The sequence below is a fragment of the Odocoileus virginianus genome, chromosome 15 (genome assembly GCF_023699985.2).
Source record: "Odocoileus virginianus isolate 20LAN1187 ecotype Illinois chromosome 15, Ovbor_1.2, whole genome shotgun sequence".
NCBI classification, from domain to species: Eukaryota; Metazoa; Chordata; class Mammalia; order Artiodactyla; family Cervidae; genus Odocoileus; species Odocoileus virginianus.
In genome coordinates, this window is record NC_069688.1 from 41069568 (window position 1) to 41213746 (window position 144179).

The 144179-nt window shown below is 37.8% G+C and overlaps 2 protein-coding genes across 3 annotated transcripts; one reads left to right on the forward strand and one right to left on the reverse strand.

Moving 5' to 3' along the window:
* Positions 1 to 2670: 2670 nt before the first annotated feature.
* On the reverse strand, positions 2671 to 13071 carry ENY2 (ENY2 transcription and export complex 2 subunit). 2 transcript variants are annotated; one of them, XM_020876368.2, is made up of 5 exons: positions 12968 to 13071; positions 11445 to 11521; positions 7595 to 7665; positions 6309 to 6383; positions 2671 to 3814 (listed from the first exon to the last, which is right to left on the reverse strand). In XM_020876368.2, exons 2-5 carry the CDS (start codon positions 11510 to 11512, stop codon positions 3738 to 3740), a joined length of 291 nt encoding a protein of 96 aa, XP_020732027.1. In that variant the 5' UTR covers positions 11513 to 11521; positions 12968 to 13071; the 3' UTR covers positions 2671 to 3737. The 2 variants fall into 2 exon arrangements, with proteins under 2 accessions (XP_020732027.1, XP_020732026.1); XM_020876367.2 differs by having other exon boundaries at positions 12896 to 13060.
* Positions 13072 to 13247: 176 nt separating this feature from the next.
* On the forward strand, positions 13248 to 101169 carry NUDCD1 (NudC domain containing 1). The gene is made up of 10 exons (XM_020876365.2): positions 13248 to 13477; positions 28430 to 28584; positions 45884 to 46069; positions 51763 to 51943; positions 54474 to 54656; positions 57688 to 57892; positions 61482 to 61626; positions 66572 to 66697; positions 97799 to 97958; positions 99896 to 101169. The coding sequence occupies exons 1-10, from the start codon at positions 13360 to 13362 to the stop codon at positions 100186 to 100188; spliced, it is 1752 nt and encodes a 583-aa protein (XP_020732024.2). The 5' UTR covers positions 13248 to 13359; the 3' UTR covers positions 100189 to 101169.
* The last annotated feature ends 43010 nt before the right edge of the window (positions 101170 to 144179 follow it).

The window sequence follows — 144179 nt, forward strand, 5'->3', positions numbered from 1 at the left end:
ATTATGTAGGCCTTTATATCTGTAGGCATTCTTATGGCAACTAATATTACTTGGAAATTCCTGAAAAATAAAAGCATCTTTCTACACAAGTGTAATCCTTGTATCAAAACTAAATCTAGAAGATACATAGTAAATAATTACATATTTCTAGTTTTTCCTAGGGCTTTCCAGGTGGCTCAGCGTGAAGAATACGCCTGCAGTGCAGGAGAGGCAGAGATGCGAGTTCAATCCCTAGGTCGAGATGACCCCCCGGAGGAGTAAATGGTAACCTACTCCAGCATTCTTGCATGGAAAATCCCATGGACAGAAGAGTCCAGCAGGCTACAGTCTATGGGGTTGTACAAGAGTTGGACTGAGCAACTGAACAAGTTTTTCCTAGGAATAACATGAATCTGTAGTTTTTTACAGATCTGATTTACCCATTTTGCTTTTTATAATTATCCTACTAATAATGTTTACAGTTTTAAAAATTATTTTCATTCTCTCCAGGTCAGCATTATCAGATCTATTAAGCAGATGAAGAAACTGAGGCAGAAGTCAGCCTTACCTGATAATTCAGTGTAATAGATGAGATCATAACTCGAATTGTCTAATTGCACCTGTTAAGTTTTCTTGGCAGATTCATCCAATGACTTTTGTGTGGTTTCTGATGATAAGTATGAGGGGTCTTATGAAGCCACTGAGTAACATGAGATAGCCATTTACAAGAAGGGTTAAACCACATGTTGGATCATTTCCAACATTCAGCTACTGAGCAGCTGTCACAATTCTCTTGAGTTAGATGGAGTCTTTTTTCAAGTTATGTAAGTCCCATATCTAATTACCAATCCCCAACATCACCCAGGCCCAGGCCTGGCACTGCTCAACCAAATGATACACTTGTGGTGCCAGAGCAAAGCGATTACATAAATAATTTACCTGGGTCTTCTTTAATCCTATACAAGAGAAGCTTATGGTAATCCTAATTAGTATTTTACTCACACACAGTCATGTAACAGTAATCTCCTAATGAATTTTCAACACTGAGCATGAAAGGGTGCAAAACTTTTAAAAGATGTATTCCTAATTTAACATAAATCAATGATGTGAGTCAAGATATATACAAAGTTGGTTTATTTGAAAGATATCAATGGTTCTAGATGAAAACTACAGGATAATTTCTAAGAGGTCAAAAATAAAAGTCAAAAAACCTAGAGATAGTGGGGAATTTTTCGGTATTATCATTTTAAAGCTAGTCTCTTTAGTATTTTGAATTGTTATTATTTTCAATTCAGCTATTTTTGTTCCATTTCAAAATATTTTCCATTTTCTCATATTTTCTTTTGAGCTATTAAACTAGTATCTTTATGAGCAATTTGCTTTCATATACAGTACTATGAAATAAAAACTAATTGTTCAACATTTATGTACCACTTAAGATTGTTTCATTTTTGAATAACTGGTAGCATAATGGTGAATATAACTATTATTTTATAAGAAATGAAGTGAAACAAAATCTTTTGGGGCAGTTTTATAATTTTGTGTGTCTTGGACTCAAGTTTTCATAATTAAGTCCAGTTTGTTCAATGACTACACTTAAAACATAAATTCATCAGAAATTTGTATCTCTGGAGCATGGCCCAAAATTAACATGAATGCATTCCTCAACTGCACTAGTTACCTTCCTTTTTTGCTCCCATGTTTGTTCATGAGTTCATTCATGTGTTAATTGCTTTGTCCATTCACCCACAAGTAAGTATCATACAAAATAAAGTCATGTTTTCTCCCCTCCAGGAGTTGCTCAAGTGGGAAAACCACTGTGCTAAAATCAGGAACAGGTGCTTCTCATAGAAAAAGTGGTTGGGAATCAGCACAGAGCAAGAAACGTCAGAATATTCTGGCAACAAGCTGAATTCTGAAAGGCAAGTAGGAACGAGTTAAGTAAGAGGGCTACCCAGTTTGGTGCATTTTCTACCGTATTAGAGATATAGGAACTTGACCCTTTTGGGGACTCTTAACCAGAGAAATAAGTAAATGGCAGTTCAAGAGGAGCCTAGGTGATATGGCTGAGCTTGAACTTTACCTATTGAGAAATTACAGGTAGGGGAATAAAAATGACCAGACTTGAATTTTAGTAAGGTCACTTAGGCAGTAATGTGGAAGATATATTGGAGGAGGCATGGAGCAACTGAAGCGAGGAAATATTAAGAGCCTACTGCAGTAATCTGGGTTTGAACTTAAGAGGGCCTAAGAGGGCAGGTAGTTGACAATTTACAATCTTGTGACACTCAAAATGGTCTTGATTAGCAGCATGAGCACATTTGAGAAGCCTGTCTGAAATACACAATCTTGTGCCATATTCCTTACCTTTAGAATCAGTGTTTTAACAAGTAATCTGGTGGCTCAAATGGTAAAGAATATGTCTGCAATGCAGGACACCTGGGTTCAATCCCTGGGTCGGGAAGATCCCCTGGAGAAGGGAGTGGCTACCCACTCCAGTCTTCTTGCCTGGAGAATCCCAGAGGAGGCTGGTGGGCTGCAGTCCATGAGGTTGCAAAGAGTCGGACACGACTGAGCAACTAACACTTTCAGGTAATCTGTATGTCTGGGAGAATCATTCAGACAGAATAGAAACACAGTATGGGCAGTTACTGGAGACAAAAAAAAAAAAAAAAAAAAATCACTCTTAGGTGTGGTCAGTTTGAGGTGTTTACGGAACATTCAAGGAAGCTGCTCCATAGCATAGCAGTTGAGTATATGGATCCTGAGGCTGGGCTGGAGATGCAGTTTACCATTTATCAATCTGTTAGTATTTGAAGCCATGGTCCGACCCAAGTTTCCTGGAATCTGCCCAGGAAATCATATCATTAGGTAGAGGGCCCAGAGGGAGCGCTAAGAAACATCATTATTTAGAGTTCCATATAGCGAAAGGTATCCACAAGAAACAGAAGGAGGTTCCAGTGGGAGGTCTAAAAACGTGAGAAGTGGGAAGAGTTCCAAGTGGCAGGATGGTCAACATTCTCATTTTCCAGCAGAGCTCACGTAAGAACAGACAAAAGTCCATGCATTTGGCAATCTTGATGTCAAAGTAAAGCTATGGGTGGAGATTATTTCCCATTAGTTCGTCTTGACCTTAGTATGTGGGGATGCAATTTAGTTTCTGCTTTCAAAGTTCAGATGAGTAGAGTATGTGAGAGGAGCTTGGTATGCAGCCACTTTGCAAATGTTCTCTCTTCCAGTAAGATGGTAATTCTTTGAGGAATAAGGAAGGCACATAAAGATGAGTAAGACCCAGTCCTAACCCTCAGCATTTATAACAAATAAGAAATAAGGTATCCATAGTACAAGATGGGACATATATTATAAAATATAGGGATTCAAAAGAGGCATATACTATATCCAAACAATCAGAAGAGGCTGCTTACTTCCCCTAAATTGTTAGTACAGAAATGTGCTTACTTAACATTTACATACTTAACACTTAAACTATATTAACTGCTGACTTTTCTCTCAACAAATCTGATGAATTCTTAATAAAGTCCCATTTATTCCAAAATCCAAGGAAACTTCAAACTCATTCATGAGATATTTATTAAAATAACACATTTAGGGAAAAAAATCAATACAATGTATACATCATTACTGAAAACTGTATACCATCATACAAAAAAGGATTTTGTTTTGGGAAGTCGATTCCTAATTTATGGCAAGTTTTACTTTAGAAATAAAACCACAAAACAACACAATCTAATTCAATCTTAAAGGCTGGCATGCTGAGCAAGGAATGTTCTTATTCTTTGTAGGAGTTCCTTCTTTACACTGTCAGGTACCAGGGCTGAAATATAAAAATAAAAACATAAGAGTAAGATGGTTCCAATCAATATTTATCAATTTGAGATCTGGTACTTTATTCAGGATTACCAAGTGAAATTTCATAAGTAACCCTCATGCTTCAAAAAAAAAAAAAAAAGACATTTGAGGAAATATATTTGAAATTTATTGTTTGAAAGAACTATCCAATATCTAAAAATATACTGCACATGTGAAAATTCTTTAGGAATAGAAAAGGCCTTTCTGAAAGAGAGGCTATAAAAGATTGCTAAATCTGATTCAAATGCAACTTCATAAGCCTGGTTAAAATCAAACAAAAAAACAGAGAAAGCACTCTTACAAAAACAGGGTAAACTCTCTACTATACAATTTCTTCAGCTTGATATGAAAAAGATCAGCAGGCTTACAGAAAAATGATGAAAGGAGAAGCACACAGTTCTTGAATGTCAATAGAATTTAATCTCACAACAGAAATGAAAATTAAAACTACCATTCAGATAGCATGTTTTACCAATCAGACTGGCTCAAATCCAAAGGTCACTAATATATGTACTAGCAAGACTTAGGGAAAATTGGCCCTGTTACATTGGCTGGTGGGAGAATAAACTGATAAAGCCTATTTGGGGAGATAATTTGGTGATACTGTATTGAAATAAATGCATATATTCTCTTGAGTCAACAAAGATGCAAAAGCTTCAACAATAGTTGTTTCTGTCATATGTTCATATTTCAAATCTTGAATCATGTGACTGACTATATTACCTACTCTGAATATTAAACCAAAAATGGGGAAATGGGAGTTCCCTGGTGGCCTAGTGGTTAGGATTGCAGGCTTCACTGCCATGTGGCCCAGGTTCATTCCCTTGTTGGGGAACTGAGATCCCAGAAGCTGCAAGGCACAGCCAAAAAAAAAGAGGGGGGAAAAAGCCCTGATCCTTGAAACTTAATATTAAATGTCAGTTATTAAATCTACACTATTTCTCCCCTTTCTGGCTACTAATAAATAAGGACAAGAAGGAATTAACTTTAACCTCTAACGTTATTTGCTTGAATCCAGAGGAAATGAAATATTCTGATATAGTTCAATATTTCTACAAAAAATTCCACAAATGACAGAAATGAAATAAGACAGATACTTCTTTTTATAAATTTAGTATAAACCTGCCAAGTAAGGACTACATAATTAAGTCCACTGGAAATGTGATCAATATGTATATGAAATACACTTTTACTCAAAATTATGATGACTGAGAACAGATCAGCTGCCTTGGGGTTACGGATGAGGTGTGACTATAAAGGAATAGCTTGAGGGAGTCTTTTAGAACGAATCTATACATGGTATAAAGTTCACAGAACTGACACTAAAAAGGATCAATCTTACCATATGTTAATTTAAAAAATACTTTCTTAACAATAAAAAGAAAATATTTATTTTTACTTTTCTTTTTTGCTAATTCTCTAGCAGGGGAGCTATAAGGGATTGAAATATCCAACATACAAGCACTGAAGGAAATACAGAGAAAATTTCTACCCTGTTAACAGATCTACTTCTTAAACGTTAACAGATTAAGCATAAATTACAGAAGAAAAGTAGAAACACAATATAGAAATTCATTTAAAAATATAAATCCATGGGGAGAGCAGTAGGTACTGCTCCCGCCCTGAAATATGATTGACTGACAAAGCTATGTTTTAAAAGATGGCTGGAAAGGACCACGGGATGCTGTAGCTCTTTCCAGGTGGTAGCAATTCAGGGGCCTGGTATTCTCTAGTAATAATTTCAAAGTGATTTACTTTTCACACTTCAATTCTTTTTACTTTTTCTGTGTGAAGAAACAACTAATGGGTTATCTAATTTACCTGCTTCCACTTGTAACTACAACCACCCCCTACCGCCTTCCTCAAAATAAATGAAAATAATCTAGTTACACCTAATTATTACATATAGACTTAACATTATTTCCTGTTACTTTTGGTTTCTCTTAACAAGGCATTAAAGGGAGAAATTAAGAAGGCAGCTAAAGTGTGGGTCTTAAACATGAACTACCCAATCATGACGTTACGGAGCTACCAGATTCTTAATTAGACATACAAGAAGACAATTTTGTTTATTTTTAATAAGGAAAGTGAGCAATGACTCAGGGGTTGGTGTAAAACACTAAATTATTAAATATCAGGCTAAACTTTACAAATCCGAGCTTCGGGTAATATTTGCCTCTATAAAAAAATCCCAAATTTTAGAAATTATCTGTTTTAACAACCATATCAACTTACAGGGGTATATTGTTTTAAGAGTACAAAACATTTCACACCTCGTTTGTTACTCAAAACTGTGCAAGGAAACTATAACTCTTCCCAAAGAGAAGATATACCCACATAATTTTAGAAAGAGTGCTTTTCCTTGTTAAAAAAAAAAAAAAAGAAAACCTGAACTAGCAAAAGAGAAAACAAATCATGTCTTAGCCCACATTTCCTTTCACACAATTTGTATTCCTTACCTCTGCCTTTTGGTGTGATTTCAGCCACCAAGTCATCAACAGTAACGTGTTCTAGTCCCTTTTCTTTAATTACCTCTTATGCAAAAGCAAAAAACAAATCATATCATTTAAAATCATTATCTGTAAGAAAGATTTTCATAGAGGAAGGGTTAAGATCATGTTTTTATAGTCCAGACTGGTCTTTACAAAAAAAAAAAAAAAAAAAGAGGACACTTCTTTTTTTCTTTCTAATGAAGATTTAGTTCAATCTTAAACACAGCATGTATTCACCAGGTCCAAAACATAAGACAAACAGTTGTAACAAGTAGAATGAATTTGAACTGTAAATTCACATTGCCCAAAATTAAAATATGGAACAACTCCTTTGCTCCTTTCTCTTCTCGATGCTGGACCAAGAGGAGGAGGAGGAAAGGAGTTAGCACTTACTGGACCCTTATTATGTGCTGGGTGCTTTGCAATATTTAATATTCATGATTATCTAATTGCCTGAGCATTTTTCCCACTTTGAAAGTGAGGCAAATGATGCTTAAAAATTAAGTAACTCATTCAAATACGACTTGAAATCCAGTTCTAGTCTTACACCAAAGGTCTATATGACCTTAAAGTCTATGCTTTTGTTAATTTGGCACGTTGCCTTCTTTGGATTAACGATATCAAGTCTCTATTATCATTACCATTTGTAGAAACCATTACAATGAGAATTCACTATAAATATCCAGAACTCCATCATGCCAAAAGCTGAGCCAGAAAGGAAGGAGGCTCACCTTAGTGACTTGTCGAATCTAGCTAATGGCATCATCATTAATGCCCAGTAATTTAACAAGCTTCCATTTTATAATTTAAAAAATATAAGTAATTTTCTAAGAGCTTTTATAAATGATTTTTTAAAAAAATAACACTAGTAAAGACAGGAGATAAAATTTCTATGAGTCTGCCAGCCATAACATGCTCAATATGTTACTAAGAAAAACTGACTAGGAATCACTAATGTTTCACTTCCAGTAGGCACACTGAGAAAGGTGGGATATTTCATGCCAGAGGAAATCTTGTATCAATTGTTTTAAGAGAAACACAAAGAAACATTTCTAAAATTCAAGGAACAGGTCTACATATGATCACTCAGTGCAAGCAGTCTATACCACATGATTCAATTTTCTATTTGTGTAAAATTATGCTTGAACACTCAATATATCTTAAAATACTGATTATAATTTTTTCTAGTGAATTTCAGACCCACACAGTTGAGAGCAATGGAATTAGCTTATCTTCTAAATGAAACTGATTACCTTTACAGTGTGCCTTCAACTGATCCTTCCAGCCACATTCAATTAATTTAGCTCTCAGCAACTCTTTGAGGCTGTTGAAAAAGAAGTGTTTCCAAATTAAACTACAGCAGCGTACAGTATCTTAGATAAGAATGTTTGAAGCAAAGCTTCACTGTTCAATGGAATATCCCCTGCCTTCTGGTTACAAAACTTTTAATTTAATCATGACCTAATTTTGGTTCTATTACTAAAAAAGTTCTTTGATCTTATGTGAGTCATTTAAATACTGAGCCTCATTTTCATCATCAATAAAATTCAGTCAAGTGGATGGGACACAATACTTTGTAAGAAACCCCACTTAGGTCTTCTTAAACACTTTCTACTTCCCTCCACCAACAGGAATGTTATGGGTTTTGTACAACTTCAAAAGGGTATTAGTTGAGTTTGAAGCAGCTGTACTTTTGAAAGCTTCAAATCCCAGAATCCATTCTTTAACTACAAATTCTTAACTGTTAACTACCTTACTGCCCCATTATCCCTCAACCTTATAGACTTCCCCCTCCCTTTTTCTCATTACCCTTCTAAATTATACACTAGCTGTGTTATGTGTTGGTAGCTCAGTTGTGTCTGACTCTCTGTGACCCCATAGACTGTAGCCTGCCAGGCTCCTCTGTGCATGGAATTCTCCAGGCAAGAATACTGGAGTGGATAGCCATTCCTTTCTACAGCAGATCTTCCCGACCCAGGGATCGAACCCACGTCTTCTGCATTGCAGGCAGATTTTTACCGTCTGAACCACCAAGGAAGAACTTTAGTTACTACATTAACTATGGTATTTCATTAATTCTAAGACTGTACTTTCCCACATTTTAACAATCCAGTCATTGGCCTGCCTATCATAATTTAATTGGTGGTATTTTCTTTTCTTAATGGTTAAAAAAATAATGGTATGTATTACAACTAATGACATCATGGGTGCAAAAAAAATTTTATCTTCTGCAAAACCTACTGTTTATAAAGCCTCAATCTTCAACCTAAAATCATCTCATTTCTAAGCTTAAACATGTCGAGTTCCAAGCCAAACTGCTTCTTTTTCAATATTCCTAACATCCACTACGTGGCATTTCCGTCTTGATGTTTAATTAAGTAATTTAATCTTAACAGGGCCAACACCCAACTCTTCCTTCTCTTCCACCTCAAGCTGTTCTTATCAGAAAGGCAACTCCATTCATCTTGGTGCTCAGGCTAGAAACCTTGGCAGCCTCCTTCACTCAGTAATTTTGATAACACTAATATCCAATCTATAAGCACATCCTATTGGTTCCAGTTTTTAAACATATACCTGAAATTCAAATGCTTTTCACCACCTCTGCCATTACTAGATAGTTCAAGCCGCCATCTTCTCTTGACTGGACTGCTGCCAAAGCCTGCTGACTTGTTCCCCTGCCACTTCCCCTGTATACTTCCTTCTCCTCTCCCAGCTCAAAACCCTCCAAGTCTCCCAGTTTACTCAGAATGCAATTTCAGGACTTTACTATAGCCTAAGTGACCCTGCATGGTGTGCCCTCTCCTCAGTGATGTCTCTGACTTTACTGTTTCTCTCCCTTACCCAACGGACTCGCTCTCAGTGGCTTCCACGGGTTCCTCAAAAGGCCAGGCAAGGGGGTGTCCTGGCAGTGCAGTGGTTAGGACCCGGTGCTTTCACTGCAGGGCCCTGGCTTCCATCCCTGACAAGGGGCTGAGCTCCCACAGGCTGTGAAATGCCGCCAAAGGAAAAGAAAAGAGCCAGGCGAGCTGTCTCAGGACCATGGCTCTTGAGTCTCCCCACTCCCTCAAATCTTTCTGATCTCTTTATCAGTGAGGTCTACATTTTTTCCTTTCTATAACACACCTGATTATTCTCTGCTTTATTTTTCCTCTAGAACTCCTCACCATCTGACACATTGCACATGTATTTTCTGTCTCCTTCCATTAAAATGTAAGCAGTATAAAAGAACAGACTTCATTTTGTTCACTATTCTATCTTCACACCTTAACAGGACATGGCAAATGGTAGAAACTCAGTAACTTAAAGCTACGTGAATGAAGACAAATGAAAAACAATAATACATAATCCCCTACAGCCATTCCTGGCAATACTATCCTCTTGGTTTCCCAAGGCACTGTTTTAGAGGCTTTCTTCTTCCTCATTCCTCATCATCAAGGGTTGTTGATTTTACTTAAAAAAAAAAAAAAAAAAAAAAAACAAAACTTAAGTTCTTTCCTTTTTTGCTCTTTTACTTTTAGCCGGATATTATCTTCTGCAATCTATCTTTAGTCCTTCAAATCTTCTTCACACTGCCAAAATAACATTCCTAAAGTGCAACATGATCTAGTCAGTCTCTTAAAATTTTTTAATGCCTCCAACCACCCAAGGATAAGTCAACAAATGTTTTTGCAAACCTACCACTTATTTTTCTGCCATTTTTTTGACAGTAAAAACACTCTACAACTCCGGTGTAAGAAATCTGGGTAAGGGCTCTAGCAATGGAAATGTGAGCTAGGCAAGGTGAATCATGAATGGCCTATTACTGAACAAGGATGTAACCAAGTTAAGTCCATTGCTGAAACTACTAGGAGAAAGGTAGTCTTAGCTGGAGATGTAAGTTTTGATCTCCTAATTCCTGCCACCTTGTGTGTAGTGCCTTCTGGAAAATAAAGCCAATAGAGGAAAGCAGATATGAGAGAGGAAAATAAAGACATATTCTTGGTGACAATTTTTGAGAGACTGAACCCAGTGGTGCCTGAAGCACCTTCAAACCCTAGACTTTTAGTTACATGATATTATACATTTCCATTAGTTGAGCTAGTTTCTTATCCTTTTTAATGGAAAGATTTCTGATTATACAAAAACCACATTTCTCCTGACCACTGCCTTTCACATTTTAATTGCACAGTTCCCCCAGAATATTGTCATGTTAGAACAAATTTCTCTGACTTTGCATATTTGTTTTCATCTGCCCAGACTGTCCTTTCTCTTTTAGTGTGCTGGGGAACCACTGATTCTTCTCTGCCAGATGAAGTAACACTTCCACCATTCTGGGAGACTTCACTGATCATGTTAAACTCCAGGTAGAAGCTGAAAGTTTCCTCTTAGGTTTCTCTCATACAATTTATCACCCTGCTCCTGGAAGCCTTTTTTGATGCTTTAGCCTCTCCTCTGCACTTGCAAACCTGTTCATTCTTCAGATGTTTACTTGGCAAATTATGTGCTAGGTATGATGCTGGGTATACAGTTTCTGCTGTGGAGGAACTCAGATCCTACTTATACAAACTAGCCAAGTAGGCCAGTATAATACAAAGTAATTAAATGCTATGACAGAACAAGGTATTTGGGAATTAACAGATTCCTGGAAGAGATGATATTTAAATTAAAACCTGATAATGAGCTCGAATCAGTTAAAGATGGGGGAAAGAAGAATATTTCAGAGAGTAAGAACAGCAAATGCACTCTGAGGATATGAGAGCCTGGTGACTGAAACTGGTTCCATTATGTTGACTCTGTTAAAAACTGGGCAACATTTTATCTACAACGGCAGTTATTTGGGTATGTATTTTTCTTCTCCTTTAGACTACACATTTTTTGAGAGAGAGTCACTTCCTGTTCATCTTTGTACATGATTCACTTCCATACAAGTGTCTTGCCATAATGAACAGACCTAAGCATTTTTTTTTAATTGATGTTAGGAATTGAAGTTTTGGATAATCTCAATTTTCTCTAATTATTTCTACTAACATCAGTATTGTTACTTGATAACTAGATTCTTGTAATATAACAAAATTATAGTTTAAAGATATTAAATGTAATTTATTAACACAATCTATTACTTACCGTTCTCTTTCTCCAGTTTCTATCAACTTTTGGTTAATCGCTGCTCTCATCTGCGCATCTTTGTTCATCTTGCTAACCTGAACATCAACATGTATTTTCAGATATAGAACACTTACAAAGCATTGTCTTCTAAATCCTCCTGGCTAGCACCTCAACACATGTAACATTCTATCAACTGAAGGGGTGATAAATTTCAGCAATGTGTTGACAATGTCGTTACTCTCAATATTATTTACTGTTTCCCAAGAAGTCATAATGATGAACTTTACAATCCCCCCCATATACCCTTCGTTAATAAGTCTTTGGATAATAACAATTACTGTACATTTATTAAATGTATATGTGCCTGGCACTGAGCTAATGTGTTTTTATCTCATTTAATTCCCAGATCTTATTCTTTTATGTAAGTAGTATTAACACAGTTTATATTTTACAGGTGAGGAAACTGAGGAACCAAGATAGAATAGTGAACTCAGATACTGTGACCCCAGAAGTCCCCAAATACTCTAACAGCACATAATAACTGACTGTTAATCATTTCTGCCTCTTAATTAAACACATTCAAAATTTGGGGGAAGCTATATAACCTGAATATCAATAAAAGATTAAGTACAGATGGTGACAAAATTTCCAGGTAAGGCTCTTAATCGCTTTACTTTTCACTAGGATGTACAGAATTACAACCGCCAAACTAGCTGTGTGTGGGTGTGTATGTTCTTTATCAAAACTTGCAGGTTGGGATAAAGAAAAAATAAATCTCAAATAAATTCCTAACTTAGAAAATTCTCAATTTTTAGTAAAAACAGACAACCAAAACGATGTAGAAATAGGAGGAAGGTTAAGTTGTAAAACTTGGAATAAGCTAACGTTACCCTACTTATCTGTCACTAACTTGAGAACTTTTGTCGTCTCCCAACTCGCCGCCTATAAGAAAACTGAGAGTGGCGGTGAGTTTTCAGAGTTGTGTGTTTTTTTTTTTTTTTTTTAATTGCAACAGGAAAAGGAGAGGTTGAGAAAGAACTAGGATATGTTTGCTTTTGCAGTTGGAGGCTAACATTTTCAAAATAACACTAAGGTCTACAGTCAGTACCTTCCCTAGAATACTGAACTTGATCTTGCCTTCGCCCCGACACTACGGATAGTGACCTTGGACAAGTCAGTTCTTAAAGGCCTCAGTTTTCTCACTGGTAAAACAAGGGCGCTAGGGGATCCCTCCCAGTTCAGACATTCTTTGGGAAAATAGAATAGGGCGGAGACAGCGGGAGAGGCGGGAGGGGAGGAGCCAGAAAACAAAGCGAGGACTGGCTTCAGGCCAACTCCGGTAGCACGCCCTGTCGGAGAGCCCTACAGGCCCGCGAGCGCGGGTTGGGGAAGCTAACGAAAGACAGCACATCGAAAGGAGCCTGGGCTGGGCCCGGGTCCCGGCCCTGAGGACCACGGGCATAGCTCACCACCATCACCGCGGGCGAGGGCCGTCCCTTCCCAGCGACGAAATGACCCTTGCGCTGACGACCGTTACCTACCACACTCTTCGGCTGCCCGGACCTAGACCCTCAGTAGCTCGGGCACCTAAGCACACAGAAAGCTAGCACACGCATTTCCGGGGCGGGGTCTCCCCACCCTGCCTATAAAATGAGAATTTAACTAGCGCGGGCCGCCTCCTGATCGCTCAGCCTTCTGGGTAAGAGAGTCTAGATCCTGCTGTCTCACGGGCATGGAGTTCCCGAAAGACTACATATCCCAGCATGCAACAGAAGCAACTTTCTCGCGGGCACTACATTTCCCAGAAGGCACGCTACGCCGCAGTGTTTTCTGGGATGAGAACCACGCCGCCTCCAAGCCACGGTGCTACCAGGGAAGCGCGGACCTTTCAACGAGAGCTTTACTAATTCTCACGCTGGGCCCCTGGAAGGCGATGGAGGTAGCCGCTAATTGCTCCCTGCGTGTGAAGAGACCTCTGCTGGATCCCCGCTTCGAGGGTTACAAGCTCTCCCTCGAGCCGCTGCCTTCTTACCAGCTGGAACTTGACGCAGGTGGGAAGCGGCGGCACCCTCTCACACTCTGTTCCGTTCCCCTTTCTGTTTCCTTCGGCGCGACCCGTCGTGCATTTTCTTCTTTTCTGACTTCGGCTAGCCAGGCGACTGTGGCTTTTCTCACGGTCAAGCAGAGCTGGGGTTGACCATGGCTTTCTTCGGAGAATGACGCCCATCCCCGACCCCCAAGGGAGCCGCCTTCTAGTGGCTCTGGCGTAGCAGGACCGTGGGTTCCGTGGGCTCTGCTGCCCGGGCTCCGAGAGCCTGCCCGGGGTACTCCCGAGGCCCCGCCCGCCTATCGGTCCTGGTCTGATCCCTGCTGCAGAGAGTGATCAGGACAGGCTTTGCTCTTGGAGCATCCTCTGTGTACGTTGAGAGGCCACACCTCTTTGGAGACCTGCTCCTGTCCTCTGGCTGAGACCCAGTTCTTAGAAGAGAAACTCTATTGCAGTTATAGGCTCTGTCAGATTGAGGACTCTGTCGTAGATTACATCTCGAGAAAAAAATGGAGATGAGTTGGTTTAGTACCCACATTTTTACTAATTTTGTTTATCTGTCGGTGGCGGGAATAATCGTCCCCGTTTTTACAATGTAACGAGTGGCATTTTTGTTAACGTTATATAAAGAGCCCAGAGATTGCATTTTTAATACGCAACCCTGCTGATTCTGATTCATGTTGTCAGTGGATCACGCTTTGAGCGATAATCTAGAGTTAATAGGTTTTATAGTATCAAGCAAGGGTTTATTCGTTTAATGGATAATTTATACAAACTCAGCAACCTCTCTTGAGAGCCTGTTTTATGTTACATGCTGATACAATCAAGATGAATATGATACAGTAATGTAAAGTTGCTATTGTCTAGCTAGGAAGAAAAGTGTAAGCCTATAATTACAAGAGGATGTGGTAAGGCAGTGATCGGGATATGTACAAAACATAGTGATGGAGTTTCCATGTTTGTCAAACCAGCCAGAGACATGTAGGAAAGCTTCCTGAGGGAGTTGATATCTCACTTGGGCTTTAAAGAATAGGTAGGAGTTGATCAGGGTAAAAGAAAATGAGCTTGCTGTTTCTTTTCATTCCTTCTCTACCTTACATAAATAAATGATAACTCCATGTTAATTAGCCTTGCATTAAAAAACCACCTCAAAACTCAGTGGCTCAAAACAGCAAGCAGTTATTAGTGCTTATAAGTCCATGGTTAGCTAGGTGGTTCTAGTCACGACTTGGCTTTCTCATACATTTGGGGTTCTCTGGCTTATAGGCTGCTCTAAGATGATTTCAGATGGTCCTCTTGGTTTGCCTCCATGTGGTCTCTCATCCAGCAGGCTGCCACAGGCTTATTCCAAGAGACAAGCAGTGCACAAGAGTTTTTTCAGGCTCTGCTCGCAGTAAGTTTGTTGCTGTCCCCCTGGCCAAAGCAAGTAGTATAATCAAGTGCAGAATGGGTATGTATGGGAAGACTTCTAATGCAGGTCGTCATAGTCATTTGTGCTTTAGTCATCTTTGATGTATTTCTTTTTGTTTTTTAATCTCTGTAGGGAAAGAGCAAATTAGCCAAGATCAGCAAATTAGTAGTGGTCAGGCTCTCGCCCCACGGCCTCGCCCTTGCCCCACGTTTTGTAAACACGTAGTTGTGTAACAGCTGAGATCATTTCTTGCACTGTGCCTGTGCAGTGCCCCATATAAGCAGCACCTGAGAGGCCCTCGCGGCACGTTACAGCTGTGTCCGCTAGGTCAGCCGTGAGAGGAGAGGATACAATGTGTCTGTTTCTATGGCTGCCGTGCCAGTCAGGAGACTGTAAACGTGTCTGCCATTCCTACAGGTCCTTGAGTTTTCTTCCATCATCCCTGCTCATGCCTTGCCTACCATGGGTTCAACAGTGCGCAGTGAGGAACAGCGAGACAATCACCTATTAGTTTCTCAGCAAAGCCTGTCAACTCAAAATCTTGTCTTCTCCATGCCTTTGCCCTGGTCCAAATCATTGACAGCTCTCACCTGAACGATAGTACCTTCCTGACGAGTCTTCCTGCTTTCGATTTGGGGCACCTTCATTCCACTCTCTTAAGGTAGTACTTGGGATAGTTTTTAATTCTTTCTTTCATTAATACTTGTTTCCGCCACTAGCCTGAGCTCCGTGGATACAGTGGCGTTTCTCTCTTGCTCAGTGCTCACTCTGTAGAGACAGTGGTTGGCATAGTGGGTACTCAGCACATCAGCTGAGGGAAGAAGAGAAGTTGTTAAGGTCATTCCATTCCTGGGAAAGCATGAGCAAAGGGGAGACAGTTAGACTGTGCAGGGCACTACTGCACTGCTGTTTTGCAGGAGCAAAAAAATCTACTGGGAGAGTGAGAAGATTTAGGTAGGTGAAGGCACTTTTTATCTTTGACTTTTTTTTTTTTATCCTGTGAGTCAGTGTTTCCCAGACTTTTCCATGGGCAATTACCAAGTAAAGCTCAGCTGTCATAGATTTACCAGCTTTTTAATTTCCTTCGTGGAGCTGTTTCTTAAAAACTATCATGTCCTCACCCACCTTTTCATAATCAAAAGGATATTTTGACACCAAAAAAGCAGGAAGCAAAATATCACAGTAAATATTCCTCTTAATTGAGTACATTGACTTTGTGAAAAACTAAGATATTCTTTTTCTCCCTCATTTCGCCAGTATTGGTCTTAGATTATTGTTTGGGATTCACAGGTGGAGGTGATGAGGTGTCATTTACCTTAAGATCTTAAGTAGAGAAGGGAAATCGCTAAATTGGGGATTGAATAGTTGCAGTCTTCGGGTCTTTCCCTGTGGCTCAGAGACAAAGAATCTGCCTGCCAGTGAAGGAGACATGGGTTCGATCCCTGGGTCGGGAAGATCCCCTGAAGGAGGAAATGATAACCGACTCTAGTATTCTTGCCTGGGAAATCACATGGACAGAGGCACCTGGCAGGCTACAGTCAATGGGGTTGCAAAAGAATTGGACACATCTTAGCAACTAAACCACAAGTTCACTCCTAGGCTCTAGGAGATTGAGTTTGGATGATGAGGGGAGTGGAGACAGGGAGACCAGTTTGGAGGCTTTGTGGAAGTTCACATGAGGAGCTTTCATTAAGAATTACTTGAGGATGATGAAGAAAAGGTTAATTCTTTTAAAAACTGCCATTTCTAGAGAGAGTGTGAGATGACTGAGCAGCCCAAGGAGGTTCAAATGAATTCAACAAATTGTTGGCAGGCACCTGTGGTGTGTGACGCTCTGCATTTGAAATGTGAGAATGAAGGTGGGGTGTCTGGACTCGAAGAGCTCAGAGCATTGAGTTTTATTCTCTTGTCTTATGTGTTGTTAAATTGTTCTAAAACCCCGCTATGCTACCCCCTGTGACATTGCATAAATAGTAAATGTCACTCTGTCTTTTTCTATCCCAAAGGACTAAGCAATAAAAATCTTTTGTATAAAATGTAACTACCCTTTGACCCAGCAATTCCATTTCTGGGCATTTCTCTTATATATATATATATATTTTTTTTTTTTTTTTTTCCCCTAGACTCTCCACTTAGTAAATGTATATATTTTCACTTAGCTAACTCATACTCCATCCTTTCATCTTGGTTTACAAGAAAGTCAGATTCCTTTCTTGACTATTAGAACCTATACTATAAAATCTGTACAAATTAGAATATGTACTTTTCCATAGACCTGATTCTTCATAGACTTGATCAAATTTCTCAGCATTTGGTATCTGTTTTCTCTGCTAAGATTATTCTCTGTTGAGAGTCCTGTATCCATCTTTTTCAGTGTTTCGTCTCTGGGGCTAAAGCATGATTGATTAGTAGCAGATGATTTTATATCACACACAACATTAAACAGCTTTTGTTGTTGTTCATTCACTCAGTTGTGTCTGACTCTTTGGGACCCCATGGACTACAACACGCCAGGCTTCCCTGTCTTTCGTTATCTCCCAGAGTTTTCTCTAATTCATGTCCGTTGAGTCCATGATGTTATCTAACCATCTCATCCTCTGTCGCCCTCTTGTCCTCAGTCTTTCCCAGCATCAGGAACTATTCCAGTGAGTTGGCTCTTCACATCTGGTGGCCAAAGTATTGGGAGTTTCAGCATCAGTCCTTCCAGTGAATATTCAGGGTTAATTTGCTTTGATCTCCTTGCTGTCCACGAGACTCATAATATTCTCCAGCACCGTAATTTGAGAGCATTAGTTCTTTGACACTCAGCCTTTTTTAAGGTCCAACTCTCACTTAGGTACATGACTACTGGAAAAACCATAGCTTTGATTAGATGAACCTATGTTGGCAAAGTGATGCCTTTGTGTTTTAAATATGCTGTCTAGGTTTGTCATAGCTTTTTTTCCAACGAGCAAGCGTCTTTTAATTTCATGACTGCAGTAACCATCCGCAATGATTTTGGAGCCCAGGAAAATATAGCCTGTCACTGTTTCCATTGTTTCTCCATCTATTTGCCATGAAGTGATGGGACCAGATGCCATAATCTTAGTTTTGAATGTTGAGTTTTAAGCCAGCTTTTTCACACTGCTCATTCACCTTCATCAAGAGGCTCTTTAGTTCCTCTTCATTTTCTTCCATGAGGGTGGTGTCAACTGCATATGTGAGGTTATTGGTATTTCTCCCAGCAGTCTTGATTCCAGCTTGTACTTCTTCCAGCCTGGCATTTCACATGATGTACTCTGCATATAAGTTAAATAAGCAGGGTCACAGTTCACAGCCTTGACGTACTCCTTTCCCAGTTCTAAACCAGTCTGTTGTTCCATGTCTGGTTCTAACTGTTGCTTCTTGATGTGCATACAGGTTTCTCAGGAGGTGGGTAAGGTGCTCTGGTATTCCTGTCTCTTTAAGAATTTTCCACAGTTTGTAGTGATCCACATAGTCAAAGGCTTTATTGTAGTCAATGAAGCAAAAGTAGATGTTCTTCTGGAATTCTCTTGCTTTTTTATGTGCTCCATCGGATGTTGGCAATTTGATCTCTGGATCGAGTTTCTGAATCCAGCTTGTACATGTGGAAGTTCTTGGTACATGTACTGTTGAAGCCTAACTTGAAGGATTTTGAACATTACCTTGCTACATGTGGGGCTTCCCTTGTGATTAAGAATCCACTTGCAATGTGGGAGACTTGGGTTTGATCCCTGGGTTGGGAAGATCCCCTGGAGAAGGAAAAGGGTATCCACTCCAGTATTCTGGCCTGGAGAATTCCATGGACTGTGGAGTCCATGGGATCACAGAGAGTTGGATACAACTAAGCAACTTTCACTTTCGCTTGCTACATGCAAAATGAGTGCAATTGTGTGGTAGTTTGAACATTCTTTGACATTGCCTTTCTTTGGGATTGGAGTGTGGCCAGTCCTGTGGCCACTACTGAGTTTTCCAAATTTGCTAGCATATTAATTGCAGCACTTTAACAGCTTTACTGAGGTACAAATGACAATAATCTACAGATATTTAAGTGTATAGTTAGTTTAGACATGTGTCCCTATACACTTAGGAAGTCATTACCACAATCAAGAAATTAAACTTACCCATCATCCCCAGAATTTCCCTTGTTCCTTTTTGTATCTGGCCCAGAGTTAGTCAGGAGGGAACAGTTCAGTTCAGTCGCTCAGTCGTGTCCAGCTCTTTGCGACCCAATGAATCGCAGCATGCCAGGCCTCCCTGTCCATCACCAACTCCAGGAGTTTACTCAGACTCATGCCCATCGAGTCAGTGATGCCATCCAGCCATCTCATCCTCTGTCGTCCCCTTCTCCTCCTGTCCCAATCCCTCCCAGCATCAGGGTCTTTTCCAATGAGTCAACTCTTCGCATGAGGTGGCCAAAGTATTGGAGTTTCAGCTGCAACATCAGTCCTTCCAATGAACACCCAGGACTGATCTCCTTCAGGATGGACTGGTTGGATCTCCTTGCGGTCCAAGGGACTCTCAAGAGTCTTCTCCAACACCACAGTTCAAAAGCATCAATTTTTCAGCACTCAGCTTTCTTCACAGTCCAACTCTCACATCCATACATGACCACTGGAAAAACCATAGCCTTGACTAGACGGACCTTTGTTGGCAAAGTAATGTCTCTGCTTTTTAATATGCTGTCTAGGTTGGTCATAACTTTCCTTCCAAGGAGTAAGCATCTTTTAATTTCATGGCTGCAATCACCATCTGCAGTGATTTTGGAGCCCCAAAAAATAAAGTCAGCCACTGTTTTCACTGTCTCCCCATCTGTTTCCCATGAGGTGATGGGAGCAGATGCCATGATCTTAGTTTTCTGAATGTTAAGCTTTAAGCCAACTTTTTCCCTCTCCTCTTGCACTTTCATCAAGAGGCTTTTCAGTTCCTCTTCACTTTCTGCCATGAGGGTGGTGTCATCTGCATGTCTGAGGTTAATGATATTTCTCCCTGCAATCTTAATTCCAGCTGTGCTTCTTCCAGCTCAGCATTTCTCATGATGTACTCTGCATATAAGTTAAAAAAGCAGGGTGACAGTATACAGCCTTGACGTACTCCTTTTCCTATCTGGAACCAGTCTGTTGTTCCATGTCCAGTTCTAACTGTTGCTTCCTGACCTGCATACAGGTTTCTCAAGAGGCAGGTCAGGTGGTCTGGTATTCCCGTCTCCTTCAGAATTTTCCACAGTTTATTGTGATCCACACAGTTGAAGGCTTTGGCATAGTCAATAAAGCAGAAATAGATGTTTTTCTGGAACTCTCTTGCTTTTTTGATGATCCAGCGGATATTGGCAATTTGATCTCTGGTTCCTCTCCCTTTTCTAAAACCAGCTTGAACATCTGGAAGTTCTTGGTTCACGTATTGCTGAAGCCTGGCCTGGAGAATTTTGAGCAGTACTTTACAAGCGTGTGAGATGAGTGCAATTGTGTGGTAGTTTGAGCATTCTTTGGGATTGCCTTTCTTAGGGATTGGAATGAAAACGGACCTTTTCTAGTCCTGTGGCCACTGCTGAGTTTTCCCAATTTGCCGACATACTGAGTGCAGCACTTTCACAGCATCATTTTTCAGGGTTTGAAATAGCTCAACTGGAATTCCATCACATCCACTAGCTTCAGGAGGGAACAGGGAGAAAGAAAAAGGCTCCCCTTGTAGCCCACCAGGCTCCTCTGTCCACATGATTTCCCAGGCAAGAATACTGGAGTGGGTTGCCATTTCCTTCTCCAGGGAACTTTCCAACCCAGGGATCAACCCAGCTCTTCTGCACTGGCAGGCAGATTTTATTTTTTTTAAACCACTGAGCTACCGGGGATGCCCCTAAGGTTTATAATGTACATCTTTAAATTATTACATGGTGCATTCAAATGATATTTTTTTATTTCATGTATAGTTTAAGAACCTTACAAAAGTATACTTCCATTTCTCTCCTTTATGCTATTGTCATGCATTTTACTTTTACATATTACTATCAACTTACGTTGTTGTTCAGTCTCTCAAGTTGTGTCCGACTCTTTGGGACCTCATGGACGCCAGGCTTCCCTGTCCTTCGCTATCTCCTGGAGTTTGCTCAAACTCACGTCCATTGAGTTGTTGATGCCGTCCAACCATCTTAGCCTCTGTCGTCCCCTTCTCCTCCTGCTCTCAATCTTTCCCAGCATCAGAGTCTTTTCCACTGAGTTGGCTCTTCACATCAGGTGGCCACAGGATTGGAGCTTCAGCATCAGTCCTTCCAGTAAGTATTCAGGGTTGATTTCCTTTAGGATTGACTGTTTTGATCTCCTTGCTGTCCAAGGGACTCTCAAGTCTTCTCTAGCAGCACAATTTGAAAGGATCATATCTTAGGCACTCAACATTGTGTTTAAATAGTTAATTATCTCTTAAAGAGATGTAGAAGTAGGGGAAAAAAATCTTAACATATTTACTCCTATAGTTGCCATTTTTGGTGCCCTTCTTTCCTTTATGTCGATCCATAGTGTTATCTGTATAATTTTCCTCTGCCTGAAGGACTTTTAATATTACAGTGTGGGTCTTCTGGTAATGAAATATTTCAGCTTTTGTGTGTCTAAAAACATTTTGCCTTGGTTTTCAAAAGATAGTTTTTGCCACGTACAGAATTCTAGGATGACGGGTTTTTTTCTTCTCCAGTACTTTAAAGATTTTACCCCTGTGTCTTATTACTTTTATTGTTTCTCATGAGAAATCATATGTTATCCTTTGTTCTTTTATGCATGATATCTCTTTTTCCTCTGGCTCTTTTTAAGATTTTTCTCTTTCATACTGATTTAGAGTGGTTTGATTGTATTGTGTGTTAATATGGTTTTCCTCATGATTCTTGTGCTTGGGGTTTGCTGAACTTCCTAGATTCCTGAATTTACAGTTTTCATCAGTTTTGGCAAGTTTTCAGCCATTATTTCTTCTACTCTTTTTTTTTCCCCTTTGTTTTCTCCTTTAAGGAATCTAGTTACCCATTATTTATTTCTTTATTCATTTTTGGCTGTGCTGGCTCTTCGTTGTTGCCTGCAGTCTTTCTCTAGCTGCGGAGCACAGGCTGTAGGCACGTGGGCTTCAGTGGTTGCAGCCCATGGGCTCGAGTTGCAGCTCACAGCTCCAGAGTTCAGGCTCAGCAGTTGTGGACATGGGCTTAGCAGCCTTGCAGCATGTGGGATCCTCCCGAATAAGGGATTAAACCACTGTCCCCTGCATTGGCAGGTGGATTCTTAACCGCTGGACCTGCAGGGAAGTCCTCGTTACCCGTTTTTAGATTATGAGAAGTTAAACCCCAGCTCGTCAATGCTGTTTTTATTTTTTCTGTTTTTGTTGTTTTTTGTTTTTGTTTGTTTTCGGCCATGCTGTGTGGCACGCAGGATCTTAGTTTTCCAACCAGGCAGCCTGTGCCCTCTAAAGCAGAAGCAGAGTCTTAAACACTGGACTGTCAGAGAAGTCTATTAAGTCTGTTTTATTTTGGATAGTTTCTATTTTCATGACTTTAATTTCACTCTTCTTTTCCAATGTCTATTCTGTCATTAATTCCATCCAGTGTATTTTTCATCTTAGTTTTCATCTCTCGAAGTTTGATTTAAATGATTTTAATATCCTTCATGTCTCTAGTTGTCATTATGAACATTTGGAATGTACTTTAATGTTTTATCCTGCTAATTATAACTTCTGTGACCATTATCTGTTGGCATCTGTTGATTGATTATTCTCTTCATTGTGAGTTTTGTTTTCTTTCCTCTTTGTAAACCTGGTGATCTTTGGATGCAAAAAGTTGTGAATTTTACCCTATCAGGTGTAAGACACTTTTGTATCCTTATAAATCATCTTGAACTTTGTTCTGTGATGCAGCTGAGTTACTTGGATTAACTACATTAACTTCCCTGGGTCTTGTTTTTTTAATTTTGTTTAGCCAGGTCTGGAGCAGTGCTGAGTCTGTGGCTGAGACAGGACTGTTCTGTGTACCCGGCCTATGAATTAAGAGTTTGCTCTGGTCTACCTAATGGGAACGGTCACCGCTCCCAGCCTTGTGTGAGTTCCCATCGCTATTCCCTCTAGTCCCTTCAGTTGGTCCTTTCTCTGGCTTGGAGTGGTTTCCTCAAACATGTGCCATTAGTCATCTGCTGAATATTTGAGAGAGGCCCCCTGCAGATCTCCGGAGCCCCCTCTCTGCAGCTCTCTTCTCTGGTACTCTGCCTGATGAACTGTAGCTGCCTGGGTCTCCCCAGACTCTCAGTTCAGGTTCCTTGACCCAGGCAGTCGGTCCCGTTCTCCTTCACTCGCCCCTCTTTGTGCTGTGGGCTGGACACGCGGTCAGGGCACTAAGCTGGGGCATAGTAGGGCTGACCTCATTTGTTTCTCATCTCTTAAGGACCACTGTCCTTTGCTGCTTGTAGTCTCATGTCTTGAAAATTACTGTTTTATGTAGTTTTGTCTGATTTATTTTGTCTTACTGGTTGTTTCTGAGGGAAGGATAAATCTGGTCACTACTATTCCATCTTGGCTGCTCAATACATGCTTTTAAGTGAGAGTAATTTCTGTAGAATATTAGAGCCGGAAATAAAATTGAAATGGATTCATGAGCATAGTGAGAAAATGGGATGTAGACTGTTTTTAGAGAAGTTTGAGAAATACAGGGCGGAAGAGAGCTCTGCTTTGAGTGCAGAGCAGAGGAAACCATTCTCATGTGTTTTGTGAGTGTGGAGTTTTTGACATATTTAGGTGAAGGAGAAGGGGCCAGTGAAAAGGAGATAACCATATTGGCAAATAGATGGGGAAACAGTGGCTGACTTTATTTTTCTGGGCTCCAAAATCACTGCAGATGGTGATTGCAGCCATGAAATTAAAAGATGTTTACTCCTTGGAAGGAAAGGTATGACCAACCTATACAGAATATTAAGAAGCAGAGACATTACTTTTTACAAAGGTCCATGTAGTCAAGGCTATGGTTTTTCCAGTGGTCAAGTATGGGTGTGAGAGTTGGACTATGAAGAAAACTGAGCGCTGAAGAATTGATGCTTTTGAACTGTGGTGTTGGAGAAGACTCTTGAGAGGATCCCTTGGACTGCAAGGAGATCCAACCAGTCTATCCTAAAGGAGATCAGTCCTGGGTGTTCATTAGTAGGACTGATTTTAAAGCTGAAGCTCCAATAGTTTGGCCACCTCATGTGAAGAGCTGACTCATTTGAAAAGACCCTGATGCTGGGAAAGATTGAGGGCAGGAGGAGAAGGGGACGACAGAGGATGAGATGGTTGAATGGCATCACCGACTCAATGGAGATGGGTTTGGGTGGACTCCGGGAGTTGATGATGGACAGGGAGGCCTGGCATGCTGCGGTTCATGGGGTCTCAAAGAGTCGGATACGACTGAGCGACTGAACTGAACCAAACTAAAGGGGCCAGTGAAAAGGAGATAACCTGGGGAAGGGCACAGAAGAGGCAGAAGAGAATGAAATCATCAACAACTATGTGAGAATTAGCCTTGGAAGGGAGAAGAGGAACAGGGAAATTAAAAATTAACACTTTTCTTAGGCACCATATAGCAAATACTTCACATATTTTTAATATAAACCTGTCAATAACTTACAGGATAAGTATTGATCACTTCTATGACAGGTGAGAAATCGGAGTAGACAATTAGTTAACATACCCTTAAGCTGCTCATCAGAGGCTAACCTGACCCAAAAGTACATACTCTTCTTGGTCCCTGGGCTGTTTCTTCAAGGCAAGGAGAATAAAAGCTGGTTAAAAAAATTTTAGACAATAATTAAAGGGAGAGAAAAGCCATGTAACCGTTGTTTTGTGTAAGTTTACTATAAAATTCATGCCTACTCTTCTGGAGGAAAATTTGGGGAAAAGCAGATCTAAGTATGATGGTACAGAAGCATTATATAAAAGTTTAGTGGGAGCAGTACTGCTAAATCTAGCCTTGCCTTGTTCTATACATTTGCTTCAGAACTAGCTATACAAACTTGTTCTCTTGCTTCTTTACATCTTTATATGAAAAGAGCAAACTCAGCAGCTAGGTGAAAAGAAGATAAATGGTCTAAGAAGTGACCTTTGTGAAGTAATTCAGCCTAATTGTATATTCTAAGAGGACAAGAAGCTGTAATTGTGGCCATCCTTAGCATCCTTTGGACAGGAATCATATCTGTTTTATTTACCAGTATTTTCTCAATGCCAAACACCATGTCTGGCACATGATAGACATTCAGTAAATGAATTTGTGAATGAAAATCTATAGATTTTTGAGGTCCCATGCATGCTAAATAAGAAAGTTAGGTAAAGATTAAGGGAGACTCCCCTCTTGTTAGGCTCCAAGTGCTTTTTAAAAGAATAAGAAAAAAAGGCTTTTCCAGCAGGGCTCTTGTAGTATATTTCCAATAATAAAATAGTTTACTACAGTGACTTCTTAGCTTTTTGTTAAAGAGGTCGCTCATCTTCAGTCAATTCACAGAGCCAAGCTAGCTTGGAGACTCCTAGCCGTCCTCTCCTCCTGTGGGCTCCGTAGGAGAGCCCTGCCAGTGGTTAAGCTCTGTCACATTCTGGATGTTGCTCTTCTCCTTTCATTTCCTCTACCTGCCTTTTTATGCTTGAGATGATCAACATGATGAATGCAATAAATTTAAGTATTTAATGTGCCCTTTTCTTGTGTCTTAATTACACAAATTAATGTTGTCAGAATGCAACAAGACAGACTATTTCATGGTTTCCTAACACGGTTTTCCAGATCTGTACATTCACAGTCGAGTACACATTTGTACTAAGGCCAAGGGCTAAGTCTCTGGCTTGTTGAGGATTGCCTAGGTCTCTGGCACAAGTATGAAGAAAATGTATTTGTTGTATCCTTGCCTCATGTTACTGCTTTGCGCCATTATGTTAGCGTGTACACTTCCTGCAGTATCAAGTTTAATCCACACAGTGGTGCTAGAAAACCAGGAATTGATGATTGTTTCTAATCAGTGTGTATGTATTTTTAGCTTCCATATAAAATAAACACTTCCTGGAGTTACGTAATAAGTTTCCTCAGCCCCTATCAAATCCATCATAAAGTTACAATGATTTTTCCTCTGGTAGGTCTTTAAACCTCAGCCGTTCTTACCTGGATGACTGCAGTAGCATCCTGGTGGCTCCTCCTGGGTTTCCTTTGCTCTGCTCTGTTTTCCGTCTTTAGTTATAAGTAAACCTTTTGTAAATTTGAATCTGGACCTTACTCTCCTACTTAAAAGCTCATACATGAATTATTACATTGAGTTTATCAGCAAAGATGAATATCGCAAGGTCTTTGGGATCCACCTTCTGCCCAGTTCTCTAGCTTCATGCATCTGTAGCCTTTCCTTGTGCAGTTCTCCTTGTGATAAGTGGGGTGTGAGTGTGTGTGTGTGTGTAGGCATTCTTTGTGTGTGCACGCTCAGTTAAGTTGGACTCTCTGACTTGTGTTTTTGAAATCAAGATTGTTCTTCTTTCTACATTTGCCTGCGTGTGAGTGTGTGTTGGGTACTTGGTGTGTGTGCGCTCAGTCAAGTCCGACTCTGACTTGCTTTTTTGAAATCAAGTTTTTCCTTCTACTTTTGCCTGCTGTCCTTTAGCCAGTGATAAGTAGGTGTGTGTGTGTGTGTGTGTGTGTGTGCAGGCGTATTTAAGTTAACTCTACCTTACCCTTTGTGTGTGCACACGCATGCCCAGTCAAGTCAGACTCTTTGCAGCCCCATGGACTGTAGCCCGCCAGGCTCCTCTATCCATGGGATTTCCCAGGCAAGAATATTGAATCTGGTTGCCATTTCCTGCTCCAGGGGATCTTTTTGACCCAGGGATCCAACCCGTGTCCCTTTGGCTCAAACTTTGGAAAGCCTTCATTAATCTCCCCAAGTAGATCATCCAGTAATTTTTTCTCTGTAAAATTTATTGCAGTTTAATTATATATTTATTTGATTAATTATATACATATTTACATTTATATGGGTCTTCCCTCATAGCTCAGCTGGTAAAGAATCCACCTGCAAAGCAGGAGACCTGGGTTAGATCCCTGGGTTGGGAAGATCTCTTAGAGAAGGGAAAGGCTACCCACTCCAGTATTCTGGCCTGGAGAAGTCCATGGACTGTATAGTCCATGAGGTCGCAAAGAGTCAAACATGACTGATCAACTTTCACTTCACTTCACTTACATTTATATATAATGTATTTATTTGATTATTTGCCTAATGTCCATTTCCACACTGGATCACAAGTGTTAAGAAGATAGATTCTGTGATCTTCTGACTTTTAAAATATTTGCTGAATAAATGTAAGTCAGCCAGTACTCGGGATAGGTATTAGAAGTAGGGACAGGTGAGCATTTGGGAAAAAAGATGAAAAGACTTGCAATCAGAATGTAGTAAGGTGAGTTTCATAATGAAGGTAAAGTACTGGCCTAGTGTAGTCCATTTATGCATTTCCTTTCGGAACAAAAATTAATTCTAGGTCATGGGCAGCCCTGAACTACAAGGGTTTCTATCTACATAGAAGAGAAGGAGAAGTGGGAGACAGATTTAAAATTGTAGAAACAGCTAAGAAAGTAGATCTTACACGTTCTTATAATAAGAAGAGTTGTAACTATGTGAGTTGATGGATGTATGTGTTAAATAAACTTACTTGGTAATCATTTCACAATACATTTATCATTATGTTGTATATGTTAAACTTATACAATGTTGTATATCAATTATATCTCAATAAAGCTGGAAAAAAGTAAAATTATGGAAGTCTCTAATGTCCTAGTGGAAAAAAAAGCACTGTTCTTTCAGTAGGAAACCTTGTTTCTGTTCTAGATATGATGTTGTTTTGTTCTGTACTCTTGGGAAAGATGTGGTATAACATTAGAGTAGTTACCATTTACACATCATTTGTTTCCATCATTATATAATGAGATAATAAAAACATTCTCTTTATTTCTTAACATGTAGTAAAAATGAATGAGTTAATAAGAAAGGATTTTTAAAAGTACAAAAACACTTTATAATGTAGTGCACTTAATATTTGCCCAGAAGACAGAGACTCTTTCAATTTTAGAATTTCTCTGTTCTTTTTATTTATAATTACAAGACCACTGCTGCTAAGTTGCTTCAGTCGTGTCCGACTGTGTGCGACCCCATAGGCGGCAGTCCGCCAGGCTCTGCCGTCCTGGGACTCTCCAGGCAAGAACACTGGAGTGGGTTGCCATTTCCTTCTCCAACAAGGAAGAGGTACCTAAAAGAAAAGAGTGTGGTGTGAAAAGCTCTATCTCCCACAGCACTGTACTATAACTTCTGTAAGGGAATGGCCTTGCCAGTTTGATTCATTGTTTACCCTTTGAACACAGTGCCTAGTTGGTGTCCAGAAATTGTTTTTGAATGAATAATATAAGTAAATTGTCCTGAAGGCCTTGGTAATTAGTGTTCTGGTTTTTTTTTTTTAAACTTTGTTGGCATTCTGCAGAAAAGAACAATCTGAGCAAAGTTCTTGGTGTTTATGTTTATGTTTATTTTTCTTATATTTCAGCTGTGGCAGAAGTAAAACTTCGAGATGATCAATATACACTGGAACACATGCATGCTTTTGGAATGTATAATTACCTACACTGTGACCCATGGTATCAAGACAGTGTCTACTACATTGATAACCTTGGAAGAATTATGAATTTAACAGTGATGCTGGTAAGAAAGAGATCTATAATACTAGGATTTTTCCAATAAATTTGATCCTTAATTTTCTTTTTTTTTTTTTTTTTCTGATCCTTAATTTTCATTTTTCATCTGATGGCCACAGAATTGAGGTACACATACCTTTAATATGTGGAATCGTATCATCAGTTTGTATAAAGCTTCATTCTGTTTAATTCAACTTTAATTTTTCCCTTCATTCCTGTTACTTTAACTTATTCCCCTCTACTCCTACCAAGGCAACTACTTAATTTATTTTATATCTCAATATAGATATAACTGTTCATGTCTGCTTGTTCTATGTGAATTAGCCCTGACGATGACAGTGGATTTATCTGTGTTTTCCTTTTGGTTAACTTTTGCATTATGTATTTTTAAGTATGCTAATTGAGAATAGATCTTTTAGGATTGTTTTGTCTGCTGTGGATCAGTCCTTTTAGTGTTATAAAATATCCCTGTTTACCTCTGGGCTTTGGGAATAATTTCTGTCTTGAAATCTTCTGATATTTAATAGAGCTGTCCTGGCTTTTTGTTCGTTTAATTAGTATTTGTCCTTTCCTATTCTTTTTCTTTGAGTTTGTACGTGTTAGTATTTTTTAAATGGGCCTTGTAAAGAGCATGTAGTTAGGTCTTGTTTTTTAATCCAGAATGACAATCTATGTCTTTTAATTGGCTTAGTACATTTATATTTAATTACTGTTATGGTTGAGTTTATGTTACCATTTTTCTAATTCTCCCTGTTTTGTCCCATCAGTTTTTTTGTTCCTTTGTGTCCCTCTTGTCCCTCTTTTTCTTTAAAAAAATTTTTTTATTAAAATTCTACTTTATTTTCTCTTTTGGTTTTTTATTTAAACCTGCTTGTGTTATTGACTGTGAGGACTACTCCATTTCTTCTAAAGGATTCTTGCCCACAGTAGTAGATATAATGGTCATTGAATTAAATTCACCCATTCTGGTCCATTTGAATTCACTGATTCCTAAAATGTCGATGTTCACTCTTGCTGTCTCCTGTTTAACCACTTCCAATTTACCTTGACTCATGGACGTAACATTCCAGGTTCCTACGCAGTATTGTTCTTTAAAGCATCAGACTTTACTTTGACCACCAGTCACATCCACAACTGGGTGTCGTTTCCGCTTTGACTCAGCCTCTTCATTCCTTCTGGAGCTATTTCTCCACTCTTCTTCAGTAGCATATTGGGCACCTACCGACCTGGAGAGTTCATCTTTCAGTATCATGTCCTTTTGCCTTTTCATACTGTTCATGGGGTTCTCAAGACAAGAATACTGAAGTGGTTTGCCATTGCCTTCTCCTGTTGGACCATGTTTTGTCAGAACTCTCCACCATGACCTGTCCATCTTGGGTGGCCTTACATGGCATGGCTCACTCATAGTTTCACTGAGTTAGACAAGGTTGTGATCCATGTGATCAGTTTGGTTAGTTTTCTGTGATTGTGGTTTTCATTCTATCTGCTGTCTGATGGATAAGAGGCTTGTGCAAGCTTCCTGATGGGAGGGACTGGCTGTGGGGGAAAGTGGGTCTTGTCTCTGGTGGGCAAGGCCATGCTTAATTAAGTTCAGTTCAGTTGCTCAGTCTATTTGCAACCCCATGGATAGCAGCATGCCAGGCTTCCCTGTCTATCACCAACTTCTGGAGCTTACTCAGACTCATGTCTATTGAGTTGGTGATGCCATCCAACCATCTCATCCTCTGTCGTCCCCTTCTCCTCCTGCCTTCTATCTTTCCCAGCATCAGGGTCTTTTCCAATGAGTCAGTTCTTCCCATCAGATGGCCAAAGTATTGGGAGTTTCAGCTTCAACAGCAGTCCTTCCAGTGAATATTCTGGATTGATTTTCTTTAGGATGGACTGGTTGGATCTCCTTGCAGTCCAGGGACTCTCAAGAGTCTTCTCCAACACCACAGTTCAAAAGCATCAATTCTTCGGGGCTCAGCTTTCTTTATGGTCCAACTCTCACATCCGTACACGACTACTGGAAAAACCACAGCTTGACTAGACGGACCTTTGTTGGCTTAGTAATGTTTCTGCTTTTTTATGCTGTCTGGATTGGTCATAGCTTTTCTTCCAAGAAGCAAGTGTCTTAATTTCATACTGCAGTCACCATCTGCAGTGATTTTGGAGCCCAAAGAAATAAAGTCTCTCACTATTTCCGTTGTTTCCCCATCTGTTTGCCATGAAGTGGTGGGACCAGATGCCTCGATCTTTGTTTTCTGAATGTTGAGTTTTAAGCCAACTTTTTCACTCTCCACTTTCACTTTCATCAAGAGGCTCTTTATTTCTTCTTCGCTTTCTGCCGTAAGGGTGGTGTCATCTGCATATCTGAGGTTATTGATATTTCTCCCGGCAATCTTGATTTCCAGCTTGTTGCTTCATCGAGCCAGCATTTCACATGATGTACTCTGCATATAAGTTAAATAAACAGGGTGACAATATACAGCCTTGGAGAAGGAAATGGCAACCCACTCCAGTATTCTTGCCTGGAGAATCCCATGGACAGAGGAGCCTGGCAGACTACAGTCCACGGGGTCGCAGAGGGTCGGACACAACTGAATAACTGAGCACTACAATATACAGCCTTGACGTATTCCTTTCCTGATTTGGAACCAGTCTGTTCCATGTACAGTTCTAACTGTTGCTTCTTGCCTGTGTACAGGTTTCTCAGGAGGCAGGTCAGGTGGTTTGTTGTGATCCACACAGTCAAAGGCTTTGGCATAGACAACAAAGCAGAAGTAGATGTTTTTCTGAAACTCTGTTGCTTTTTCAGTGATCCAACGGATGTTGGCAATTTGATCTCTGGTTCCTCTGCCTTTTCTAAATCCAGCTTCAAAATCTGGAAGTTCATGGTTCACGTACTGTTGAAGCCTGGCTTGGAGAATTTTGAGCATTACTTTGCTAGCGTGTGAGATGAGTGCAATTGTGCGGTAGTTTGAGCATTCTTTGGCATTGCCTTTCTTTGGGACTGGAATGAAAACTAACCTTTTCCAGTCCTGTGGCCACTGCTGAGTTTTCCAAATTTGCTGGCATGTTGAGTGCAGCACTTTCACAGCATCATCTTTCAGGATTTGGCCTGAGGCCAAACTATGGTAGGGGTAATGGCAGTAATGGGGACCTCCTTCAGAAAAACTTTGCCAGCACACTCAGGACTGTTGGAGTCAGCTCCTAGGAGAGTCAGTGCCCCTGACCCTGCGGCAGGCCACTGTGACCCACGCCTCTGCCAGAGACTCCTGGACACTCACGGGCAAGTCTGCCTCAGTCCCTTGTGGGGCCACTGCTCCTTTCTCCTGGTGCTCAAAAGGTTTTGTTGTGGTATTTTTAATTGTTAGTGTAGAGACTGTCATACTCATCCTTAACTTATCCTACTTTTCTTTTAATTAATGTTATTCTGCTTAAAAACAACGTAAAAACCCTACAGTAATATAATTCCTTTACTTCCCTTTCTGTCTTTTGAGCTATTGTCATACATTTTGCTTCTTCATATGTTGTAAACTTCATAATACATTGTTAATGTACTTGCTTTAAGTAATCAGTGGTCTGTTAATAGTTTCCTGACTGCTCCTTGCTCTTTCCAGCTTGCTTCTATATTTCATCTACAGAATTTATTTGCTCTTAACACTTCTCATTTAAAGTCCTTAAATATTTCCTTTATGGCAAGGAACACACTTTTTAACATGTAATTTTAGAATAGGTAATGCATTCATGTGATTTAAAAAACAAGAAATTTTAAAAGATATTTAGTAAAGTCTTTCTGTCCCTGTTTTTATCTGTCCTTTCCCTCTGTTACTTCTTTTGACTAGTTTTTTGGTAAATTCTTCCAGAGGTAGATTTGTGTGTATATGTATGTGTTTAATTTTTATTTTTCTGGCAAGTATAAGCATAATGTGATATATTTGTTTAAAAAATACAAACTCTTCACCTTGGCGACTGTAGCCTATAATGCTCTTCTCTCCAGCTTCGTCTTTCACCACTTTTTACCCTGCATTCTAACAACACCATGTTACTAAAACCTGCCCTGTGTCCCTCTGTCTCCAGCCCTTTACCTTCTCTGATTTCTGTGTCGGAATGCTTCAACCATTTCATCTAGGAAGCTTGCCCCGAGGTCCTCCCTTTCCTCCTCCACGATATTCAAACCATTAGTCTCAGATCTGCATGGACTGTGAGTTTATCTGCATAGGGCTAGATAATAAATGTTACAGGGTTTATGGACCAGACAGTCTTAAGTCACAGTTGCTCAGTTTTGCTGCAGTAGTATGAAAATAGCAATTCACAATATGTAAACAGTGAGTGTGGCTGCATTCCAGTAAAACTTTATTTACAAAGACAACAGGCCAATTTTTAGGCTTATGGAGCATAACTTGCCAATCCTTGATCTAGGCTGTGTGTCTTATATTTTTATAATCCTAGCAGCCAACAGAAGGCTTAATCAGCATGTTTATAAAATGGGTAACAGTTCCTTAAAGCTTCCTGGCTTTATACTTTTGATATGATCTTCTTATTTCTTCTTCAGGTAAAAGTGTGAGTCTGGTTTGTTGAGATAGTATTACTGAATAAGAAATATTTACTTCTCTTCAACAAACATTTATTGAATACTGCTACCTGTCACCATTTAAGTGAGGATAGATGGAGAAATAGTGTGGAGGAGGAAATAGTTTACTACTATGCATGGTCAGGAGAGGGATGCCAACAGGGTCACAGGGCCAAAAGCTTGGTTTTATCAGTTCATTCATTGATAATCATGATTTTGGATACTAATTCCAATTCAAATCACAGGATTGGAAATTTAGAGAATTAAAGTTCATGACTGCATTTGAAATACCATAGATAAGCAGTGTGGCCTACTTATCAGTATCTTTTTCTTCTATTGAAAAGTTTCTTTAGGAAATAAAATTATTTTATTTGGTGGCTTTTTTTCTGTAATTTTTTTTTTGATAGCTTACTTACATGGAATCAGAGCAAAGACTGATACATCTTTGATTCCTTATCCTGTCCCATTGTCTAGCTTCTAATAATTCATTATATTTCCTTATTTGGCTAACTATCTCTTTGCCTATCTGTTGACTCATTAAAGACACTGTATACACACACACTGTATATACACTGTGTACTGGGATGGTGTGTACAGGCCAGGTAGCCTGTACATATACACGTTTACTCTGTTGCCCATATATGATCATACACATCCATACTCTGCATATGCATAGTTAGCATTTTATTGTGTTTTTTAAATTTAAGGGTTCTTATATTTTTTAGAGTCCGTTATGCTTTGTTTCAGAAGACAAATCTAAAATCTGGATAGTTTTTAAGAATATTGACTTAGGGAGCCTCAGTCTAATTTATACTGTTCACTTGACATTCAAAATGTTTGTTGAATATGCAGTATATGTTATGCATTATTGTAGGCACTGAGAATGCTGCAGTGTACAAAATAAAGTCTCTTCTAGTTTATTAATTTCCAGTAGAATGTGAACTGATCTGCTTCCTTTCCTTGCTTTCCCAATTTGAACTTGACGTCGAAACAATAACCTTTTTTGTATGTTTGTATGTGTTCAAAGCAATGTACATCTTTCTAAATGTGGTCTATGTTTAAATATGTTTAACTTCCTAGTAAAATTAGAAAGATTCCCCCCCACCCTTGGAAAGCAGTAAGGAAGCCATAATTTTGAATGCATGACTTCTGGGAGAATTTCTACAAGTGGCATTCTTTCCTGGTTCTCATTCTCATCCCTGGTGGTTGTCATTCTCATCCCTGAATTCTTTTAGCACTTCATGTGTATTCTCTTTTAGGCGATTGGATTACAAAGTCCTTTTAACTATTTAGTTGAAAAGACATAAAATACACTCTAAATATAGTTTATTAGATCTTCTATCAAGAAGACCTACATTTATCTATATACCTTTTTTTCCCCCCAACTAGTAAGTGACAGCTGTATGCTTGAGTGAGAATCCCCAGACCTGAATGCTAGTTTTTGTAGGTCATATCTCCTGGGCTGCCAGATGTCCCCAGAGAGGAGTCCTCTGGTTTCTTGTCTGAGAGGTTTAAGGCCTGATTGTGGCTTTCTGGTATCCAAAGAAAAGAAAAGAATTTGTAGTCTCATCTTTTGCATTCCTCTGTTTTCTTTCTGTGGTGTCCTTCACTCCTGTAGTTACTGGGCCTGAAGGCCAGAGTCAGTCTAATTAAAACTTTCAGTAGAGAAATCTCGTCTTTTGATAGAGTGAGTTAGTTTATATTAATTTGGGGAGAGTTGGCATTTTTGTGAACTTTCTTTTTTTATTATATTTTGTTTTATGTCCTTAAAGTAAGATTTTTATCGTTTTCCTTTGGTCTTATGCTCAAGTTTAATTTTGACTATTTTATGGTTTTTGCCTCTTGTTAATATAGTTTTTTCTGTTTTCGTTCCTAGAGGTTTATTGATAAAGACTATTTGTTGTATAAGCAGTCTCACCTTAATTGATAATTCAGTGATTTTTACCTGTTGCCATTTAGGCTTTCAAAATTGATAGTTCCATCATTAGCAAAAGGAAATGGTTTTGTCTCTCCTTTTCTAGTATTTCTGAAAGTAGAAAAAACATTCCTGTGTCATTTCCTTTTTGTCTTGAAGAACCTCTGAGACGATGTTGAATAATAATGGGGATTGCAAGTATCTCTGTTTACCTTTTGATTTTAATTATAATGGCTTTTAAATGACTTGAACACTCACTATTGGTTTTAGATAGCTCAGTTGGTAAAGAATCCACCTGCAATGCAGGAGACCTGAGTTTGATCCCTGAGTTGGGAAGACCCCCTGGAGAAGGGAATGGCTACCCAGTCCAGTGTTCTGACCTGGAGAATTCCAAGGAATTCCATAGCCCCGGAAAGAGTGGGACATAACTGAGTGACTTTCACTTTATTGTTGTAAACTTGCTTCTTTCTGTTTCTATTGAATATTTTTATTATGCTTGATGAATTTTATTGTATGCCTTTTCAGAACCCACCTATTGTTAATGATTGTGTGTTTTTATTATCAGTGTAGTAAATTAAATTGGTATAGTTAAAAAAATTCCTTAATTCCTTAAGTTCTGCGAATAAATTATTTTAGGTTAGAATGTGTTATTTTGATATATTGTTGGATTCTATTTGCTGACATTTTATTTATAATATTTGTATTTGTTTTCACAAGTTATAACGTTTTTTAATTTTGATTTTGTTGATAACAGGCTTTGATTAAAGTTTTGCTGGCTTCCTTGAATTGTAGAATTTTCTGGAACTGAAATGGTTTAGAATTGGAGTAATCTACTCTTTATATACTAAATAAAAATTTCTTCAGACCTGATATATATCCTGTTCTTTTTAATGGTAATTCTCTAACCACCTATCCAATTTATTCTATTGTAATTGGTTTACTCAAACTCTGTTTCATGGGTAGTACTGTATATTTTTGCTAGGAAAAAAAAAATTATCTTTTCTCTTTTTCCTTCCATTTTCCTCTTTTTCCTTAATCAGACTTTACAAGGATATCATTATTATTTTATTTTTAAAGGACCATATTTGGAATTGTTTTAGTTTTCTGCTTAAGTCAGCTTTTTGTCTTTGGGTTTCAAACTGTATTGCACAGGAGAATCATTTGGAGCAATTGATCAAAACAAAAAGCTAATTTCAGGTTGTGGTTCCCAAAGATTCTGATTCAGTTTGTTAGGGTTGGTTGTGGTCTGGGAATCTTCATTTTATCAGACATCCTAGATGACTTTGCTTCTGGTCTGGTGACCAAGTTTTGTGAAACTCTGCACCAGTGGTATAGAAGAATACAACACTATTATTTTTTTGATCAGCAACAAAGGAAATCAGCTAGCTCTTTGAATTATATTGGGAGCAGGTGGAGAGTATTGGCTGCTGTGATTATACATTGGCTTTTTTTTTTTTTAAGCAGAAAACAGTTCTTCCATACCTTTTATTGTCTGATTTTTTTTTTTTTTTAAGTCAAAGGCACACATGCACAAATCTCAGGGAGGTTTTTATTTGTGGCTGATTTACAAAAATGACCATCCTTGTTAATTTGGGCTAAACATTATTGTGGTCACAGTGAATGAAGGCTGTGGGGCCTAAGGAAGGAAATCCACGTTGTTTAACCTTTCGATTTTGTCAGAGCCAGCAGGTGGCAGCAGGGCAACATAGGTTTATAGAGGCGTTGTGCTGACAAGGTCCGAACCAGCTTAATTTGTGGGCTGTGTGTTCAGTCGCTCAGGTGTCAGACTGCAGCCCGCCAGGCTCCTCTGTGCATGGATTCTCCAGGCAAGAATACTGGAGTGGATTGCCATTTCCTTCTCAGGGGATCTTCCCAACCCAGGGATCGAACCTGCTTCTCCTGTGTTTCCTGCATTGGCAGGTGATTCTTTACCACTGAGCTACCTGGGAATCTCAGCCACAAGCCACTGAGCCAACTTGTGGTTTACAGTCCTTAATTTCAGAAAAATGTCAGTTGAGAGGAAGTTCACTTAGGAAGTAGAAAAATTCCAGTTCCTTAGAAAAGCAAAAAAAGGAAAAAAAGTTTAAAATTTGATTCTTTATTATATTGTCATTTTATCATATTAGGGCTTGTTTTAAAGTACTGTGTTCTGTTTATTAATATTTAGGGGATTAATTCTGTCCTAATTTCTTTTATCTGAAAAACTCATGTTTTTATTAGTAAAGAAGAGCATCATCTTGTGATGCCTCTTTAAATTGCATGTAAAGGTCCAGAGGAGAGTTACTGGATTCCATCTGAAGCATGCACTTGTGAGGCTGTGTCTCAGAGTTACTGGTTATAGCTGCTTGCTAGTCCAGCTTAGTTATTTACCAGTATATCCTTATCTAGACCTGAGTCCAGCTTATGTTCTAGAGTTGAGTTTACTAGCAGGGAGCTGGAGATTTATCTGGTTAAAGAAAAATGAGAGGTATAAAGTTCTTGGAACTGTGTGTGCTTAATACATTATTGAAAGCTTTGTGGTACATAAAGACATTACTTAATCAAATTACAATTAAAACACCTTTTCTTACAGTTCTAGCAAAAAAAGTGGGGGAAAGAAGGAGGATATATTAAGATTTCATTCCCTTCCAAGTATTTATTAGTGATGAAAGTCTTTCTCTAGAAAAAGATCACTCCCTTTTAAAAGGGCAAGTTTTTAAATATCAGTGTCTTATAGTAAATGGCATCCTTGTTTAGTTTGACCATTTTTTTTAAACTTGAGTAGTGTTTTCTATAAATGTACATGTATTAGAAAAAAGCTTTGTTAGTTCAGAGCTTGTCTTCTTGTAGCTGTAACTAAGAGATCTCCAACTGTTTTAAGATGTTTTCATAAATACATGGTTTATGTATTAGTACTAATTTGCTGTTTCTTTAGAGTGTCCTTTTTACACAATATGTGGACAGTGAGATTTTTGTAATATGTTTTATTGACTCAGGAATCTAATTAAAATACCGTATAATGTATTAGCCTGAAAGAAAAACTGAGTATAGTAGTTTTGTTCATACTAGAGGGTTTTTTTTTGGGGGGTGAGGTGTTACTCTGTAAGTTTCGTTCGCTTCTGACGTATCATTTGTTTAGAAAAACTTGAGAATTGATTTCTTCTCAAGAAAGTGTGGGATATAGGAAAGACCAACTTTTGGAGTGCAGTCAACCAAGATTTGAATATTGGCCCTGCCATTTCTAGCAGTGGAGTTATAGGCAAATAATTTAATTTTTTTGAACAGAGCTTTTTATCTTCTTCAAGTGGGATAATAATTTCAACTTCATAAGGTTTGGAAATAATTAAATGAGATGGCAGAAGTCAAAGCACTTATTTAATACAGTACTGTACATTATTATCATTCAAGAAGTACTCCATCTATCATTGAAATTTTAATTCTTTCACAATTCAGCTGTGTAATGTTATCTCAGAATGATTGTCAACAGCTTTGAACATAGGAATGTTAACTTTTTTTTGACTGAAAAAAGAAAATGATTGGTTGGGACCAGGACATTATAGATGCTAATTACATAAAGCTTTATTATTAAGATGCTGTAAAACTGTTAATGGAGGGTATTCAGAAGTAATTTAGTACTCTAATTTGATTTATTAATGCAGAAGATATATTTTGTTGCCTACAGTCCATTTAAAATTAAAATGTACTCTGAAAATTAGGTTTCAAAAATCAGGAGTATTTTAGGTTCTTTCACATAACCTATCATTTAACTTTGAGATAACTGTGTGTTTTCTTTTGCATTTTTAATTATTTTTGGCTTCACATTTGTATATTTGAATATCATAATCATTCTATTGGCTTTTGCACTCATTTATCTGATAATCATAGTCCATGGGGTCGCAAAGAGTCGGACACCACTGAGCGCCTTTCACATTCATATCTGATAATCAGATGCCTAGCAGTCTCAGTTATGTGAGGCCTTGTATTTAAAAGAAAATGGCTTAAAGCCTTCTTTTTTTTTTAATTTTTATTTTTTTATTAGTTGGAGGCTAATTACTTTACAGTATTGTAGTGGGTTTTGTCATACATTGACATGAATTAGCCATGGATTTACATGTGTTCCCCATCCCGATCCCCCCTCCCACCTCCCTCTCCACCCGATCCCTCTGGGTCTTCCCAGTGCACCAGGTCCGAGCACTTGTCTCATGCATCCAACCTGGGCTGGTGATCTGTTTCACCCTAGATAATATACGTGTTTCGATGCTGTTCTCTGGAAACCCCACCCTCGCCTTCTCCCACAGAGTCCAAAAGTCTGTTCTATACATCTGTGTCTCTTTTTCTGTTTTGCATATAGGGTTATCATTACCATCTTTCTAAATTCCATATATATGTGTTAGTATACTGTAATGGTCTTTATCTTAGGACGGAGCATGAAATGCAGAAGGACCCTTTCCTAACAGCGGTTCCCTAGCTTAGCTGTTGTGGAGGGCATGTAGTGGGGAAGACCGCTAGAAACTTGGCTTTGAAACAACTATTTTGAGGAAGAAGTTGCATTTTATTTTAACTTATTCATATCTTTTAATTATGTATATCACATGTAAATTATTCAGTGTTTAAAAAAAAAAAAGTCAAGCAATGTATTGAAGCACTAATGGAAAATTTCCCTTAACCACCAGTCTCCTTTACCACCAGATCTCGTTTTCCTTTCAAATAGTAAACACAAAAATAGCCCGATCTGTCTGTAGCTTACTCTGTGCTGTGATATCAGTGTTTGTTCCAACATAGATGGATTTATGTGTTTTCTGCATCTGCATTTATTTATTTTTTTTCAGTCATTATCTTGAAGATCTTTTTAATGTCTTATAAACCTACTCAAGGGACTTAGTGGTCTGGTAGTTAAGACTTTGCCTTTCAGTGAAGGGAGTGCAGGTTTTCAATCCCTGGTCAGGGAACCAAGATCCCACATGCCTCACAGACAAAAAACATAAAACAGAAACAATATTATAACAAATTCAACAAAGACTTTAAAAATGGTCCACATAAAAAAATCTTTAAAAAATTAACTCTACTTTAGTATAACTAAATTATTTGGTATTCCAAATAATGGTTGTTCCAGTTAACCGTTTGTCTGCCAGTGCACTCCAGACAAAGATGCCAGGTACACATTTATATTTGAACACACTGGATTTATTACTTTGTGAAACAGAGGAGGGATGTGTACGATGGGGAACCACAGGGTGTCTCAGTAAGAGGATGTTAGAAAGGCCATTGTAGGATTAGGCTTGTATTAGATGGTTTGGGGAGAGGATTTTAGAAACTGGGGCTTTGCTCTGGGTTGGCTATTGTTAGGAAACGGGATAATTCCATGATGGGTATCTTAATAAGTCTTGTCCAGAAAGAGGGAAGGACTGGACCAGGGCTTAAGCTGTGATTAGTAACAATGGCATGGATTAGGATCCTATTTGTGGCTTTGACAACATTCATATTTTATATGTATTCAGTTACCATTATGGAGTGATGCTGTTTCTGTCTTGTTTGGTCTTGTTTGGTCATAATGACAAAGTGTGCTCGTCACACTGTGTCCTCGTCTGATGATGATGATCTTTGAAATTGTTTATCAGGAAAATAATAGCTGTTAGTGTCATGTCAGTTCAGTTCAGTCGCTCAGTCATGTCTGACTCTTTGAGATGCCATGAATCGCAGCATACCAGGCCTCCCTGTCCATCACCAGCTCCCAGAATCTACTCAAACTCAGGTCCATAAGTCGGTGATGCATCCAGCCATCTCATCCTCTGTCATCCCCTTCTCCTCCTGCCCCCAATCCCTCCCAGCATCAGGGTCTTTTCCAGTGAGTCAACTCTTCACATGAGGTGGCCAAAGTATTGGAGTTTCAGCTTCAGCATCAGTCCTTCCAATGAACACCCAGGACTGATCTCCTTCAGGATGGACTGGTTGTATCTCCTTGCAGTCCAAGGGACTCTCGAGAGTCTTCTCCAACACCACAGTTCAAAAGCATCAATTTTTCGGCTCTCAGCTTTCTTCACAGTTCAACTCTCACATCCATACATGACCACTGGAAAAACCATAGCGTTGACTAGACGGACCTTTGTTGGCAAAGTAATGTCTCTGCTTTTTAATATGCTATCTAGGTTGGTCATAACTTTCCTTCCAAGCAGTAAGCGTCTTTTAATTTCATGGCTGCAATCACCATCTGCAGTGATTTTGGAGCCCAAAAAAATAAAGTCTCTCACTATTTCCACTGTTTCCCCATCTGTTTCCCATGAAGTGATGGGAGCAGATGCCATGATCTTAGTTTTCTGAATGTTGAGCTTTAAGCCAACTTTTTCATTTTCCTCTTTCACTTTCATCAAGAGGCTTTTTAGTTCCTCTTCACTTTCTGCCATAAGGGTGGTATCACCTGCATCTCTGAGGTTGATATTTCTCCCTGCAATCTTAATTCCAGCTTGTGCTTCTTCCAGCCCAGTGTTTCTCATGATGTACTCTGCATATAAGTTAAATAAGCAGGGTGACAATATACAGCCTTGACATACTCCTTTTCCTATTTGGAACCAGTCTGTTGTCCCATGTCCAGTTCTAACTGTTGCTTCCTGACCTGCATACAGATTTCTCAAGAGGTGGGTCAGGTGGTCTGGTATTCCCATCTCTTTCAGAATTTTCCACAGTTTATTGTGATCCACACAGTTGAAGGCTTTGGCATAGTCAATAAAGCAGAAATAGATGTTTTTCTGGAACTCTCTTGCTTTTTTGATGATCCAGCGGATGTTGACGATTTGATCTCTGGCTCCTCTGCCTTTTCTAAAACCAACTTGAACATCTGGAAGTTCACGGTTCATGTATTGCTGAAGCCTGACTTGGAGAATTTTGAGCATTACTTTACTAGCGTGTGAGATGAGTGCAATTGTGCGGTAGTTTGAGCACTCTTTGGAATTGTAGTGAAAACTGACTTTTTCCAGTCCTGTGGCCACTGCTGAGTTTTCCAAATTTGTTGGCATATTGAGTGCAGCACTTTCACAGCAGCATCATTCAGGATTTGAAATAGCTCAACTGGAATCCCATCACCTCCACTAGCTTTGTTTGTAGTGATGCTTCCTAAGGCCCACCTGACTTCACATTCCAGGATGTCTGGCTGTAGGTGAGTGATTGCACCATCATGATTGTCTGAGTCATGAAGATCGTTTTTGTATTGTTCTTCTGTGTATTCTTGCCACCTCTTCTTAATATCTTCTGCTTCTGTTAGATCCATACCATTTCTGTCCTTTATCGAACCCATCTTTGCATGAAATGTTCCCTTGGTATCTCTAATTTTCTTGAAGAGATCTCTAGTCTTTCCCATTCTGTTGTTTTCCTCTATTTCTTTGCATTGATCCCTGAGGAAGGCTTTCTTATCTCTCCTTGGTATTCTTTGGAACTCTGCATTCAAATGGGAATATCTTTCCTTTTCTCCTTTGCTTTTCGCTTCTCTTCTTTTCACAGCTATTTGTAAGGCCTCCTCAGACAACCATTTTGCCTTTTTGCATTTCTTCCATGGGGATGGTCTTGATCCCTGTCTCCTGTACAGTGTCATGAACCTCTGTCCATAGTTCATCAGGCACTCTATCAGATCTCTTCCCTTAAGTCTATTTCTCACTTCTACTGTGTAGTCATAAGGGATTTGATTTAGGTCATACCTGAATGGTCTAGTGGTTTTCCCTACTTTCTTCAATTTAAGTCTGAATTTGGCAATAAGGAGTTCATGATCTGAGCCACAGTCAGCTCCCGGTCTTGTTTTTGCTGACTGTATAGAGCTTCTCCATCTTTGGCTACAAAGAATATAATCAGTCTGATTTCAGTGTTGACCATCTGGTGATGTCCATGTGTAGAGTGTTCTCTTGGGTTGTCGGAAGATGGTGTTTGCTATGATCAGTACATTCTCTTGGCAAAACTCTATTTGCCTTTGCCCCGTTTCATTCCGTACTCCAAGGCCAAATTTGCCTGTTACTCCAGGTGTTTCTTGACTTCCTACTCTTTCATTCCAGTCCCCTATAATGAAAAGGACATCTTATGAGTTAGTGTCACTAGCTCATAGCAAAACCAAGTCCTCGCTGATACTACCAGGCTAGCATTGGATGTCAGGAGCTGCTCTTCTCTTCCTCACTATTGATAAATGGCTAGATTGTATCTTAGTTTTTATTAGCACATTTTGTCATTTTCATCATTAAACAGTCTTGTTATGTGGATCTTAGTGTACATGTGCAAGTTTTCTAGAAGTGGAATTGTATTTGTTGTTGTTTAGTCACTAAGTTGTGTCCAGCTCTGTTGAGACACCATGGGCTGTATCCTGCCAGGCTCCTCTGTCCATGGGATTCTCCAGGCAAGAATACTGGAGTGGGTAGCCAGACTCTTCTCTGGAGGATCTTCCCAGCCCTAGGGATAGAACCCATGTCTCCCGCATGGGCAGGCAGATTCTTTACCACTGAGCCACCTGGGAAACCCACTAAAGGGTGTATAGCACATCATAAAACTTGATTTATAATCATTGTGAAAAGCCTATACTTCTGTTCCTACCAACAGGGCACCTTAGCCAAGAATAGAGATTAACAGTCTAAGATTTTTTTTTTCCTGGCTAATGGCGGTATCATATTATTTTAATCATTTTTTTTTTTTACTAGTGAGTTTGAATATTTTGGCCTTTTTTTTTAAAACCATAGTTTTCCTGTTCATATTCTTTTACTATGAAAAAAAAAATGATAACCTTGTCATTCTTGTTGAGTTTTAAAGGCACTTTGTATGTTATTACTACTGTGTTATATTTGTGGCAAGTATTTGTCTTCCTGCATGTCTTTTATTTATTCATAAGAAGGCTTTCTCCACCCTGAGATTATTTAAACAATCTTCTAACAAAGTGACTTTACTTTTCCCTTAAAACATTTAGATTATTGATCTATCTGGAATAAGGAACGTTTTTGTATAATTTTTTTCCTAAAATTCCCTAATGTTCCACTAGTATTTGTTGACTAGTCCATTTCTTTCACAATAATTGGAAATTCAACATCATGTTTTAAATGCCTACACAGGCATTAGCTTGCAGTAAAATTTTTCTTGCTTGCCTTTCACGTCACTGACTGGATTAACTGATACTCTCTATTCTTTTCTAATAACGTCCTGACTGAAGACGACAGTAAGCTTGATGTGTGTTGCTAGTAGGCTGCTCAGTTCTCTGCTGTTATAATTCTGCTTCTGCTAGCTGAGTTTTACATCAGTAATAATCAGATTTTCTCATTCTAAAAACTTGTCAACTGTGTTTGTTGACGCATTTTCATTTAATGCAGTATTATATAAATCAGTAAAACATGAGTACAAAAAGAAGGAACGGTGCCCTTTTAAAGAAAACAAAATTGCATGCTTTAGAAAGAAACAATGGGTCACTAAAAAACTTGAGGCTAATAAGGACATGGTTTAATTAATTAAATCTTTCTTAGTGTATGTGTATATATATTAATCTGAACAGTTCTAGGAGCAGGGAATGAAATACATGAAAAGTGAAAGTCACTTAGTCGTGTCCAACTCTTTGTGACCCTATGGACTATACAGTCCATGGAATTCTCCAGGCCAGAGTACTGGAGTGGGTAGCCTTTCCTTTGTCCAGGGGATCTTCCCAACCCAGGGATTGAATCCAGGTCTCCCACACTGCAGGCGGGTTCTTTACCAGCTGAGCCCCCAGAGAAGCCCTGAAAGTATGAGTCAAGGATTATTTCTGTACTGCAGGAGGACCTGTTAACTAAAAACTAAGACAGCAATAGAACTTGAATACAGTTTGGTGTATGAGGGGAAGTTTATTTTCTGAGTTGTAACCCTTTTTTATATATTTTCTTGTAAAACATTTTAATGATGTAATCCATCTTACTATTTTATATTATGGGCTACCCAGATGGTTCAGTAGTAAAGAATCCACCTGCCAATTCAGGAGATATGCAAGAGGAGACACGGATTGGATCTCTGGGTCGGGAAGATCACTTGGAAGAGGAAATAGCAAGCTACTCCAGTATTTTTGCCTGGAAAAAATCCCATGAAGAGAGGAGCCTGGTGGGCCACAATCCGTGGGGTCACAGAGAGTCGGAAACGACGGAGCATGAAGCATGAGAAACTATATTTATAAGGAGACACTAAATTTATAGCATATTTAAAAATGTGTTAACAAAAACACAAGTTGTTAATGCATAGCATAGCATTTTCATACCACAGAAATGTCTGTGTAGGAATTTAGAGATGATGTGATATTTCCAACTAGGTAAAAATACTGATCGTAAATTTTAAACTTAAGAATGAAGACTAGATTACTGCATTGCATTTGTTATCTATTGCTGTGTAATAACTTACTTCAGGACTTAGTAACTTGAAACAATAAACATTTGTCATCTCACAGTTTCAGTGAGAAATCAGCATGGCTTAGCTAGGTGGTTCCCCCTCAAGATTTCTCAAGAGAATGTAGCCAAGATGTCAGCCACAACCGCAGTGATCCGAAAGCCTGACTAGAGCTGAAGGGTACACTTCCAGACTTCACTCACAGGCTGCTGGTGGTTGTCAGGAGCCCTGAGTGCCTCCTCACATGGGTCTGCCGCATGCAATCGAAGAGAAGGAGCAAGATACGAGATGCAGTCTTGTATGACCTAACCTAAGAAGTCACACACCGTCACTTGTTTCTTACAAGTGAGCCAGTGGGATAGCTCGTACTCAAGCAGGGGACTTGGGCGCCTACCTGTGAAGAGGAGAGTCACCAGTGCACTGCTGATATTTTTATTTTGTGCGTTTTTGTGTCAAGGAGAGGGAGGGATTCATTCATAATGTTCTGCTTCTGTTTAGGACACTGCCTTAGGAAAACCACGAGAGGTGTTTCGACTTCCTACAGATGTGACAGCATGTGACAATCGCCTTTGTGCATCCATCCATTTCACATCTTCTACCTGGGTTACCTTGTCAGATGGAACTGGAAGACTGTATCTCATTGGAACAGGTGAACGTGGAAATAGTGCTTCTGAAAAATGGGAGGTGAGTTGTTTTGTTTTTCTTTAAACTTAATGCTGAGTCTGGAAAGTATATGCAAGTTAGATCTTAGTGGTTTTGAAATAACACCGTTTTAAGGATGGTTTACATGTGACCTCTTGATTTTCATAGTATCTAGTGTTTTGGATATCTTTTAAATTATAAAATGTTTACCTTTTATAAAACTGATACAGTAGCTATTCCTGTTTTGATCTGGGGTGAGTGCAGTTGTCAAGAATTGCCTTTGTTTTTCAGCAAATACCAATTGAATGCTTTGTAAGTATAAAGCGGTATCTTAAGCATTGACCTTGCTACCTTCTTTTTTGTAAAGAGTTGGGCAGAGAATTACATTGTCATATCTTTTCTCCTTTTCTCATGTTTTATTCTCAAATATATTTACAAGCCTAGCACACTTCTACTGCACCACTTGGCTATCTGATATGTTTAAACTAGTCAAATAGTAACTTTACCAGAATATTTCCTATTTAGAAAAATATACCACAGCATCAGTTCAGTCATTCAGTCGTGTCCGACTCTGAGACCCCATAGACTGCAGCACGCCAGGCTTCCCTGTCCATCACTAACTCCGGGGCTTACTCAAACTCATGTCCATAGAGTCAGTGATGCCATCCAAACATCTTATCCTCTGTCATGCCCTTCTCTTCCTGCCTTCAGTCTTTCCCAGCATCAGGGTCTTTTCCAATGAGTCAGTGCTTTGTATCAGGTGGCCAAAGTATTGGAGTTTTAGCTTCAGCATCAGTCCTTTCAATGAATATTCAGGACTGATTTCCTTTAGGATAGACCAGTTGGATCGCCTTGCAGTCCAAGGGACTCTCAGGAGTCTTCTCTGACACCACAGTTCAAAAGCATCAATTCTTTGGCCCTCAGCTTTCTTTATATTCCAACTCTAACATCCATACGTGACTACTGGAAAAACCATAGCTTTGACTAGATGAACCTTTGTTGGCAAAGTACTGTCTCTGTTTTTTAATATGATATCTAGGTTAGTCATCGCTTTTCTTCCAAGGAACAAGCATCTTTTAATTTCATGGCTGCAGTCACCATCTGCAGTGATTTTGGAGCCCCAAAAGTAAAGTCTCTCACTGTTTCCATTGTTTCTCCGTCTTTTTCCCATGAAGTAATGGGACCGGTTGCCATGTTCTTAGTTTTCTGAATGTTGAGTTTTAAGCCAACTTTTTCACTCTTCTCTGTCTCCTCTTTCACTTTCTTCAAGAGGCTCTTTAGTTCTTTGCTTTCTGTCATAAGGGTGGTGTATTCTGCATCTCTGAGGTTATTGATATTTCTCCCGGTAATTTTGATCCCAGCTTGTGCTTCATTCAGCCCGGCATTTCTCATGATGTACTCTGCATAAAAGTTAAATAAGCAGGCTGATAGTATACAGCCTTGATGTACTCCTTTCCTGATTTGGAACCAGTCTGTTGTTGCATGTCCAGTTCTAACTGTTGCTTCCTCACCTGCATACAGGTTTCTCAAGAGGCAGGTCAGGTGGTCTGGTATTCCCATCTCTTGAATTTTCCACAGTTTGTTGTGATCCACACAGTCAAAGGCTTTGGTATAGTCAATAAGGCAGAAGTAGATGTTTTTCTGGAACTCTCTTGCTTTTTTGATGATCCAACGGATGTTGGCAATTTGATCTCTGGTTCCTCTGCCTTTTCTAAATCCAGCTTGAGCATTTGGAAGTTCATGATTCACGTACTGTTGAAGCCTGGCTTGGAGAATTTTGAGCATTACTTTGCTAGCGTGTGAGATGAGTGCAATTGTGCGGTAGTTTGAACATTCTTTGGCATTGTCTTTCTTTGGGATTGGAATAAAAACTGACCTTTTCCAGTCCTGTGGCCACTGCTGAGTTTTCCAAATTTGCTGGCATGTTGAGTGCAGCACTTTCACAGCATCATCTTTCAGGATTTGAAATAGCTCAACTGGAATTCCATCACCTCCACTAGCTTTGTTCATAGTGATGCTTCCTAAGGCCCACTTGACTTCACATTCCAGGAATCTGGCTCTAGGTGAGTGATCACACCATTGTGGTTATCTGGGTTGTGAAGATCGTTTTTGTATTGTTCTTCTGTGTATTCTTGCCACCTCTTCTTAATATCTTCTGCTTCTGTTAGGTCCATACATTTCTGTCCTTTATTGTGCCCATCTTTGCATGAAATTTTCCCTTGGTATCTCTGATTTTCTTGAAGGGATCTCTCATCGTTCCCATTCTATTGTTTTCCTCTATTTCTTTGCACTGATCACTGAAGAAAGCTGTCTTATCTCTCCTTGCTGTTCTTTGGAACTCTGCATTCAAATGGGTATATGTTTCCTTTTCTCCTTTGCCTTTAGCTTCTCTTCTTTTCTCAGCTATTTGTAAGGCCTCCTCAGACAACCATTTTGCCTTTTTGCATTTCTTTTTCTTGGGGATGGTCTTGATCCCTGTCTCCTGTACAATGTCATGAACCTCTGTCCAGTGTTCTTCAGGCACTCGGTCTATCAGATCTAATCCCTTGAATCTATTTGTCACTTCCACTGTATAATCACATAAGGGATTTGATTTATAACTGTAATTATGTACCAATCTCCAAGATGCCATTTTTACTTCAGTTTTTTTAAAACAATGTAACAGGCTTAAATCTGAGGGGTAGGTTTGGATTTTAGTAATAATGTGAAATTAGTTTCTTCAGAGCCACAGGTTTTGAAAGTAGACAAAGTGACACTGAGTTGTGCTAATAAGTACAACGTGATATTGCTGCCTTCTAAATTTCAGCAGGTGGCCTTTAGTTCTAGGTAGCTAAAGAGATACGAATTTAATATTTTACATCTTATAAAACATATTTATCAGACCCACAGTTGCCTGTAGACACTGGGCTTTAGTTATTTGAGAAAAACCAACAAGCCTTAGTGGTTTACCTTTCTTATTGTTATACCAAATGCTGCACTACCAAATTGCGGTATGTTCAAAAAGCTAAACAAAAACACAGTGAAATACTAGAACAAGAGCCTATTTATAGGAAACCTTTGCAGTCAGTTGCAGTTTTAAACATTCTGTTCTTGCTTCCAATAAATTTTTCTTTTCTTTTCTTTTTTACTGAGGATGTGTGGTATAAAGCAGCCAGCTACCTGAAACAGTTGAAAAGAATTTGGAGAATGATGGACAGGAATGATATGAATGAAAATGTGTCTCTTATCAAGCTATGTGGATTCTGTTGGTTTTCAGTAGAAAGAAACACATTGACCCTCTTCACCTTCAGATTAGAAATAACACCACGTAGTCCATCAGAAGAAAATTCATATGGGTTTTATGATTCATTCAGTTTCTGCTGTGTATATCTCCTTGGCCCATGTTAGGCCTTCAATAATATTTTAAAAATAAATTAAAATTTTAAATTTATTCCATATCCTCTTCAGTATATATACTGCCATAATGAATTCAGTCCTCTCTGGGGAGGTGGGAATAGTGGGGAAGTTATGGGACCAGGGCATTAACTGAAGTGGAAGGGATACTGCAGGGTGTTGGTCACTTTGAGAGAAATAGCTCAGAGTTTTGGGACTTTGCGGGAATTGGTGTAAGAGAGGAGGCTAAAGGTGGAAGTGATGGGGGCATGGTATGGCATAAGGGGGCCCAGCAAGCGTGGTGTTGATGACTGAAATGTAGAAAGAGAAATGAAAGAAGGCAGGGACTGTGTGGCCTCTAACGTGGTGGGAATGCTGTATATCAACAGTTTCACAGTTGATTTGCCAGGCTTGTCAGAGGACTGGAAACGTCAGCCTAAGGATTGTTAAAAGTCCTGACATGGTCTCTTCTGGCCTCACTCACATGAGAGAGAGAGAGCGGGAGGAAACAGTAAACTGGCTACTTGGACTTGGCAAAGCTTAACTGTTTCTTCCTACTCTTATTTCCTCTTGTCCCCCAAGCGAAAACAAAACCCACCTAACCAAAAATATGTCTGTCTTCTCTTCTCCATGTTGGGTATTGAAGAGAGGGCCTGCCCTCCCCTCACCTATGGAAGAATTTAGAATTGATTCCAAAGGTCTGCTATTTGAATAATTTTGGCAGAGTTGCTCAAACACAAAGGGAAATTAATGACATTAAAGCACACTTTTCTTTTTCCTGAACTCTAGTTATAACTTGCAATGTTTTGTTAGATTTGGTGTACAGCAGTGATTGAGTTCTATATATATATATATATATATATATATATATGTTTATATTTTTTTCCATTGTAGTTTATTTCACAGTGTTGAATATTGTTCCCTGTGTTACGCAGTGGGACCTTTTTGTCTCTCTGTTTTATATATGGTAGTCTGTATCTGCTCATCCCAAATTCCCAGTTTTTCCCTCTTCCCTCTTCCCCTTTGGTAACTATAAGTTTGTTTCCTGAGTTTTTTACTGTTTTGTAAATAAGTTAATGTGTATCATATTTTAGATTTCACATATAAGTGATACCGTATGATATTTGTCTTTCTCTGTCTGGCTTATTTCACTTAAGTTTGATAATCTCTAGGTCTATTCGTGTTGCTGCAGATGGTGTTATTTATTCTTTTTATGGCTGAATAGTGTTCCCTTTGTATGTATACCACATCTTTATCCATTCATCTGTCTGTCGATAGACATTTAGATTACTTCCAGTTCTTGGCTGTTAGCTGCAGTGAGCATTGGGGTAAAGCACCCCTTTCTTTATAAGGCTTTCAGGTAGCAGCCCACATGAGGGGATTCCAGATACAGGTTTAAAAAGAAAAAAAGAGCTAATTCTTGTGTTTCAGTTATATTTGTATTCAGCTATTTATTTTTTCATTTATTTGAAAGACTTGTTTAGAAATCAGTCTTAAAACCTTTTCTATTCAGTATTTAACAAAAATATAACATAGTCTTTTAGATTTTGTTTTGTAAGAAGAATTTGATAAGATTTTGTACATCTTTCCATGATGCTTTGATTTGCTTTTTTTTTTTAGAAGAAATTTAAGGATTTAACAGTTAGTGGAATTATCTTTTTAGATGAAATGAGATCTTCTGTTTTTGAACAGCAAGAAAGTTTTCATGATTTGTTCTCTAATTCCTTTGACTCTTTGTAAATTTCTAGAAAACAAACAACAAAGCAAACCAAAAACAATAGGAAAGCAAGCATACACACACGTATATACAACAGTATTCAGAGACTAAGAAGAAGGCAGAAATAAATTAGATATGAGATATGATTAACATATTAATATAATATAATGTATAAGATAATTATAAAATAAATGGATGGACATAATATTATATGATATATTAATGTATCTCAATAAATTAGATATGATATCTAATAAATTAGATATGAGACAGGGGAAGAGATGCAGTAAGGGAATATTGACCTAATTTCCTCTATATGGAGCACTCTTTTTCACTTGGCAATTCTTTTCTAGATTGCTTTTAATTCCCTTTCCCTTGTAAATGCCATTTGGAGGCCCTGTTGTTTTCTGTGAGTACTGATCAGTTTTCTCTGTTAAACAAGTAGATGTTTTCTAAAAGTTATTTCTTTAAGTAGTATTTTAAACTTGTAAGCTTTTATTTCAGGGCTTTTTTTTTTTCTTGTGTCCTTGCAGTAAACAGTATCCAAATTACTTACTGGATTGTCAGAATTCTGTGTATTTCCTCTCTGCTCAATGCATTCATGTAATATGTTTTTGTGAATGCCATCTTTTTTTCTTTTTTGTAGATTGTATTTAATGAAGAGCTTGGGAATCCTTTTATCATAATTCACAGTATCTCGTTGCTGAAAGCTGAAGAACATTCAATAGCTACTCTCCTCCTTCGAATAGAGAAAGAGGAATTGGCTATGAAAGGAAGTGGTTTCTATGTTTCCTTGGAGTGGGTCACTATTAGTAAGAAATATGAAGGTAAAACAACAGAATTCTGATCTCTCTGCAGTGGTTGCCATAATTCAATAGGTTTTGAAATGCAAAGCTGTTCCTGTAAATGCTGTTTGCTTTTTCTTAGGCATTGTGTTGTGATTCTAGTACCTGCCACCCATTGGAATGAATATTTATAGGTAGTTTCTCTTTAGGTATGGATTATAAAAGAAATAATTATGTGCTTCCACAGTTTAATATACCTTTTGTGTAAAAGGAGACACTATTACATATTTTGGAAGAATTTAACATATGTTTTTAATGTATACAAAAATATATGTTAATATGTAACATTAAGCACAAGATTTGTTCTTTGAAATATTTAGTGTAATTTGTTCTTGCCAGTGTTGTAGTTTTATCTCTAGAGGAACGCAATAACTTAAATCTTTAGATTAGATGTTGGAAACTTTCTGTGAAGGGCTAGGTGGTAACCATATGACCTGTCACAGTTATCCAACTAGGATCTTGTGCTGCAAAGGCAGCTGTAGATGAAGGCATAAATGAATGAGTATAGCTGTTTGTTTATTAACACTGACTTTTGAATTTTATATAATTTTGCATGTATTTAAATATTCTTTTGATTTTTTTTGAACCATTTAAGAATGTAAAATTTATTCTTTAGCTCAAAGGACATAGTTTGCAGATCCCTGCTTTAGATAAATAAAAGCTTTGGTTTTTAAATTAAGTCCATAACATGGGAGAAATCACCATGGGTGTTCTTCCTTCTCTAAGACTCTTGGTTCGATGACAGCTTTAGCTCAGTCCACAGTGGCACTTGGCTGCAGCTCCTTGGCTTCCGTTCTCTTCATCTTTGTTTCCTTCATTCAGCTGGACAGTTATATTTAGACTCACCTTTCTTTTTTTCTCTCCAGCCAATTTTAATTATTGTAATTGTAGAAACATTCTTTCTGTGGTTCACTTTAACTTTTCTAGATGGTTCAGTTCCTTTCTTCCCTGAATTACTAATATAATTGTGTTATTTTTTATTTTCTAATGAATATAACAGAGCAGTGTTGTATTTCTAGACTGTGTTGAGTGAAACATTTGATAAATTATATTTTGTGGTCAAGTAAGTTTGAAAATGTAGGCATACAATAGCCACATTTTACATTAAGCATAGTTAAGTTTCTAAAAATTTAGCCATGGAACATGAGACCCACTGTTTTCTATCCCACGTGTTGGGAAAAACCATCCTATAAAATACAGAGTGTCTAAGTTTGGGTCTTTGGAGCCAGATAGGGCTCTGCCTTGCATGTACCTATGAAAGAAAAATAGTAGTTTTTACTTCATGAAATGAAAAGTATATTCTTAAGTATATATGAAGTGAATGTGTGAAGGTAGGTGAGGATTTAGAGAGAAAAATGACATGTTTTAGAATGGGTGGTATTATGTATGTATACGTATTATTATGGGAAGGATTGAGGGCAGAAGGAGAAGAGGTCGTCAGAGGATGGGATGGCTGGATGACATCACTGATGCAGTAGAGATAAAGTTGGGCAAACTTCAGGAGATGGTGAGGGACAGGGAGGCCTGGCATGCTGCAGTTCGTGGGGTCACAAAGAGTTGGACACGACTGGGTGACTGAACAACAACAACATAGTATTATGCATAACTCATGATGTTTAGTTATGATTTTTTGACTACTCAGTGTGAAGCTTAAAAGTACTACCCACTGTAATAAACATTTTGTTATCAAAAGTAACAATGTTAAGTAACAGTATGGACTCAAATGTTTGAGTACTTTTAAAGCAAGAAAAAGAAAAACACATAAATTCAGTTAGTTTACCAGAAAATTTCAGAATGCAGTTAGTTTTCCTATCTTTAAAATTCTTAAGTACAATTATTTATATTTTATGGCAAATAGATCTATATCTGAATATATATAAAAATTATTTCTACCGTAAAAGTTATTTCATTTTAAGAAAACCTGCTAATGGGCAGAAAATAGTCCACACCACACTTTTCCCATTACCGTCAGTTTGTGGCTCTTGTCAGAAGACACCTCTCATATACGGGCTGAGAAAGTAGACAGGCTGTAGTCAAGGAACGGGTAGATTTTTCAGAGGTTGATGTTCGGGTAAGTAAGTCACTTTTACAATTTAGAGCCCTGCTGTCCAATAGAAATTTTCCCAAAATGGACATGTTTGCATGTGAGTCACTCAGTGTGATAGCAGCTAGGTATGCGTGACTTTTGAACACTTAAAAGTGTGGCTTGTGTGGCTGGAGAAGTGAATGTCCATTTTTACTTAATTAAACAGCTACCATGGCCAGTGGCTACCACATTAGACATCACAACCTAGAACAAATTTCATCAGACCCATTTTTGAGATTTTATTTACAGAATATTAGGTTGTAAATTTTTTTATCCTTTTATAAAAAGATACCTATAGTCTGCTTTTTAATAGTACATTTAAAATATTTAATTTAAATTAGAATTATATTTGAATATTTTCAGATATTTTTATTATAGTTTTTTGTTAATAATTTTCTTGTTCTAAAATGCTTTATTTTCTCACAGATAATAAAAAATATGAAATGGCTAAGTGTAATATTCTCCGTGGGAAGTCCGTGCCACATTATGCCGCTATTGAGCCTGATGGGAACGGTCTGATGATTGTCTCCTACAAGTCCTTTACATTTGTTCAAGCTGGTCAGGATCTTGAAGAAAGTAAGGATGAAAACATGTCTGAGGAAATCAAAGGTAATTTTACTTTGAATCTCCATAGAACTCCTGTGTAAAATAGATCTGACTTGTCCTCTTAGCTGGGTTATGAGTTTTACCAGGTCAAGATTGCCACTGAATTTTTCTTTGTTTTCCTTTATATTTCCCAGAATAGCCTTTCATAAAATATGCCACTTAGGTAGTGTGAACTGGTTAAATTTAATACTTTCCATAATTAACAAAAATGTTTTTTAAAATCTATGTATTATCTTACCTGATTAGATATTTAACAAATACTTAATGAATAAACAAATACTGATGTCTGTTTGTTGTTGATATTTGAAAATCCAGCATATTAGTATCATAGATAGTAATTTTTAAAAATAAGGTAACCTCTCTTCATGTGAAAGTGAAAGTCGCTCGGTTGTGTCCAGCTCTTTGCGAACCCCATGACTGTATAGTCCATGGAATTCTCCAGGCCAGAATATTGGAGTGGGTAGCCTTTCCCTTCTCCAGGGGACCTTTCCGACCCAGGAATCAAACCGGGGTCTCCTGCATTGCAGGGGGATTCTTTATCAACTGAGCTATCAGGGAAGCCTCTTGAGATAGGTATGAAGAGGCTTATAGGTATATATCTCTTCATATAGGTATGCTAATTACGTGTTCTTCCCTTTCATGCTGAACTGAAAGAAAGTTCCTAGGGGGTAGAATCACTTAAGTTTTCTCAGTCTTGGATGAATGAATGAAGGTAATGTTTTAGAATAAAAAAGACTTTCAGAAGAAGTTTATATTTGTATGCAAAGAATTCATGTTCTAAATATTCAGGATTAACATTTCTCTATAATCATTGCTGTTCATATTTCTCATATTTATAGTCAGAATAGTATATTTTACTTAACAGATTTGCACAGTATTTAACAATCATATGTATTACTCTTTGAAGCTACCCTTTTTATTACTTTAACAACTTAATTATTTAAAATAAAAATCAGTTGCACTATTTTTATGTATTTACATAGCTCTTTAGGCTCTCCCTGAGAACTCAGCTGGTAAAGAATCCACCTGCAATGCGGGAGACCTGGGTTATTGAACCCTGGGTTGGGAAGATCCCCTGGAGAAGGGAAAGGCTACCCACTCCGGTATTCTGGCCTGGAGAAGTCCATGGACTCTGTAGTCCATGGGGTCACAAAGAGTTGGACACAACTGAGCGACTTTCATTTTCATACAGCTCTTTAAAAAATAAATTTGTTGAAAAATATTTGAAAATCTTTTATAATAAATACTTGAAAAATATTTTCTCGAGGTTTATAAATATGAACACCTGAATATAAGAGTTGTGTATGGTGGCCTTTTACTTCCCCTCTTAACAGCTTACTTTCCTCACAAGTGATTTTTTTCACAAGATCCCTTTCTGAATAAACTCTACTGCTTTGTCTTAGTTATAATGTTAAACTCTCCTGGAGCTTAGCCAGAGTAGCTATTTGTATTACTAGACCACATGCCCTTTAGGACTCCTTTGGTGAGTGGTTGAGGAAGAATGAAGGACTGCCCTCATCCTTGGAACCAGTTTGCCTGAGCTAGGCCCATGTGCTTCCAAGACAGATTTGCAGCCTAGTTGGAACACATCATGTTTTTGTTTTTTGGAACACATGTTTTTAAATCACTAGCCACTAGCATTTCTTTCGTTGACATCTCACGTTATGTTTGAATTCCTCCTGAATTTGTTCTTCTCTTTTAGTGTAAACCACTTCCATTTAGTGTAAACCCTTCAGTTTTTCTGTTTTCCTTCTAATAAATGGCCCTTACTTAACTTCTTGTACCTACTTCCTCTTGGGAAATTTCTTCTGTATTTATTTTAATATCATCAGACTTGCACAATAAGAAAGGAAAATGGTTGTAACTTTAAAATTATGGATAGTTTGTTAATTAGCATGCTTTCTTTTAATCTCTCTTCTGAGTATATATGCTGGTTTCATTTTCTGTAAACTTCAATTAGACTGATATTACTTATTACCTGGGCTTCCCAGGTGTCTCAGTGGTAAAGAACCTATCTGTCAGTGCAGGAGACACAGGTTCGATCTCTGGTTCAGGAAGACCCCCTGGAGAAGGAAATGGCAACCCACTCCAGTATTCTTGCCAGAGAAATCCCATGGACAGAGGAGCCTGGTGGGTCACAAAGGAGTCAAACTTGACTTAGTGACTAAACAACACCAATGTTATGTTTCTTTCTGATGAGTGAGTAGACAGATTAATGTTTATGGATGCTTTTGAGCAAATATTTGTCCATTTTACATTTACGCCCCGCTTTCTTACTTCTTGGTTATAGTATTACGGGCTAGAAGTGTTTCTTAGGTAGATAGCTTTTTAGGAGCCAAGCATAGAGGATAGTGAAGGAGGGGAAAGGAGGATTCTTCTACTGGGAACTTAGACTAAATATACTGACAGCCCTTCAATTTGCTATGAAATTGCTTTCATATTGTGGGGATAAAATAGCCAATACTTTTGTAAGGAAAATATATCTTCTATTTTTGTGTGGATGTCTGTCCCACCAAATAGTTGTAGTCTCCTATATCACAGAGTTACTACATTGCCCCAACAGTGGCAAATCAAGGTTGTGATGAAAGTTTCAGGCAGGGTTTATAACATATTTGGTATTCTTTTAACTTGGAATCCTGTGTGTGTGTGTGTGTGTGTGTGTGTGTGTGTGTGTGTGCATGCACACGTGCTTGGAATCCTGTGTGTGTGTGTAAGAGGAAGAGGGAGAAGCAGGGATACTGGGAGATAGGGAATAAAGAGTTGCTATGATTTGTATTTTATGAGTGTATATCTTCTAGGGTATTAGGTCTAAGCCTGGAACAGGGAAATGTCAAGTGTGATTGCTACAACACTTTGAGTGAAAATTCTCCAAGGAGATCTCTATGTATTTGTTCATAATTACTTTTTTGTGAGAAGATCACTAGAAAAGATGCTAGATAGGTGTTCTTTTGTATGTTCTAGTTTCTGATTTTGTATGTTATGTTGTAGTCTCTGTTTTTTTTTTTATTACATAATACATTTTTCTTTCCCAAAGAACCTCTGTATTACTGGCAACAGACTGAAGATGATTTGACAGTAACAATACAGCTTCCAGAAGACTGTACTAAGGAAGACATTCAAGTACAGTTTTTGCCTGATTCTGTCAACATTGTACTGAAGGGTCAGAGGTTTTTGGAAGGCAGTCTCTTTTCATCTATTGATCATGAAAGCAGTACATGGATAATTAAAGAAAATAATAGGTATTTTTTTTTAGTTTTATTTATATTTGAAATTTTACCTTTTATTATTTTACTTTTTTCTTCTTTTTATCCTTTCTGCAGTGGTTACATCAAGGGGGAATAGGCTCATTGATACTGCTGATTATTTTTCTTAGGATAGATTAAAAATGGAATTACTGTGTCAAAGAGCACGGCTGTAGTTAAGGTTAAAGATACTAGCTTAGTTATTATCTGCATTATATTGTCATGCTTTTCATTTCAGCTTTGGATACAATAGAGTAATAATAATAATAAATGATTGAAAATGGCTATTTGAATTTTCACATTTTAAACTTTTTAATGGAAATAATTTTTGTCTACTGACTTTTAATTTGCTAACTAGATATTATACTCCTGTGCTTACTGTTCATTGTTCAGTTGCTCAGTCTTATCCAACTCTTTGCAACCCCATGGACTCCAGCATACCAGGCTTCCCTGTCCTTGGCCATCTCCCAGAGTTTGCTCATACTCATGTCCATTGAATCGGTGATGCCATCCAACCATCTTATCCTCTGTCATCTTCTTCTCCTGCCTTCTGTCTTTCCCAGCATCAGGGTCTTTTTCTAAGGAGTCACTTCACTTCAGGTGGCCAAAGTATTGGAGCTTCAGCTTCAGCATCAGTCCTTTCAATGAATATTCAGGATTGAGTTCCTTTAGAATTGCCTGGTTTGATCTCCTTGCTGTCCAAGGAACTCTCAAGAGTCTTCTCCAACACCACAGTTTAAAAGCATCAGTTCTTTCACGCTTAGCCTTCTTTATGGTCCAACTCTCACATCTGTACATTACTACTGGAAAAACCATAGCTTTGACTAGATGGACCTTTGTCTGCAAAGTCATGTCTCTGGTTTTTAATACACTGTCTGGGTTTGTCATAGCTTTTCTTCCAAGGAGCAAGCATCTTTTAACTTCATGGCTGCAATCACCATCTGCAGTGATTTTGGAGCCCAAGAAAATAAAGTCTGTCACTGTTTCTGTTGTTTCCCCATCTATTTGCTATGAAGTGATGGGATCAGATGCCATGATTTTAGTTTTTTGAATGTTGAGTTTTAACGCAGCTTTTTCACTCTCCTCTTTCACTTTCATCAAGAGGCTCTTCAGTTCCTCTTCACTTTCTGCCAATAAGGGTGGTGTTTTCTGCATATCTGAGGTTATTGATGTTTGTCTTGGCAATCTTGATTCCAGCTTGTGCTTCATCCAGCCTGGCATTTTGCATCATGTACTCTGCATTTAAAGTTAAATAAACAGGTGACAGTATATATCCTTGTTTTACTCCTTTTCCAGTTTTGAACCAGTCAGTTGTTTTATGTCTGGTTCTGATTGTTGCTTCTTGACCCACAGACAGTTTTCTCAGAAGACTGGTAAGGTGGTCTGGCATTCACATCTCTTTAAGAATTTTCCACAGTTTGTTGTGATCCACACAGTCAAAGGCTTTAGTGTAGTTAGTGAAATGAAGTGAGTCTTGATATGAATCTAAATGCTGAGAGTCTAAGAACTATATATCTAATTCAAGTTTTTTAGGCTTTAAATTGAACAGATATCCTGAAATCATTTTATTAATGGAGATAATAAATTGGTGGAGATAATAAATTAATGGAGATAATGATTTGGTGATTTGGTTATATTTTTTATATATATTGTTTAAAAAACTCTATATCCGAAAGGTTCTTTTAAAAATATTTTATATTTCCATATATTCTATTTAAACATGTCTCAGTAGTGTGTGCGATTTGAGGATAGCATTTTTAAATTGGCAGACCAGCTGGAACATACTGTTAAATATAAGTCATCAAGCAGTAACTCAGCCAAGATTTAGGAGAAGAACTGGACTATATGCAAAAATAGATTCAACATTTAACACATGAACATAGATCAGTATTGTTTTTCCATGAAGTTTGAGGTGCTTAATTACTATTTAATGTTACAAAAGATAATTACAATGATGTGTGTGTGGTATCATTGGTTTAAAACACATGATATTTTTATATTATTCATCTCATTTTTAATAGTTAATGTTCTATCTTTGAAAGGATTTGCTAACTAATTTGTATTATGTATGGAGCTATGTATTCCTTTTTGCTTGGATGGTAGGATGTGATTCTAGTTTTAAAACGTAGAAATGCATATATGCTAAAAGAGTGACTAAATATGCAAATTTAATGATGGTTCATAAATTCTTTATAAACCAAGACTGTATGAACTTGTTAACTTCTTTAGGTAGCAACTGACTAAGAACAGTATTTATACATTCTGGTCAGTAGGTACGAGTTCTTTAATAGTTATTTACATATGTTTTTTCAGAGAGGCAAAATAGTGCAATAGTGAAGAACATGGACTTGGAGCCAGACTGCTTTACTAGCTTGTGACCTGGGCAAGTTACTTAACTTCTCAGTGCTTGTTTTGTTATTTGTAAAGTGGAGATGCTAATAGTACTTTTTTCTTTGTGGTGAGCCATAAATGAGTTAAAATATGTAAAGTGCTTAAGATAGCACCTAGCACGTGGTAAGCATTAGGTAACTATAAGCTCCTGACATTGTTTTTACCATCATTAATCATCCTCATCTTTTGAGATTAGCTTTCTCCTTAGAAGATATAACTATATCTGGGCATTATTAATTGCAGTGGTAATTTTTAATGCTAATGATAGAAACTCATTATGTAAGAAAGATATTTTGTATAGTCTCTTTAAATAAAAGTAGTTTTAGAAAATTTTAAAGTGCTGTAGTTAATTCATGAGGTGGTGATAATAGCCTTGAAAATAGCTGAAGAGTTAACATGTTCTATTTGATAATTATGATAATAGTTGTTATTGTGTTCTGGAATTGTTTCCTTGCAATTGAGTTCCAGGGCATGGGTTAGTATGACCCATGTGTACCAGAGATGGCATGTGGAAAAGGTTGCTTTGCCGTGGAACAGGTGCTGCCACCCCACTTTTCTCTGTATTACCACAAGATACAGGATTCTCTTTCCTAGTCAGGAGGCACATGGGCAATTCCCTATCCCATGTCCACAGTCTGCCCTGACTCACCTCTCTCCCCCTTTCCCGCTGTATTAGTCCTTAATCTTAGAGTTCCCTTATGGGTTCTTTTTTTTTATTGATTTAAGCTGCCTGATCTTTAGTAATCATATTATGACTGCTAGTTTGGTGATAGTGAAGGTAATTGTTGGCTCCACACACAGAGAGATACCTTTAGTTCTAGGCCCTTTCCAGTTAACTTTATGTGCCCATCACTCCACCTCCGTTCCCCACTGAAATAACTCATAGGTCCATGCTGCTTATATTTCCATTACTTAAGATTGCTAACACTCAGCACACGTGAACTGCAGAAGTTCTTTCTGAGGGTGATTTGACTCTTGCCCATCAGTCCCGTGGTATTTTCTTATTTGTTAAGTCTACTTTGTTTACGCCTGGATTATAGGTATTCCATCATACTAAAATGAACATGATTTTTGGTAAAACATTCTCTGGACACCAGATGGATAATTTCTACGGAAGATTCTTCTGTTTGATATTGGTTGTATAGTTTGTGTAGCTGCTTAAGGTAACATAACTTTCCTCATTTTACACATCTAGCTTGGAGATTTCCTTGATGAAGAAGAATGAAGGCATGACATGGCCAGAGCTAGTGGTCGGTGACAAACAAGGGGAGTGTATAAGAGACTCAGCTCAGTGTGCTGCAATAGCTGAGCGTTTGATGCATCTGACCTCTGATGAACTCGTAAGCAATTGCAATCGTAGTGGGACTTCCCAAGGATTCAGAAGAATGTGGGGATTATACCATGTTTTTCAAACATTATTTTGCTTTTCCTAGTGTAAAAGACATTAGGTTTTACTGACTAGTGTTTGAATATCACTTGAAATTCTAATATTTATTCCCTAATATTTATTCCCTATTCACTAACTGAATACATATATGTGTGTGGGCATGTTGCACATTCAGGGTAGGTATGCATGCATGTGTATATATACATATGTATCTCTTGGTCTCTCAATATATGTAGAGAGAAAAGGAGATAATGTAATTGATCCTTGAACAATGCAGGGGTTAGGGGGCCCACCCTGTACACTCAAACATCTGAGTATAACTTATAGTTGGTCTTCTATATCTGCTGTTCCACATCCTCAGATACAGCCAGTTGCATATTATGTATTTCTGTAGTGTGTATTTTAAGTTCAGTCGCTCCGTCATATCCAGCTCTCTGCGACCCCATGGACTGCAGAGCGCCAGGCCTCCCTGTCCTCACCAGCTCCCGGTGCTTGCTCACACTCACGTCCATTGAGTCGGTGCTGCCATCCAACCATCTCATCCTCTGTCGTCCCCTTCTCCTGCCTTGTCTTATAAGTAGACCCTTCCAGTTCAAAGCCATGTTGTTCAGGTGTCAACTGTATCTGCCTGTACATCTGTATTCTCCTTTAGAAGAACTGACTGACCAGTGCTGACAGGGACAAAATTTTGATTTTATACCCTACTTTGCTAATCTATTTGTAATCACTGACTTTTTTTTGGTGATCTTAGAATATCACAAGGGGTGTGTATATATACATACTACATATAACTATGGTTTTTTGTTGAATATGTTCCTCCTCTGATAACACTTAAGATACTGTTAAGAATTTGAACAAATACAGCAGTACACTAGAACTTCAGTTATCTTCATTCACCAGATCTTACATCAGCACATTTAAAATGTCTGACTTATTGCCATCTGGAATTATAGCAACGAGGAAGGTTGTATAAAGAAGTATTTATACTGTAGAGTTAGTTGCATCCTAAGATGGAAGGGAAAGATTCGAATATTGAAAGTAAATGTCTCTGACAAAAGAAAACATGACCAAAATGGAGAAACCATGTTTCACATTTTCCAGCATAATGGAGAATTTCAAGAATCTCTGAAATTTTATGTACGACTACAGAACTTTGATTTCATAGCCTTGTTACAAGTCATGCAGACTGCATTTCTCTATGCTCATTCATTCAGCAAGTATTTATTGTGATAGTGCTCTGGGGATATAATTATAGAGACAGTAATGGAGGTTTGTTGTGAAATTGTAGATAATTGCTGCTAACTGCCTTTTAAACTTGATTTCAAATGAATGTTGTTAAATGACTAAGTTATTTATGCCTGAATACTAGTGTATTTGTTAGTTTTAAAATAATAGAATTTTGTCATCTCTAACTGAAGGCAGTTTTTGTTTTTCAAATCTTTATACCTTTTCTTGCCTTACTGCATTGATTAGAACCTCTAATCCACAGTAAGATAAAATTACTTTTTTACATACTGCTAGTTTGATTTACTGGTATTATTGAAGAGCTTTACATCTCTGTGAGGAATATTGGGGTCTATAGTTTTTGTTTTGTTTCTTTACTTTTTGTATGTGGATAATGCTGAGTTCATAAAATGAATAGGGAAGTGTTTCTGTCTTCTGTTTCTGGAAGAGATTGTAGACTTGGCATTATATCTTCTTTGATGTTCGATGGAAGTTGCCAGTGAAACTGTCTGGAGTTATCTTTTTTTGAATGTTTTAAACCATAAATTTAAGTTGTTTAGTAGATATTTTGGGCATTTATTTCAATTGACTTTATTTTTCTTCTTTTTTTTTTTCAGTTTCCAGTTTCGTTCATTTCTGTTATGACATTTATTACTTTCTCTTTGCTTGCTTTGGATTTATTTTGCTATTTTTTTGAAGGTGAAAGCTTAGATGATTTTTTTTTAACCTTCCTTTTTTGATGAAAACATTTAATGCTGTACACTTCCTTCTAAATACTACATTAGCTGCATCCTCCAGATTTTCTGCCTGTTTGTTTAATCCCATTAGTGATTGATTTGATTTGTTGCTGGCTTTGGCTGGTTTATTCTTTGTCTGTTCTTAAACCTAGGGCAGAACTTTTCACATATTTAGCTAAAAATGCGGAATGTTTAACAGGGTTTCTCCTCCTGTGTAGGCCCTGATTTCTAATTTTTCTCTCCAAGTACCTTGATTATTATCAAAATTCAGCTTCTTAGCCTTTTATCCACTGCTTTCCCTGGTCTCTTTCAGCTCAGCTTGAAATAGCAGATAGCTTGAGGAAAACAGCATGGAGTCTTGGGTTTTCTTTACTTTCTCTTTTCTCTGTAATCTTGTCTTTTTCAGTACTGGCTGCCTCAATAGTCCTTAGCTTTTAATTTTTGCCCTCTTATTTCTAATGTTAGTTGCTCCAATTCTTTGGGACCCCATGGAGTCTAGCCCACTGAGTTACTCTCTCCATGGAATTTACCAGGCGAGAATAGCAGAGTGAGTTACCATTTCCTGCACCAGGGGACCTTTCCTTCCCAAGGATCAAACCTGCATTTCCCATATTGCATGCAGATTCTTAGCTAAACCCCTAGGGAAGCCCCATTTGAGTAACTGAAAGGGAAAGGGAGGGAGGGAGAGTACCTTCTATTCTGCTTGATGTACGTATCTTCTTGAGTCACTGTAACAGAATGCGTGCATGCATGCTAAGTCAACTTCAGTCGTGTCCAACTCTTTGCAACCCTATGGACTGTAGCTCGCCAGGCTCCTCTGTCCATGGGATTCTCTAGGCAAGAATACTAGAGTGGATAGCCATTCTCTTCTCCAGGGATCGAACCCAAGTCTCTTATGTGTCTTGCATTGGCAGGAGGGTACATGAGCACTATAACCACCTGGAAAGCCCATGGCGCAGCTAATTGCTGGAATTGCCTTCTAACCAGCCACTGTAATCATTGTTTCCTTTGATATTTAGAATGGAGCAGACAACCATAGCTAACTGGCTCTATATCTCAGCTGGAAATGGACAGATCTGATAATGTCTGTAACTGAGACATTTAGTTTCAGACCCTTGTGGGTTCTTAAATTCTGAATAACATGACTGTATTTTGGCAAACTAGGTATGTGGACATAAAATGTTCACATATTATCAGTTGCTATAGAATTGTATTTCTGTTACATGCATGTGAATATACAATTTATAACTTGAGTAATCCTTTTTCACTCTTTGAGAGAAAAACATCAAACAGTGATTTTTGCAGACAGTGAAACATACTAAATATCAGTGATTCCATTTATCTCTGCATTTAGCTTCTTTTAACTATACCTCTGTGTTTTTGTTTGGGTGGATATTTGTGTGTGTGTTTTAATGTTGATTCTAGAGATTATGGTGTACATCTTCAACTTATGACCATGTGTCTTCAACTCATATCTTGAGTTCATTTAACTCATGTCTTGGGAACTTTATAGTATAATTCCATTCCTTCATCCTTTTTATTACTTTTGTCATTTTATTTCTACCTTAAATAAACTTTTAATATGTTGTAACTTTAGTTACATGTCTTTTAAAGAGATTAAAAACTCAGTGTGGAAAAGTCTTGAGTTGATCCAAATATTTGTCATTTCCTCTTTTCACACTGTTTATTCAGACTTCCATCTGATGTCATTTTTTTCCTGCTGAAGAATTTTCTTTATCATTTCTTGCATTGTATTCTGCTGGATAAATTCTTTCTGCTGGATGATTCTTTTGTTTTTCTGCAGACATACATGTGCAAAAATGCATGCCTTTCTTCTTTCAAAGCTATTTTTCTTAAGTGTGTAAGACACTGTTGACAGGTTTTTTACGTTTCAGAACTTCAAGCATACGCCATTGTTTTTTGGCTTGTATAGTTTCTAATAAATCAACTGTCATTTGTAACTTTGTTCCTCTATTTGTAGTATGATTTCCTCTTCTGACCACTTTAAAATTTTCTCTTTATTAGAGAATGATTTTATTTTTCTTATTTTCAGCAATTTCATTGTAATGTGACTTACTGTGATTTTTTTTCTTAATGTTTGTTATGCTTGAGATTCTTTGACCTGTAAGATTATCATTTTCATCAGGTTTGAAAAAAAATTGCCATTATGTCTTCAAATTTTTTTCTATTCTTGCATCCTTAAATACTTATATGTTAGACCATTTGATATGGTTCTATAGGCCACTGGGGTTCTTACTTTCTGTGTCTGTTTTTTAGTTTTTGTCTTCTCTATGCTTCATTTTTAGATGGACTCTTTTATCTTTTACTCGGGTTTCCCTGGTGGCTCAGGCAGTAAAGAATCACACCTGTAGTGTGGGAGACCTAGGTTTCATCCCTGGGTTGGAAAGATCTCCTGAAGTGAATGGCCACCCGCTTACTCTTGCCTGGAGAATCCCCATGGGCAGAGGATCCTGGCGGGCTACAGTCCATGGGACCATAGAGTCAGACACAGCTGATTGACTCAGCACAGCACATATTACTGTTTTAGAGAGACTGTTGCATTTTAAATAGACTCAGACTTACTGGTTGTCTTTTCTTCTGCCATGTCTAATCAGCTGTCAGTATCATCTATGTTGTTTTCCGTTTCAGATGTTGTATTTTTATATCTAGAATTTCAGTTCTTTTTTATATCTTCTGTATTTCTCAATGTTTGTTTTTCTTTATATTTCTGAGTATATAGAACATGTTTATAATAGCTGTTTTCATATCTTTTTTGGCTGGTTCTATCAGTCTACTATTTTTGTGACTATTTTTGTTTAAGTTTTTATTGGTCCTGAGTCTGAAATTTAATTATTTCATTATTTTTGTAATCTCAACATCTTTAAATATGAAAACATTAATTCTCTTATTGTTGTTTATTTTCTTTTCTGGTCCAAGAATCCAAATCCAGATAAAGATAAACCTCCTTGTAATGCTCAAGAGTTAGAAGAATGTGATATTTTCTTTGAAGAGAACTTCAGTTTATGCAGATTTGATGGCAATACATTAAAAACTACTCATGTGGTAAGTTCTTGATAATGATATTTATAAAAATTTGTGAATAGAGAGAAGTTATTCAGATGAGATGATAAGTGATTGACTAAATACTATTTTGCAAAGATAGATTGATTGGCATTTACTGTCTGACAAATTTCTTCATTTCCTAAAGTAGCCATCTTTTCACACCATCACCCATGATTAAACAGTGTTGTATGTTTGGTACTACTGCATAGTGATGTCTTTCAGTGGTTTTTTTTCTGTGCAGGTTTTTTATATGTAGTTGTGCCTGCAATATATGACAACTTAATGTCTAACTGTTCGTCTCCTTCACTGTCCTTTTGTAATATTTTTTAGATACTTAACTTTTTTTAAACTAATAGCTGGATATTATGATACTCAAAGGAATTACAGAAAGGAGCATTTCTGGATTATACCTACGTAGAGAAGTGATGTGGAATGGCATAAGATCAGTGGATAGAAAAAGGTGTCATTGAAGCTTGTTTCAAAATTACTTACTCTTAAGATTAATTTCTACATCTGCTGTGCTCTCCACCCCATCAACAGATAACACGAATAACTTCTGAAGAGCACAGAGATAACATTTTGCTTACCACAGTGTACCTAACACCTGCCAAGGGTTCTGATTCTGATAGGTGCTTAAAAACATTTTTAGGCTGATCTGTTGGTGACAGTCATAAAAATGGTTTCAGTTCCATCTTGGATCTTAAGAAATTTGCATGTACTTTTATGTCTCCTGTTCTTTTTAAGTCACTCTTCTAATTGAACAGAGTTCTTGATCATATTATTTTATGCAATCTGGTCACTGATCCAAAGCCCAGATGATCAAAGTTCTTAGGTTTTCTTGGCATTTTGCTTCTTAGATGTTTTTTAGTTCTGACATGATCCCATAGATACTCCCTTAATTGTGAGTAAAGAAGAGCCTTTGCACACTCTTACTGCCTTGGGTTAGATTTTAGAGAATTATTCTAAGCACTACTGATGAAAACTCTTGAACCTTGACCAACTGTAGACTCTTTGTTCTTAAAGAATCTGGCCTCTCTTCCTAAACTTATAGTCTTAGGAGCTATAACTTTTAGATACTGTTTCCTGCCTAACTTTTATAGAGAAGGCACCTGATCTTAGATGTCATAAAACGTTATTGTTTTAGCTTAGCTTCTCTGAGAATTTTACTTCATCGTAGTATAGTAGTACTAAGTAGTATTGGTCAGTAGTTTAATCTTGGTCACTGAGAGGCATCTAGTTAATGATACTGCTCGTTCTTTCCTTTGTTTAACGTACTATAAGTTAAAACCAAGGACTGATAGAAGGGCACTGAAATAAAACCTTTATTACTGACAAGTTAGGGTACAAATGCCCTGTTTCCTGACTAAATCCTAGAATTTAGCAAATAGCACCTAACCTTAGTCACAGGCAGTGCCAAACCAGATCTGGCTGACTCTGGTGGGGCACTGGAAGCATCTTACTCTCTGAGGCCTCTAGCTCCCTAGAGGAAAAAGTTGATAGAGCAGAGAAGAATATACTTGGGATTTTCTTTTTACATTTACCACCCAAATGTCACTTCACTCCTTAAGTATTTATAGAAGGTGAAGTGTTATAGCTGTGGACCTTCTCAGTGTCATAGAAATATACATCAGGAGTGGTAAATAAGTAATATACATAATAAACAGGGATAATCCTTCTAACTTTGAAAAAAAAAATTTGGATCTGTAGAACTGTGTTTCATCTTTTTGTTTTGCAGATCTGTTAGGCTATAGTAGGTGAGGTTTACATGAGATCAAAGATAGAGCCAGTTTTAGAAATTAGATCTGTGGACTTTCAGGATGTTTCACCATAATTTTCCCTAAATACCAGGATCATAAATTATAATTTCAAGATTCTAAACCACTGCAGTCTTGAGTAAAATGTGTTCCCATAGAGCATGAATGATAGACTTATTATAAGCAGGTCCTATCTTTGGAAATTTAAGAAATATATAAACAACCCCTCATTACATGAGTTTATAGGGACAATATTTAATTAAATATTGCAACTTTTTTACATACTTTAAATATTTAATCAGAGTTCAGTGTTAATATCTCATTTAAGTATAATAATGTATTCTTCTGCTCCTTTGTTATAAATTAATTGACCAGATATAGATGGGTTTATTTCTGGGCTGTCTGTTTTGTTCCATTGATCTATGCATCTGTTTTTATGCCAGTATTTTACTGTTTTGATTATTATAGTTTTGCATTATAGTTTGAAGTCAAGGAGCATGATGCTTCCAGCTTTGTTCTCTTTCTCAGGATTGCTTTAGCTGTTTGGGGTTTTTGTGGTGCCATACAAATTTTAGGATTGTTTTATTTTTGTGAAAAATTCCATTGGAATTTTAGAGAGATTGCATTGAATCTGTAGATTGCTTTGGGTAGTATGGACATGTTAACATTATTAATTTTTACAGTCCATGAGCACAGTTATTTATGTTTTCAGTTTGTTTCATCATGTCTTACAGTTTTCAGTGTACTGGACTTTCACCTCCCTGATTAAATGTATTTCTGGGTATTTTATTCTTTTGGATGCAATTGTAAATAGGGTTAGTATTATTATGATAGTTCATTATTAGTATATAGAAATGTAACATACTTGTATATTTTTGTATCATGCAACGTTACTGAATTTGTGTATTAGTTCTGACAGTTTTTTGGTGAAATCTGTAGTGTTTTGTAGATACAATATCATATCCTATCTGTAAAGTGACAGTTTTACTTCTTTTCAGTTTGGATGTCTTTTCTTTTTCTTGCCTAATTGCTCTTCTAAGACTTTCAATAGTATGTTTAATAGAAGTGGCAAGAGTGGCTTGTTCTTGATCTTAGAACAGAGCTTTCAACTTTTTACCATTGAGTATGATGTTAAATGGGGGCTTGTCATGTATGGCTTTTATTATGTTAGGGTAAGTTTCTTCTTGAGGGTTTTTAAGTAAACACACAAGGGGTTTATTTCAATAAACCCTTCAATAAAGGGATGTTGAATTTTGTCAAGTGCTTTCTGCGTCTGTTGAGATGATAGTATGATTTTTATCCTTCATTTTGTTAACATAGTATGTGATTGCGTTTATTGATCTGCAGCTACTCAGCCATCATTGTGGCCCTGGAATAATGAAACACTTCATGTTGTATCATCCTTTTAATGTATTATTGAATTTGACTTGCTAGGCTTTTCTTGGTTTTTTCATCTGTGTTCATCAGGGATATTGGTCTGTAGATTCCTGTTTTGTGGTGTTATTGTCTGGTTTTGGTATCAAGGTAATGCTGAGCTAGCAAAATTAGTTAGGACGTGTCCCCTACTCTTCCCCCTTCCCAAAAAGAGTTTGAAAAGAACTAATATTAATTCTTCTTTAGATGTTCGGTAGAATTCACCAATGAAGCTACCTGGTCCTGGACTTTTGTTTGTTGAGAGATTTTGATTACTCCTTACTAGTAATTGGCCTGTTCAGATTTTCTGTTTATTCATGATTCAGTTTTGGTGAGTTTGTTCATTTCCTCTAGATTGTCCAGTTTGTTAGCATATAATTGTTCATAGTAGTTTCTTATACTTTGTTGAATGTCTGTGGTATGAGTTGTAATGTCTCCCTCATTTCTGATTTCATTTCTCTTTTTCTTGGCACATCTACCTGAAGCATTTTTAATTTTGTGTATTTTTTCAAGAAATCCATTCTTAGTTTTATTGGTCTTTTCATTGTCTTTTAAGTCTCTTATTTCATTTATTTTTACTTGGATTTTTTTGTTTTTTTTCTTTTGAACTTGGTTAATTTTTAGTTCCTTGAGATGTACAAGTTAGGTTAATTAAGATCATTCTTATTGTAGGCAGTCATTGCAATGAATTTCCCTCTCAGAACTGCTTTTGCTGTGTTCCATAAATTTTGGTGTATTGAATTCACATTGAATTTAATCTCCACATATTTGTAAATGTTTGAGTTTTCTTCTTATAGTTGATATCAAGTTTTTTGTGGTCACAAAAGATCCTGATACTATTCAGTTTTGTTAAATTTATTAATTCTTGTTTTTTAGCCTAACATGATCTATCCTGTAGGATGTGCCATGCATGCTTGAAAAGAATGTTTATTCTGTTGCCTTTGGGTGGAATGTTCTGTTTATATCTTTTAAGGTCATATGTTTTAATGTATCTTTTAAGGCCAATAGTTCCTTATTAATTGTCTGTCTGGATAATATGTGCATTGGTGAAGGTGACTTATTGAAGTCCTCTATTATTATTGTATTGCTGTCTCTTTCTCATTTTAGGTCTGTTAATGTTTGCTTTATATAGACAGGTGTTCTCCTATGTTTGGTTCATAAATATGTACAAATTTTTGTTGGACTGACCCTTTTACTATTATATAGTGACCTTCATTGTGCCTTATTGTAGTCTTTGTGTTAAAGTGTATTTTGTCTGACATAACTGAGCTACCTCCAGTTTGTTTTGGTTTGCCTGTAATATCTTTTTCCATCTCTTTACTTTTAGTCTTTGTGTTTCCTTATATGCAGTGAGTCTTTTATAAGGCAGCATATAAATGGTTCAGGTTTTTTAATTCATTCATCCAGTCTTTTGACTGATGGTTTTATTTTAATCAATTTACATTTAAAGTAATTATTTTTTCTATTTTGAAGTCGCTCTTTTCCTTCTTCCATTGATTACTTCTTTTGTGATTTAATTTTCTTCTCTAGCATTATATTTAGATTCCTTTATCTATATTTACTTGAGGTTTTTGCTTTGTTGTTACCATGAAGCTTACATAAAACAACTTAGGTTTATAACACTCTATTTTAAGTTTATAACAACTTAAGTTTGAACAATTCTAAAGCTCTACAACCCCTACCCCATGTTTTGTTTCTGATCTCACAGTTTACATCTTTTTATCTTGTTCGTGTGTTAGTTGCTTAGTCATGTCTGACTTTTTGCGACACCATGGACTGTAGCCTGCCAGGCTCCTCCATCCTTGGGATTTCCCAGGCAAGAATACTGGAGTGGATTGCCATTTCCTTCTCCTGGGGATCTTCCCAACTCAGGGACTGAACTTGGGCCTCCTGCATTGCAGGCAGACTCCTTACTGTCTGAGCCACCACGGAAGCCCATTTATCTTGTTTATCCCTCAGTAAATTGTTGTATCTTTATTTTTACTACTTTTGTCATACTATCTTTATAAATTAACCCACACCCTTTACAGCTTAGATGATTCAGAATTTTACTATATTCTGTACATTTGCCAGTGAGATATATACTTTTATGGTTTTCTTTTTACTAATTAGCTCCATTTTGTTTCAGCTTAAAGAAGTTTCATTGACACATCTCATTAGGCCAGTCTATTGGTGATGTACTATTTCAGTTTTTGCCTGTCCGGAAAATTCTTTCTCTCTCCTCCCATTCTGAATGACAACTTTGCCAGGTAGAGTACTCTTGGCTGGAAGATTTTTCCTTTCAGCACTTCGAAAGTATTGTGCTACTTCCTTCTGGCCTCCCTAGTTTCCGCTGAAAATATCTGCTCATAGTCTTATGCGGTTCCCTTGTATGTAAAAAGTTTTTCTCTTGCTCCACCTCTTTAGCTTTTGATGCATTAATTACAAGGTGTCTTGTGGGTCCGACTTTGGGATCTTCATATTTGGAACTCTGTGAACTTCCTGGGTCTGATTATCTGTTTTCTTACCCAAATAATGGAACATTTCCACCGTTCTGTCTTCAAATAAGTTTTCTGTCACTTTTTCTCTCTCTTCTCCTTCTGGGGTTCCATAATGTAAAAGTTAGTCTGCTTGATGTTGTCCCTTAAGCTGTCTTCACTTTTTTCATTTTTTTCCTTTTTGCTGCTCTGATTGAGTGAGTTGAACTATCCTAAGTTTGACCTCAGTGATCCTTTTGTGTCTTTTCATCTTCAGTTTATTCAGTTATTGCATTCTTCAGCTCTGTGACTTTTATTTGACACTTTTCTTTGATTTTCTAAAGCTTTATTGAAGTTCTCACTTCATTCGTTCCTACTTCTCTCAGTCTCGGTGGGCATCTTTAATTATGACCATTATTTGGAATTATCAGTTAAATCACTTACTGCTGTATCATTAAGGTCTCTTTCTGAGGTTTTATCTTGTTTTTCCCTTTGAAACATATTCCTCTGTTTCTTCATTTTCCTTGACTTGCTGTGTTGGTTTCTGTCCATTAAATAAAATAGCCACCTCTTCCAGTTAAAGAAGTGGTCTTGTAAAGGAGATGAAGCTTAATTGTTGCACTCTGCCCCTAGTTCTTTGTTGCCTCTCAAACTTTGTGATTGTCCAAGCATCTTATTTTGGCTTTCGGTAGTTGAGGGTGTGCCAAGACCTATTAGCGTCCCAAAATGGAGGATCTCAGTCAGCACCTAAATTCAGTCTGATTGGAAGCCAGACCCTCAGACATCAGCTTTTAAAGTATGCAAATATGTACAGTCCTGTGGACTGTAAACATAAGTCCCGCTGTCCACCAGAAGCAGATGATCTAGGGGTGTACCCTGGGCAACAGTCACAAAAATTGGGGCACCAGATGAGTATACAAGCTCCTTTCCTAGAAACACCAGTGACTTAGAGTAAGGCAAAGGGAATGTGCAGATGGCAACCACTGGCCTCAGCCTCCAAAAAGCAACTCAGTAATCTTTTAGATACGTCACACCAGAAGCCTATCACTATTCTGAAGCTCTAGGACAGGCAGAGAGTCCTTTTCCACAGAAAGACTGGGAGCGTATCTTGACATCTGCATTAAGCCCTGATAGTGGTAGCCAACCAGGAGGTGTCTCTAATTGCTGTGGTCCCTGCAGTACCAGGGACACAAGTCTCACTGCCTGCCAGACCCAGGCCAGCAGTGAGCATCCCCTGGGCAGCAGCCACAAAAACCAGGGTGCTCGATGGGAAAGCAGGGGCACCAGGTGTGTGTACAAGGTTCTCTCTGGGAGATACTGGTGCTCTGAAGAGATGCAGAGGGAGAGTGCAGGAGATGGCGCTTACTGGCCTCTGTCCCTAAAGTGTATTTCAGTAGGCTCCAAGATGGGTGTTGAATTAAAAGCTTGCCCCTCCATGTTTCGAGAGAACAGCATCGAAACATCTATAGTGAAACAGATCACCAGCCCAGGTTGGATGCATGAGACAAGTGCTCAGGCCCGGTGCACTGGGAAGACCCAGAGGAATTGGGTGGAGAGGGAGGTGGGGGGGGGGGGGATTGGGATGGGGAATACATGTAACTCCATGGCTGATTCATGTCAATGTATGACAAAACCCACTACAATACTGTAAAGTAATTAGCCTCCAACTAATAAAAATAAATGAAAAAATAAATAAATAAATAAAAGCTGGCCCCTCCTTCATGGGAGGAGGTAAGTTCAGTATCCTTTTTCATTGCTATCTTGAACCAGTATCTCAGTTGAGTTAAACTTGAGGCCAAAGTTTTTGTGTATAATGACAAGCGTTTTGATTTTTCTATTATGTCACTTTTTATGAATATAGGCCAAGATTTAGTGAAATAAAAATGCATAAATGTTGATGTTTGGGAATAAGTGGACTGATAATAACTGGAACATCTCCAACAAATAATACTCAGTCCATCTTTTCAAAAACAGATTTGGTAGGTCAGTGTATTGTGTGCAAGTGAAGGTCTAGCTGGTTAAATGTAGCTTGTACAAAAATAGTGTCTTGTTATACCCAAGAGGTACCACTTGGCTTGTCATTGGGCAAAGGAATGAAGGAGGCTCTATTATTGTGGCTATTCAGTAGTACATCCATTTTAGGCTTCAAATACTTGGGTAATTTGTACTCTTTTCTGCAGTGTTTATTTCAAGTTTCTCTTCTTGATTTCATTTGTCATGACTTTGGACAATTTGAAATTACCTACACATGGAAAGGTCAGTGTGTGTCCTAATTTTCGAGAAGAAAAAGCACTAAAACAGAAAGGTCATGACTCTATATTGTAAATGACAGGTTTCCCAAAATATAAATTCCCTCAATGAAATGTAAATCAGGGTTAGAGTATGGCATTTGGAAAATAAAATGTTAAATGAATATATGTAGCAACATAATAAAAGAGAAATATTAAATTTCAGAACTGAAGAAGAAAAGTAATGAGATGTGATCACTGGGGTGTAAAGCTCAAATCAGAACTTAGATATAGTTGAAAATGAATTATTTTTGCTTTTTTCCAAAAGATTAACCACTAGCCACATAGCTTTCAAGCAGTTGAAATGTGACTAGTTTGAGATGGACTGTAAGTGTGAAGTATACAACCAGATTTTGAAAACTTAGCATGAAAAAAAGAATATGAGATATGTTGTTAATGACTTTTTATATGAATGTTCATGTTGATATGATAATTGATTAGTTAAGTAAAATGCATTTATTAAAATTAATATATCCCATTTCTCTTTACTTTTTAATGACTACTAGAAAACTTAAAATTTTGTAAGTACCTTGCATTTTATTACTGTCAGACAACACTGATCTATAGAGATCAAATTAAATACAGCCTTTTGTTCAATCAAAAGGTGACAGGGTGTTTTTAAAAAATTAAACTACAGTGAATTTTGCAGATCATGTGGTGTTTGTCATTCACTGCTTAAAACCTGAGAATGAAACAGCTGAAAAGAATATTTGTAACTTATAAGTCATTGAGATGGTAAGCAGAGGAACAGGAAATAGTTCATTTAGATTAATATCATTGAGAAAAATAGTAGAAATTGCATGTATTCTGCATACTGATTCTTTCAAAAAGATATTAAGAATAGGATCAGAGTTTATAGAGGAAGGAAATACATTTAGAAAGTATCTAAATCAGTGTTTCTCCAGCTTTCAAGCTCCTTGGGGTACTGAATTTATAATTTATTTGATTACATCAAATTTGACTATAGTAGCAATGAAACTATGTAATAATTCCCCTGCTTTTATGATCAGAGTAGGTGTATATCTCTGTTACAGTGTCTGAAAATGGGAGGAGACATATCCTACTGCTAGTTGTTCCTAGAGGATGGACCTGAATCTGACCACTAGATTGATGAAGAGTTGTTCTCTTCTGGAGGAGTTAGCAACCACCAGAGCACCATTCAAGCAGCTGACTATGAATCAGCTTCTTCCCTGGAAGCAGTCTGCACCCCTGTCCCCAATTCTTCCTATTTACCAGGCAGTAAAGTAGAGGACTATTCATTGCCTGATTTACCGTTCAGTTTGATCTGCATGTTTGTTACCAGTCCCCACAGACTTCACTCAGATTGTATAAACTGAACCATCAGTTCAGTTCAGTTCAGTCGCTCAGTCGTGTCCGACTCTGTGACCCCATGAATCACAGCACACCAGGCCTCCCTGTCCATCACCAACTCCCAGAGTTTACTCAAACTCATGTCCATCCAGTCGGTGATGCCATCCAGCCATCTCATCCTCTGTCGTCCCCTTCTCCTCCTGCCCCCAATCCCTCCCAGCATCAGGGTCTTTTCCAACGAGTCAACTCTCCACATGAGGTGGCCAGAGTACTGGAGTTTCAGCTTCAGCATCAGTCCTTCCAGTGAACACCCAGGACTGATCTCCTTTAGGATGGACTGGTTGGATCTCCCTGCCGTCCAAGGGACTCTCAAGAGCCTTCTCCAACACCACAGTTCAAAAGCATCAATTTTTTGGTACTCAGCTTTCTTCACAGTCCAACTCTCACATCCATACATGACCACCGGAAAAACCATAGCGTTGACTAGACGGACCTCTGTTGGCAAAGTAATGTTTCTGCTTTTTGATATGCTGTCTAGGTTGGTCATAACTTTCCTTCCAAGGAGTAAGCGTCTTTTAATTTCATGGCTGCAGTCACTATCTGCAGTGGTAATGGTAAACTACTCAATCTTTCTTCCAAGGACCACGAATAAGATAAAGGATTGTGCTCTCATCATTGAAATTCAACATTGCATCTGATGTCCTACTTAGCACATTAAGACAAGAAAAAGAATTCTATCTTCATTCAGTCATTATCCTGTACATGAATATACTTACTTATCTACCAAAAAGCACTAGAAAAAGAGAATTTATAAAAGTTACATTATAAAGTCAATGAACTTTACTTCTATGTAAAAGACAAAACATATTTGGAATCTAAAAAAGTATACTTTAATTACAATAGCTTCCATAATATGAAATAATGGTATTAAACTGAACACTAAAAACTTCAAAATATCACCATGAAACAAGAAGACAAACCTAAGTAAATGGAGACATACAATGTCCATGAATGACACAACATTATTAAGGTATCAATTCTCAAGTTGGCCTACAAATTAAATGCAATTCCAATAAAAATCCGAGCAAATATTTCTGTACAAATTGAAAATCTAACTGTAAAGTTTTTTCAAAAACAAAACCAATTTAGGAAAATAAAAACAAAGGTCAAGACTAGAACTATCTGACAGCAAGACTACTACGAAGCTTTAGAAATCAAGCCAGTATAGCACTCTCTAAACAAGGGATCAGCAAACTTTTACTTAAAGGGTCAGATAGTAAATACTTCAGGGCTAAGGGCCATATGGTCTCTTTTAAAACCACTCAACTGTTTATATAGTATATAAGCAGCCACAGACAATACACAAATGTCTATAGTTTTTATTCCAACAAAACTCTTTTACCAATCAGGTGGGGGCAGGTAACCAGTAGGTTACTTATCCTGTTCTAGATACAGACCATTTGCCACAGACATGTATTACAAATATCTCTTCCTCACTGCATGTTTCCTTCAATACTCTCATAATGTTATCTTTTGATAAACAGATGTTCTGAATTTTGATCCAACTGAACATATGTTTTTAATACTACCACATAATTGCACTCATCTCACACACTAGTAAAGTAATGCTCAAAATTCTCCAAGCCAGGCTTCAGCAATACGTGAACTGAGAACTTCCAGATGTTCAAGCTGGTTTTAGAAAAGGCAGAGGAACCAGAGATCAAATTGCCAATATCCATTGGATCATTGAAAAAGCAAGAGAGTTCCAGAAAAACATCTATTTCTGCTTTATTGACTACACCAAAGCCTTCGACTGTGTAGATCACAATAAACTGTGGAAAATTCTGAAAGAGATGGAAATACCAGACCTCCTGACCTGCCTCTTGAGAAACCTGTATGCAGGTCAGGAAGCAACAGTTAGAACTGGACATGGAACAACAGACGGGTTCCGGACAAGGCTGTATATTGTCACCCCGCCTATTTAACTTATATGCAGAGTACATCATGAGAAACGCTGGGCTGGAAGAAGCACAAGCTGGAATCAGGATTGCCGGGAGAAATATCAATAACCTCAGATATGCAGATGACACCACCTTTATGGCAGAAAGTGAAGAGGAACTAAAAAGCCTCTTGATGAAAGTGAAAGATTAGAGTGAAAAAGTTGGCTTAAAACTCAACATTCAGAAAACTAAGATCATGGCATCTGGTCCCATCACTTCATGGGAAATAGATGGGGAAACAGTGGAAACTGTGTCAGACTTTATTTTGGGGGCCTCCAACATCACTGCAGATAGTGATTGCAGCCATGAAATTAAAAGATGCTTACTCCTTAGAAGGAAAGTTATGACCAACCTAGACAGCATATCAAAAAGCAGAAACATTACTTTGCCAACAGAGGTCTGTCTAGTCAACGCTATGGTTTTTCCGGTGGTCATGTATGGATGTGAGAGTTGGACTGTGAAGAAAGCTGAGTACCGAAAAATTGATGCTTTTGAACTGTGGTGTTGGAGAAGACTCTTGAGAGTCCCTTGGATGGCAGGGAGATCCAACCAGTCCATCCTAAAGGAGATCAGTCCTGGGTGTTCACTGGAAGGACTGATGCTGAAGCTGAAACTCCAGTACTCTGGCCACCTCATGTGGAGAGTTGACTCGTTGGAAAAGACCCTGATGCTGGGAGGGATTGGGGGCAGGAGGAGAAGGGGACGACAGAGGATGAGATGGCTGGATGGACATGAGTTTGAGTAAACTCTGGGAGTTGGTGATGGACAGGGAGGCCTGGTGTGCTGCGATTCATGGGGTCGCAAAGAGTCGGACACAACTGAGCGACTGAACTGAACTAGTTGAGGGGTGTTTTTTTGTAAATATTATCAGAGTTGATGTATAATATTGTAAATTAGTTTCAAATGTACAGCAAAGTGATTCAGTTACACATATACATATATCCTTTTTCAGATTTGTATTCCATTTAGATTATTGCAGAATATGGAGTAGAGTTCCCTGTGCAATACAGTAGGTCATTGGTGGTTATCTATTTTAAATATAGTAGTGTGTATTTGTCAAAACCAAGCTCCCAAATTCTTCTCCCTCCCCCACCTTTCCCTTTTGGTAACTATAGTTTGTTTGCTAAACCTATAAGTGTTTTCTGTTTTCTAAGTAAGTTCATTTGTGTCATTTTTTAAGATTTCACATATAAGTAATATATTGTTTTTCTCTGTCTTCACCTAGTATGATAATCTCCATCCATGTTGCTGCAAATGGCATTATTTCATCTTCTTAGTGGAATATTCCATTGTATATATGTACCACATTTTCTTTATCCATTTGTCTGTACATGGACATTTAGGTCCTTTCATGTCTTGGCTATTGTAAACAACGCTGCAGTGAACATTAGAGTGCACGCATCCTTTCTAACCATGGGCTTCTCTGGATATTTGCCCAGAAGTAGGATTTCTGGATCATATGGTAGCTCTGTTTTTCGTTTTTAAGGAATCCCCATAGTGTTCATCATAGTGGCTGTACCAGTTTACATTCCCACCCACAATGTAGGAGAGCTCCCTTTTCTCCATACCTTCTCTAGCATTTATTATTTGTAGGTTTTTAATGAAGACCATTCTGACTGGTGTGAGGTGATACCTCATTGTTGTTTTGATTTGCACTTCTCTAATAATTAGTGATGTTGAGCTTCTTTTCATGTGCCTCTTAGCCATTTCTATGTCTTTTCTCTCTCTCTCTCCTTTGAATGCACAGCTTGCAGGATCTTCGTTCCCTGACCACAGATTGAACTTGGGCCCCTGGGAGTGGGAGTGCTGAGTCCTAACCACTGTACTGCCAGGAAATTCCCTGTATGTCTTCTTTGGAGTAATGTCTGTTTAGATCTTCTGCCCATTTTTTGATTGGATTGTTTGTTTTTTTGCTATTGAACTGCCTGAGCTGTTTGTAAATTTTGGAGATTAAGCCCTTGTTGGTTGCATTGTTTGCAAATATTTTCTCCCATCCTGTGAGCTGTCCTTTCATTTTGTTTATAGTTTCCTTTGCTGTGCAAAAGTTTTTGAGTTTAACTAGGTCCCCTTTGTTTATTTTTGTTCTGTGTTTCTTATTTATTTTAAAATAATAAAATATTTATTATTTTACTTTCCACTACTCTAAGAGACAGATTGAAAAAGATATTGTTGCAATGTATGTCCAAGTGTTCTGCCTATTTTCCTCTGAGTTTTATAGTATGTTGTCTTATATTTTGGTCTTTTAATCCATTTTGAATTTATTTTTGTATTTGGTGTTAAAAATGTTCTAGTTGCATTCTTTTACATTTAGATGTCCAGTTTTCCCAGCACCACTTATAAGAGACTGTGTTTTCTCCACTGTATATTCTTGTCTCCTTTGAAGTGAAAGTCACTCAGTTGTGTCTGACTGTTTGTGACCCCATGGACCTCAATTCTCTATCCATGGGGTTCTCCAGGCAAGAATAATGGAGTGGATTGCCATTTCCTTCTCCGGAGGATCTTCCTGACCCAGGGATTGAACCGGGTCTCCTGCATTGCAGGCAAATTCTTTATTGTCTGAACTACCAGGAAAGCCCAAGTTTCCTGAGACCTCTTCCTTCCCTGCTGTTTTTTGAGGCCCAAGAAGATCGTGCTGTTTTCTGTGTTAATACATTATGTGTGCTGTGTGAGGTATAGTTTGGGCGAGGCAGAAAAGGAGACGACCTCAACAGAAGTAGGTTACCTTTATTCAGGCAGAGGGGAGACAATCGGCCTAACGACCAGGCTGAGCACCGAGAGGGATCAGGGAGGCTTCATACTTAGAGGGAGGTTTGTGGAAGCGATAAGGGAAACGTTAGTGAGGCGGGATATTTTGAGTATTCTTTTGTTGAGATGGTGTTTGTAGTTGGGCAGGGGGCGATAAGTCTTCTGGGCAGGTGTAGGGGGTGGAAGGTTTCTGGACAGGGGTTGATAAGTCCCAGATAGATGCAACCGGCCTGGAGCACCAGGGTGGAACTAAAGTTCTGTTTTGTTTTCTCCGAAGTTAGATGATTCAGCAAGGGGCCTTTGAGACTGCTGTTCTCTTTTCTAGGCCCAAAAGACTCCTTCATGCTGTGCTTAGTCACTCAGTCGTGTCCGACTCTTTGCGACCCCATGGGTTCTGGAGCCCACCAGGCTTCTCTGTCCATGGGGGATTCTCCAGGCAAGAATACTGGAATGGGTTGCCATGCCCTTCTCCAGGGGCTCTTCCTGACCCAGGGATTGAACCCAGGTCTCCTGCACTGTAGGCAGATTCTTTACCGTCTGAGCCATCAGGGAAACCCATGAATACTTGAGTGGGGAGCCTATCCCTTCTCCAGGGAATCTTCTCAACCCAGGGGTTGAACCCTCCTCTCCTGAATTGGCTGACAGATTCTTTACCACTGAGCAACCTGGAAAAATCTTGTCTCCTTTGTAGGTTAACTGACCATAGGTGCATGGGTTATTTCTGGGCTTTCTCTCCTGCTCCATTGATCTGTTTTTCTGTTCTTGCACTGGTACAACACTATTTTGATGACTGTAGCTTGCAGGATGGCCCAATCCCTCCAGCTCCATTTTTCTCAAGGTAGCTGTGGCTGCTCAGGATCTTTGTGACTTCATACAGATTTTAAGACTTTTTTTTGCTCTAGATCTATGAAAAATGACATTGGTAATTTGGTAGGATTGCATTGAATATGTGCATTGCTTTGGGTAGCATGGTCATTTTGGCAATATTGATTCTTTCAATTCAAGAACATTGATATATCTTTCCATCTACTTGTGTCATCTTTGATTTCTTTCATCAGCATCTTACAGTTTTGGAGTATAGGTTTTCTGTCTCCTGAGGTAGGTATTCCTAGTTTTTTATTCTTTATGATGCAGTGGTAAATGGGGTTGTTACTTTAATTTCTCTTTCTGATCCTTCTTTGTTAGTGTAAAGAAATGCAACTGATCTTTATTAATTTTGTATCATGTAACTTAACATTCATGGATGAGCTTTAGCACTTTTCTGGTAGCATCTTTAGGCTCTTCTATGTATAGTATCATGTCATCTGCAAACAGTGACAGTTTTACTACTACTTCACCATTTTGGATTCCTTTTATTTCTTTTTCTTCTCTGATTGCCCTGGCTAGGACTTCCAAAACTGTGTTCAATAAAAGGAGAGAGAGTGGACATCCTTGTATTGGTCCTGATCTTAGAGGAAATTCTTTCAACTTTTCACCATTGAGCATGATGTTAGCTGTAGGTTTGTCATTTATGGCCTTTATTATGTTGAGGCATGTTCCCTTTATGCCCACTTTTTGGAGGGTTCTTATCATAAAGTGTTGAATTTTGTAAAAGCTTTTTCTGCATCTATGGAGATGATCATATGGTTCTTATTCTTCAGTTTGTTACTGTGGTGTATCACACTGATTGAGCTGTGGTTATTGAAGAATCCTTGCATTCCTGGGATAACTTGCATTGGATTGTGTATTATCCTGTTAATGTGTTGTTTCTAATTGTGGCCTTTTCTTTTCCATTTGGAGAAGGTCCTTCAGCAGTTGTTGCAAAACTAGTCTCCCGGTGCTTTAATTACCTTTTTGAAGATCTTTCTAAGTATAGTCACATCTGAGATGCTGAGGGTTGGAACTTCAACATATGAATCTGGGAGGGGATACACCTCAGCCCATTACAGTATCCCTCACTTAGATTTCAGTAATTATTAACATTTTGGCACATTTTTTCTGTTTCTCCATTTTTTTTTTCTTTAAACATTCAGGAGTAAGTTGACAACACCATGCCCTTTTACCCCAGTGCCTCACATGTATACTAAAAACATTTTCTTACAGAACCGCAATACAATACAATTCAGGAAATTTGACGTTGATATACATTAATACTTTTATCTCATATAGAGTTCATATTCAGATTTTAACAGTTGCTCAAGTAACGTACTTTACAGCAGTTTTTCTCCCCGCCATGATTCAGGATCCAATCACATGTATCATGTTGCATCGAGTTGTGGTGTTTCTGTAGTCTCTCTTAGTTTGGAACATCCAATTAGGCAGCCTTATGACATTGACTTTGTTTTCTACATTTTATAGACTATTTCCTTTACTTCCTCAAGGTCAGATTCTGAGTTTGCATTTTTTCCAGGAACCTTATATAAATGATGTTTCACATTAGGAGGTACTTGGTTGATATTTACTGTTTTTCTCCTATTGTGGCATTAAATATGATTACATGGTGTCCACCAGGTTTCCCTATTTTAAACTTATCTTCCCATTTGAATTAGTAAGTACTTTCTATGAATGTTAAAGCTGCCTTTGGAAAGGACTTAGATTTTGTCATTTCCCTGTTTTTTTCCTCTATACTGGCTTCCAATCTTGTCACATTTAGAAAAATGTCTAGGATCCTCACTGTATTTTATATATTCTAAATTGAGAGGTCAGTGTACACATATAACATGAATATATCTGAAGCAAAAATTTCACAAAACAGTACTACCATTATTGTGTGTGCTCAGTCACTCAGGCATATCCAACTCTGTGACCCCATGGATTGTAGCCCATCAGGCTCCTCTGTCCATGGTGTTTTCCAGGCAAGAGTACTGGACTGGGTTGCCATCTCCTACTGCAGGTGGTCTTCAAACCCAGGGATGTAACCACACAAATCTCTGATGTCTCCTGCATTGGCAGGCAAACTCTACCACTGTGCCACCTGGGAAGCCCAGTGTAGCATTGTAGTCGCTCAGTCGTGTCTGAGTCTGTGACCCCATGGACTGTAGCACGCCAGCTGCCTCTCTCCATGGAATTTTATGAATAAAAGTACTGGAGTGGGTTGCCATTTTCTAATCCAGGGATTGAACCCTCATCTCCTGCATTGGCAGGTGGATTCTTTACCACTAGCACCACCTGGGATACCCCATTCGTATTGTACAAGACATTTTTTAGTACTCTATTCCATACTATTTTTAGTGAAGTAAAATAGAAAATTGTTTTCTTGGTCTAACTAAATTGACCATAGTTAAAAGTCATTGCTCTCCAATACTGATTGTCTCTCATTTTTTAACCATTTTTTCCCCTAGCTTATTAAGCCATATTGGCCTTAAAGTCAAGATTTTATAAAACTTTTTGGTAGTTTTCAGACATCGATTTTAGACATACACACATGTACAACTTTCCAACACAAGTGACCAAGCAGAACATACACGTTATCAGCTTCTTAACTTAAATCTCTTAACCACTTGAGTTTGAGGTTTCTTCCCCCATAAGGTGGGAATTCCTATGTAGTGAAGGTTAAATAGGATTAAATAATTTGCTATGAAAAAGTATTTATTGATCTCTGCCCAGTGAAAAATCAGTAAATCTTAAAATCTTTGTACAGAGATCCTAAAACCTTTGTAATTTCCTAAGTAATAAGAGCACTAGGTTTTTAATCTTTGATCCTGGTTTCCAACATTGCTCTTAATTCCCTTGAAATTTCCTGAGTGATAGGAATGGCTTTTACTCTAATGAGGCAGTACTTGGTGGGTTCCTAGATAGTTTCATGATGGGAGCTGGTCACCAGAAAGACCACCCCAAGATCTGAAGATTGGAACTTTCAGCAGTAGCCTTCTCCTAACCTCCAGGAAGGAGAGAGAGATTGGAGACTGAGTTAATGATTAATCATGCTTATGTGATGAAATGTTTGTAAAAATCCCAAAAGGACAGAGCTTGTAAAACTTCTGAGTTGAGCACATGGAGATATACTAAGAGGGTGGTGTGCCTGACAAGGGAATGGAAGCTCTGTTCCCTTTTCTCAGTAGCTTCTGCTATGCATCTCTTCTATCTGAATGTTCTCAGTTATCCTTTATCATATCCTTTTATGGTAAACTAGTAAATATAAGTGTTCCCCTGAATTCTGTGAGCCATTTTAGCAAATTATTGAACCCAAGGAGAGGGTCTTTGGAATTCTTGATTTATGGTAAGTTGGGATTTGTGATTGGCATGTGCAGTGGGGGTGGTGGGGGCACAGGGGAGTCTTGTGGGGCTGAGCCCTTACCTGGTGGGATCTGATGCTGCCTCCACGTGGGACACCCACCTGGTGTCAGAGAATTGCTGGATATGTGAAAAAACCTATACATCTGTGTCAGGAATGTTTTGAGTGTGGTAGTATTGTGAGAGAAAAGGAGAAATGGGGGGCGGGGGGTGTTTTTCCTTATTCATTAGATGCAAATCAACTCAATACTTCATGGGTAGTAAGGACAGAGGTGTTGTTTTAGTCTCTAAGTCTTGTCGAACTCTTTTGCTACCCCATGGGCTGTAGCCCACCAGGCTCCTCTGTCCATGAGATTTCCCAGGCAAGAATACTGGAATGGGTTGCCATTTCCTTCTCTAGGGGATCTTCCTGACTCAGGAATCAAACCCAAGTCTCCTGTATTGGCAGACGGATTCTTTACCCCTGAGCCACCTGGGAAGCCCAAGAACAGAGTAAATTTTAGTCATTTATTCTGTGTACAGAATATGAATTTGGAATTAAATTTTCATGTCATTAACTTTTTGGTCTGACCTCCCAAGAGATACATTATTTATGAATAGATAAAATCTTTTCCTTAATACTGCTTTCCAGTTTAATTTGGTAATAACAGTGATTAAAGCTTGTTTAAATGTCTTCACTTTGACATATGATTTTCAGAAGTCTTTAATTGCTAAGTGAAGAGTATTGCAAAAAGAAGAAAAAGAAAGTCAGTTGACTACTTGAAATTCATGTTCCAAGTTTTTCTATAGAGAATGAGTAAGTGAAGTCACTAAGTCATTTCTGACTCTGGGAACCACATGGATTGTAGCCAGCCAGGCTCCTCTTCCATAGAATTCTCCAGGCAAGGATACTGGAATGGGTTGCCATCCCTTCTCCGAACCCAGATCTCCTGCATTGCAGGCAGATTCTCTACCATCATTTTACTCTAATTGTAATCTTCACTGGTACTTCAAAGATAAATGCTACCTTTTCTATAATAAACATGAGAATAGAAAAAATGAGGATTTCTATTTTATTGGTCAAAGGGTTTTATGAATTTGAGAGTTTTTTTTTAAGGCAATAAGCTTGTTTGGCATTAACAAAGAATGAGTTTTTCAAATAAATTGTCTAGTATAAGTTCTTCGCATTTAACTGCTAAAACTATCTTTAAGGGTTGTTTATAAAATGGAGTCTTAGAAAATTTATTATTTACCCAAAATCTTAAATAGAGCATTCTGAAGAGAAAGTAGCGTTTTATTGGTTGTTGAATTTCATTAGAGTGAACATTAATTACCATGCTGAGATGTCTGTATAGTAAAACCCCTGGGAGCATTTAATGTTAAGTCGGTTCTTTAAGTAGTCTCAGTCTACTGCATTAAAAAGTTCTGGTTCTGCATGGTTTGTTTTTGTTTTTTCCACTGCTAATAATCTATTGGATACTGTTCTTACCTTTGACAGTGTCCTCCCCAAACAGACATCCTTTTTCTTCTTTCTTATTTGCTGTCGCATTTTACTTTCAACTACCAAAGTAAACAGTTGTGAATTCAGTGGGATTTGTGACATCTTTTTTTTTTTTTAAATGTTGACTTTTCTGCTGTACAACAAAGTGACTCAGTTATGCACATGTTCTTTTCCATTGTTATTTATTCCAGGATATTGAATATAGTTCCCTGTGCTGTGTAGTAGGACCTTGTTGTTTATTCATTCTATATGTAATAGTTTGCATGTGCTAACCTCAAACTCCCAGTCTGTCCCTCCCCTATTCACCTTCCTCCTTGGCAACCACAAGCCTATTCTCTATGCCTGTGAGTCTGTTTCTTTTTTGTAGATAGGATCGTTTATGCGGTTTTTGCTGTCACATATAAGTGATATCATATGGTATTTGTCTTTCTTTTTCTGACTTACTTCACTTAGTATGATCATCTCTAATTGCATTCACGTTACTTCAGATGGCATCATTTCATTCATTTTTATGACTGAGTAGTATTCTGTTGTATATATGTTCCACAACTTTATCCATCCACCTGTTGATGGACACTTACGTTGTTTCCATGTCTTGGCTATTGTGAATAGTGCTTCTGTGAACATCAGAGTGCACATATCTTTTTGAATTATAATTGTGTCTGGATATATGCCCAGGAGTAGGACTGCTAGATCGTATGGTAGTTCTGTTTTTAGTCTTCTGAGGAACCTCTATATTGTTTCCCATAGTGGCTTCACCAGCTTACATTCCCACCAGCAGTGTAGCAGGGCTCCCCTTGCTCCACATACTCTCTGGCCTGTTTTTTGTACACTTTTTAATGATGGTCTTTCTGACTAGTATGGGATGGTACCTCATTACAGTTTTGATTTGCATTTCTCTAATAGTTAGTGATATTAAGCATCTTTTCATGTGTCTATTGGCTGTCTGTATTTCTTCTTTGGAGAAATGTCTCTTTAGGTCTTCTTCCCATTTTTCAATTAGGTTGTTTGTTTGTTGTTGTTGTTGAGTTGTATGAGAAGCTTATATATTTTGGAAATTAAGTGCCTGTTGGTTGTATTGTTTGAAAATATTTTCTCTCATTCTGTGGGTTGTCCTTTGTTTATGGTTTCCTTTGCTGTGCAAAGCTTGTAAGGGTCCATTTGTTATTTCTTCTGCCTAGGGAGACAGACCTAATATGGGTACAGTTTATGTTAGAGAATGTTTTGCCTATGATCTCTTCTAGAAGTTTTATGGTATCTTGTCTTATATTAAAGTCTTTAAACCATTTTGTGTTTATTTTTGTACATAGTGTTAGGGTATGTTGTAGCTTCGTTGATTTACAGCTAACTTTTCCAGCAACACTTGCTGAAGAGATTGTCTTTCTCCTGTTTTATATTCTTACCACTTTTGGTGGAGATTAATTGACCTTATGAAGATGGGTTTATTTCTGGGTTCTTTATTCTGTTCCATTGATCTGTAGATCTCTTTGTGCTAGTATCACACTGTTTTGATCACTATAGTTTTCTTGTATTGTCTGAAGTCTGGAAGGGTTATGTCTCCTGCTTTGTTCGTTTTCCTCAGTATTGCTTTGGCAATTGCTGGAGCTCTTATGATTTCATATAAATTTTAGTTTATTTGTTGTAGTTCTGTGAAAAATATCATGGGTAATTTGATAGAGATTGCACTAAATCTGTAGATTGCTTTGAGTAGTATGGCCACTTTAACAATATTAATTTTTCCAATCCAGGAGCAAGATATATCTATTTCTTTGAATCATCTTCAGTTTCCTTTATTAATGTTTTATAATTTTGAGCGTGTAAGTCTTTCACCTCCTTAGGCATTTTCCTGAGTATTTTATTTTGGGGTTGTGATTTTAAAAGGTAGTTTTTAAAAATTTTCCCTTCCTGATATTTCAGTGTTGGTGTAAAGAAATACAACCAATTTTAATATGTTAATATTATGCCCTGCTACCTTGCTGAATTCATTTATCAGTTCTAGTAATTTTTTTGTGTGGAATCTTCAGTGCTTTCTATATATATAGTACCATGTGATCTGCTTATAGTAACAGTTTTACCTCTTCCAATTTAGATACCTTTTATTTCTCTTTCTTGTCTGACTGTTGTGGCTAAGCATTCCAAGAGTAAATAAAATAGAAATGGTGAGAGTGGGTATATCTTTGTCTTGTTACATGTTCAAGCTGAAAGCTTTCAGCTTTTCACTGTTAAGTATTGCCTATGGGTTTGTCATAAATAGCTTTTATTATGTTAAGATATATTCCCTCTATACCCACTTTGACAAGAGTTTTTTTAATCATAAATGGATGCTGAATTTTGTCAGATGCTTTTCTTTTCCTGCATCTAATGAGATGACCATGTGGTTTTGTGTCCTTTTTGTTGATGTGGTTGATATCACATTGATTGATTTGGGAATGTTGAGCCATCCCTGTGAACTTGGGATGAATCTACTTAGTTGTTGTGTGTGATCTTTTTTATGTGTTGTCGGTCTCCGTTTGCTAGTATTTTGTTGAGAACTTTTGCATCTATATTAGAGATATTGGTCTATAATTTTCTGTTTTAATGTTATCTTTGTCTGGTTTTGGTGTCAGCATGATGATGACTTCATAGAATGTCTTAGAGTGTTCCCTCCTCTTCAGTTTCTTGGAAGAGTTTGAAAGGATTAGTAGAAGTCCTTTATATGTTTGGTTGAATTTGCCTGTGAAGCCATCTGGTCTTAGACTTTTGTTTGTAGAAAGTTTCTTTAGTGCAGATTGTATTTCACTTTAGTGATTGGTCTGTTCAACTTGCCTATTTCTTTTTGATTGAGTTTTGGTGGGCAGTACATTTCTAGAAAGTTGTCCATTTCTTCTAGGTTGTCGAATTTGTTGACATGTAATTGTTCATAGTATTCTTTTATGTTTGTTTTTCTTTTTTGTATTTTTGCAGTATCCGTTGATATTTCTCCTCTTTCATTTCTTATTTTATGTGGGTTCTCTCTCATTTCTTCCTGGTGAACATAGCCAGAAGTTTGCCAGTTTTGTTTGCTCTTTCAAAGAACCAACTCTTGGTTTTATTGATTTTATTTCCTTTCTGATCTTTATTATTTCCTTTCTTTTGCTGAGTTTAAGTTTTGTTTGTTCTTTTTCTAATTCTTTTAGGTGGTAAGTTAGGTGGTTTATTTGAGATTTTTCTTGTATTTTTAGGAAGGCCTATATCTAAGCACTGTTCTAATAACTGCTTTTGCTGTATCCCATAGATTTTGTATGGTTGTGTTTTGACTGTCATTTGTCTCAAGGTGTTTATTTCCTTTTTAATTTCCTCATTGACCCATGGCTTTTTTAGTAGTATGTTGTTTAGTCTCCATGTAATTTTTTTTTCCTCATTTGTTTTCCTGTGGTTGATTTCTACTTTCATGCCATTGTGGTTAGCAAAGATGCTTGAGATAATTTTTATACTCATAAATTTGTTGAGTTTTGTACCCTAGTATATGGGCAGTTCTAGAGAATGTTCCATGTCTACTTGAAAAGAACGTGTATTCTGTATTTTTTGGATGTAATATGTTTAAAATTGCCAAATTCAGACTTAAATTGAGGAAAGAAGGGAAAACCACTAGACCATTCAGGTATGATCTAAATCAAATCCCTTATGATTATACAGTGGAAGTGACAAATAGATTCAAGGGAATAGGTCTGATAGAGTGCCTGAAGAACTATGGATGGAGGCTTGTGACATTGTACAGGAGGCAGTGATCAAGACCATTTCCAAGAAATGCGTAAAGCAAAATGGTTGTCTGAGGAGGTCTTACAGATAGCTGAGAAAAGAAGTGAAAGGCAAAGGAGAAAAGGAAACATATACTTATCTAAATGCAGAGTTCCAAAGAATAGTAAGGAGAGATAAGAAAGCCTTCCTCAGTGATCATTGTGAAGAAATAGAGAAAAACAATAGAATGGGAAAGACTAGAGATCTCTTCAAGAAAATTAGAGATACTAAGGGAACATTTCATGCAAAGATGGGCACAATAAAGGACAGAAATGATATGGACCTAACAGAAGCAGAAGATATTAAGAAGAGATGGCAACAATACACAAAAGAACTATACAAAAAAGATCATCAAAAAGAACTATACAAAAAAGATAGCCAGGATGATGTGATCACTTATCTAGAGCCAGACATCCTGGAATGTGAAGTCAAGTGGGCCTTAGAAGCATCACTATGAACAAAGAAAGCTAGTGGAGGTGATGGAATTCCAGTTGAGCTATTTCAAATCCTGAAAGATGATGCTATGAAAGTGCTGCACTCAATATGCCAACAAATTTGGAAAACTCAGCAGTGGCCACAATACTGGAAAAGGTCAGTTTTCATTCCAATCCCAAAGAAAGGCAATGCCAAAGAATGTTTAAACGACCGCACAATTGTACTTGTCTCACACGCTAGCAGTGTTCAAAATTCTCCAAGCCAGGCTTCGATAGTATGTGAAGCGTGAACTTCCAGATGTTCAAGCTGTATTTAGACAAACTAGAGGAATCAGAGATCAAATTGCCAACATCTGTTGAATCATCGAAAAAGCAAGAGAGTTCCAGAAAAACATCTACTTCTGCTTTATTGACTATGCCAAAGCCTTTGACTGTGTGGATCACAACAAACTGTGGAAAATTCTTCAAGAGATGGGAATACCAGACCACCTGACCTGCCTCCTGAGAAATCTGTACACAGGTGAAGAAGCAGCAGTTAGAACTGGACATGGAACAACGGACTGGTTCCAAGTCAGCAAGGGAGTAGGTCAAGGCTATATATTGTCACTCGGCTTATTTTACTTCTGTGCAGAGTACATCATGAGAAATGCCAGGCTGGATGAAGCACAAGCTAGAATCAAGACTGCCGGGAGAAATATCAATAACCTCAGATATACAGATGACACCACCCTTGTGGCAGAAAGCACAGAAGAAATAAAGAGCCTCTTGATGACAGTGAAAATGTTGGCTTAAAACTCAACATTCAGAAAACTAAAATTTTGGCATCTGATCCCATCACTTCATGGCAGATTAGACAGGGTAACAGTGGAAACAGTGAGAGACTTTACTTTTTTGGGCTCCGAAATCACTGCAGATGGTGACTGCAGCCATGAAATTAAAAGACATTTGATCCTTGGAAGAAAAGTTATAACCAACCTGGACAGCATATTAAAAAGCAGAGACATTACTTTGCTGACAGAGGTCCATCCAGTCAAAGCTATGGTTTTTCCAGTAGTCATGTATGGATGTGAAAGCTGGACTATAAGGAAAACTGAGCACCGAAGAATTGATGCTTTTGAACTGTGGTGTTGGAGATCAAGCCAGTCCACCCTAAAGGAAATCAGTCCTGAATAAAGATTGGAAGGACTGATACTGAAGCTGAAACTCCAGTACTTTGGCCACCTGATGAGAAGAATTGACTTCATTGGAAAAGATACTGATGCTGGGAAAGGTTGAAGGTGGGAAGAGAAGGGGACGGCAGAGGATGAGATGGTTGAATGGCATCACTGTCTCACTGGACATGAGTTTGAGCAAGCTTCATGAGTTGGTGGTGGACAGGAAAGCCTGGCGTGCTGCAGTCCATGGGGTTGCAAAGAGTCAGACATGACTGAGCAACTGAACTGATCTTGATAAGTACCAATTAACTCTTAACTTTTCTATTGCGTGATTTAGGATATCCATTGCTTTATTGATTTTCTGTCTAGAAGATCTGTACATTGATGTGAGAGGGGTGGTAAAGTCTCCTACTGTTGATATTATTGTATTCCCATCAGTTTTCTCTTATGTCTGTTAGTATTTGTTTTCTGTATTTGGGTGTGCCTATATTAGGTACTGATGAGTGTAAAGTTCTCTTCTTGAATTGATCCTGATCCTTTTATCATTATATAGTATCCTTCTTCATATAGGGTCCTTCTTTATGGCCTTTGTTCTGAAATTTGTTTTGCTTGATATAAGTATTGCAACCCCTGCTTTCCTGTCATTTCTATTTGTATGAAATATCTTTTTCTATCCCCTCACTTTCAATCTGTGTCCTTTGCCTTACAGTGGGTCTTTTGTATGCAGCATAATGTAGGCTCTTGTTTTTTAACCCAGTCTACCATTCTGTGTCTTTTGATTGGAGCATTCAGTCCACTGACATTTAACTATGTATTTATTGCCATTTTAAACTTTGTTTTCCAGTTGATTCTGTGTTTTTTTGTTCTTTTTTCTTTCCTTTTTCCTTTTAGTTATTTGATGATTTCATTTTATGGTTGTGGTTCTCTTTTTGGTTTTTACGAAGCTATTGTATGTTTATGATTTGTGGTTACCCTGTTTTTCAAGTATGTAAACTGCTTCCTATAGTTTCCCATTGCTTTAGACAATGGGTTCAGACACATTTTTTTAAAGAAAGTCTCTCCATACATTTCCTTACTCTCTTCACCCAGTTTTCTTACTTTGCCTACCCACATTTTATCATTTGGTACCTTTTACATCTTTGTTTATGCTTTTGCTCTTCCTTGTGTTTATAATCACTTTCACAAGTACATGCCTTTTCCTTTTCGACCTATATACTGGCTTAAGTGGTTTACTTTGCAGATGTGATTTCCTTTTTCTTATATCTTCTTGCTTCTTTTCTATTTAGAGAAGGCCTTTCAGTATTTGTTTTAGGATAGCTTTAGTATTGCTGTACTCTGTTAGTTTCTGCTTCTCTGAGAGTCAGTCCCTCTCCTATTTTAAATGATAGTCTTGCTGAGTATTCCAGGTTGCAGGTTTTTCCCTTTGAATTGGACATCTTGTTCTTGATTCTTACAGGTTATTGCCCATGCCAAATAATATCTTATTTCCCTGCTGCTTCAAATTAATCATATGTCTTTGCTGTTCTTCAGACATTTTCTACTTATTTTTTTGTTTCTGTAGCATCATATAAAAGTGCATGTAATTTTCATTGTACCTTTACACTTTTGCACTTCATTTTCATTCACTTAATTAACTAATTAGCAAAATTAGTTTGCTCCAGTTTGTAATCTGATTTTGATTTCCTTTTATTTTGGACAGAATCCTTTAGTCTGGGCTTTTAGAGGTTACAAGGAGCAGAGAAGACCTCTCGTTATCTCAAGTCGTAGATATTTATTGGAAACATATGTGGAGACTACACGGACAATCTCTTTAGATCTCAGAGAAATAGAAGATCATTCTATAAACAAATGCCTTTGCAAGTTAGACCTAAAAGAGAAGTGAAATTTTGTTTAGAAAAATAGAACACAATTATGACAACAAAGTATTCTACTTGTCTTGAGAATCAAGTGTCCCTTGCGGTGTTGTGCTGTACTATTATTATCACATCAACATCATGATGATGTTATTACCATCTTATTTGCTTTTCCTGCTCCTATCTGTTACTTACTTTATACTTCATATTATGATTTCTGCTTTACTGTAGTCTCTCTGGGTATGGTTTTTGCTTCTCTTCTTTGCTGACTGTATGAATGTGTTTTTTGCTTATTTTTGGCATTTAGACTTAAAGAGAATTTATTGTTTTTGGTCAGCCATTATTCCGTGTGGGATGCACCTATCCAAAAAAAAAAAAAAGAAAGAAACCCCGCATCTAACCATTTCATAAATCACTGGATAAAAGATGGTTAATTATCTACCCTTGATTATGTTAGGAGAAGCCAAGGTGTGAGATCCTGTGGTTTGCCTACTTGGGTATAGGGAACCTTTTGTGGATTTTGAACTATCACTAGTCTGCTCATTGAAAGTGGTTTGCTTTCTATGCAAGTTTAAAACAGTAAGCAGGAGACTTCCAATTCAGTCTGGGGTGTAGGGACCTGGAAAGAATGTCATTCCAAATGTTACAATAAGAAAAGCCTGGATAATCTGTAAAATCATTACTTAAAAAAAATTTATCAGAGATCTGAGGTTACATGGCAACCACAAGTTTGAAATAAAGGAAAAACAGGTACCACCGAGAAGAGATTGTATAGGAGAGCTGGTTCATCTGAGCATGCGAAGAAGAAAGGTTTACCGTGTAAGTGGGTAAGAATAAGACAACAAACCTCTGAAGGGCTTGGGGGAGCTAGCAAGAAGTATAGAACCCATGGATCCTCTTTGTGGACCTTGACCAGAGCCTGATGAGCAAGACTGGGGACAGGGGAAGATAGCAGGAAAGCAAGTAGCAAAAGCCTTAAGCTGATAAGGGAAGAACATCAAATCTTAGCATCTTAAGAGCTCAGAAGAATACCCACTGCAGCTGGGGGAAAATAAAAATAATTTTTAAAACACCATCCCTATGTCTGGGGAGGGGCAGGAAATCAACAGTAGACTATTAGGATTCTTCTACCACTGAAGATGAGGCAGCACCACTGAAAAGGGTGAATATATATGAGCAGGAAAAAACTAGTAAACTTTAGTAAAAATTAGCAGAACTGAAACCAAAGAGGGTGGAGGTGGGGTGGGATTAAAAAACAAACCAAATAGCAGCATCCGAGAACTGTGGGGCAATAATCTTAATAATGTAACATACATCTAGTTGAAATCCCACTTACCAAAATAGACCATATTCTAGGCAATAAGATGTCAAGAAATTTAAGAGTAAGAATCAAACAATTTTCTCTGACTGTAACAATTAAATGAGAATAGTAATTATTTTCCTAGTTGAAGCTTCCATCTTGAACTAGGAGACGAGCAAACCAAATCTAAAGCAAGTAGGAGAAAGGAAACTTACAAAGAGTAGAAATCTGTGAAACTGAAAACCAAAAATAATAAAACCAGTGAAATCATAAGCTGGTCCTTTGATAAGATCAAGATAGATAAAATAGGCATAGTAACCAAGGAAAAAGACAACATAGATTACTATATCAAGAATGAAAATGGACACATCAGTACAAGTCCAAAAGATACTAATGTTTAATAAGGGGATGTTAAAATAACTATTTTCATATATTTGACAGTTTAAGTGAAGCTAATTTCTTGAAAGACAAGCATTACCTCAGTTCACTCAAAAAGAAATAGAAAGCCTTATATCTGTTAAAGAGATTGAATTTACTGCTAGGAACCTTCTGACAAATCTCCAGACCTAGATTACTTCACTGGTATGCTATACCAAATGAAGAAAAAATACCAATTCTGTACAAACTTAAAGAAAATAAAAGAGGAAGAAACCTTCTCAACTTGTTTTATGAGTCCAGTATTACACTTTATAGCAAGGATATGGCAAGAAAAGAAAACTGGAAAAAAAACAACCAGTATCCCTCATGAATATAGGTGCAAAAGTCCGCAATAAAACATTAGTAAATGAAGTCCAACCATAAGTAAAAAGGTTAATACATCATGACCAAGTATTATTTAGGGAATTAATTCAAGGCTGATTCATCAGCATTCAGATATCAGTCAGCATAAATAAGCCTATCATCAGACTAAAGAAGAAAACTATTTGACCATTCTAGTGGATGCAGAAAAAGAATTGACAAAACTTAGCATCCATTAAAGTTTTAGCAAACTAGGAGTTGAAGGTAATTGCCTCCTAGAAAAACCTAGATTTAACATCGTACTTCATGGTAAAAAAAAAAAAACCAAAAACAGTGCTTTCCCCTAAGATTGGTAAAAGGCCAGGGTGTTTGCCCTCATTACTCCTCATCAGCGTCACGCTCAAACTCTGAGCTCTTGCAGTGAGGCAAGAAAAAGTAGTAAAAGGTATAAATAATTATCAGGAGATTCCAATAACGACCATGAGAAAAATGAAAACACTTTTTAGGTGTTACCTTAAAAGCAGTGTTTATATGCAGTTCCTTTCTCTACTCTTATATTGCAACTTTTGAATGGAATTATAAGTTTCTTTTCCTAATGTGGCCGCTGGCAATCTAATAAGTATCATACATCTTAAATGGTGTTAACTTTTTTATTTAGTTGTATGGATTACTGGATTTTAAAATGAATAGGAAGGCTAGACTTTAATATTGAGAATATCACAGTCTCTTACTACATAAAGATAGAAGTCTAAATCATCTCATTTAAAGGGAATGTTTTGTCTCACAGTAAATTATCAGATTAGTTTATTATAATTTGTTTTTAAGACTCCTAGATACTTGGCTTTGAGTATATTTAAAGCATCCAGATCTTATTTAAGGGATAATTTGGTCACTTTCGAGGGGACAGATCCTCCAACTATTTGCTGAAACATATGTATCATAGAAAGATAAAGGTGAAAGTAATAGAAATACAGTTGAAATTACAGAAAAAAATGGAATTTGACAGTAAAACTTATGATAAAATGTAACATAAAAGTCCAGTTAGTTGGCGGTAATTTTGAAAGTAGACCTCACTTAGCTATTGATTCTCAGGAGCAAAGGGACGCAAAGAGAAGAAATAGTCCGTGAACCCTGTGTGCCTGTCCCCCCTTCTGTAGAGAACAAGCATTGGCCCCTCCCCAAAGCCCTGTCCCCTGGCATTGCTGGGGCAACACAGGTTGGGCGGGTGTCTCTGGATTCTCCTATGGCTAATAGACTGGTGGAGAGCCGCTTCATGGCTTTCCCTGCTGAATGCAGGTCAGGTCTCCACCTTTCATTTTAACCCAACATTTTATTCTCTAGTCTGCTCTAAAACCCATGGAAGCAATTCGGTATTAAGTATGCTGTGTATTTTATGTCCTCTATATTTGGTGTGATTTCTGTTATTTAGGCATTTTTAGCTCTAGTAAACAGTATTTCTAATGAAAAATATTACTGCAACTTCTTTCGATTAAGAAACGTATTCCTATGGATGGAATTCAATTATGAGTCTCAATCTGATGAGTTTGTATTAAAATGAATTTCTTTAGCCATCAATATTGCAATAAAAATTTTAACATAATAAACATTCTTTACATTTTACTATAAATAGACAGTATGAGGTTAATAACTTATAAACAGATCTGAATTTTGAACCCCAGCATTGTTTTTCTGTGTAGCCTAGAACAGGTAACTCAAGCTCTCTCAAGTATCTATAAAGAGAGTGACAGCCTTGTGGGTTATTGAGGTTAATATTTATAATATGCGTGGACATATAGAATGTGCTCATAAATCATAGTAGCTATCATTCTTGGTAGTTACTATTGCAAGTTAGCATTTGTAAACTTCATATTTGTATTGTGGCTCAAAATATATTCTTATAAAATTGGTGATTTATGTTTTAAATGAGTTAGTATATATAGTGCAGTGGTTAAGAACATGGACTCTGGATTCAGTGTCAGCTGCATAGCTTATTACCAGACTGACCTTGGGCAGGTTAACTGTCCTCAGCTTTAAGATAGACCTGACATTAGCACATTTCTCCAGGGGCACTATGAAGAGGTAATATTAGGTATGAAAAACGTTTAGAACAGTTGCTGACATGTAGGTCTGTGTGTCAGTTGTCATCATTATTATTAATTGCAATAATTTGTTGTTGAGTAAATGATTTTTGTTACTTTTGATTTGAGGTGAATCTTGGAAGCAACCAGTACCTTTTCTCCGTCATAGTGGATCCTAAAGAAATGCCCTGCTTCTGTTTGCGCCATGATGTTGATGCCTTGCTCTGGCAGCCACACTCCAGCAAACAAGATGATATGTGGGAGCATATTGCAACCTTCAATGCTTTAGGTATAAGCAAGCTCTTTGACAACCTTTGACGTTATATCAAAAATTAGTCTTTTTTTTTTCTAAGTTTCTTTTTTTTGGTTTGTTTAAATTTGAGCTGTCCTAATTACAGTTGGGATTGACTTGTGCTATAATTTGGTTGCTTGTACATGGTTGATGAATGTTAGTACTTTTGGAACAGTAGGACTAATTTGTTTGTTTTTATGTTTGTGCAGAAGATCAGCACAGAATAGCAATAAGAGTGTTTATCTAACCTCTTGAATCATTCTGATCAATTACTTGCTTATTCCAGCTAAGCTGTTTAGAGTATGAGGGGCTTGGCAATACCCTACATGGAACTTGTATTCAGCTTTCTTCAGAGTAGTCTTCAGTAATCATAGAATTGCTCTAAGGTTAAAAAGCACATTAGGAGACATCTTTCATGGAACTTAAGTGTGAAACAGAGCCATTATAATGCAAACACTTAGCGAAAATGGTGATGCAGAAATGAACTTTATTCTGTAGGATAAAAGGGAAAATACTGATAGGGCTTGAAACATTTTGAACTACATAATTGTAGACTTAAGCAATAATTGATTTAATGTCAAAATACATTAGTATTATGTGGGAGAAATGTTTTATATGAATTAACCACAGCTATTGCTTTATTGAAAGGTTATTTTAAACTGCCAGCAGGAAGTAAAACTATGCATTTTGATTGTTATATATGCACAACCCTAATTATAGAAGATATTTTTTCAATTGTCCCTTGTAGTTAGTAATATAGTCTGTTAAAGTGGTTAATTCAGACTCCAAATGGATTTTTATGACCTGAAATAGTTTGATTGAATAATGTAGCCACATAATTTCTAGCCTTTGTATTAAAATTCCCGATTTTTTAAGTAAGAGGAAAGCTTTATCTTAATTTTCAGATCCTTCTTTTGTATCCCTAAATCCTAATTGAGTGGAATTCTATTATGCTTGAGTTAAATCAACATTATATTAGATATGTAGTCTTGAGATGTTATATACATTATTTTGTTAAGATTAGCCTGGAGAGTTAATTCTAAGCTCTCAAATAGGTGTCTATGTACTTCTACTTTTCCATCCTCAAGCCCTGCTTAATTTTTTAAAAAAAACCAGCATTGATCTGCCCATGCTCGTGGTTCCTCTGGTCATTCATTGTTTGGTGAGGTCTCAATTTATATTAATGTTATACTTCCTCTCTCACGTTTTAACATTCAGAATCATATACCAACCTGAAAATTGCTGATTTATACTTTAGAATATAAAAACCCTTTTAAGCTCTAAAGATAAATTTTTAAAAGATTGTTTTTTCAAAGTTTAATGAGTTTTCAAAGGCTATCTTAATGGAATTTTTGAATTAGATATTTGAATTTTGTTTTGATCTGAAGGCTCTACTTCTGAGAGGTGAAGTACAACAAATCCTGTTATAGTGTTGGTGTTGTTTATAAAAATACCACTGATAATACACAAAGTGAGAATGCATTATGCACACACTCCTGAAATAACTTTGTAATAACATCCTCTAAACATTTTTTTCTTACCAAATAAATGGGGAAAAGATGCCATCTCTGTGATTGATGTACTCAGTTGTTAAATTGTCATTTAAAGATATTTTGGCATGTGTTTAATGTGTTAGATTTTGCTTTAATTATTTCTGGAAGTTATATGGGAACCATGTTGTGCTTTTCTTGAAGAGATGAATGAAACACTTGTTCCTTAAGAATTAGTGCTTTATTTTTGCACCATTTGGGAAAGATTGATTGTGGCTAGTCATTAATGGTTCAGAATTTAACTATTGTTGAATATCTGTGGTGTATATTTTTAGTCATTTCAATTTGTAATAAAATTAAGGAAATAGTAAATATTAAATCACCATTTTTTCCTGTTCTGTTTAATATATAGTTTTTCTTTTTTTGTCTCATATTTCTTGGCAGGCTATGTCCAAGCATCGAAGAGAGACAAAAAATTTTTTGCCTGTGCTCCAGATTACTCCTATGCAGCCCTTTGTGAGTGCCTTCGCCGAGTTTTCATCTACCGCCAGCCCGCTCCCATGTCCACCGTACTTTACAATAGGAAGGAAGGCAGGCAAGTAGGGCAGGTTGCTAAGCAGCAAGTAGCAAGCCTAGAAACCAATGATCCTATTTTAGGCTTTCAAGCAACAAATGAGAGATTATTTGTCCTCACTACCAGAAACCTCTTTTTAATAAAGGTAAATACAGAAAATTAATTACTCCAACATATTGGTATCTCGGTACTGCTAAAGTATTCAGTGGTAGCTGGAAGGCTGAGCAGTTTTGCTATAACCTGTTAAGTTTTACTGTGTTAAATAAAATTACCTTGTATGAATTTTTTAAAGGATATTGGAAATATATTTGCAATTATGGTCTATAAACGCTATGGAATGAAGCTGCAAATTTAGAGAAAACAGCTTCTGTAAAAAATGTAAAGATAATATTAGAAAGTATAATTTTTTAAAAAACAGGCTAGAATCTCAACTTTTATATGAAAGATGTACAGTTCATTGTTTAAACAAAAATATTTATCATGTATTCTGTTCGCTGATACAGTTTCTACTTCTATACCTATAGGATAATAGTTAATTCTTGTATATAATGTTAAATGGACTGAATAGCTAGTGTAGAGGGGGATATATAACGGGTACAGCAGGTCTAATATTGTTTAAGTTTGCTGAAGAGACCTGAGGTTTTTTCAAAATAAGTATAGCTTGGTCTTCCACAGAATAGATAGAAATGATAGGTTCTACAAAGTGTAGCTCTTACCCATTGCTATATAACAAACCACTCAAAAACCCAGTGGTTTAAAACAGGATGTTTTATAATTTTTCATGGTTCATTGATTTGACTATCTCTGTTCTGCATGGCCTCTCCTCCTCCAGTAAGCTAGACTGTGTTTTCTCCCGTAACAGAGAAAACATTACAAGACAGCAATTCCCTAATGTACAAGAGTTTGTCAAGCCTGTACTTGCATCGTATTTGCTCATCTTCAGTTGAACAAAGCAAGTAGCCAAGTCTAGAGTCAGTGTGAGAGGTGAGCATACAAGGGTACAGATGGCAGGTGGAGTGACTCACTGGAAGCCATTAATATCACAGTGTACCATACAAATTATAATTTATCCTTGTAGTTCTCCCTGTAGTTCTGCAGTTAAAAAAGTAATCCTATTTATACATTAAATATGTCTTGCCATGAATTTTGGTTTCTTACATTATTTTTGGTGTGCATTTACCTGGGAAATTGTTTACTTTTAAACCGTTTTTGTATGCTTCTTACATAAATGTCAAATTAACTTTTACAATAGGAGAATTGAGATTTTAATATGAGACAGACAGTAAAGAAAAGAGATACAAGATTGGAAACATTTGTTTCTAACATATCTCTTGCTTATCTAGACAAGTGCTTGGCTGGATTAAATTTTAGTGGAAAAAGGAAAAATGAGTTTGAGAGACAGAAAGGGAGGAAAAAGATGGGGATTACTTTCATGTTTCAGCACTTTGTCAGAATGCATTTTCCTGGAGAGAAGTATTGGGATACTTGCTTCAAAGTTGGGAAAAGGCCTAAGAACTTGTAGACAGTGGAGTCTTAATAGTAGGAAAGAGACAGACTAAATCGCTATCAAGCACCATGAGAACATGAACAGAGGGGGAAATAAAAATGTATGGCTGGACCAAAAAACTAGTGATATTTCCAGAATTTTTTAGTATCATTGTCAAATTCAGTGAAACAAAGATTATTTAGATGGTGAACTATTAAAAACTTTTGTTATGTGACAGATTTAAGTTTTCTTTAAAATTTACCTCAAAGATCATAAATACTCTTAGGGAATTTAAGAAAAATACAGATTAATGTGGTGCTTAATTAACCATATGACTATATATATAAATATATGCAAATTTCCATATGGTAGTCAATTTTCTTCCCTTTGTATATGTTATTTTTAATATGATTAATGTTGAATTGAAACCTATCAGGATTATTCGTCCTAAATATTTTTGCATATTGGTCTATGTTGAGTAATAGGGCTAGAGCAGTGATTCCAAGCCATGTTTTCTCAAAATGTTTCAAGAATTCCACAAACATTTAACTTAAACAATGTTTCAGCATTTAAATGAAGTATATACAAATGCTATGAATGTAGTACCTTGTGTTTTACTGATTTTACCATAAATTATAAATGGGGATTTATAAACTATTTGATAGTAATAAAATAATATTGTGTTTTTCATATGGAGTCATTTAACAGTATTCATTATATCAACATGTTTAGTAGGCATCAGCTATGTACAAAAACATTTTCAGTGCTAAGAATAATACAGTGTTAAGTTAAAAACAAAAAGTCTAGTAATTTCTAGGTGAAGTTTCTCTTTGAGTAAAAAAGTAGATGGGAGATTTGTGGAGCTGTTGTATTTGAAAGACATTTAACCAGGGATGGAACCTATACAAGAACAGACAAAAGAGTTGCTAGTGGAAAGGGTCAGAAAGAGGATAATAAAGTTAAGAAATTAACCAAAGGAAAGGGTCATAAGAGACTACTATGAACAATTTATAACAGCAAGACTGAATCATGAGGAAATAGAAAATCTGAACAGACCATTTACTAGTAGAGAGTTATCCAAAACCTCCCAATAAAAGACCAGGACCAGATGACTTCACTGATAATTCTTTAAATGTTCACCAGAATTCAATACCAATTCTACCCAAACTCTTCCAAAAAGTAGAAGAGGAGGGAACCCATCCACACTCATTTGACATGGCCAGCATTACCCTGATAATGAGAACTACACCAGGATACCACAAATAAAGAAACTTAGAGGCCAGTATCTGTGGTGAACACAGATAGAAAAATCCTTAATAAAATACTAGCAAACCAAATTCAGCAATACATCTACAGGATTACACACCATGATCAAGTGGGATTTAATCCAGAGATGTAAGGATGATTCAGTATCTGCTCATCAATGTGATCTACTACTTTAATGTAATGAAGGATAAAAAGCATTTGACAAATTTCAACATCCATTTATGATAAAAATTCTCAACAAAGTGGGTTTAGAGGGGACATACTTCAACATAATAAAGGCCATATTTAACAAGCCTACAGCTGACATCATACTTGATGATAAAAAAATTTTTTTCTGCTAATGTCAGGAATAAGACAAAGATGTCTACTCTTGCCACTTTTATTCAACATAATACTGAAAATCCTACCCATAGCAATTAGGTGAAAGAAAAGGCATCTAAGTTGGAAAGGAAGAAGTAAAACTGTTACTGTCTATAGACACCATGATAAATTAAAAAGTCCACCAAAAACACACTTAGAGCCAGTAACTTAGGTAAAGTTGCAGATAGAAATGTCAATATACAAAAATCTGTTGAGTTTCTGTACACCAATAACAAACTATCAGAGAGATAAAATAATCCCACTTAAAATTGCTTTAAACAAGAATAAAATATTACAAATAAATTTAGCCAAGGAGATGAAAGACCTCTACACTGGAAACTGTAAGACACTAATGAACAAAATTGATGAAGACACAAATAAATACAAAGGTATCACATGCTTGTGGATTGGAAGCAGTTGCTACTCAAAGCAGTCTATAGCTTTAATTCAATCCCTATTAAAGTTCTAATGGGATTTTTCACAAAACTAGAACCAACCTGAAATTTATATGGAACCATAAAAGACAGCAAAAAGCCAAAGCACTCAACACATCATTGACTGGAGATGTATTAATGTGGTTTTAGAGAGTGATGGAATTACCATTATTGTGCAGAGTTGTTAGAGCTTAAAATTGATCAGGGGTTCACTAAACTTCACATTTTGCTCCGTTAGGCTTTTGTTCCAGTCTTGTATACAGTATAAACGTAAAATTTTCAGAATTGACACAATGCAAAATTTTGAGTGAAGAATTTTAAGTGAATTTTATGCAGATACTTTGAGCAACAAACATACTAGTGTTTCAGAAGACGATAGCTCTTCACAATATAGTTCTGATTCAGACAATGTGAACATTAGACCAACAAAAAGACAAAAAACTTCAGAGATTGATTCTGATACGGAAAGTGAAAACATTCTCATGGTGTTGGAGAGTGCTCCTTTGCCTTTGCAGAAGAGTAAAGACAACAGTTTACAAAAATTAGAAAACTTTACCGGTGTCAGGTGTAACTATTGAATGTAATAACCCCAGAAGTGTTAGTGAAATAACAAAATTAATTTTTGGTCAGCTAAAATAAAAATCACTGTCCACAGGTGTGTGTGTGTGTGCAAAAATTCCCTGGTCAATAATGAATTACAACAAACAGAGGTGGAGGCATCATGCTCCCTGATTTCAGACGGTGTTAAAAAGCTGCAGTAATCATACATAAAAAAATAAAATCACGGCATAAAAACAGAAACAAAGATCAATGAAACAGACTAGAGAGCCCAGAAATAAGCCCACTCATATATGGTCAGCTAATTTACAACAAAAGAGCCAAAAATATACAAAGGGGAAAGGACATTTTCTTCAATAAATGGCAAAACTGGACATTCACATTCACTGTCTTACACTATACACAGTAGCTCAAAACAGACTAAAGTCTATAAGATCTGAAACCATAAAAGTCCTGGGAGAAAATATAGGTACTCAGCTCCTTGACATCAGTCTCAGCAATGTTTTTGGATCTGACACCAAAACCAAAGGCCACAAAAGCAAAAATAAATAAGAGGAATTGTGTAAAACTAAAAAGATTCTACAGAGTAAAAGATCCCATCAATACAATGAAAAGGCAACCTACTGAATGGGAGAAAATCATGCATCTGATAACGAGTTAACATCCAAGATAACTTACATAACTCAAAAATAAAAATCCAATTAAAAAATGAGCAGAAGATCTGAATATATTTCAGAAGACATACAAATGGTCAACATACATGAAAAGGAGTTTAGTGTCACTAATCATCAGGGAAATGCAAATCAAGACCACCATGAGCTATCACCTCACATCTATCAATGGCTATTATAAAAAAAAAAAAAAAAACAGGAAATAAGTGTTGGTAAGGAAGTAGAGAAAAAGGAACTCTAGTGCACTGTTGGTGAAAATGTAAGTTAGTGCAGCCACTATGAAAAGCAACATGGAGGCTCCTCAGTCAAAAGCAGAACTTCCATATAATCCAACAAGTCCACTTGTGGGTATTTATCTGAAGGAAACAAAAAGTAACTCAAAAATATACAAACCCACCTGTTCAATCAAAAATGACAGAATAATCTATGTATGTTTCCAAGGCAAACCATTTAACATCACAGTAATCCAAATCTATGCTCCAACCACTGATGCCAAAGAAGCTGAAGTTGATCAGTTCAATGAAGACCTACAAGACCTCTTAGAACTAATACCCAAAAAAGATGTCCTGTTCATCATAGGGGATTGGAATGGAAAAGTAGAAAGTCAAGAGATACCTGGAGTAATAGGCAAGTTGGACCTTGGAATACAAAATGAAGCAGGACAAAGGCTAACAATTCTGCCAAGAGAATGCACTGGTCATAGCAAACACGGTTTTTCAACAACACAAGAGACAACTTTACACATGGACATCACCAAAGGGTCAATGCCAAAATCAGATTGATTACATTCTTTGTAGCCAAAGGTGGAGAAGCTGTATACAGTCAGCAAAAACAAGACCTGGAGCTGCCTGTGGCTCAGATCATGAGACCCTTATTGAAAAATTCAGACTTTAAAGAAAACAGGGAAAAACACGAGGCCAGTCAGGTACGACTTAGATCCCCTATGAATATATGGTGGAGGTGACGAATAGATTCAAGGGATTAGATCTAGTAAACAGTGCCTGAAGAACTGTAGGTAGAGATTCGTAATTTGGTCAGTAGGCAGTGAGTATAATCATCCCAAAGAAAAATAACTGCAAGAAGGTGAAGTGGGCTGAGGAGCCTTTACAAGTAGCTGAGGAAAGAAAAGAAGTAAAAGGGAAGGAAGGAAGGGAAAGGTACACCCAGCTAAATGCAGAGTTCCAGAAAATAGCAAGGAGAGACAAGAAGGCAATCTTCAATGAACAATGCAAAGAAACAGGAAAAGAACAGAAGGGGAAAGACTAGAGATGTCTTCAAGTAAATTAGAAATATCAGAGGAATATTTCATCCAAAGATGGGCACAATAAAGGACAGAAATTAGGTGAAGACCTAATAGAAGCAGAGAAGATTATGAAGAGATGGAAAGAATACAAAAAGAACTGTACAAAAAAGATCTTAATGACCCTTGTAACCATGGTGGTGTGGTCACTCACCCAGAGCCACACATTCTGGAGTATGAAGTCAAGTGGGCCTTAGGGGGCACTGCTACCAATAAAGCTAGTGGAGGTGATGTAATTCCAGTAGAGCTATTTAAAATCCTAAAAGATGATGCTATTAAAGTGCTGCACTTGATGATGTCAACCAATTTGGAAAACCTAGCGGTGTCCATAGGACTGAAAAAGGTCAATATTCATCCCAGTTCCCAAGAAGGGCAGTAGTAAAGAATGTTGAAACTTCCGAACACTTGCACTCATCTCCCATGCTAGTAAGGTTTTGCTCAAAATCCTGCATGCTAGGTTTCAGCCTTATGTGAACCAAGAATTTCCAGATGTTTCACCTGGGTTTAGAAAAGACAGAGGAACCAGAGATCAAATTACCAACATTCACTGGATCATAGAGAAAGCAAGGGAATTCCAGAAAAACACCTACCTCTGTTTCACTGACTATGCTAAAGCCTTTGTGTGGATCATAACTGTGGAAAATTCTTAAAGAGATACGGCCACTTTACCTGTCTCCTGAACAGGTCAAGAAGCAACAGTTAGAACCTTATATGGAACAACTGACTGGTTGAAAATTGAGAAAGGAGTGCAACAAGGCTATTTATTGCCACCCTGTTTGTTTAACTTACATGCAGAGCATATCATGTGAAATGCCAACTGACTAAGGTACAAGCTGGAATAAAGATTGCTAGGAGAAATATCAGCAACCTCAGATATGTGGATGACACCAGTTTAATGGCAGAAATCGAAAAGGAACTAAGAATTTCTCAATGAGGGTGAAAAAGGAGAGTGAAAATGCTGGCTTAAAACTCAATATTAAGAAAACTAAGATCATGGCATCCGATCCCATCATTTCATCACTTTATGGCAAATAAAAGGGGAAAAGGTAGAAGCAGTGATGGATTTCCTCTTCTTGGACTCTAGAAGTCACTGTGGATGGTGACTGCAGCCATGAATTTAGAAGACAGTTGCTTCTTGGCAGGAAAACTATGACAAACCTAGAGAGGGTATTAAAGAGTAAAGACATCACTTTGCCAACAAAGGTCTGTATAGTCAAGGCTATGGTCTTTCCAGTAGTCATGTATGGATGTGAGAGCTGGACCGTAAAGAATTCAGAGCACCAAAGAATTAATGCTTTCGAACTGCAGTGCTGGAGAACGCTCTTGAGAGTCCCTTGGACAGCAAGGAGATCATACCTTTCAATCTTAAAGGAAATCAACCCTGAATACTGGTTGAAAGGACTGATGCTGAGGCTCTGATACTTTGGCCACCTGATGTGAATAGCTGACTCATTGGAAAAGACCTTGATGCTGGGGAAAATTGAAGACAGAAGGAGAAGAGGGCAACAGAGGATGAGATGGTTGGATGGCATCACCAATTCAATGAATGTAAACTCAAGCAAGCTCCAAGAGATGATGAGGGATAGGGAAGTCTGGTGTGCTGCACATAGGGTTGCAAAGAGATGGACTTGATTTGACAACTGAAGAACAGCTACCCCCATGTTCACAATAACCAAGATATAAAAACAGCCTACATGCTCACTGATGGATGAATGAATAGCTTTTTAAAATGGCATGTATATGTTTACTATATGGCATAACTACATACACACACACACATTTATATATAGGCTTCCCCGGTGACTCAGTGGTAAAGAACCCACCTGCAGTGCAGGAGGCTTGCAGGAGACATGGATTTGATGCCGGGGTCGGGAAGATCCCCTGGAGAAGGAAATGGCTACCCACTCCAGTATTATTGCCTGGGAAATCCCATGGACAGAGGAGCCTGGTGGGCCACAGTCCATGGGGTCTCAAAAGAGTTGGACACTACTGAGCGACCAAACAACAACAAATATATATATATTGCTGATATATATAAAATATATATCAGCAATAAAAAAGGAAATCTCGCTGCCTGTGAAAAGTTGCATGGATCTTGAGGGCATTATGCTAAGTGAAATAAATTGGACAAAGACAAATTATCTCACTTGTATGTGGAATTTAAAAACAGACATACAAACCAAAACTGAACTCAGATAGGAAGAACAGAATGGTGGGTACCAGTGGTGAGGGTGGGGTGGGGTGGGGTATTTGAATGGGTGAAGGGAATCAAAAGGTACAAACTTCCATTTATAAAATATTAAGTCCGAAAAAAAAAAAAAATTAAGTCCGGGTGATGTAATGTACAGCATGGCAACTATAGTTAATAACACGCTGCTTACTTGAAACTTGCTAAGAAAGCAGATCTTAAAAGTTCTTATTAAAAGAAAAGAATTGTAACTATATGTTGTAACAGACGTTAATAAGCCTTTTTGTGATTGTTTTGCAATATATACAAATATCAAGTTTTGTTGTACATCTGAAACTAATATATGTTAACTTTTAAAATAATCATGAAAACAATCTGTGGAATATTTAACTGAGTTACAGGTCAGCTGCCACATATAGGAAAACAGGCCTAAGGAATGCCCCTAGGGCAGGCAGGGTTAATGGCTGCTTGGGCAGGGCTCTCCAAGGGGTCTCTTCCACTTGGGATCCAGAGATTCTCAGCGCACTGGGAAGACAGGTCAGCAAAGACTGTAGCACAGGTAAGAACTGCACTGGGGTCCTTGGGGGTGTGAAGTAAACGAAGGTGAAGTGCCCGGGAGCTTCCTGCGACTGGCAACACTTGGGTCTAGTTCCTGCTAGCCCACCTCATGGTTCTATTCTCTCCTTCCTCACACAGTCTCTGCCTTCTCACAGACTGCCTTCTACCTCTGCTTTGTTCTTCCTGATAACCAGTAAAAATTTCAGGTGATGATTAAGGAAACTCACCATTTTGTATCCACAGCCTGATACATGTCTTAATGTATAATAAGTATTTAATATATGTGTTAGATAACTGATTTTAAAAACGAAACCAAGAATGGTTAACAGTATTAATGCTTTGAAGTATATTACAACTATCATATTTCTACAAAGGATGAAAATTACAGGTTAAATCATCATTGCACAGGTATTTCTAACATTTTGTGATTATGGAGATGAGAACAAATGTAAGTATTATGTGTGGCAAATAATAAATAAAATTGACATTGCTGATAACTGGAAGAATATTTTCTTAGTACTAAGTGTGTATTACTGAACAAGTGATAGCAGCTGAGCTCGTAAAATTACTAACCTAATGATGGGGTGTTGGAGTAATAAGTGAGAAGCTCTTATAAAATAAGTATGAAAGAAAAATAGGCAAAACAACCAAGCCAACTAGATATCAAGATACATGTATAAAGTAGTAATTAAATGAGGTGGTATAATTGCATCAGTAAACAAATTCACATTTAATTTTTATTTATGTATCAGAAGGAAATGTTTATAACCTCAAGGTTGAAAAGGCTCTTAAGACCCGAGTCATTATAAAATGTAAAATTTCTTTATGAACTGTTTTACTAACAGTGGTAAAAGATCAGCAACTGAGAGAAGATCTTTGCCAGTGCATAATACATGAGGGTAAAATCTAGAATATAAATTGAATTACTATTAATAATAAAAAGGAGACAATAGAAAAACATGCAAAAGAAAGTATAGCCAATAGGAAAATAAAGGTGGCCAATACAGTTTTTAAAATATGCCTCGTCTTCTAAGTAATCAGAGAAATAAGTAAAAAATTTTAAGTTTTATAGTAAATATCAGCCAGGGTATAGGAAAATGGGGTCTTTCCTATACTGTTAGGGGGGAGATGGTATAAATAGGTACATGTGAAGGACATTTTAAAGTATGTATAAAAATTAAAATATATATGTATTTTCTATAATCCCAGCAGGACTATCAAAACATTCAGCATGGAGATAGGGAGATCAGTATCAGGGTATACGTGCAGCAATATTTACATTAAAAATTTGGAGGAATCTAAATGATCCTTGAGAAACCTGTATGCAGGTCAGGAAGCAACAGTTAGAATTGGACATGGAACAACATACTGGTTCCAAATAGGAAAAAGAGTACATCAAGGCTGTATATTGTCACCCTGCTTATCTAACTTATAAGCAGAATACATCATGAGAAATGCTGGGCTGGAAGAAGCACAAGCTGGAATCAAGATTGCCAGGAGAATATCAATAACCTCAGATATGCAGATGACACCACCCTTATGGCAGAAAGTGAAGAGGAACTAAAAAGCCTCTTGATGAAAGTGAAAGAGGAGAGTGAAAAAGTTGGCATAAAACTTAACATTCAGAAAACTAAGATCATGGCATCTGATCCCATTACCTCATGGGAAATAGATGGGGAGACAGTGGAAACACTGTCAGACTTCATTTTGGGGGGCTCCAAAATCACAGCAGATGGTGACTGCAGCCATGGAATTAAAAGACGCTTACTGCTTGGAAGGAAAGTTATGACCAACCTAGATAGCATATTAAAAAGCAGAGACATTACTTTGCCAACAAAGGTCCATCTGGTCAAGGCTATGGTTTTTCCATTGGTCATGCATGGATGTGAGAGTTGGACTGTGAAGAAAGCTGAGCACTGAAAAATTGATGCTTTTGAACTGTGGTGTTGGAGAAAACTCTTTGAGAGTCCCTTGGACTGCAAGGAGATCCACCACTCCATCCTAAAGGAGATCAGTTCTGGGTATTCACTGGGAGGACTGATGCTGAAGCTGAAACTCCAGTACTTTGGCCACCTCATGCGAAGAGTTGACTCATTGGAAAAAACCCTGATGCTGGGAGGGATTGGGGGCAGGAGGAGAAGGGGATGACAGAGGATATGATGGCTGGATGGAATCACCAACTCGATAGGCATGAGTTTGAGTAAACTCTGGGAGTTTGTGATGGACACAGGGAGGCCTGGTGTGCTGCAATTCATGGGGTCACAAAGAGTCGGACACGACTGAGCGACTGAACTGAACTGATCCTCATTAGGGGAATGACTAAGTTGTAATGTTTTTACAGTTGAATCCTATATACTAGTGTTTATAAGAAGATTTTTGTTAAATCCCTTTTTATGGGTCTGAAAACTTCCTGACACTCATATATAAGGAATGTTTTTTTTTCTTTTCTCAGGAAAGATGGAAGTCAATTCTAATATACTGACCATTGATTTACTGTAATATATCAATTTACAAGATTTGTGTGCTGTTCTCCCAAGAAAATAAGTACTCCTGTGAGAAGTCTTGGTTCATAAAAACATGTTTTTCTGTTCTTTAATGCATCTATTAGAAAATAAGAGGAAAACACCCCTTAGTGTCTTAAAGGGAACAAGAAAACTGAGATGAATATCACCTGGGTTCCAGAGTTTCTGTCATGGGAAGGAAAAGGAGCCACCCTTTCACTTTGCTTTCAGCAAATATTTTGGGTTTAAAAGCAGGCAAGTCACGTTTCAAGAGAAGTAACTTGTGTTGGATCCATTGCCAGCCACATCCATGCTGTGTCCCACCGGTCTTTCCGTTCAGCAGACTAGCCCAAGCATGTGTTATGGCTGTGTGTCAGAATGCAAGAGGGCAAGGTCAGTTGCACAAGCATTTTTCAAGCTTCTGCTCATGTCACATTTTCTAACATCATATTGGCCAAAGCAAATCATAGTTCATTCCAAAGTCAGAGTGGAGTACTCTGCAAAGTTATGTGGCAAAGACATGAATATGGAAGAGGTGAAAAACTGGAAATATCTTTGACATCTTCCACATGTATCCATACTATTTCCCAGCAATATCATAGATTTCTAACCATTTTTCCACCCTGCTTCTTGGCACACACAAAATCATATGGCACAGTGGGGCAGAAAAATCAGGTTGCTCTTGTCCAGAAGTGACCTTGGCTATCCAAGGGCCTAAATATCTAGGTAACTGGTAACCTATTGGCAGCACAGTGATATAAAGTCTATAAATAGGTGAATGCTTACATTGAAAGACTACCTATTATGGTTAAGTGCTGTACTCAATCTCAAGAAAAAAAATCAAAATTATTGATAAAAAATTTAATTTAGAAAAATATACTGGGCCATTTAACTGGAAACCTATAATTATTACTATTTCAAATGGACATATATATTTAGCACTATATCAGCTTTTAAAGTAAATTCTGTTGAAGTATAATTTGCACACAATAAACTATGCCCATTTAACTTGTACAGTTGGATCATTTTAATGGACTATAAAGAAAGCTGACTGCAGAAGAATTGATGCTTTTGAACTGTGTTGTTGGAGAAGACTCTTGAGAGTCCCTTGGACTGCAAGGAGATGCAACCAGTCCATCCTAAAGGAGGTCAGTCCTGCGTGTTTATTGGAAGGACTGATGTTTAAGCTGAAACTCCAATACTTTGGCCACCTGGTGCGAAGAGCTGACTCATTGGAAAAGACCCTGATGCTGGGAAGGATTGGGGGCAGGAGGAGAAGGGGACGACAGAGGATGAGATGGTTGGATGGCATCACCGACTCAATGGACATGAGTTTGGGTGGACTCCGAGAGTTGGTGATGGACAGGGAGGTGATGGACACGACTGAGCGACTGAACTGAAGTATGTATTTTGATTTAAAAATATTCATCTGTAATGATAATATATATTGTATGTATATTCATTTTAAAGCCACTACTATAAAATTAGTTAGAGTGGCCATATTAATATCACATGAAATCAGTTTCAGATCAAATAATACCAGGGATAAAGAAAGTCATTTCATGATAATGCAGGGATTAGTCATTTAAGAGGACATAATTCTAAATGTTTGTACCCCTAAAATAACAAATCTTCAAATGCAAAAAGTAAAGACTGGTAAAACTACAGGAATGCACAGTCAAATCAACATTTATAGTTGGAGATCTAAATACCCTTCTTTCAATTATTGGTAAGTAGAAAGTCAGCAAGGATACAGAAAATTCAAATAACACTATCAACCAAGTTGACCTGATTGACATTTACAGAAATAACAACAGAATAATAAACATTCTTAAGTGCAAACTTAAATTTAACAAGGTCATATTCTGGGTCATAAAACAGTTCTCAATAAATCAAAAATGTCATACAAAGTATGTCCTCTGAGCAAAACAGAATTAAATTGGAAGTTAGTTACAGAAAGAACTTTGGGAACTCTCCTGATATTTAGAAACTGCATAACACACTTCTAAATAGCTCAAAGAAGAAATCAAACTAATTAGAAAGTATCCAAAATGAATGAAAATGACATATCAAAATGTGTGATGCTGCTAAAACAGTATTTAAGGGGAAACTTATAGCACTAAATGCTTTTATTAGAAGAGAGATTTCAAATCAATAACCTTAGCTTTCACTTTAAGAAACTAGAAAAGGAAGAGTAAACTCAACTTAGAATCACTGATAAAAAACATAATAATATAGAGTAGAAGTCAGTGAAACAGGAAACAAAACATTTGAGGAAATCAATGAAACCAAGAGTTGATTCATTGAAAAGACTGAAGAAAAGAATAAATATTTAGCCAGATCAGGAATAAAAGAGAGAAGATAAAAATGACCAATAATAGCAATAAGAGAGGTGAGTGAAATCACTACAAATTCTATAGATATTTAAATATGAGCAACTTTATACCAATAATTCAGACAACTTAGAAAATATGGACAAATTCTTTTAAAAGACATAGATGACCAAAGCTCAGTCAAGAAGAAATAGGTAACTTTAATTGCTTTATATCTATTTTTAAAATGGAATTTGTAGTTAAGAAACTTCCCACAAAGACTCACAGACCTGATGGCATGAAAGGTAAATTCTGCCAAACATTTGAAGAAGAAATATCAATTTTTCACAAATTTCTTCCAGAAAATTGCAGAAGGAATATGCACAATTTATTTTATGAGGCCAACATTACTCTGATACCAAAACCAGGCAAAGATATACAATAAAAGCAATAGACCGATATATCCTGCATGAACATGAATGTAACAATTTAGAACACAATTTTAGCAAAATTAAAAATAATATAAAGGCAATAAGAGGGACAATACTCCATGACCAGGTGGAGATTATCTGAGCAGTGCAAGTTTGGTTTAATATTTGAAATACATGCCAGTGAAATTTACCATTTCAATAGACAAGAAGAAAAAATAAATGTAAGATCTTTCAATAAATATAAAGAACACATTAAAGTCCAACATCCTTACTTTGAATCACAGCAAACTAGAAATGAAAGCGAACTTGCTTGACCCGATTAAAGGCTTCTACAGAAAGCTAGCAGCATCATACTTAATGAGGAAAAATTAAATGTCATCCTTTCCTGCCTCTACCGTAAGGTTGAGAACAGGCCCAGAATGTCTGCTCTCACTGCTTCTATTCAACATGGTACCAGAGGTTCCAGCCAGAGCTGTCAGACAAGAAAAATAAAAGGAATCCAGATTGGAAAGGAAATAAAGCTCTCTTTATCCAGAGGTGCCATGATCATCTATGAAGGAATATGGAATTTATAAGTAAAAACTATTAGAATGATAAGTGAGTTTATCAAAGTTGCAGGAAATAAGATCAATATATAAAATTCAACTGCATTTCTATATACAGCAACAACCAGAAACTGACAATATAAAAAATAGCATTTACAATAGCACAGTGTTCATAAATCAGTAGAGTTGGTATTGATAAAATGTATCCCCAAGTTCCTAAGTTTGTCTATAGATTCAGTGTGATCAATCCTAGTAGGCTTTTTGTTTCCCTTCTTGGTAGAGTATGGTATTGCAAAGGACCTAAAATACCAAAAGTAACAACAAAGTGTTCTTAGACTACCAGACTTTAGGCTTATTATAAAGCTAGTAATCAAGTCAATGAGCAATGTGATATTAACATCAAGATAAACCAATTGATCCACAGAACAGAGTCTAGATATACATGCATAAATGAACATCTATGGCCAATTAATTTTACACAAAAATTAAGGATAATCTTTTCAACAAATGGTGCTGGAACAACTGGATATCTTATTTTTGCCTTTGCAGTAGGCTGAATAATAGTTACACAAGGGTATTAGGTTCTAACCCCTATAACCTGTGATTATTATTACCTTATATAGAAAAAGGGTCTTTGTGAAAGTGATTAAGGATCTTCAGCTACACTGAGAGATTATCTTGGATTATCTAGACAGACCCTAAATTCAAATTGCAGTGCCCTTATAAGAGATTATACACTCACAGAAGAGGCTGTGTGAAGATGGAGGCAGAGAATGATGTGTTCACAACCCAACATGCTGACAGCCACCAGAAATTAGAAGCAAGGAATGGATCCTCTCCCAGAATTTGCAGAGAGCATGGCGCCACTGACATCTTGACTTTAGACTTCTGTCCTCAGAACTGAGAGAGAATATATTTCTGGTGGTTTTTTTTTTTTTTTTTCATTTATTTTTATTAGTTGGAGGCTAATTACTTTACAATATTGTAGTGGTTTTTGTCATACATTGACATGAATCAGCCATGGATTTACATGTGTTCCCCATCCCGGTCCCTCCTCCCACCTCCCTCTCCACCCGATCCCTCTGGGTCTTCCCAGTGCACCAGGCCCGAGCACTTGTCTCATGCATCCAACCTGGGCTGGTGATCTGTTTCACCCTAGATAATGTACATGTTTCGATGCTGTTCTCTTGAAACATCCCACCCTCGCCTTCTCCCACAGAGTCCAAAATTCTGTTCTGTACATCTGTGTCTCTTTTTCTGTTTTGCATATAGGGTTATCGTTACCATCTTTCTAAAGTCCATATATATGCGTTAGTATGCTGTATTGGTCTTTATCTTTCTGGCTTACTTCACTCTGTATAATGGGCTCCAGTTTCATCCATCTCATTAGAACTGATTCAAATGAATTCTTTTTTAATGGCTGAGTAATATTCCATGGTGTATATGTACCACAACTTCCTTATCCATTCATCTGCTGATAGGCATCTAGGTTGCTTCCATGTCCTGGCTATTATAAATAGTGCTGCAATGAACATTGGGGTGCTGTTGTTTTAAGTCACAGATTTTGAAGTATTTGTTAGAATAGCCATATGAAACCTAAAGCCTTACACTGAAGTTAACTCAAAATGGGTCATAGATCTTAATGTAAAGCTTGAAACACTGACACTTCTAAATGATAACATAAAAAGGACATCTTTGCAACTCTGGACTAGGCAAAGGTTTCTTGTGTGTAACACTGAAAGTGAGATCCATTAAAGAGGAAATTGATCACTGAATTTTGTCAAAATTAAGAAATTATGTTCTTGCAAGGATAGTCTTAAGAAAATGAAAAACAAGCCACAGACTGGGAGAAACTTTTGCACACACATATCTAATAAAGGACTAGTATCCAGAATATATAAAGAACAACCAAAATTCGTAATAAGAAAATAATTAAATGAATAAAGTTTTTTAAATGGGCCAAATTATTGAACCTGACGTCACATCAAAGAAGATATATGAATTGTAAGCAACCTTATGAAAATATACTCATCATTATTAGTCATTAGGAAACTGCAAAATGAAAGCACAATGAGATAACACTATTGAAATGCCTCAGATTTAAGGCTGACCATACCAAGTTTTGACAGGATTTGAAGCATCTGAAATCTCCTACACTACTGGTGGGAGTGTAAAATGGTAGAATCATGTTAGAAAATAGCATTTTCTAAAATGTTAAATATACATCTATCATATGACTCAGTCTTTCCACTTACTCATTCTCTTATCCAAGAAAGGTGAAAGTATATGTCCATGTACAGACTTGTACATAGCAGCATTACTTGTAATAGCCAAAGTTGAGAGCAAGCCAAATGGCTGGTGAATGGATAAATACATTGTGATATACCTATACAATAAAAATTGCTTGCCTAAGTCATTTCTGTTGTATCTGACTCTTTATGATCCCATGGACTGTAGCCTGCCAAGTTCCTCTGTCCATGGAATTCTTCAGGCAAAAATAACCAGAGTGGGTTGCCATTTCCTCCTCCAGGGGATCCTCACAACCTGGGATCGAACCCACGTCTCATGTCTCCTGCATTGGCAGGCAGGTTCTTTACCACTAGCACCACCTGGGAAGCCCATGCAATAAACTGTTACTTGCCAATAAAAAGCAAACTGTTAATACTATCAACAAGGATGAATCACAAAATAATTGTGCAGAGTGAAAAAAAAAGGCCTAAAATGTACTGTATCATTAGATTCATATAAAATTCTATAAAGTAACAAATTTATATTAGAACCCAATAAATTTATATAAGTAGGAGGGGTCAAAGAAAAATTATAAAGAGATATAAGGAAACATTATGGGTAACAGATAATGTTCCTTAGCTTAATTATGGGATAGTTTCATGAGTGAATTCATAAGTCAAACTTTATTAAACAGTATACTTTAAACATGCAGTTTATGTCAATGATTCCTTAATCTACTAAAATTTTAATTTAAGGATTAGGTATTGAGTTTTATAAAAAGTTTCTATTGGTTTAATTATATATTTTCATCTTATTTCTGCTTTTACTAATAACATATTGAAATAGCATTGTAATATCTACTTCCTCTGTTTGTGTTATCAGCATTCATTCCCTTTAATTTGGTAGCAATACCATAATTTCTTTCTAAGACCATATATCTGCATTACTGGCTCCACCCGTGGCACCATCACTTAAGGTTAAGTCAGTCAGTACTTCTGGTCATAATGATTGGCTCATTGACAGGCACTTGACCTACTTAGAACCAATGATTCACAGTGAGCATTTGCTGTGATTTCCAGGACAAGGAACTCCCCGGTATCTAAGATTGTAAAGAGTTTGCCTGCAAAGCAAGAGGCCCGGGTTCCATCCTTGGTTTGGGAAGATTCCCCTGGAGAAGGAAATGGCGCCCCACTCCAGTACTCTTGCCTGGAGAATCCCATGGATGGAGGAGCCTGGCGGGCTACAGTGCATGGGGTCGCAAAGAGTCAGACACGACTGAGCGGCTTCACTTTCTAGGACAAGGATTTGTCATTGAATGTGAGAATGAAGGGACAGAAACAAAACCAACCTTTAGTAACTTACTGTTACTGAAGTAAGGAGAGAACCTCTCAAAATATGGACGCATCAGCAGGATGGAGCTTAGAGGCTATTAGAGAGAAAATGGGCCTTAATTGTATCATCTAGTCCTACCTAGCAGTGCTTAAAGCTAGATCTAGTCTTGGACTTTTGTGTAATATGAATCATTAAGTTCTCTTTTTGCTTCAGCCAGCTGGTCAAAAGAGGCCTGATTCCACGGTGAAAAATTATTTTAATCTATAGCTATACTTTTTACATTGAGATTTGGACTTTATTTTAGGTTGCTACCTCTAAGTTTATGGATGATATTTGTTACATTTTTCTCAGTAGCAACAGTAAACAGGGATTTAATAAATTACAAATGCTTTTTAAAATGGGAAATTTTTCCATTCCAAAGTTTTGCTATTCTCCTCAAAAATGTGTATTTATAGAAATAGACTTAGAAAGTAATTTCTTTGGTGCCAGGGAAGGGGGATTAAAGATTTATGGGATCTTTCAATCTTGAAATTGTATTTTCTGACTTTGACATTTTCCCTACGCCCATGCTACAAAAGAGAAAAAAATCTGTAACATATTATATTTTTAAGCCATTTAGATTTTTTTCTACTCCTACAACAGATTTTTTAAAAGTATTTGAGATTTACTTTCAGTGTTTGCCAAAATAGATTTCTTACTCCTGGAATAATGGTACCAGGTGAATATTAAGAAGACTGAGTATATTCTTAAAACATTAAAACAAACATTGTTCCCTCATATGCCTTTTTTTAAAAGAAAAATGTAGTTCAGCATGCAATGTTAATTCAGTCACTGAAATCACAAAACAAAGAACTTTCAAGGAACCTATATTCTCAGATCTTTTACTAAAGAGCAAATAGGTGTATTCAATATTTTTTCTGTCTACAAATATACCAATTTACCAGAGGAACAAAAGAGAAGGGTGAGGGTATCTTACTATAGGTATAAGGTAATAAAAGCATGAAGCATATTCTTTTATAATGTTGATATAATACATTCTGCTGGGAGGCCCATTACTGGTGCTTCAGGAACCCAGTAGAATCAAATGTGAGAAAGAAAAAAAGAGAAATCAAGAACTATGAACAACATGTAAGCAGCTTTGGAAAATAGTCTAACAGCTCCTCAGAAGTTTAAACACAGAGTTATCATATGACCCAGCAATCCCATGCCTAGATACATACCCAAGAGAAATAAAAACATGTATACTGATGTTCACGGTAGCATCATTCATAATAGCCAAAAAGTATAAACAACCCAAATGGATGGATGGATAAATAATATGTGATACATCTACACAATAAAATACTATTCAACCACAAAAAGAATGAAGTACTGATACATACCATAACATGTATAAACCTTACAATAAGTGAAGAAAACCAGTTGCAATAGGCTCTACATTGTGTAATTTCATTTCTATGAATAGGCAGAATCTACAGAGATAAAGGAGATTAGTGGTAGTCAAGGGCTGGGGAGAAACAGAGAATAATTGCTAATGGGTATACATGTTGGGCAGAGGCAGGGGATGATGTAAATGCTTTAAAATTGATTGGTGGGAGGGGCTTCTCTGGCAGTTCAGTGGTTAAGACTCCACACTTTGCATGCAGGGGCGTGGTTCAATCCCTGGTCCAGGAACTAGGATCCCACATGCTGTGCGGCAGGGCAAATAAATAAAAAGAAACTGAAATTGATTGGGGTGACTGCACAACTTGGGTGTCTACCGTAAAATCACTGACTTACATATTTTAAATAAATAGTGATATATCTCAATGCAAACTATCATAGAAACAACAACACAGGAAAAAGCCTGGAGTCATCTTCTGTGCTAAATATGTATGAGTTTTTAAAACCATATTGATAAAAAAAAACCATATTGATATTTTTGCCTTCAGCTTATTGAAGTATTTTATTTTTGAAGAAATTTGAAATTTTTGGTTAGGGAAATTGATAAAATCAAGTTGTTCCTATAATTTTATTGAGGGGGAAATGGTTAGATAAAGTGGTGATCCCCTCTCTTGCCAAAACTCTCATCTGGAATCCTTTTCCTGAATATTTTGAGGATTATTTGGGTGAAAGCACCCTCTTTATGTCAGTATCTTTGTTACAGTCTACTGATATTTATGTTTTATCTACAGCTAGTGAAGCTATAAGAAATGACAAACCTATGAGCATTTTTGTTCTTGATAACATGCAGAGTCTGTGAAAACCACAAAAAAACACTATATTTCTGGTTTAGGATTGGAGTCTGCAAAATTTCAAGTACTAAACCTTTCATCCTAAAAAGAAAGCCTATCTCTTGACTTCAAGACTGCAAAGACACATGGCCCATCTAAGTGATTTTGTTTTTAGAGGAAACTTTGATATGTAAAATTTTTTTCTGAACACGTTGTAGTTTTAAAATAGCTATTTACTTTAAGTTTATTGTTTATACATTTTTGTAATAATGAAAACTACCATTGCTTACATGTCCAGAGTCTAATTGAAAATCATTGCAGAGGGCCTAGAAAAAATATCACGAATATAAGTAAGGTATGAACCTACTAAGTTCTTTGGACAAAGCGAAAGCATTAGTGAGAACATCCATGCAGTAGAGTTTCTCATGATCTAGAACTTCAAATTTTCTCTTTTCTTCCTCGCTCTCTCTACCTACTTTCCTCTTTCCTTCTCCTCCTCCTCTTCCTCATTTCCGTGTCTGCCTGTCTGTCTCTCCCCAACCCTTACCTCCTCAGCCACAGTCTCAGCAAAGTTTCCTCTGTTCACTCAGGTACTCATCTGCTGAACACCTGCCAGGAGAGACCCAATATCTAATAGAAAAATCTATCTGCACCAATAGAAAAACTAAGAGAGTGCATTTGACTGTTGCTGTATTAAGCTGATCTCCTTAATACATAAAGACTTACTGGTTTATACCTCTGTTAACAAAGGCAATTTTTTAATCAAAACATCCCATGTCAAAACCACTGTAAAAAAACTAACACTCCTATAACAGAAGGTGAAGGTCTCCGATAATGAGAGGTGCTTGACATCTGAGCAGAGTACAGAGAAAACTGTTTGAAAGAGAAGGTTGGTGACAAAAGGGCCTGATGTCGTAATTACCGAGTCAGCTTTATTTTACACTGCATGTGGGAGGAAACTCAGATAATTTTGTTGTGCATAATTATGAAGACATCTGTATCTATATCCGTCATCTAGTGATACTGGCTCAAAGTTGGCTGAGTTCAGCACCATAGCTATTATATGTGGGAAGAAAAAGATTCTCCAAAGAGAGCTATTTCCCAAGATTCAGCAAGCTTCAGGTACATTAGTTCATTTATCAAATAGTTCTTGTGTTGTAACAATACGTTTTCAGGTAATTTTGCTAGGTGCTAAGAATGATTAAAATGTAAACATAGATCTTCAAGAAGTTTTGAACCTGATTCAGTGAGTCAGGTTTTTATTTTTTAGGTATTCCCCAATGCCTGCTCTGCACAATGGGGAGAATGATGTGGTGAGGGCTATATGTTGAGTGTCTAGTTTTCAATGCATGCTAGTTTCTTAAAAGGTTTTATAATACCTTAAAGAATATACAGTAAGTCACTTTCATACAAATAAGTGCCATTCCAAGAGCACATTCCTTTGTTTGTAAGTTCAATTTGTTAATAAGTCCCACAAGGTTAGCCTAAGTACTAAACTAACAGTCAGCTATATAGTACTGTAATAGGTTTATAATACTTTCTGCATAAGTAATACATTAAAAAACAAACACAGAGGCATTTTTAATCTTCAGTACCTTGAAAAACACAGTACAACAGTTGGCATACAGGGCCTGGGATCAAGTGAACAGGCAAGAAGAGATGCTGACTGGAGGAGGTAAAGGATGTGGGAGATGGTACAGCTGAAGGATCGTCAGCAAGTGAAGATGGAGGGCAAGCTGCAGCTCCACTCACGCCTGACACTGATGGAACACATGTTTGCATCTTTGAAAATTCACAACATGAAGGTTTGTATATAGGGGACTTAACTGCACAATAGATAAGAATTATTTTGACAATTTGATATTGGGTGTTTAATGAGATTAACTGACTGCTGGAGCTCACAGAAAGGAAACAAATGTTGCTAAGCAGAACCTCTGTTCCCACCATGCACTCCTGCTGCCTGCAGGGAATTGTAAAGGGAACTATAGGAAGTCTGGGGCTGGGAAGTAGTAAGTAGCATCACCGACTCAATGGATGTGAATTTGAGCAAACTCTGGCGGATAGTGAAAGACAGGAGCCTGGTGTGCTGTAGTCCAAGGGGTCACAGATGACTCTATTGAACTTCAACAGTATTGAGATTAAAGTAGTGCTGAAAAGTATATCTGTGTACTTCATCTGTAAAAGTATATAGACAACAGAGAAACTAGAGGCTTGAGAATGGCAAGAAGGCCATTATAACTGCAAAAGTTCATGAGAAATTGAGTTAGAGTAATGAGAAATAGATGGGGAAACAATGGAAACAGTAACAGACTTTATTTTCTTGAGCTCCAAAATTCCTGCGAATGGTGACTGCAGCCATGAAATTAAGACACTTGCTCCTTGGAAGAAAAACTATGACAAACTTATCGTATTAAAAAGCAGAGACATTACTTTGCTGACAAAGGTCCATATAGTCAAAACTATGGTTTTTCCAGTAGTCATATACGGATGTGAGAGTTGAACCATAAAGAAGGTTGAGCACTGAAGAATTAATGCTTTTGAACTGTGGTGTTGGTGAAGAGTCTTGAGAGTCCCTTGGACAGTAAGGAGATCAGTCAATTCTAAAGGAAATTAACCCTGAATATTCATTGGAAGAACTGATGCTGAAGCTCCAATACTTTGGCCTCCTGATGTGAAGAGATGACTCATTGGAAAAGATATTGATGCTAGGAAAGACTGAGGGCAGGAGGAGAAGGGGACAACAAGGGGATGAGATGGCTGAATGGCATCATTGACTCAGCAAACATGAGTTCAAGCAAACTCTGGAAATAGGAAAGCACAGGGAAGCCTAGCATGCTGCAGCTCACAGGGTTGCAAAGAATCAGACATGATTGGGTGACTGAACAACAATGACAGTGGCAGTCAAGAAGAGAGGACAGATAGACCATATTAGGGGACAGGAGAAAAGAAGGAAGAATAGAAATTTCCCTTTTACCATACATTCAAGATTAGGAACAAGATGTAGAGGGAACACACTGTCTTTAAATTTGGGACATGTTAAAAGTGCAACATTTTGGGACCTTCCTTCACTGTTGGTGGGAATGTATTAATAAATTGATACAGTCTAAAAATTGGTATAGCCACTATGGAAAACAACATGGAGTTTCTGCAAAAAAAAATAAAAACACCAAAAACTAGAGCTGCCATATGACCTGCAATTCCACTCATGGGCATGTATCTGCAAAAAACTACAATTCAAAAAGATACATGTATCCCAGTGTTCAATGCAGCATTATTTACAACAACCAAGACATGGAAGCAACCTAAATGTCCATCAACAGATGAATGGATAAAGATGTGGTGCATATACACAATGGAATACTACTGAGCCATTAAAAAGAATCAAATAATGCATTTGCAGCAACATAGATGGACCTAGAGATTGTCATACTAAGTGAAATAAGTCATAAAAGAAAAAAATACCATATGATATCACTTATATGTGAACTCTAAAATATGACACAAAATAATAAATCTACAAAATAGAAACAACTCACAGAGAACAGTCTTGTGGTTGCCAAGGAGGTGGGGGGGGGGGGAATAGATTGGGATTATGAGATTAGTAAATGCAAACTATATATTACATAGGGAATGGATAAGCAACAAAGTCCTACTGTATAGTACAGGCAATTGTATTCAATATCCTATGATAAACCATAATGGAAAATAGTATGATTGTCTATCTAATACTTTGCTGTATAGTAGAAATTAATGCAACACTGTTGATCAACATTGTTGATTGAATGAATTTTTAAAAGTTAAAAATTCAACCTTTTAAATTTCTTTGAATCTTTTTGTGATTTAAGGCAGAATTTGACCTTCAGAAACAACCAAACCTGTGGGATCTTAAAATAGAAGATAGACTATTAATACTATCTTAAACTTATGCATTCATCCAAAGGACAGGTTGATACCTTGGCCTTAACGGGCACAGGAGCCACAGGCATATCAAAATCCTATTTCTTAAAGGTAATGACAATTTTAACTATACTACCACCTACAATGCACCAGCCACTCTTCTATCACTTTACATATTTACTCTTTTCTCATAACAACCCTATTATTATTTCACAGAAGAGGAAATTGGAACACAGAAGTTAAGCAGCCTGCCTTAGTTAAACATTAGTTCTACAGTCGGTAAATGGCAGGGAAGTATAAACTCTGGTGAGTTTTTAGCAGCTACTTGTTAAATCTGCTTTGCATAGACAGGTGGAAACTTGTCCATATACTTCTTGCCGACTGTGATGATGATGATGTCTTATGTCGTCTATGTCTTATGTCTCTCAGATTTTAAGCAGATAGAGTTTGGGTGCAATTGTATTTCTCAATCATTGCTGGTTTTTTGCTTTTTTTTCCTTCACTATTGTCAGTCTTCTGTATCTTCCGAGACAGCAGCTTTGGGAAAGTGAGTAATCAAAACTACTCAAATCAATGGGAACATGTGGTTTATGATTTTTGAAGCTCGTGATTTCACCCCATGCTTGGTAGGATGTGTCTGGATAATCTCCACTGTGGTTTCCATAGCACTGCTTTTGAATTCCTTCCAAATGCATGCTTTTTAATGGTTTCCCCAGTGATCTGATGAGTGACTGACCCCAGCTGTATGATAATTCCTAATTAGGCCTAAAAGGGTTATTATAGTTTGGTACAATGAGAAGGAAAACTGCTATCAGACTGTTTCTGAACAATCTTCCTTCTGGCAATGCTTTCTTCATATATATATATATATTTTTTTTTACTTTCTTTTCTCCAAGTTTTGCCTTTTTAAATTAATTTATTTATTTTTAAATGCCTCTTGATGTGTTTTAGTTCTCAAGGTATCACTTCAACTTGTGTTAAATCCTAGGCTAAAAGTACTTGTTTACTTACCCAAAGACTTTGTTTTACAAATATAGCAGCCAGCTAAGCTCCCTGATTTACCTGGTGTCCATAAGTAATTCTAACAAAGCAGGAACACCTGTTGACCTATTTGCCAAGTGCCCACCATGGAGACAGTTGCAGTGTCAGATTTTTGAGATGTGAGAACTTCCCTGGTGGGGATTTAACTAGTGGTTTTTACTGCATTCCTGATAGAACTCTGGAATGATGATTCATAAGAATTGAATCATTGTAGAGAATTAAGGAAAGGAATGGTGTACGCCATCTGTTCCTTAGCAAATGTTCTCACTTTGATGTTAACAAATATTGACCCCAGATCTGACAGCAGTATGAAAGGAAGTATGCCAACTTTTCAAACTGATGTGAAATTAGAAATTAAAGTCAGTTCATGATCATCAAACAACCAAATATAACAGACTGAGTAGGAAATGTGGTTTTTAATAAATAGGAGAATTCAGCATTGCCATAAACACTTTGTTCAAAGAGAAGCTTTTGGTAATTGTACCCCCTACATTTCTCCAAGAATTGTATTGAAAAATCACATAAAAATAAAACTATTATGTATCGATATTCTTCTTCTTCAGCATTCAGAAAACTAAGATCATGGCATCCGGTCCCATCACTTCTTGGCAAATAGATGGGGAAACAGTGGAAATCATGGCTGACTTTATTTTGGGGGGCTCCAAAATCACTGCAGATGGTGACTGCAGCCATGAAATTAAAAGACGCTTACTCCTTGGAAGAAAAGTTATGACCAACCGAGACAGCATATTAAAAAGCAAAGACATTACTTTGCCAACAAGGGTCCGTATAGTCAAGGCTATGGTATTTCCAGTAGTCATGTATGGATGCGAGAGTTGGACTATAAAGAAAGCAATGAAGAATGGATGGTTTTGAACTGTGGTGTTGGAGAAGACTCTTGAGAGTCCCTTGGACTGCAAGGAGATCCAACCAGTCCATCCTAAAGGAAATCAGTCGTGAATATTTATTGGAAGGACTGATGTTAAAGCTGAAATGACTGAGTGACTGAACCGAACTTCACCCAGAAGGAAGGAATATGCTAAATGATCTCATTCACTGAATAGTAATGCTAAGCTGGTTTTACCCATTCTGAGCTATAGAATCTTAATTGCAATAGGCATCCTAAAAAGTGTCTTTAACTTGTTATATTCTTTGCTGTATTAGGATATTAATTACTAATTAATGATCACAAACTGTGGTTTTAAACAAAAAATTTATCTTAACAGATCTGGAGGTCAGAAGTCCCAAATGGGGCTCACTGGTCTAAAATCAGGTTGTAGGGGAAAATATGTTTCTTAACTTTACCAGCCTCTGGAGTCTGCCTGCTTCCCTTGAGTCAGAGTCTTTTCCCTCTTCAGAGCCAGCAATTATTACAGGGAAGAACTGACTCCATATTGGATCTGTTCCTTTTACTTGAACCTGTAGCTTCCTGGTGCTTTTGTTCACTAAAAGGATACTGTCCATACATAATGACCTGCCTTGGGACACCTTGCCCCTCTGCCAGAATGTTAAAGCAAAATGCCTTTGTTCGGGACCCTGTCCACCTGTGGATGGCTATAGGAAGGATGATATTAACATATCCTCTCCTGGAGCTGGCCATTCTGGGAGACATTTGCAAGATTAATGGCCTTTTTACTTTATGTCCTCACCTCTCCCATCTCTGTTCTATACAAGAATCTGGCATCCAAACCCCACAAGATGGTTATTTTGAGACATTAGTCTGCCATTTTTCCACCAGTCAGCTTTCTGAATACAGTCATATTCCTTGCCTTAATACCTCATCTCTTGGATTTCTTATCCTGCGTGTGACGAGCAGAGTGAGCTTCGACTAGGAAATACAATAGTGTTGCAGTTTTTCTCCTTATGCATTACTCTGACACTGACTCTTTTTCTGCCTCTCTCTTCTACTTTTTGGGACCCTTTTGATTACATTGGAGCCACCTAGATAATCCATGATAATCTTGAGCTTCCCTGGTAGCTCAGATGGTAATGAATATACCTGCAATTCAGTAGACTCAAGTTCAATCCTTTGGTTGGGAAGATCCCCTGGAGAAGGGGATGACTATCCACCCCGGTATTCCTGCCTGAAGAATTCTATGAACAGAGGAGCCTGGCAGGCTACAGTCCATGGGATCCCAGAGAGCTGGACAAAACTGAGCAACTAACACTTCCACTTTGATTGAATAACCTTATTTTTATCTGCAATCATAATGTCTTTGCCTTGAGATGTAACATATTCACAGGTTCTAGAGATGAACATGTGGACATCTTTGTAGGTTCGGGGTCAGGGGGCACTAATCTACCAGCTACAGCTGTTCACAGTCTGCTGCCTAGAGTATATAGATTTTTACATCCATATTTTAGGTTTAAGTTTTTTAAATTATTTTTATTTTCTTATTTTTGTTATCCATACACACACACACACACACACACACGTAAAGCAATCTCTATCTTAAATCCTGTTTGAATGAAGCACTGTATAAACAAAAATGTAAATATTTACCAAACATATTTCCTATGATTATGATACAAATTCATACATAAAATGCTTATACACATGAATAATAAAAACCTAAAGATCACCCTCATATAAATAGGAAGACAGCAGATTAAAAATATTTCAAAACAATTTCTGGAAAACAGAAATTGGAAGAGGGTTGATAATGAAACAGGTAGAGAAAATGATAACTCCCAACACACTATGAGCTTGCTGCTGAAGATATAGGAACCAGTTTACCAAAAGAGAACCCCACTGAGGCTGTGGGATCAGACTGGGTGGGCGGGACAGTGAATGGGACTGAAATCAGAGGGATTAATTACATGTCCCCACACAAATTTAACCATGTTTCTAGGTGTCCCTGTTCACTATCTTGCTCACAGAGCAGAAGCAGACAGCTTTTTGCAAGGCACAGACGTTTATCACCTTTTTTTAAGAAGGAAAAAAGAAAACTAGAAATGATTGTCTAGAGACAACTAAGGTTTTTGGTGAAGATTTTGGAGCTTCCAAGAAAATATTTCTCATTCTAGAATTTGAGCCAATTTGTAGCTCTGTAAATGGTTTTCTGATGGCTCACAATGAAGTGTATAACTGACATACTCTGAATTTCCTCACTAGAGTTCCAGTCAAAACTTTTATGTAGGAGAGAAGACCTGGTTAGAAAAGGGACCAAGATACCCAATATTATAGGAATCCACAGTGGCAATCTACCTATCTGTTTTCAAAAAAAAAGGAAAACTTGTGGTGACAAATGTTGCTGTGGGAATCCATGTGACAAAGGAAAGAATTTTCCAAAACTGAAGAAGCATCTTCAGACCAAAAGGATTCATCTAGTGTCCGGGAAAAAGAGTGTGGAAAAGACCCACACTTAGCGAGTATCATGAACTTTCAGAATACCAAGATTAAATGATGATTCTAAAAACTTCAAAGACAAAAATCCAAATCACTTACAAGGAACTAAGAGTTACACTGACATCAGATTCCCTTCCCCCCCAATTATACTAGAGAGTAGGAAATAATGGCAAAACAAATTTAAGATTCTGTCATAAGGTTATTTTCTATCTAGAAACTTGTATTCAACAAATTATCAGCTGAGGGCAGAAAATACATATGCTTTCTTGCATTTAAGTTCTGAGAACTTTGAATATTTGCTTAATATAATAAGAATGCAGTCCCACAAGAAGAGAGAATAAACCAGGAGGGGGAAGAGTGAAATAGTGAAAACAGTGGGCTCAAAAAATAAAGTAGGAAGAAGGGTCTTGTGAGGCCAGTGCCCAGCAGAGTAAGAGCAACCAATCCATTAAAGAAAGAAAAGGACAGAGGGCTCTGAGAGGGAGAGCTTCTACAATAAAATTGGCTCAAACTTAGAAGAAGTCCAGAGTCAGAGTATGCTAAACACAAATAAATAGAAATAAATATGCAAAGAAATAGAGGAAAACAATGGAATGGGAAAGACTAGAGATATCTTCAAGAAAATTAGAGATACCAGGGAACATTTCATGCAAAGATGGGCACAATAAAGGACAGAAATGGTGTGGACCTAACAGAAGCAGAAGCTATTAGGAAAAAGTGGCAAGAATACACAGAAGAACTGTACCAAAAGATTTTTCAAAACCCAGATAATCACGATGGTGTGATCACTCACCTAGAACCAGATATACTGGAATGTGAAGTCAAGTGGGCCTTAAGAAGCATCACTATGAACAAAGCTAGTGGAGGTGATGGAACTCCAGTTGAGCTATTTCAAATCCTAAAAGATGATGCTATGAAAGTGCTGCACTCAATATGCTAGGAAATCTGGAAAACTCAGCAGTGGCCACAGGACTGGAAAAGGTCAGTTTTCGTTCCAATCCCAAAGAAAGGCAATCCCAAAGAATGCTCAAACTACCACACAATTGCACTCATCTCACATGCTAGCAAAGTAATGCTCAAAATTCTCCAAGCCAGGCTTCAACAATATATGAACCATGAACTTCCAGATGTTCAAGCTGGATTTAGAAAAGCTAGAGGAACCAGAGATCAAATTGCCAACATTCACTGGGTCATCAAAAAAGCAAGAGTTCCAGAAAAACATCTATTTCTGCTTTATTTACTATGCCAAAGCTCTCGACTGTGTGGATCACAACAAACTGGAAAATTCTTCAAGAGATGGGAATACAAGACTACCTGACCTGCCTCCTGAGAAATGTGTATGCAGGTCAAGAAGCAATAGTTAGAACTGGACATGGAACAACAAACTGGTTCCAAATAGGAAAAGGAGTACATCAAGGCTGTATATTGTTACTATGCTTATTTAACTTATATGCAGAGTACATCATGAGAAATCCTGGACTGGATGAAGCACAAGCTGGAATCAAGATTGCCAGGAGAAATATCAATAACCTCAGATATGCAGATGATACCACACTTATGGCAGAAAGCAAAGAAGAACTAAAGAGCCTCTTGATGAAAGTGAAAGAGCAGAGAGTGAAAAAGTTGGCTTAAAGCTCAACATTCAGAAAACTAAGATCACGGCATCTGGTCCCATCACTTCATGGCAAATAGATGGGGAGACTGTGGAAACAGTGGCTGCCTTTATTTTTCTGGGCTCCAAAATCACTGCAGATGGTGACTGCAGCCATGAAATTAAAAGACGCTTACTCCTTGGAAGGAAAGTTATGACCAACCTAGACAGTATGTTAAAAAGCAGAGGCATTATTTTGCCGACAAATGTCCATCTAGTCAAAGCTATGGTTTTTCCAGTAGTCATGTATGGATGTGAGAGTTGGGCTATAAAGAAAGCTGAGTGCTGAAGAATTGATGCTTTTGAACTGTGGCATTGGAGAAGACTCCTGAGAGTCCCTTGGACAGCAAGGAGATCCAACCAGTCCATCCTAAAGGAGATAAGTCCGGAGTATTCATTGGAAGGAGTGATGCTGAAACTGAAACTTCAAATCTTTGGCCACCTGATAGTAAGAACTGACTCATTTGAAAAGACCCTGATGCTGGGAAAGATTGAAGGCAGGAGGATAAGGGGATGACAGAGGATGAGATGGTTGGATGGCATCACTGACTCAATGGACATGAGTTTGGGTAAACCCCGGGAGTTGGTAATGGACAGGGAGGCCTGGCTTGCTGCATTCCATGGAGTCGCAAAGAGTTGGATACAACTGAGCAACTGAATTGAACTGAACTGAACTACAAATAATGCAAGAGAGACAATTGCAAGTAGAATTCCTGAGGAAAAATCTGGAGAAGAAAGTCATGGCTCATATGTGATAATTGATACATGGCATGAATCACTCAGTAGTGTCTGACTCTTTGTTACCCCATGGACTGTAGCCTGTGAGGCTCCTCTGTCAATGAAATTCTTCCTGGCAACGGTTACCATTTCCTTCTCCAGGAGATCTTTCCAACCCAGGGATGAAACCTGGGTTTCCCTCATTGCCGGCAGATTCTTCACCATCTGAGCCACCAAGGAGGCCAGTGCAGTTAAGTATGTTAATCTTAATTTTCTCGTCAAGTGGCTTAAGTCAAGCTATTGTCCTCACTACGGAGGAAACATAATCCAAACACATTGCTTGAATTTTTAATGACAATGTCTATGTAATCATAAGTATAGAAATGATTTTTTATTGGGTCTTAATTTTTAGAGACAAAACAAAAAACCCTGACTGTGGTTGCCAGATACAAAGTAAATATTAACGACCTTGCTAAAATGTCACCAAAAGAGGATGGGATAAGAAGAGAGAAAAGTTGAGAAATGGCTGAGTGGAGTGTGGCGCTAATGTCCTTATCTCACAAAGCAGGGAGTCAGTAAGATATAATGTCGAAAAGTATCTGGAGCATCTATTTTAAATTATTAAGATCACCAACAGAACAATTAAAAAATAATTGAGCCATGAATATCACACTCTATGAGGAAGACTATAACAGATGCTGTGGATGCCCTACCCAAATTCCTGTAGTCTACCCTGGAGGCCATCAGAGGCTGGTCCAGCACACGCTGACCCAATGGTCTCCTGTGACTCTCTCTGTTGGAAATGGGATTGGCCTGTGAGCTGAACAGGCCGGAAGTGTTGGGAAGATGGCCCAGGAATCAGTGAGGATGAGATTCTGCTTTTACTGAGAAACCATCAAGCTGTCTCTTTTTAGAACATCCCCTGAGATACTGGTCCAGTTACTCACAGGGGTAACTCACACATTAATCTACCTTTCACTGGTTTTCCCTCCCTTCTGGGTTCCACTTCTCATTCCACTCCTGTGCTTCCCAGAATTTCCCTCTCAAATAAACTGCTGCTGCTGCTGCTAAGTCGCTTCAGAAGTGTCCGACTCTGTGCGACCCCATGGACAGCAGCCCACCAGGGTCCTCTGTCCCTGAGATTCTCCAGGCAAGAATAGTGGAGTGGGTTTCCATTTCCTTCTCCATCCTCAAATAAACTTCTTGTACATAAATTCTTGTCTCAGGGTCTGTTTGTAGCGGGAGCCACTATAAAATGTGATTTGAATCCTTTTTTTCTCCCCATACTCAGGAGTTGATATATATCATCTACACGAAATGGCACTTTGAGTATATTACACAGTTAGGATGAAAACCACTAGAACAAATTCAAACAGTAACATTAAAAGAGGTTTTCTCTGATGGAGTGAGAGGAGGGATGGGAGATTTTGCTTTTTATTACATAAGTGCCAAAGGGTATAAACAGACCATTTACAAAAGAAAAAGCTAAAATGTGTATAAAAATTTCTCAGCTTCCCTAGTTATCAAAGAAATATAACAAATTATTTTCCACTTATCAATTAGGAAATCCTTAAACACTTGGGTACACAGGTAACAAGGGTGAAGTGAAAGTAGTGCTTTTTTTTTTTTTATACAAGGTGAAGTGAAACAAGCCTTTTTCACACTTCCAGAGAGATTTTAAACTTACATGATCTTCCTGAAAAAGCAATTGAGTGATTTGGTTAAGAGCTTTCATATTTTTTATACCCTCTAACTCTGTAATTTTGTTTCTTGGAAACAATTCCAGATGATGAATCAAAACTACAAACATTCATCCATAAGGCTGAACTGTTATTTGCAATTGTGAAAACTAAAATTATCTAAATACTCAAAATGTAGGAGAATTACAAGTAAATAGCATATATTCATATAATAAAATACTAGAAAGACATTAAATATCATGGTTTTGAAGAGTTTTCATTCACATAGGAAGATGTACTTGGTCTAAAGGTGAAGAAGACAGAATATAAAATTAGATATAACTTACCATCTCAAATATCTAAAACGTATCTGTTTTTACAAAGACAAGAAAAAGATGCTATGTAACATTGTTACATTTTAGCTGGAATCAGACTTTGAAAGAGGACTTCACTGGAAAATTATCTTAATGAGATAATTATTAACCCCAAACTAACCATTTGGGATTTAGTTCCAATATCAAGATGTACAGGTAACAGATGATGATTTGTAAATTTCTGTGAGAAAACTGGACTAAAACAATTTTTTTTTTTTTGTATTGTTACTGAGAAGAGGCACAGAGGATGAAGCCATGAGGTGTATGTCATGGCTGTGCCTCAGGACACACCCCCGCCAAACCTTTTGTATAATCCCCTCAACTCACATAATGTGACTTTTGTGATTTTTTTGGTCATCATAGTGTATGTTTTGTACACAGCGTTGCACAGGTTTATGCAAGGATGCTGGGTCCCAATCACTGGAATTGTGGGGATAAGATAAACTTCCAGGAATTAGCTAATGTCTTTGGAGAGGCTTCCCTTGTGGCTCAGCTGGTAAAGAATCTGCCTGCAATGTGGGAGACCTGGGTTCAATCCCCGGGTTGGGAAGATCCCCTGGAGAAGGGAAAAGATTACCCACTCCAGTATTCTGGCCTGGAGAATTCCATGGACTGTATAGTCCACGGGGTCACAAAGAGTCGGACATGACTGAGCGACTTTCACTTTCACGCTTGGAGGGGTGGCAGGTGGCTGCGAAGGCAGCCGTGTTCACCACGATACCACCAATTCTGTTAGCATGCAACTTTGGTTTTCACAGGTGATGGGTTCAGAAGTGGGGTTTAGGAAGTTTCAACTATCCTGGAATCACCAGAGTTAGACCTACATTGGATTTCCCTTATGGCTCAGCTGGTAAAGAATCTGCCTGCAATGCGGGAGACCTGGATTCGATCCCTGGGTTGGGAAGATCCCCTGGAGAAGGGAAAGACTACACAATCCAGTATTCTGGCCTGGAGAATTCCATGGACTACAGTCCATGCAGTCGCAAAGAGTCAAACACAACTCAGTGACTTTCACTTTCCCTTTCATACCTACATTACAAACCATATCAATCAAGGACTTAGGTTGTAAGCAATGGAGGCACTTGTTGGAAGGGTCTGAGTTACATGAACCAGAGGCCGTCTGGGATCAGGGATTTTGAACTAGAATTTAAACACCATTGACACATACACCCTCTTGGTCCTCTTTCCTTCTTAGTGTATCTACTTCATTCTCACTTGCTTCTCATTGGATTTCTCCATTTGCTGTGATGTGATTAGCATCAGTATTACATCCTACCAGCCTTGTGATTAACTTACTCTGGAAAAATTCCAGTGATGCCCTCAGATGCTCTCATCTTGGTTCATGTGCCCATCTCTTGGCAACCATTGTGGCTGAAAGAGCAAATTTCTCCAATGACTCAGCTGTGGAGTGGGAATTAGACCTGGTAGTAGATTTCAGGAGGTCAAACAAAGCCCATGGGAGAATTCTGCACCTAACGTTGTCCCCAAAACACAAACAAGCAAGCAATAAAAAGTCCAAAGTTAACACAAAGAGTCCAAAAAATTGTGATTCAGAAATGTAAAGACCTTTCAGTTGGCTCCAGGAGAAATAGCTGAAACCATGGACTGAGGCCTGTTAACCCATGGGGCTATGGAGATCAGAATATGGGGATGCCTGTTTTACAAGCATTGAAGCACAGTTGTCCACATTCTAAACCTGATAAAGGCATACAAGGTATGTTTCTAATATAGACTGACAACCAGAGGGTCATACAATACACATTAATCAGCACATAGGAAATCTGCAAAACAAGGCCAATCCACTTCCCCAGCAATGCCGTGATTCTTCAAGTGGCCTTTATCTCCTTGTAAGACAACTCTGTCATCTTTCCTCCTCCCCCTCTTACCTTTTGTCATCCTTTAAAAAAAAAATCCACTTCTCTTGCACTTTTCCACTTGTCTTCAGGTTCTGCTCTTTGCTGGCAGTGGCTTATCACATAAACTCATCTGGGCTAATGTGTGACATCACCCAGGTAACAGAACCTCTTGTTGACTATTAAGGATGAATCTCCCTGTATCTAAACTCTGTTCCCCTGGGCTGAATTACTTTCCTTTAAAAGCCATCTATTTTTCATTAAAATGCTTGCAAATCCTTCGGGTTATTAGGTTTATGGCAGCCCCATTAAGCAGGACAATAATGATTTATGTAAGAATTTAGTCCAGGATCTCTGTTTTGTTCAATAAAAATGCTCACAGTCTACCCTGCTCTTTTAGCTCCTGTAGCCTTGCATCACAGGAGTGTTTCTCTGTGACTTAAACAATTGCCCTAGTTTGTTTCTCAGGAGGATGTCGGTCCTCCTTGGAATTGTTCAAGATTTATAGCCTGGAAAGCCAAGCTACGCTGCTGTACCCTCTGCTGAGAAAGCAGCTGGGGCTTTGGATCACGACAGACTTTGGTAAAACTTCCAGATCTGCCCATGGTGGGCCTTATGACCTTGGGCGAGTCACTTATGAGTTAACGTTTCCTCGACTGTAAAAGTGGGAATCATACCTCACTAAGACTGTTGTCCTCATTAAAAAAAATACTGAGTGAACTCTGCCAGGCTGCCGCGTCCGTTCCTTGCCTTTCCCCTGCTCTGTGTCACAAGTAGGTTGACCCCTGAAAACTGCATTTCACAGGTTCCAAGCTTCTAACTAGAGTCAGCCAAGGAGTTGGGGGTTATTCAAAGGGTCTGGGAACCAAGAAATAATAACCAGATGAGCAGAAAGAGCATATATCCTATTAATTTAAATATATATTGATGGCATTAAGTATCATCCCCCTGAATGGAATGTGTTTTAAGAGTATTTTATTTAGCCATATGGTGATCAATATTCTGTGGGCTTACAAACAGTTCATACTACTCAACAACAACCAAAAAAAAACCCCAAATGGGTAGAAGACATTTCTCCAAAGAAGAAATTCAGATGGCCAATAAGCACATGAAAAGATGCTCAACATCGCAAATTATTAGATAAATGCAAATCAAAACTACAATAAGGTACCACTTCACCCTGGGCAGTGTGAGTTCATCCACATTAAAAATTCTACAGAAAACAAATTCTGGAGAGGGTGTGGCAAAAAGGGAGCCCTCCTACACTGTTGGTGGGAATGTAAATTGGTGCAGGCACTGTGGAAAACAGTATGGAGGATCTCTCAGAAATCTAAAAACAGAATCAGCATATGATCCAGCAATCCCACTCTGTCAGGTGAGTGCAGAGAAAAAGACAGTGAGCCGGGCAGTCAGGCAAGAAAAGGGAAATATATTAGAGGGCAACGAGAGGATGACTGGCCCTTAAGAAGCAGTGTCCTCCCTTTCTGACGGGGTCTTTCTTATACCCCACCAATGAAAAATTCTCTGAAGGGATGGTTAATTTTTAGCCTGTAGTTGAGTCCTGTGGTCACATAGCCAGAGGCCTGGAATCTGATGGCTTCACAGCTTTGAGAAGGTAGGCACCAGTGAGAAAACAGAATGTCATTTGGGCAATTTAGTCAGTCTCAAGGATCACTGTGATTTTCTTCTTTGTTTGCGAGGTCAACATAATGAGCTCTCTTAACAATGAGACCCCATGTGGGCCCTATCACACTCCTGAACAAACCATACAAAAAGATGCATGCGCCCCTGTGTTCACAGCAGCACTATTCATAATAGCCAAGATGTGCAAACAACCGAAATGCCCAACAACACAAGAATAGGTGAAGAAAATGTGGTGCATATACACACTGCAATACTGCTCAGCGTTAAAGAGAGTGAAATAATGCCATTGACAGACAGCAACATGGGTGCAACTAGAGATGATCATACTGAGTGAAGCAAGTCAGAAAAAGACAAGTATAGCTTATATGTGGGATCTAAAAGATGACATAAATGAACCTATCTCACTGAGTGAAGCAAGTCAGAAAAAGACAAATATAGCTTATATGTGGAATCTAAAAGATGACATAAATGAACCTATCTATGAAACAGAATCAGGGACACAGAGAATAGACTGGTGGTTGCCAAGGGTGGTGGGGGTGGGAGAGGGTTGGAGTTTGGAATTAGCAGATGCAAACTGGTACATATAGAATGAATAAACAAGGTCCTACTGTACAGCACAGGAGACTATATTCAGTATCCTGTGATAAAGCATAATGGAAAAGAATATAAAAAAGAATGTATATGTGTCTGTGTGTGTGTGTAACGAGTCATTTTGCTCTACAGCAGTAATTAACAACATTGTAGTTCAAATATACTTCAATTAAAAATGAATTTAAAAATATTCTGTGGGTTTCATTCACTACTATTATGCTGATATAGAAGTTGAAGGACTAACAGAGTTTCTGTTTCCCTATATTACTGTAGCAAAAGGTGATATATAATCAAACAGCACCCGATTTTCCCTTTGCCTGATTATTTACCTTTCCTTTACTGGCAGGTGCATCGTGGAAATTGGAAGGATGCTGCCTGTCTGTGAAGCAAAGAATGTTGACCCTAAAGCCATCAGCCGCTGCAACCTTGAGGGGCATTCTGGATTTCAAAAAGCAGGATACAGACCCTACATAGTTAAGGTGCATATCAAAGGAATAATTTCAATAAGCCCCAACTCTCATGTCTTTCCATACATAGTAAAGCACTAACATTATTAACTTGAGATATCTGTTTGTTTGTGATTAGCAGTAATATTTCTGTCTGACTACATGTTTGGGTTTCCTAGGTGGAGCTAATGGTAAAGAACTCTCCTGCCCATGCAGGAGACATGAAATGTGGGTTCAGTCCCTGGGTTGGGAAGATCCCCTGAAGGAGGGCATGGCAACCCACTCCAGCATTCTTGCCTGGAGAATCCCATGGACAAGGAACCTGGTGTGCTATGATCCATAGGGTCGCACAGAGTCGGACACTACTGAAGTGACTTAGCATGCACGTGTTTGCTTTTTTAAGCAAAAACTCCTCTATATATTCTAGCTTTTCTCTTACCTCTTTGAAACAGTCCCACAGAGCTATCTGAGAGATTGTATTTTGGGCTATTGTCCTCAGTAAATCTGCCAAATTAAACATAATTCTCAACTTTCAGGTTGTGGATTTTCCTTTCTGTCAACACACAGGACCCTATTGGAATACTTTATTATCATCTCCACACAGCCCTGCTTTACTTGTTCTCAATTCATGGCAACAATGGCCACCCAGCCTTCTGGCACAGCTATCTCAGAGTCACTATGGACCCTTCAGTCTCTCACTGCCATGCCTGACTCATTTTGAAAGCATCTCCACCAAAGCCTTACATTCCCCACCGCCATGATCTCAGACCAGGGCTTTCCCAGCTTCAGCGCTGTTGACATTTTGGACTGGGTAAGTCATCCTTTTGGCAGCTGCCCTATGTGTTGTGGCACATTTAGCAGCACCCCTGGCATAGTGCCAGTAGCAGTCACCTTAATGCAATCCATAAGTCCCCAGATATGGCCCAGTGTCTTCTTGGGGGACACAAATGTCCCCAGCTACCAATCACGGTCTTAGACTAGAATCTGGAGACTATTGAGAAAGCCTTTTACCTGAGACCTCTCTTACCTCCCTGTTGTTAGTAGATTGAGTTTAATCTCTAATACAGTATATGAGGGTCTTGACAGCACATAAAATCTTTTGAAAACTAGCTCCAACTTCTCTGCTCCTTAATTTCAGGTGTCCTATGACCTGATCATAGTGGGAAAAAAAACTCTGCCCATACTCCAGAACCTTCTAGGCCTCAGCACTTTTGCAGAGGTGGTTCCATCAGTCAGGATGCTTGGTGCACCTTTCTTTTGGCAAACTCCTGCTCATCCCTAAATGCTCAGGTGAAATATACCACTGTTACCATTTCCTGATGACTCCAGGCATAATTACTAATTGTTGCTATTAACCAAGCTCTGAATGACAGGTTCCATCTAGCCAAAGCTATGGTTTTTCCAATAGTTGTGTATGGATGTGAGAGCTGGACTATAAAGAAAGCTGAGCACCAAAGAATTGATGCTTTTGAACTGTGGTGTTGGAGAAGACTCCTGAGAGTCCCTAGGACTTCAAGGAGATCAAACTAGTCCATCCTAAAGGAAATCAGTCCTGAATATTTATTGGAAGGACTGATGCTGAAGCTGAAACTCCAATACTTGGCCACCTGATGCGAAGAACTGACTCATTGGAAAAGATCCTGATGCTAGAAAAGATTGAAGGTGGGAGGAGAAGGGGATGACAGAAGATGAGATGGTTGGATGTCATCACTGACTCGATGGACATGAGTCTGAGCAAGCTCTGTGAGTTGATGATGGACAGGGAAGCCTGGCGTGCTACAGTCCATGCGGTTGCAGAGAGTCAGACACAACTGAACAACTTAACTGAACTGAAAATGACCCCATCTCCAGGTGACACCTGACGAGTTGCAAGCTGGGTTAAAACCTGAGATTCTTCCCTCATATAGTTTTTTACTTGGGAACAGAACACATTACATCTTTGTCTTTCTGGTGCCTGAAGCTGGCTGGACACTATAAAAAACTTGGAAGCTTTTGTTAGGAAAAATAAGAGAAAAAAAATGACATTGATGTGCAAGGAGAAGGAAAATATCAGGTCCTGATGAAATCCAGCACCCTAGTTCCATACTCCTAAGACCCAATGTGTTGGTGAGATCCTAACATTCTTATAATACATCCTCCTTTTTGCTTTTGTTAACTTGAGTTTGGCTACTGGCACTCCCTAACAAGCATCCTACATATGGGCTGCACCATGATAAAAGAAAAAGAGGCCATTTTTTACTGGTCTCAAAACAAACATGATCAAAATTTAAGACAGTGACAGGGAATTCCCTGGTAATCCAAGTAGTTAAGAATCTGTCTTTCAATTCAGCAGATGTGGGTTCAATCCCTGGTCAGGGAACTAAGATCCCCCATGCTTCGGGGCAACTAAACCCAAGTGCCACAACAACAGAGAAGTCTGCAAGCCACAACTAAGACCTGATATAGCCAAATAAATAAATCCTTTAAAAAAGATAGTGACTTATTAAATAAGATCCTTTCATGTCTCACCAGACATATCCAGGCAGAGGAGAAAATTTGGAATTTTACTTCAAATGCTCACTCTTATTAAGCCAGGAGACTTTTAAAAAAGATTTGCAAATTTTCCACTACTTAACCTTTGAAGTCTCAAATCAATTTTAAGGGATCTTGTGAAAATTTAAATATTTATCATGACTGGTTTCTAGCTTCTACCTTATCTCCATTCTCCAGCTTTTTCTTTATATATAAATTTGGCTTATTACCCCCTGTTGTAACAAAGATGTTTGAACAAAGATCAAGAACATATATTTTCAAACCTCTTGCCACCTTGCTGATGGTTTGGCAGTTAAAAATATTTTAATTACTTGTGTTTTTGGTAAGAATAAAAATGTGTTATATCAAGATGAATATATTTTCAGGTTAAAAACCAAACTAAAGAAATAGGACATGTGCCCCAAACAATGAAAATTAGTAAAGCTAAGTATAATACAGTGAACCTCTTGACATGGATCTGTGGGCTGCCAAATGAAACACTGGATTAAAAAGCAATTTTGCATGTGCTTAACCCATCTACAACTGGCTCTTTGCAGGCCTTTTTTTTATTGCCCAGATAGCAAGGACTTAGAATTTTTTCTTTTTTAAAGTTTTTATTTTGTATTGAGGTATAGCCAATTAACAACATTATGAGAGTTTTAGGTGGACAGCAAAGGGACTCAGCCATACACATACATGTATCCATTCTCCCCACGAACTCCCCTCTCATCCAGGCTACTACATAATGCTAAGCGGAGTTCCATGTGCCATACAGTAGGTCCTTGTTGGTTACTCATTTTAAGTATAGCAGTGTGTACATATAGCAGGGACTTAGCTTTTATTCTCAAACTCTAGCACAGGGCCTGTCTATTTGTCGACGTCCAATAAACTTCGGCTGAATGAAGAAAAATGTCCCAGGCTGCCGTCAGCTCTGTTGCTTGGTCTATGTCAAGGTTATAGTCATAATCACTCTATTAGTCAAAGACCAGTTCAGAAAAGAGAGACTGCGTTATATATTTCAAACACAGGGGATTTAATACCACATGAGGACTCTGAAGTAAGCCAGAGGTAACATCTCCATGAAGAAGTCACTCCACCATCGCCCCCTAGAGCCAGGGTAATAGGGTCAGCTTGCAGCTCAGAGCAGAGGCCATGAGGAGCGGAGCAGAACTTTGAAGAGGAGCAGTGCCCAGTGTGACAGACGCTAGAGTCTCCGAGGGGCTGCAAGGGGTGGATTCTGGTAGCGCCAGGGAAGCTGGGAACAAGAGCAACTGCTCCCGCTGAAGCAAAGCTGTCAGGAAGAGGAAAAGAGGACAGAAATCGTCTTCTATTCGTTCCTCCTTCTCCAGGCTCCCTCTAGCTCAATGTTTCTCCTCTAGGAGTGGATTTTGTTCTCCAGGAGACACTGGCAATATTTGGAGACTTTCCTGGCTGGCGCAGCATCTACCGCCGAGACCAGGAAGCCTGCTAAGCCTTCTACAGTTCAGGGTTCCCCTGCTCTGTCTAGACAGTGGGACCGCCCCCAACAAAGAGTTATCCAGCCTGGAAGAGCGATGGCACCGAGATGGTGATACAGGTGGTCCCTGACCTAGCCCCCCTCCCAAGGAACACAGCTACCAACTATCCAGGGATAAGGCACCACGGAAAAGTCCTAGAACACATGAGTGAGGCTTCGACTAGAAAGCATGGCAGGCAGAGCTGACGGTCCTGAGAAAAGCCAGTGGCGCACTGGGCCATGGGACTTGAACAGTGATCTGGCTTGACCACTTAAGGAGCTGGGTTCTGGCAAGACCACAGACAGCAAGCTTTCCTGAGCTTAAGCTCAGTTTCCTGCTGAACCTGGTTGGGCGGGGGGAGACTAGTTTACAGCCCTACTCATTGCTGCTTGCAGCTCTCTCCTGCTTCTGACCAGAAAGCCCCCGGGAACACTTGGAGGCTGCGTGGGCAGTAGGAGCTAATTCACAGTCCTGCTCACTCCTCAGGGTAGCTCCTGGCCCTGTCTGACTGCAAAGCCTGGCCTGATTGCCTGGAAGGGAAAGCAAACATGTATCTTGAGACAAGAGAAAATGAAAACTCAACATACCCAATCTTATGGAATACAGCAAAAGCAATTCTAAGAGGAAAATTGATAGGGATAAATGCTAAAATTAAGAAACCAAGAAGAACTCAAACAAATGCCCTAATTCTATGCCTTGAGGAAATAGAAAAAGAATAATCTGAGCCCAAACTTGGCAGAAGGAAAAAAATAATAAGGATTAGAGCAAAAATAAATGAAATAGAACAGAAAAACAAGAGAAAAGATTTTAAAAGACAAACTTATAGCTAGACTAACCAAGGAAAAAAGAGAGTACTACAATCAAAGCTGTAAATAAAAAAGGAGACATTACAACTGATACCCAGAAATTGAAAGGATCACAAGAAATATTATGAACAACTATACTCTATTTTACCTGGGGCCAAACAATGTCTCCTGACATTGTACAGGAGACAGGGATCAAAATCATCCCCAAGAAAAAGAAATGCAAAAAAGCAAAATGGTTGTCTGAGGAGGGCTAACAAATAGCTGTGAAAAGAAGAGAAGTGAAAAGCAAAGGAGAAAAGGAAAGATATACCCATTTGAATGCAGAGTTCCAAAGAAAAGCAAGGAGAGATAAGAAAGCTTTCCTCAGTGATCAGTGCAAAGAAATAGAGGAAAACAATAGAATGGGAAAGACTAGAGATCTCTTCAAGAAAATCAGAGATACCAAGGGAACATTTCATGCAAAGATGGGCACAACAAAGGACAGAAATGGTATGGATCTAACAGAAGCAGAAGGTATTAAGAAGAGATGGCAAGAATACACAGAAAACTATACAAAAAATATCTTCACAAACCAGATAATCACAATGGTATGATCACTCACCTAGAGCCAGACATCCTGGAATGTGAGGCCAAGTGGGCCTTAGGAAGCATCACTATGAACAAAGCTAGTGGAGGTGATGAAATTCCAATTGAGCAATTTCAAATCCTAAAAGATGACGCTGTGAAAGTGCTACCAGCACTTTGGCTCAATAGGCCAGCAAATTTGGAAAAGTCAGCAGTGGCCACAGGACTGGAAAAGGTCAGTTTTCATATCAATCCTAACAAAAGGCAATGCCAAAGAATGCTCAAACTACCGCACAATTTCACTCATCTCACATGCTAGCAAAGTAATGCTCAAAATTCTCCAAGCCAGGCTTCAATGGTACGTGAACTGTGAACTTCCAGATGTTCAAGCTGGTTTTAGAAAAAGCAGAGGAACCAGAAATCACATTGCCAACATTCCCTGGAACATTGAAAAAGCAAGAGAGTTCCAGAAAAACATCTATTTCTTCTTTATTGACTACGCCAAAGCCTTTGACTGTGTGGATCACAACAAACTGTGGAAAATTCTTCAAGAGATAGGAATACCAGACCACCTGACCTGCCTCTTGAGAAATCTGTATGCAGGTCAGGAAGTAACAGTTAGAACTGGACATGGAACAACAGACTGGTTCCGAATAGGGAAAGGAGTATGTCAAGGCTGTATATTGTCACCCTGCCTATTTAACAGAGTACATCATGAGAAACGCTGGGCTGGAAGAAGCACAAGCTGGAATTAAGATTGCTGGGAGAAATATCCATAACCTCAGATATGCAAATGACACCACCCTTATGGCAAAACGTGAAGAAGAACTAAAGAGCCTCTTGATGAAAGTGAAAGAGGAGAGTGAAAAAGTTGGCTTAAAACTCACCATTCAGAAAACTAAGATCATGGCATCTGGTCCCATCACTTCATGGCAAATAGATGGGGAAACAGTGGAAACAGTGACAGACATTATTTTTAGGGGGAATCCAAAATCACTGCAGATGGTGACTGTAGCCATGAAATTAAAAGATGCTTACTCCTTGGAAGAAAAGTTATGACCAACCTTGACATATTAAAAAGCAGACATTACTTTGCCAACAAAGGTCCATCTCGTCAAGGCTATGGTTTTTCCAGTAGTTATGTATGGATG

Bases quoted from the DNA above. Each gene is read 5' to 3' on its own strand.
- ENY2 (XM_020876367.2), bottom strand. The intron at 7,666-11,444 runs GTAAGTAATAGA...CTTTTTCAACAG, and splicing joins GAAACTGGAGAAAGAGAACG to CCTCAAAGAGTTGCTGAGAG. The intron at 3,815-6,308 runs GTAAGGAATACA...TTTATATTTCAG, and splicing joins AATCACACCAAAAGGCAGAG to CCCTGGTACCTGACAGTGTA.
- NUDCD1 (XM_020876365.2), top strand. From the start codon at position 13,360: ATGGAGGTAGCCGCTAATTGCTCCCTGCGTGTGAAGAGACCTCTGCTG. The intron at 13,478-28,429 runs GTGGGAAGCGGC...CTTATATTTCAG, and splicing joins CCAGCTGGAACTTGACGCAG to CTGTGGCAGAAGTAAAACTT. The intron at 51,944-54,473 runs GTAAAACAACAG...ATTTTCTCACAG, and splicing joins TATTAGTAAGAAATATGAAG to ATAATAAAAAATATGAAATG.